We start from the raw sequence: 134,135 nt of genomic DNA, 5'->3' as shown, positions 1-134,135 counted from the left end.
TACACATTGGATACTCCGGTTTCTCTCGCTCAGCTCTGGCTCTCTGGCGCCATCTAGAGGTCTCAGAGCACCTAGGGAACTCCCTTTCTTTTGCTCAGGGTTTGGTACCCCAGGCTCCCAAGTGCCCCAGTTCAATACGACCTCTCGCCTTTCGCCAACTACAGACACAGGTGGGGTGTTCTAGGTCTGAACAATGAGGAAGGCAAGGTCTGGCGCTGGGTATGGGAAGACCTATTATGGGATGACTGGCTGAAGGGCCTCTATTTTCCATAACATCTAACTCCTCCTCCTCCCCCACTTTCTCGTCCACACCACTCTTTTATCTTTTCTTTCTTTCCTCTGCTTCCTCCTCTTCTTAAACCTGGCCTCTCTGTGGGACACTCTTCAGGGTAAAAGTAGGATCTCTGACCAGCTAAGGTAGCAAGCAAGGACTGCCCAAGATCTCTCCCAGAGCCCCCCCCCCCCAAGTGGACTCCCTTTATGGCCCTAATCTAGTCCCCATCCCTAGCCCTCAGCCCCAGGAGCCCAGGTCAGGGACTCTGGATGAGCGATAGGTAGAGCTAGTGAAAGGAGGCTCTGTCTTGTAAGTGGCTTCTCTCCGTCCCCTGCAAAACTCATACTCTCCCATCACTAAGCACAGATCCAAGGAAGGTATCCGAGGCTCAGAGAGAAGAAATCTTCCACAGAGGAGCTGCCCCAGCTTCCCTGCCCCCAGCATGCGCCTGCTGCCCACTGCAGCAAGCCCTCCCCAGTCTGCTTGCTGGGAGCCATTCAAAGGCTCCTCTGTTCTCCTCCCTTGCTCAGGGCCAAGCAAGATAGGCAGCCGCAGAGCTGGGCAGGAAATGCTAATCTCCCAGATGTTCTCCTCAGTCCTCCCTGCATCACCACCATCAAACCCAAATCCTGCACCAAGCGGTAGGAGTAGAACTGGGCCAGAGCAAACCGGGGTGTGCCCACTCCTCTCCCTGCCCCCATCCCCTCCTACTGGGCTGCCAGGCTGGGCTCGGTGGGGGACCTGAGTCTGAAATGTAGATATGGGGATTAGAGCTGACTTCCCCAGGAAGGGGGACTTGGCAAAGTACAGGGACTGGGAGGTGACATTTGAAGAGGAGAGAAGCCAGCCTCCTGGCCCTGTACCAAACTGGGAGGAGAACCTGGTTGGCAAATAGAGAAATGGGGGTGGGGGGACTCCTGAAGCTCATGGTGCCTGAGACTCCAGCTGTGACAGTGGCCTGGGATTGAAGCCTGGGGGTGCCAGGTGTGGGAGTGGGTGGGATGATGCTTGTGGTCTAAGACACTTGCTTGTGATATGTGTGCACCTGGGATATAGCTAAAAGGACTAGGACGCTGTAGGGCTTGGCAATGTAACAAAAAGGCTGTTGCCTCAGATTGCAGTTGGGATACTATTGTGATGCTGTGATACTGTGTGCCTATGCTACAGCAGAATAACCAGATTACTGGAGAAGCTGTTGCCAAGCTGTGTGTGTGTGTGTGTGTGCATGTGTATAAGTGTGCATGTTGAGGGGAGGGCTGTAACTGAAATGCCATTGGGCCTGAAGCTCTAGGTGTGAGGCTGGCACACCTGAGACAGGTGATATAGTCAATAATTGAGAACCTGTTCTCTACCATTGTAATACGACATAAGTGGGGCTACAGCTGGATTTATTGCCTAGGTCCTAGGAGATGGATGAGAGGCTGTTGCTATGAGCCTGTAATTGGGGGGGATGCTGTTACCTGAGATAAGAGCAAGCTACTGTTGTGTATAAGACTGTAGCTGGGATGCTATTGGTCCTGAAGCTGTAGCTGTGATGACAGCGAACAGGGATTGGCTATAGCTAAGATGCTGTTGCCCAGGCTTGTGACTGGGCTGTTCCTGTGTGAAGGACTCTAACTGGGATGCTGTTATGCCTGCAGCCAGAGCTCTGAAGCTCGAGTGTAAGTGGGAGGCCATTACCTGGTAATATAGTGAGACCACTGTTGTGTGGGGGCCTAGCCCAGACTACGTTGCCTAGGAGATGAGAAGCTGTTCCTTGCAATGTTGTTCTGGGAGGCAGGATGCTACCTGAGATGGGAGCTGATCTGGTGTTGGAGCTGATTTACTGTTGTGCTTGGGACAGTTCGAGTGGCTGTTGCTGCATCTGTGGCTGGCTGGGTGGGGGGAGGCAAGTGAGTCTGCCTTGAGGTCTGGGAGATGCCAGAAGCCCGGGGCTTAGCGGAGGCTGCCACTCTGGGGAGGCTTCGGCAGCTGCTCTGCTGTGGAACTGGGAAGCCTGTTTTCATTACTGTTTTAACTCTTTTTTAAACCTTGTTTTTTCTCTCAGCTGCACTTTCGCTCACTCATTAATTTTGGTATTTTTCTCACGGTGTCTCAGCCCCTGTCACGGCTGCCATGGCAACTGGAGGCAGTGTGCACAGTGCCAAAATATCTGATCAAAAAACAACCAAAATAAGCAAACACCAAAACGGCTGTGCTGGGGGTTATGGTCAAGGGAGAGCCAAGGGCTCAGGTCCAGGAAAGCCTAGATCCCAAGGGACCCCTTTCACTCCCCCCCTTGTCCCAGGGAAGCTTTGCTTAACCTTCCGATAACCTGGGAGGCTCCATCCCAAGGACCCACAGCGCATTCTCCCAGGACTCCAAGATCCCCTATTCCCTGCCCAAGAGGCAGTTTTGTCTGAGGTGGGAGCATTGGGAGGGGGCGAGGGCTGGGACTCACTCCCCACGAGCTGAGTCAAGCCTCTAAGGGGCTCCCTACCTGTTTTAACTCCAGTGAACACACTGATACCCACCCACTCCTCTCCTGGCCCCTCCTTCCTTAGGCTTCTTCCTTCTCTGCTTTCAACTCCTACTTGGTCACGTCTACTTTTTTCTTTCCATGGTCAAATCCTGACAGCACAGGCAGAAGGGAGGCAGCCACCACCTCCAGGCCCACCCCCAGCTCCTTGGTGGAGGCGCTAGGGAGGGATTCAGCAAAAAAGTAGAGGCACTTCCAGGCCTCCAGCCCCCTCCAGCTCCAGCTGCCTAAGGGACATTCCTGAACAGCCCTGAACACCCACACCCAGTTCAACTTTCCCTCCCATTTCCTGGGCCTTCCAGTTGCCTCAGGTCCTCCTTCTTTCAAGTGGGCATGTCCCCAGGAAGGGTAAAATGGTGGGGCCTCCGTACTACCTGTCTCCCTCTGTATGCACCCGCTATAGGTAACTTCCCCTCTGAGGGGGCTTGTCTAGATGTCTGGAGCACTGAGAACTGGAGGAGCAAGAAGGTGCCCCTCAAGTCTCCCTCAATCACATCACACAGTTACATCTCCCACCCCTCTTCCCGATGACTCCCCCCCCCCCCCCCAGCAGCAGAAGTCTGACTCCCAACAGGTTTCCTCCCCTTCTGGGAAAAGCTAGAATTCACCTTCGTTCCTCACTTTCCATTCCTATCTCCCCCTCCCCCTCAAGAGCAGTACTGGCCTTGGCCTCCTGGCAGAGCCTTCCTGGGCCTGTTTCTATAGAAACCGGGTAGTCTGTGCATTGCGGGAAAGGGAAGGGAGACAAGAGCTGGGAGGAGAGACCAGACCTCAGGGCAGACCCAGAAGAGACACGGACACCGAGAGAAGGGGGGAAGCTGCCCCATCCAAAGGGAGGTGGGGCCTTGATTTGGGGAGGGGAGAGAAGTAGCAGAAGTTTCCTAGATTCTGTCCCCGTGCAGTTTGCTGTGCTGCCTCCGGAGGAGAGGACACGCAACTGTTTTCTCGCCGGGTACAGGGACGAGGGTTTCTCTCTCCCCAACCCCACCCTCCAAATCATTTTTCACCACGAAATGCCTGATCCGGATGAATCTCTTTCCAGGGGCCACCAGTCTACCAGTCTCTGAGCCGGGGAACCATAGGATGCCTTCCTCCCCGAAGCGTGCTCTGGAGGCTAGGCAGCCTCAGACCCGGTGGCCGCTGCTGACCCCGTGGCGTGAGGCTCTCAAAGGCTCCATTCATCTCTGGGGGCTGAAGGCGCCATTGTCCCCGGCGGGGGTTGGTGGGGGCAGTGGGGGGTCTGCACTCAGAAGGAAAGAATGCGTCTGGAGAAGTTGCCCCCGGGGCTCCAGTCTCCAGGTCCCCACCAGATCTCCACCGGGACCCCTTCACGACCCTTACCCCTTTCCCCCACTAGCTCCCAGCAGCCTTCGCGCGTCTCCTGAGGGTGGGGACTGCCGGGGCGGGAGGACGCCGCGCCCCACCCCTCCGGCTGCCTCCAAAAAGGCATCTCCGGGTCTGGGAGCTGTCCAGCACCTCGGGTCCTGACGGACCGCTGATTCGCCTAGATGCCTTGGGACAAGAGGGTGCTCAAGGGGACTCGTAAGGTCTCCACGCTGGCTAAGACCACAGATCACACCTGGCCTTGGTCGACCTGAGCGCAGCTCCAGACGTGGTATCCATTGGTGCTGAGAACTGACCCAAGGAGTAACTCGACCCCTGCCCTGTCTGAGCAGAATCGAAGGGTCCAGTGCCTCCAGGCCACTCCCTTGCAATTCTGTTTCAAACCCGGCAGAAGAAAGAACCCTGAGAGGTCAGACCCTCGCCTCTCCCTCCCCCATCTCTTCCTGTGCTTTTGTTTCTGCTCCCCCCCCCCCTTTCTCCTTCATCCTCATCGCTTTCCCTCCCTGCTGGGTTGGGGGCTGCTGAATTATCATTTCTCAGCTCTGCTAATGTGCTCCCTGCTGTGGGGAGGGATCATAATTCTGGGAGATGATTAAGTTTCGAATTGTTTTTCTTTCTGTTGTTGAAGATGAAGCTTTAATATGGTCCCTCCCCAGACAGGGGGCCTGGCCTGGCCCCAGCTGCCTGCTCCCACTGCTCCTCTGCTAATCTTCCCCTCCCTGGTGGTCCAGGGTTCTCTTTAAGCTTTCGCGTGTGGTAGGGGTGGGGGTATCGACCCACCTTTGACTCAGAGGGGAGTACATATAGTGTAGTGGTGAGAAGCACTGCTTTGGAAGACAAGTCAGAATTCAAGTCCTAGCTCTCCCACTTACTTACCTTTGTGGCCTTGGATGAGTTCCTTACACTACCTGAGACCCAGTTTCTTTACTTAGTAAATGTGGATAATTTAATAATTGTCTCATAGAGTGCTTGTGTGGATTTAAAATGAGAGTGCATGTAAAATGCTTAGCAGAGTGCCTGGTCTATACTGAAACTTGGCAAATGGTAGTGGTTATTAGAACACACATACTCCTCCATCCTGTCTGACCCTGCCTTTCCATCCTCCCTTCGTTCTTCGGTTCATAAAAATATATTGCAATACCTACCATTTCCAGGCACTGTGTAGTAGAGATGAAGTTATCCTGGATGAGAAGATTGGTTCTCTTGCTCATCTGCCCTCAAACACCCCTTCATTCACCTCTTTCCCTCCTTTCAATTTAAGTTCACTCCTATTATACCCTCCCACCTACTTCCAGCTCTTTCTTCTTCCTTCTTCCACTGTAGTCTTCTCACTTCACCTTGACTCTTATCCTCCTAACAACACACGTGCATCTTTTACCCTCTGCATCATTCTTCATCCCATCTGGGGCCATCATAATGAATGAAGGTGTTGAGTTTTCAAACTGGGAGAGAGAACCCTTCCTGAGTCAGAGTGTGTCTGTGTCTGTCTGTCTGTCTCTCTGTCAAAGGGTCACACACATTATTCACATTCCGTAGTTGATCTGTAGCCAACTTCTGAACTCCCACATTTGAACTCTGTGTTTATTTGCTGTCTGTGCCCCATGTGTAAGTCATACAACCCTTGAAATGTAAGTGTTTCTTTGCCCACCTACCTACCTGCTCTGCCCCGTCACTATCTTTGTTATACCCTGAGTGGGAACACCTGCTGATTATCAGTAAGAAGCTGGCTTATGATAATGCATTTTTGTCTTTGTTCACTAGCTTCTTACCCTGCACCATTCTTGCTCTCACAAACCCCACCCCCACCCCGCCAAACCCTAGTTTCCTGCAGAAGCCATTTCACAACTCTGAGGGCTTGGTTCAGTGCAGAAAACAGAAACTACTGTAGGTATTTTAAACTGAAGAGAATTTAATGTAGAGAATTAACTCTTTACAAAAATGTTTAAAAGCCTTGTGTAATGAACTCCTAGAAACTGTACCAAGAGAGCTAATTATACCAGGAGAACTATTAATACTTAGAAAGATGAAGACTCAAAAGGCCACCACTGGAACTATTGAATTAAAGGGCATTGCCAGAGACTTGCCTTCTGGGAATTCAGAAGAAGAAACCAGGCAACTGGTGTGGCTTTTGCAGGAGAACCCCATGTCTTCAGGATCCTGTTTGCCCACAGAATGCCAAAAATAGCAGAGAGAAAGCCTCTTCCTCCTCTCTCCCTTCTAGTCACACAAGTGCACTTAATTATAAGGGAGCCAGGGACATGAATTCCAGCTTTCTAGTCCCTGTAACATAATAGAGGAAAAGCAGGAATGGAGGACGCATGGCAATTGACCATATCCAACACTAACTTAGACCCTGCCCTTTAGGAGTTCACAGACTAGAGGAAATCACACCAGGATCGATGCAGGCTGAAAGGATGAGCCAGAAAGGGTCTGTCACAGACCAAATTTCATCCACACAAGGCCTGGAATCTTAGTAGTCTGAAAGGGATTCCAGACCTAATTTGGACTATACAGTTCAGGCGCTGCTAGTCACCGGAGGAAAACAGAAGTCAGTGCACTAGGGAGAAAGACAAGCAAAGAAGAAAACTGTGACCCGATGTCCAAGACAGTTCACACTTCCTGGAAGGGGCTGTGCACCATAATCCAGGGCCCTGAATACAGTCCCAGGTAAAGTGGGACCACTGGTCAAGTGGCGGCTCCTTCCTCACACTGACTGGCTTTGGTTTCTGCAGCCCTATGTGGCTCACCTGTCACCTGCCTCAGTGATGAGCTCCCAAGGTCACCACAGGGAGTGCAGAAGTACAGAGGGGAGACTAACATGGGCCCATCTCAAGCAGGAGGGCCTGAGCCCCGGAGTGTTTTGCTGAGAAACACTAAGGAACTGGTACCTCCAGCTGCCTGTATCTGCTTCTTCCTGTGACTCCAAGTGTTTTGGCATCTCTCCTCTTCTCTGACTCCAGGAATCAAGAGCCAGGTCCAGGTGCTTCTAGGACAAGAAAACAGTGGCAGCTTCCAAGATCCCAAATAAATCCCCAGTCCACAAACGGCATTGGTTTATGTATGGTGAGTGAGTAGGAAAGTCCAGGGGTAATGGGTGGGCTAGCATCTCCTCATGGGCTTAACATGGAAGGTAGTATATCCTGGTGGCTAAAAGCATGGCCTCAAAAGTCCTGTCCTGGCTCAGCTGCTTCCTAGTTGTGTGACTTTGGGCCAATGATATATCTTTGAACTTGTTCCCCATCTGCAAAATGGGAATAATATATATACTTCGCCTCACAAGATTCTTGGAAACTTAATTGAAATAATTATATATAAATATGTATAAGATGTTTAGCATAGTGTCTGATATATAGTAACCTTATAGCTGATAGTATTTGTGTTATTGTTATTAATACTGTTATGTTCTCAGCAACATTTTTCTATCTTACCAGAAAACACCTAGAAGACAGGGTTCCTCATGCAAGGCTTGCTCCTGGAATATGAGCTCTCAGTGGGGAGCCAGACCAGGCCAGGATGCCCTTCAAACCTGTTCCCTCCAACTGAGAAGTCTCTGTCCCCTTGAATCCTGGTACTGTGCCTCTGTGGTTCCACTGGGTATCTTAACATGTCCAGAAAGGGAAATATGATATCTCTCTGACAGGTGAGGAAGAGAGAAACTAGTGATATTCAGAGGCCCAAATTATGAGTTTGGAAACATCTGCTGTGGCATTTTGTGCCCCTGCCCTCCTTTTGTGCTTTTCTTTTCCCACACCCTCCAGCTTCATTTCAATTTATTGACTGTCTACTCGTACCAGGCACTATGCTAGGCACTGGAGGCACAGTGACGCGCAGAGAGAAGGGCAGCCCTTAACCAACTGGGGTTCTCAGTCTACAGAAAACACAAACTATACGTGTACAATCTCACAAATATTGATTTAATTACAATGATAATAGGTGCATCCAAGGAAAATAACAGAGAGTAATGGTAGTGGATAATGGGAGAACTTAACCTCCCTTATTAATCTGGGGGAAGAGGATTGGCAGAGAAGGCCGGGTCTTACCTGAAGAATGAGTAAGAGCCAGCCAGGGGAGAGGGAGGAGGCCCGGGCGGAGTGACTGTCTGCCAAAATGTTAGATGATAACTTTATGATGTGTTGCCTTGACCAGAGGTATTTGATTCTTAACTGGGGACTCCCAGAGGGATAAATATTTAATGATGGGATTTTTGAGAGACATGTGACCCAACTGATAGGCTCAGGAGGCCTTCTCAACAGCATCCAAGCCCAATCGTGTGGCCAGGAGGCCTATCTCTGTGTACATAGTGAGTGTGAGTGTGTGTGTGTGTGTGTGCGTGCGCGCGTAGGCATCTGAGTGCATGTTCATGACTATGAATGTCAGTGCAGGTGTGTATGGGTAAATGCAGAGCTATAATTAATAATTTTGACATCTGGGCCAAGCAGCAGAAAGATAGGTTTAAATCCACAGAGATGCCATCTCGTGGGGGACTTGGGAGAGAGCAAAGAAGAAAAACTGCTCTCACATGCACATAGGAGCCCCCAGCAGTTAAGTCTCTCACCTTTGACCTTGGACAGCCCAGACCATCTGTGCCTGCCAAGTGTGGGGGCCAGACTAACCAGGCCTGCTAGGGAAGCATTGGTGTTGAAGAAGAGAGAAGAGGAGAGGCTTTAACATTTGCCTAGTCTTTTAGAAAATTATTATTTAAAATATTGGCGCCCTCCATATTTTTGTTCCTGAGCCTCTGGGGAGTGTACCTTTATTGGTACACACCTTTGAACGTATGCGTGCATGTGTATGTGTGTGAATGGTGACTGCATGTGCTTGTGCATGTGTGAAAGGCTGTTTGGGGACTACACCAATTGTGATGACTAAGAGCCCTGTGAGTCTGAGGCCAGCACACCTGTTTGTGTCCTGCTGGTCAGAGCTGAGTCCCTTCACATTAAAACAGACTGAAAATGTTCTGATTGCAACAAGACAAACAGAAATAATATGCTCATATTCACCTCCATTCCATAAAGCAAGTGGAACCTGGGCCCATTGCAGTGAATGAGCTTCAATAATTCATCCCAGCTGCCAATGTGGTATTGACATACAGCTAATGTAACCCCGAAGGGGCCAAGGGATGTGAGGAGCAATTACACTTCACCTGCAGCATGGTCACCCTGCTCGCCCTCTAGTACTATGTTGCAAAGCGGAATCCCATAGTGAGAACAGGGCTGGGAGGTCATTGTCCCCTTCCCTCCTTGCAGTTGACTCTCTAAGGCTGTTAGGATGGAGTTCTAGTTTCTTCCTGATGATATTCTTTTTTTTTTTATCTTTAGAGGGGAATGGAAGGAGAGAGGGAGAGAAACATCAATGTATGGTTGCCTTTGTGCGTCCTCTGCTGGGAACTGGCCTGCAGGGAACCGGCCTGCAACCCAGGCATGTGCCCTGACTGGGAATCGAACCGGGATTGTCTGGTTTGCAGACCCACGCTCAATCCACTGAGCTACACCAGCCAGGGATGATATTCTTGAATAGAGATTTCCCACCCCCATCTCAGAATTTGAACTTCCCGACAGTGAAGGGTATGTTTTCTTAGGTTGGACCAAGTTCTCTTCTGTATCTCTTTCCAAGGAATTAAAACCACTGGAACTTTCTATGGGATTTGACATTTGGAGGAGTGAGGCTGAGGTTTTTCTCTGGAGTGAGAAGGGATCTATGGTTAATGTCTTCAATGACATCTCACAACCCATTTGATTTTCTTCTGTCTCAAAAATAAACATCACTCATTCAATATTCGAAAAAGCTTTTTGAGTCCCTATCTTCATTTATGTAATAAATGCTTGGGAAGCATCTACCAGTACTAGGTGAACCAAACAGTCTGGACCCTTACCTACGTGGGTTGGCTGTATAGTGGGAGAGAGAGGCATTAAACAAATAAACATGCAAATAAGTATATAATTGCATATTACTGCTAATGTTCCTTATTTCTATTCATGTACTTATGTAACCACCAATTCAATGAGAGAGGATAATGGTAAGGAACGGCTTTGTAACAGGAGGGCTCTCTGAGCCTTGAAGGACGAATCTAGCCTGAGAAAGAGTGGGAAGACGAGATTAGGGGGAGGGAAAGGCAGGCACATGTTTGATGTTTTGCTCCTTGCTGCAGGCAGATGGTTAAACTGCTTGACTGGATTCTGGTGGAAGAAAAAAGACTGGAAAAGAAAGATCTGAGTTCAAGTCTTGATTTTTCCATTTTATAGTTGAGTGGCCTTGGGCTAGTTACTTCTCTTTTGGGCAAGTTACTTGAAAGTCTTAGTTACCTCATCCGTAAAACAGATGATTACATTTCCCACTTTACAGACTTGTTAATAAAAATCCAGTAAAATAATATTCTAAAGTGCTTATCAGAGCTTGGCAGATAGTCAGTGTCAGTAAATTACTATATGTCCATTTCGATTATCTGCAAATGCTCCCAGGCTTTGGCACAATTTGCCCCCTTTGCCTGGATCACACCCTTTATTCACTTATACTCATCTTTTAAGTAGCTGCTGAAATGTATTTCCCAAAAAGGACTTTCCTGACCTCTAGATCAGTGGCTCTCAAACTCTAATGCATGTGAGAGTCACTGTGTGTGTGGTTATTACAAAGCAGATTTCCAGTTTTGACAAAGTACCATGACAGTGTAGGATGATAACATTGAGGGAAACTGAAAATGAATGAGAAATATACAGAAACACTCTGTACTGTCTTTGTAACTTTTTTAAAAATCTAAGATTATTCTATAATAAAAGTTTATTTAAAGAAACACAATGAGATAGCTCACACTATTAAAAAAAAAACAACAAGAAGAGCCCTGGCTGGTGTAGCTCAGTGGATTGAGCATGGGCCTGCAACCAAAGGGTTGCTGGTTCGATTCCCAGTCAGGGCTCATACCTGGGTTGCAGGCCAGTTGCCCAGTTGGGGCCATGCAAGAAGCAACCACACATTGATGTTTCTCTCCCTCTCTTCCTTTCTCTCTAAAAATAAATTAATTAATTTTAAAAAAGAGAAACCAAAAATAACAAGTGTTGACAAGGATTGGAAGGTGCCCTTGTGCACTGTTGGTGGGAATATAAAATAGCCATTTTGGTAAATAGCATGGTGGTTTCTCAAAAAGTTAAAAATAGAATTATCATATGATCCAGCGATTCTCCTTCTGGCTGTGTACCCAAAGGAATTGAAAACATGATCTCAAAGAGATACTGTATGCCCATGTTCACAGAAGCACTGTTTACAATAGCCAAAAGGTGGAAGCAACTCAAGTCTTCATTGATGAATGAATGACTAAATAAAATATGATCTATACATACATTAGAATATTATTCAGCCTTAAAAAGGAAGAAAATTCTAACACCTGCTACAACATGAATGAACCTTGAGGGCATTATGCTAAGTAAAATAAATGAGTCACAAAACAACAAATACTGTATGATTTCACTTACTAGTTAGTAAATGAGGCATCTGTGTGTGTTACTTACTCCTGGTGATCCTGTGAATGAGTGACGTCGGCAGTGCTCGGTCCCCAACACCCCTGCCTGTCTTCTGCAGACTCATGCCTATGGCTTCTTTTTTTGTCAGTCCATCTCCTACCTGGTCTCCCTCTTTTCCTGCTGCTTTCTATTTTCCCAGCATTATTGTCTTTTCCAAAGAACCCTGCCTCCTTAGGATGTGTCCAAACTGGGACAGCTTTCATTGTGTCATTTTTGCCTCTGGCCACGTTTCAGGCTTAATTTGTTCTAGCACCCACTTGCTCATCTTTCTGTCAGCCCAGACCTTCTGCAGAACTCTCCTTCATGCCATATTTCAAAAGTAATCAAATCCACACACAGTAGAATTGGTTGCACAACAATGTAAATATACTTACCACTATTAAACTGCACACTTAAAATGGTTAAGATGATAAATTTTATGTTATAAAAACTTATTTTGAACATATTTCTGGCCCTACCTTTAGAGCTTTTGACAGTACATAAATGAAAAAGCTGATCCTAAAATTTATATAGAATTACAAGGGACTCTGAATAGCCAAAACAATCTTGAAGCAGAATAACAAAGTTGGAGGGCTCACATATCCTGATTTCAAACCTTACTATAAATTTACAGTAATAAAAACAGAGTGATACAGGCATAAGGATAGACATATAGATCAATGGAATAGATTTGGGAGTCCAGAAATAAATTCATATATATATCTGTGGTAAAAACTAATTGGTTTTCAAAAAGGATGCCAAGACCATTCAATGGGAACAGAATGTTCTTTAACAAATATTGCTATGACAACTGGATATTCACATGCCAAAAAGAATAAGAATAAGGAGAAGGAGAAGGAAAAACACTCGAATCCCTACCTCACACTATGTACAAAAAAATTAAATCAATGTGAATCAGAGACCTAAATGTAAGAGATAAAATTATAAATCTTTTAGAAAAAAAGTAAGAGTAAATCTTCATGACCTTGAATTTAGCAATGGTTTCTTAAATATGACACCAAAGACACAAGAAAAAATGGGTAAATTGGACTTCATCAGAATTAAAAACTTGTACATCAAAGGACACCATTGAGAAAGTTGAAAAAAAACACTTCTTTCTTAATTTATTTCTTCCTCTCCTTGGAAATTATATATCCAATAAGGTTCTGGTGTCCAGAATACATAAAGAACTCATATAATTCAATGACAAAAAGACCCACAATAAATAACCCCATTTGAAAATGGGTGAAGAGCCCTGTCTGGTATGGCTCAGTGGATTAAGTGCTGGCCTGCAAATCAAAGGGTCACTGGTTCGATTCCCAGTCAGGGCACATGCCTGGGGTGTGGGCCAGGTCCCCAGCAGGGGGCACGTGAGAGGCAACCACACATTGATGTTTCTCTCCCTCTCTCTCCCTCCCTTCCCCTCTGTCTAAAAATAAATAAATATATATTTTTAAGAAGTGGACAAAGGATTTGGATAGATATTTCTCTAAAGAAAAGATGCAAGTGGCCAATAAGTGCATGAAAAGATGCTCAGCATCATTAGTTATTAGGAAAATGCAAATCAGAACAACAGTGAGATACCACTTTACACTCATGGGAATGGCTATAATAAAATTTTTTTTTAAATATTGGCAAAAATGTGGCAACATCGGTGCACTTGAACATTCCTAGTCAGCCTGTAGAGTGGTACAGGCTGTACCAGCCACGGCGAAAAACGGTGTGGCAGCCTGGAAAAAGTTGAGCGGAGTTACCATGTGACCTAGCAATTCCACTTCTAGGTACATACCCAAGAGAATTGAGAACAGGGACTCAAACAAATAGTTGTACATGAGTGTTCATAGTAGCAATATTAACAACAGCCAAAATGTGGAAACAACCCAAACCTCTATTGATGGATGAATGGATAAACAAAATGGAGTATATACACATAATGGAATATTGTCCATCAATATGAAGAAATGAAGGGCTGAAATGTAGTACAACATTTATGAATGACCCTCCAAAAATTATGTTAAGTAAAAGTAGGCCAACACGAAAGATCATATGTGATTTCGTTCATGTGAGATGCCCACAAAGGTAAATCCATAGAGACAGAGAGCAAGCTGTGGTTGCCGAGATACAGGGGGAGAGGGGATGGAGAGTGACTGCTAGATGGGTATGTGGTTTCTTTTTGGGGTGACAAGCATGTTTTGGAATTAGACAGAGCAATGATTACACAACATTGTAAATGTCCTAAATGTCACTGAAGTGTACACTTTTTAAATGGCTAATTATATGTTATGTAAATTTTACTTAAACTTTTTTTAAGAAAGTAGATTCCTGGCCCCCCACCTTCAGAGCCGTTGATTCAGCACATCTAGCACAAGGCCCAGGAATCCGAACCACCTACAAGTACTCAGATGCCTCTAAAGCAGGTGGTCCAGGGACCATATTTTGAGAAACATCATTAAACCTCCTGTCGATCTGTTGATCTTATCCCATAGATTCTTGAGCCTCTTCTTTTGTAACACACCTCATAACTGAAGTTATTTATCCTGCACTCTTTTCCCCTATACTCCAAACTCCTTGAAGGCAAGGCCTATATCTTCTTTTTTATTTTTATTATTTATTTTTAGAGATAGAGGAAAGGAGGGAGAGAAACATCAGTGTGTGCTTGCCTCTCATGTGCCTCTTACTAGGGACCTGGCCTGCAACCCAGGGATGTGCCTTGACTGGGAATTGAACCAGCATCCCTTTGGCTGGCAGGCCAGCACTCGATCCACTGAGCCATACCAGCCAGGGTCTATGTCTTCTTTTAAAATTTTTTTAAAAATTTTTTATTTGAGAGGGAGAGAGAGAGAAAAACATCACTTTGTTGTTTCACTCGCTTATGCATTTGTTGGTTACTTCCTGTACGTGCTCTGACAAGGATCGGACCCGCAACATTGGGATGACACTCCAATCCACTGAGCTACTCAGCCAGGGTCATGTGTCTTCTTTATTCATCATAATATCTCCAGCATTTAGAAAAGTACTTGAACATTACATGCCCTCAGCAGATATGAGGTGAGTAGGATTACTGAACTGTATTTACCAGGAGGGGTCAGAGTAAAATGGGAAAATCCTAAGGTGTCTCTAGTCCAAGAAACCACAGTCCAGGTGTGGGGTTCAAGGTTTAACCTCCCTTCTTTCCATCACGTCCACTACACGGTGAAGTGTAGCAGAGCCCAGTGTGGAAATCAGCACACTCCGGTTGGGAAGTATGGCTTCCCCAGGGTCCCAAACTGAGCTCCACTTAGGGAGGCACAGCCAGGGAGCTCATCATGGTCAAGGCTGGGCACAGCAGTCTCAGTTCTGAGACCCTCAGATGTGTCATCCAGAAGTACACACCTCTGCTGGCATCTCCAGGCTAGAAGACTCTGGCCAGGTTTTCCTGGACGCCCAGCTGATCCCAGCACCATTTGGCTGGTGACTGCTCTTAATCTTGGATGCCTCCACGGTGCCTTAAAGCATAGTCAGCAAAATGATTCCCTCACTGTCACTGAGCTGGGCCCGGGCCATCCTCTGGTAGCCTGTGCTGACTTCTAAGGCCTCATCCATACTGCAGGAAGCACGATGCAGCCTAGAGGGTGTTCGGGAGACATCCTGAGGGCCAGTTAGAGCCTCAGGCCCACCCGTGTCTGTCCTATGGGGCCTGCACAGGTGTAATTTTCTTCTCACTGCCCTTGTCCTCTCATCAAGGCCCCTCCCCCTCGTGTCTTCTCGGAGCAGGAGAGTGAAGCTTTCCAATTCTGCACGAATCTTATGATGGTCAATTCATCCTAAATCAGTCCTCTCCACCAACACACACATTTACGCTTACACACAGGATGCTACAAAAGTAGGAAGCCAATGTGCTTTGAAGGAAGAAAATAGGGCCTTTTCTTAATTTTGTCATTTTCTTAATTTGATCATGTGGCATGTGACTTTCTTCAAGGCTCCAAATCTTTCCCTCAACATGAAAAGAGTCACTTGTGCCCTGGTTGGTGTGGCTCAGCTGGTTGGGCGTCATCCCACAAAGTGAAGGGTCGCCGGTTGGAGTCCCAGTCAGGGCACATGCCTGGGTTGCAGGTTCAGTCCCTGGTCATGGTGAAAGGCAACCACTCAATGTTTCTCTCTCACATTAATGTTCCTCTCCCTCTCTTTCTCCCTCCCTTCCCCTCTCTCTTAAAAAACAAAACAAAACAAAACAAAACAAAACAAAACAAAACAAAACAAAACCAGCCACTTTCATCAAGCACATTCTATACACCAGGCAATGGAGCTTAGTGCGTTACATGCATTACCCCATTCATTCCTCAAACAACGCTACTAGATGATGTTTTATAAACTTAGTCCTGAAATGCGACATATGCAGAGGATGTCAAAAACATATATTGTCTCTATAACATTAATATATTACAGATAATATTACACATATCTGTGCTTATAGTTATATTGTCTATGTACGCATTTCTAAATTATATAGTTTAGGTTGTCAACTTTTAACTATATATGAATGGGATAATACAATATATATTCTTTTGAGGTATTTTTTTTAGCATAAATCCTTATGGAATTAATTTACGTTGTTCCATATAGCTGAAGTTAGTTGATGGACATTCCATTGGCTGAAATGCCACAATTTCCACACACCCATATATTGCTGTGCATAATGTGCTCCAGTGTGTGATGCACACCCACGTTTTTTGTGTGAATTATACAAGGGATTATCATACTCATTTTATACCTATAGCATGTAATCATTATACCCATTTATAATGTACATCCTTATTTTCCCTAAAAATTTGGGCAAAAAATGCACATTATACACAAAAATATGGTATTTCCACTCATTACAGATGGGTATTGAGGTTATCTGCCTTTTTGGGACAAACATTCTTGTACATGCGATCTGGTGTACATGCCCACGATTCTCTAGGGTATATAATTTGTAATGGAATTGCTGCATTATAGGCTATGAGCATCTTCAGCTTTAATGAACAAGCCCAAAGATTGCTTCTCAAAGTGGTCCTGATAGTGTTGAATTTATCCCCCTCATTTTACTGAAAAGAAAACGGAGGCTCAGGAACGTTCACCAGTAGCCCAGGGTCAACAGCTGTAAGGGCAGAGCGAGGGTGTGCACCAAGTCAGCCTGACTTTGAAGCCCAGGCTCTCGACCAGCTCACTACCCCCACTCTGCTTTACTTTATTTTTTAAAAGATAGTTTATTGATTATGCTATTACAGGTGTCCCATTTTCCTCCCTTCACTCCCCTCTGTCCTGCACGCCCCCTCCCACCCACATTTCCCTGCTTTTGTCCATGGGTCATACATGTAAGTATTTATTCTTTGGCTTCTATATTTCCCATACTATACTTACCGTCCCCCTGTCTATTTTTTTTTTAATTTAATTTATTTATCTTTAGAGGGGAAGGGAAGGAGAGAGGGAGAGAAATATCAATGTATGGTTGCCTCTCATACATCCCCTGCTGGGAACTGGCCTGCAACCCAGGCATGTGCCCTGACTGGGAATTGTTTGGTTTGCAGGCCCACTCAACCCACTGAGCTACACCAGCCAGGGCACCCTGTCTATTTTCTACCTACGTCTATGCTTATTCTCTGTACCTTTTCCCCCTCTCTCCTCCTCCCACTCCCCTGTTGCTAACCCTCCATGTGATCTCCATTTCTGTGGTTCTGTTCCTGTTCTAGTTGTTTGCTTAGTTTATTTTTGTTTTTGTTTTAGGTGTGGTTGTTAATAATTGTGAGTTTGCTGTCATTTTACTGTACATGTTTTTTAATCTTCTTTTTCCCAGATAAGTCCCTTTAACATTTCATATAATAAAGGCTTGGTGATAATGAACTCCTTGAACTTGACCTTATTTGAGAAGCGCTTTATCTGCCCTTCCATTCTAAATGAAAGCTTTACTGGATAGAGCAATCAATCTTGGATGTAGGTCCTTGCCTTTCATAACTTGGAATACTTCTTTCCAGCCCCTTCTTGCCTGTGAGGTCTCTTTTGAGAAATCAGCTGACAGTCTGATGGGAACTCCTTTGTAGGTGACTGTCCCCTTATTTCTTGCTGCTTCTAGGATTCTCTCCTTCATTTTAATCTTGGCTAATGTAATTCTGATGTGCCTTGGTGTGTTCCTTCTTGGGTCCAAGTTCTTTGGGACTCTCTGAGCTTCCTGGATTTCCTGGAAGTCTATTTCCTTTGCCATATTGGGGAAGTTCTCCTTTATTATTTGTTCAAATAAGTTTCTCACTTGTTGCTCTTCCTCTTCCCCCTCCAGTACCCCTATAATTCGGATGTTGGAACATTTAAAGATGTCCTGGAGGTTCCTAAGCCTCTTCTCATTTTTTTTTGAATTCTTGTTTCTTCATTCTTTTCCACTTGGTTGTTTCTTTCTTCCTTCTGATCCACTCTATTGATTTGAGTCCCAGTTTCCTTCCCATTATTTTTGGTTCCCTGTACATTTTCCTTTATTTCACTTAGTGTAGCCTTCATTTTTTCAACTAATTTGCGACCAAATTCAACCAGTTCTGTGAGCATCCTGATCACCAGTGCTTTGAACTGTGCATCTGATGGGTTGGCTGTCTCTTGGTTGCTTAGTTGTATTTTTTCTGGAGCTTTGATCTGTTCTTTCTTTGGGCCATTTTTTTGTCTTGATACCCTTCCTCCATTCTGTTTTAATTTAAGTATACTCAACTGCTATAACTAGAAAGCCAGTCATAACTCAGTAGCTTAAAAATGTGAATTTTTATTTCTCTGATAGAATGGTCTTAAGGGAGTGTTTCAGATCAGCACGCCATTCTGTTCCACAGAGTCATTAAGAAATCAAGGTTACTCTAGGGCCTTGTCATGGAGTGCATGGCTGAGGCCAGATTGCTGTCATGTTTGAGATCCAGCTAGTGAAAAAGGAGGAGCACATGTGAGGGTTTACATTTGTGTAAGGATCTATGAATATGGCCTCAATGTGGTCCACATTGTTTCTTTAGTCACCTGGCCATCCAAGCTCAATTCTGCTCCCATAAAAGAAGCTGCGGATGAATTTTGGTGGATAATTATCCATCTCACTACAGGGTATGGCCTCCTCCTTTCTATTATCTCAGGGTTTGTTTCTTATAATTTCTCCCTTCTTTTCTATTGTCCAGCAATCTCAAGGGTGAATCATATGACTGATGAACAGGCTGTAGTTCAAAAAGGTAATATTTTCTTTCTAGGTGGTTGTCAGGCAAAGTGAAGTGCTCTTCCATAACATCTGATTCTCTTCAATAAAAATTTTGAGGGTTTACTTCCTATAAGGCACTGAGCACTTTGGAGCCACCATACTGCTTACCACACAGTAAGCGGGAGTTCCAGAAAACAGTGCCCAAGGGTAGAGAGTCAGGGGCAGGTGCACCTACAGGGCAAGCTTAGAACCAAATCAGAGTCCTAGATATGCAGCCCTACCCTGCCCTGCAAGGAGAGGCCTAAGCAGCTCAGCTTGGCCTGGATGAGATGTAGCAGGGAAGGAATGTGCATTCCACACATGCTTCACAAAGGAGGGTGTGATGGAATTAACTTGCCACTTTGAGGAATCCCTCCAATTCTACTCAGGACTGGACATAGCGCCTTGGGCCTTAGCAATGTGTTAGGTCTTAAGGGGCTTTGCCTATGGAAATCACGGTTTCTCACATTCAAATGGTCCCATTCCGTGGTCTTTGGGTCTGTTAATAGCTAGAGGGAGCCCCAGATGGAAGGAGCTGCCTTGTAAAATGTTGCTTTCTCCGCACCTGTCAGGGAAGCCTGTGAGGAGGAGGTAGGAAACCAAATAAGACAACCTTCAGGTCCCTTCCAAGCCTGGGTCCATGTTCCAAGGTCCAAAGGGGTACTGGTCACATTCTTAACTACTAACGGCTAATCCTTTCTTCTGCCTCGTGGAAAAGAAGGCACCTCCTTTCTGCTAGGAGATCCTGGGAAACCTGGACAAGCAGCTGGGCAAGGGGGTGAGCAGTGAGATGAGGATGAGGATCAGAAAGACCCAGGAGGGTGCCCTGGCGCCATCTTAATTGAGCAGATCTCTTAACTACTCTCAGTCTCAGTTTCCTCATGTGTGAAATGTACCTGCATTTGGGAAAGAAATAGTAATTATCCCCATTTTACAGATGAGGAATCTGAGGATCCTAGAGTTTAGCTTGCTCAAGAAAGCACTCTACAAAGTAGAGGCAGGATTTAAACAAAGGCTGTCTGACTCTGAAGTTGAAGCACTTAGGTACTAAGGAAGATTCACCAGCGGGTTGGGCACATGTGGGATGAGCTGGGGAAGAGGAGAGCCTCTAACATGTCCAGAGGCGGATGTCCACTGTTAGATGTTTCCTGGTTTCCAAATTGTTAAACCCAGAGAGTAAGTGTGTTTTAGCATCCAGGGAATGCAGAGTGTGAGTGGGCAGGAAGAAAAAGGAACAGAGACTCAATGTGACTAGACTCACGCTGTTTCCTTCTCAGGTTTACAGCCTCTGGTAGGCCCCAAGCAGGGGGTCCTAGGCACCTGCCCCCCTAGATGGGGACATGGGCAGCCGCCTCCTCCCTAGGATGCCAGATTCCCTTTCCCAGCAGCCAGGGTTGGGAGGGGGTGGAGGGTGTGCAGCGGTTGCAGTTTATGCTCCTCCAGAGCTTCAGAGCAAGATTTCCCCAAAAAGCCATATTAAATAAATAAAAGGAAATTCAGCAGATGGGAACATGAATCAATGAAAACTCCCATATGAGGGCAAAGATTTATGTCAAAAAACAAAACATCAACATCTGGGAACTGCCGCGTCTCCTCTTGGCTGCTTGCTTGGAATGGATTCTCAGTGTCGCTTTCTGTCTCTTTCTGGCCCTGGGAGAGGACAGGAAGAAATAAAGAGTAAAGCCCATTTTTAAAAATAGTCATTTTTTAATCAGAAATGAACGCAGTTTTCCCCCTCAGGGCTGGAGGGAACATGATCCAGGCGGCGGGGATGCGGGGCCTGGACTGGGGAGAGCGGGGAGAGGGAGCCCCCTGCCGGACGCCGAGGGGCGCTTTTCCTCTCCGCCCGGAGGCTCTTGGGGGCTCTTTACCTCCGGATCTCACAGCTGTCGCCGCAGCTCCAGCGCGCATCCTCCAGCGCCCACCGCACTGCGGCCGCTCGCCTGCTCCGTGGAGCAGATGCCCAGACTCGTCACGTGGACGAAGGCCCGGCCAGGGGTGATTACGTCCGTCCTTGGCCGCACCTCCTGCAGTTCCGCCCGCCGCTCGGGAGCTCATCTGGCCACAGGGAGCCTCTGCGTGGGTTCCCCCAGTTCCGGGGGCCTGAGACAATCGGTGAAAGAGGAACCTAGGCCTTGAGGAACTTGCAGCTCAGATCAAAGACAGCACTTAGCTCTTAGGCTGGACCACACAAAGGTTAGGATGCAGGCTTTGGATGCTGATGTTTGGGTTCAAAACCAGCTCTGCCTCCACCAACTGTTTGACCTTGAGCAAGTTCAGTTCCCTGGGCCAGGGTTTCATTATTTGTATAGTGGGAATAGCACCAGCCTCCTGGGGAAGTTGTGGAAAGTAAATAATAAAACACTCATAGCCCTGGCTGGTGTAGCTCAGTGGGTTGAGCACAGGCCTGTGAACCAAAGAATCACAGTTCGATTGCCAGTCAGGGCACATGCCTGGGTTGCAGGCCAATTCCCAGCAGGGAATGCACGAGAGGCAACTGTACATTAATATTTCTCTCTCTCTCCTTCCCTTCCCCTCTAAAGATAAATAAATAAAATCTTTAAAAAAACACGCATAAAGTACTTAACACAGTGCACACATAAAGTTGAATAAATGTTAGCTTAACATTATCCTCATCAGGATGAAGACTTAAATTCTCATCATGGCCTGCAAGCCTCTGCATAAGCCACGCCCCTCCACTGGGCTCCAGGGACATTAACCTTGTCTCCCACCCAGCAGCCTTTCCCCCTTCTGCTCAGGATCTTTGCATGTGCGGTTTTCTCTGCCTGGAAAGCTCTTTCCCACGCTCTGCTTCAATGCAGCCTGCTCGTTCTTCGGGCCTCAGTTCACTTGTGACATCACGTAGAAAACGCTCCAGTTCTTCCCTTCCCCGAGTGCAGTCTCTGCTGTGTGTTCTCTCAGCACAAAGCTTTTCACCCTTTTTCACTTCATGGTACGCATAAACTAATTACTAAAATTCTGTGGCACACCCAAAAGTATGCTTTTTCCCAATCCGACTAAAACACAAAATTGGTATAATGTTGATTCATTCATACCAGACATATCCTGTTGTGTTGGCTGTTTTCATTTTTTCATTTGACAATCTACGGGAAAAGAGGTCAGTGTCCCTGACTAAGGAAGTTGCAGGTTTTAAAAATTCTTGTCGCACACCAGTTGAAAACTGCTGTCATGGTAGCCTGGGCTTCTCCTGGCTAGCAATGCTCCTAGTTGAAATGTATCGCCAGTTTTGTTTTGTGTTCAACGTCCATCATCCCCTAGACCGTTTACTCCATGAGGCCAGGAGCCCGTCTGATTGCACTCCCTGTGGTATCCCCAAGCCCCAGGACAGTGACTGGCCTGGACCCTCTATTTGTGGTGAATGACCCAGAGTGGATGGTGGTACCCTGAGACCAGAAGGAATCCTGAGTCTTTAATATGGTTTCCTGAGCTCCCTCCAACGGTAAACACGTATTTATTAAGCTCATCTATGTGCCAGGCCCTGTGTTGGGCTCCAAGTACGCAGAGCCATATAATTCTATCTCTGACTTGATGGCGCTTATAGTCCAAGGGCAGGGACAGACACATGAACAGAGGGAAACCCAGACGGGGTGTGCACAGCATGCTGTTGGGGCATGTGGGGGGAGTAGAGATGGTTGTTCCTGCAAGGACAGGGGCCTTGGCGCTCTCCTTCATACTTTACCTGCATTGTCCTACTAAAACTCACCACAATTAGATAGACCTATTATCGTGTCTATCGTACAGAGGAGGCATACAGAGGTTAAGCAACTTGTGAAGGGTTATAAAGATAAAGACAGTAATGGCAGAAGTGACATTCGAACAGGGGCATACTCTGCTTCAGAGCCAGAGGGGCCTGAAGCGGAATAGGCCCCTATTAACTGCTTGGCCACTCGGCCTACTAGCAAACAGCTGTGAGGTTACCCTCCCTGCCCACAACCCCCATTCCGCACTGGGTGAGAGGGAGCACTGCCCCACCCCACATCCCCACATTAGGAACACTGCCACCCAGAAGTGGAGGGGGAGGTGGCAGCCAGGGCTGCTGGGCAGGTGAAAGCTGCTCCCCACATTGGGCCTAATGAGGAATGTTCACAGGGCAGCACAGGGGACCTGCAACAGCTCAGCTAAAAACAGGAGCGCCTCTGGCTTCTGTGCTGCCAGATCCCCAGCGCTGGTGAGAGGGAGGCCCCAGCCTAAGTCGGCTCAGCGCCCTGAGGGTGCTGCTCTCACTTTTTACACCCACCTCAAAGCTCCACTGATCCTGCTACATCTCCTCTCACCACCCCCGGGGCTTTTTTTTTTAAAGGTTGGATTCACATCCTTCATTTGTTCTCTAAATGGCAGCCCAACCTGCTCTCCCGGATTCCAGCGGAGGGTTTGGAGGCTTACAGAGAAACTGCTCTTGTGAGTGAGTCTTCGCTGAGGCCTGGCTGAAGTCGGGTGGGGGGGATGGGGGTTGGGGGGGTGGGGGGAGGGAAGGTTCCTTCAAGGATTCTTTTTCAGGTCATCCCACCCTCCAGCTCTCAGAAAGCTGCATCTACCAGCAGCACCTGGAGAATTCTGACAGGTGGGTCTCAGGTCAGAGCAGAACAACTAGTAGAAAAGTATGACAGGCGATCTAAGACTGGAAGTCAGGAAAGAGAACAAGGGTAAGGCTAATAATTGTTGCCATTTATCGAGTCCTTTCTGTGTGCCAAGAACTGTGCTAACTCAGCACTTTACATGTGTTTACTCAGGGAATCCTCATATCAACCCCGTCAGGAAGGAACCAGTATTATCCCCATTTCACGAATGAGGAACCAAGGCTCAAAAAATTCAACTTTCCCAGGTTCACACAATTAGAAATTGGTGGGAGAGTCAAACCCAGGACTCCGAAGTCCAAGCTCTTAACCACTGTACTCTCATTTGGGGTCAATAGCAAGGCAGTAGTTTGAGAACAGAGCAATGCTCAGAGAACTGAAATGTGGACAACACTCACACTCAGGGTCAGGAGGCGGAAGAAGCAATTGTAACAGAACAGACAGAGTTCATCCACCACTAGACAGCCGAACACTACACGCTGGAATTGCAGTGCAGAAAGATTGGCTATTTTATTGATGAATGGCACCATCCAGGAGAATGGGGAGCTAATGCTCAAAAGCCTGAACTCCCTGGTGGCATGTACATTACAGATGGCACAGGGCAAAATCACAAGATACTGTGGGTTAGGGATTCGGTGTCATGCCGGGAGCTGACTGGTCAGAGTCCCTCCACTCCGTATGGGTAATGAGTCATTTCTTCAGGTTTTGAGGACAGGTTCTGGTTTGTCCTAGTTTCATGGGAAAGTAGCCATGGGTCACTCCACCCTAGGGATGAGGAACTGAAACATAACTTAGATCACGATGTCATCTTTAGCCTGCCAGAGTCCCCGCCTACCCGAACATTATTTAGACCACAGTCTTCTGCTGCCTTGGGGGCTGCTGATTCTCCAGGGGAAGGTCTGGATCTCTGAGAGATAGAGATAGATTAGATTAGATATAGATTAGATATAGATATGTGGAGAGAGAAAGAGAGAGAGGGAGATGATTTCTAGAGCTAGGATTTAAAACTAAATTTAATTAATGTCCTAAGGACCCTTGGTTTCACAATGACAGAAACAGAACGGTTAGGGAGTAAGCATGGGTGACATCATACAAAGGAAGCTGGAGCAGGGGACAGATTTAAGGGCCTGTTGAAAATAAAGGATGGCAATTTTTATAGGACCTGGTGACTAACTGAGTGTGGGAGTGTCTGACACCCTTGGGGTGTCTGTGCAGATGTCAGGAAACCCAGAAAGAAAGCTGGAGAGAGGACTCACTTCACTGGCTCCTGAGTCTTCAGTCTTGGTCTTTCCTGGGTTCCAGCCACATCCTGCGTTTGGTGTCCATTAGATGTCCCTCCACGCTGTATCCTGATAAAACTTTTCTAAAGAGCTAGCTCCAGTGAGTTACTAATATTTTGCAATGAGAGTCAAAACTAATGTGGGGGAAGGCAGAGAAGGGAGCTGAGCCAACCCTGAGTTCAAGGTTTCTCTCTTGAATAGCTAGGGGAGACAGCACAATTGACCGAAATAGTGAAGCGCAAAGGTGAGACGGTTTGTCTGTGAAATTTAAGGACTGTGAATGGTCAGCTAAGTCAAGTGCTCTGCAGACTGACTGAGCAAAGGCCCACTGGTGGTTAATGAGGTGGTCTGGATGACCCTAGTGACAACTATGTCAGAAGAACAGCGATGGAAGCACAGAGACTAAGCTGAAAGCGACAAGTAGTGAAGGGATGGGAGGCAGTATGTGTGTTACTTAAGAAAAGTGCAATAGAAAGAATGAAACAGGTTTGTAGCTGAAAAAGGCAGGAGGTTCAAATGAAGGCTGCCCCTTCCCACCCTGCCGAGGAAAGGAAAGGCCTGTGTATATTTCATAGATAGGAAGGAAAAAAAAAACGAGTAGAGAGATGTATGCTTTGGCATGAAGGTCAGGTTAATTAGACAAGATAAATAGACAAGGTTCTAGAAGAGACAGGAAGAGAATGGGACTGAGAGCAAAACAGAGTTTGGCCTTAGAACAAAGGGAAAAGCCAGACCTTTGAGCATGAGTCTGTTCTTGTCATTTCCTCTACCTTATATTCATGCCTAACATTTATTTACATAGCTGTGCTCACAGCTGCTCTCGAGTTAGATCCCTCTTCATCATCACCACTTACTGACAATGTGGCAAGCAATTTATGTTTTCTCATGAGAAGGGTACAATTCTTATTCCCATCTTCCAGATGAGGAAACTGAGGTGAAAGGTACAATTCACTTGACTAGGTTTACCCAGCTGCTAAGTGGAAGAACTACGTTGGATGCCAGACAGTGCTATTCTAGAACCTGTGCTCCTCTGTGCTGCACCTGAAATTTCAGAGTTGAAAATGGTTGCCTCCAGGGAGCAAGTTTAGAGAGTAGGCAGCCGCATGCGGCAGAGGTCTGCTGTGTTTTGTTATGTCTCGTAGTACTGTTTGATTTTTCTCTAGAGTAGGTGCTCTCTTAACCAACCACTACTTAACTGAGGGGTAAAATCCCCAAGCCCGGCATGCCCCTCCTGTCCCTAACTCCCATCACACTTAGGTGTAAATTGTGTGACCACCTGACCAACCATACGTCCAGATCCTACAGGGTAGCAGGCTTTCTATATGTTCATTTTAACATTAAAAAACAAAAAATTTGTACAAAGGGGCTTCCGTTTTTACAATAAAAAGTCCCACTAATAAAAAGCAAAAAGAACTGATACCAGTGCTGAGCTGATGACTCAGCCTTCTCAGGAATGCAGGTGAGGTCACCGGCTAAAAGGGACTAGGTGAAAATAAGGGCTTGATTCCTTCAATCCATCACCCACTCAGCAGCCAATAATCTTCAGGATCCCTGCAGCCTGATTATACCCCTGCTTCCTTTCTCAAAGTCCCATACCCTTAGGACAGAAGCCAGACATCTTAGGGGGCTTATGAGGCATTATGACCTGGCCCTATTTCCCTCTCCGGACTAAGGGGCTACCACTACCCTACACCACTCCCACCTCTTTGACAGCCGCTCTGATCTTAAGTTCTACTCTTCACCTCCCTGTGAGTTTGCACAGCTGTTTCCCCTGGCTGAATTGTGTTTTCCCTTCCTCTTCTTCATCTGGCTGGTTCCCAGTCCTCATCACTTAGGTTCATCAGTTTAGATGTTGCTGCCTTCAGGAAGTCTTCCCAGGACTTCCGCCTCTAGGTTATGAGCCTCTCCTAGGTGTTTCCGCAGCATCCCGTACTCTTCCCACTGAAGCATGTGCTAGTCTCCAAGAGCTCTTAACCACTATGCAAGCCCCTGTGTCTTCCCCGCCCACACTGACTGTGGGCTGATCCTGTGAAATGCTTTAACCCACAGAGTGCAGGAGTGAAACTATGTGGGTTCCAAGCCTAAGTCTTAAGAAGCCTGCTACTTCCCCTTTTGTAGTTTTAGAAGCTCTGAGCCACTGTTTAGGAAGTTCAGCTACCCAGCTGGAGAGGCCACGTGGAGTACGGCAAAGAGGCTCAGCCTTTCCAGTGTCCCAGCTGAGCTTTCACGTGACTCCAGCCTCAGCTGCCATCTGACAGCAATCTCACGAGACCCCACGTGAGACCAGCAGAATTGCCCAGCTGAGTCCCGTCAATTCACAGAACTGTGAGAGATAATGATTGCATAAATCTACTAAATTTTGGAGAGTTTGCTTTGCCACAATAAGTAACAAAAACACCATTCCATATTTTAATTGTCTACTGAATTTGCCCTGCTAGGCTATTTTCTCTGAGGGCAGGGACCACACTAATTTTTTAAAAAATTGTTATATACCTAGGCCTTGGCTGGTGTAGCTCAGTGGATTGAGCACCAGCCTGCAAACAGAAAGGCTGCAGGCTTGATCCCCAGTCGGGGCACACGCCTGGGTTGCAGGCTGGGTCCCCGGGTTGGGGGTGTGCGAGAGGCAACAGATTGATATAGCTCTCACATAATGATGTCTACATTTATCTCCCTCTTCCCCCATCTCTAAAAAAGTAAATAAAATATTTTTAAAAATTGTTATGTACTCAGGACATTCTCCAGCACAAAATAAGCTCTTAGATGTTGGATTAATGCAAATTAAGAATGTCTACAAAAACAAAGGCAAAAGCCACACTCAATAGGTGATCTGGGTATCACCGAGGACTCCAGCTGCCCTTGTGTCTACCCCGACACCTGTGGTTTGTTAGTGTTCTCAGGCTTCTAGGGATAAGGATGTCATCAGGACATTTTACATATGGGAACAGGCACCTTATCTTCAAAATTTTTCAACTAGCTTCAGACTTGGGGGGGGGCCCTCCATGGTTGTAGGTGAAATGAATGTGCTTCCGCTAAAACCAATAAATCCCATGACCGGGGTCTACGCCTGTCATCACAGCAGCGCAGGGTGTCCAGTCAAGTCAACGGGCGTTGTCTGAACATCTTCGGTGGACAGACAGCTCACGTCAAGCCCAATGCGGGACGGGAAGTGGGAAAATGCCATCCCTGCCCTGAGGGAGAGAACTGGAGAGACTAGACTTACACAAATGAGATAATTAAATAACAGGACAACATATAATTACTGCTAAATTGTGTGGTAAGAAATTAAGTGCTTACAGAAATTGGGAAAAGTGGAGAGCAATGAGGGTTCCAACAGTTGGGGAGCTGTCACAGGAGCACCGGATGGTGGCTGAGCCGTGAGGGGTAAAATGAACTGCAGGCAGGCTGGAATGAAGGAGAGTGCAGAGGTCCCAGGGGGGACAGAGCTGAACCGGTATGCTTATTTTACTTTGAGGCCGCAACACAAGGTGTGTGAAAAGTGGATGCCCCAAATCCCAAAGCAAGGATATTTCTGAATACTTCCCTAATAGCCACACTTTGGGGACTGTATTTATTGTTTCTTCTGCTTGCAATGCCTTTCTCCGTTCTCCACGTGGAAAACTCTTACTCGTATTTAAAGGTCAAGCTCAAGTGCAACTACTTTTTTGAATCTGTCCATGCAATCCCACAACCCAGTGCTCATGCTTCTAGTGGAACTTACCTACTTCTTTTGCCTACTCACCTCTTCTACTACAATAAATAGCACCTAATACTTACTAGGTTCATACTGTGTGCCAGGAACAATGCTACATATTTTGAAGATTTTATTATTTTAGAGAGATGAGAAGGGAGGAAGACAGGGAGAGAAACCTTGATGTTTGTGAGAGATACATTGATCGGTTGCCTCTTGCACGCCCCCAACTGGGGACCTGGTCTGCAACCCAGGCCTGTGCCCTGACCAGGAATCAAACCTGGCCTGTTTCAGTACGCAGGCCAGCACTCAATCCACTGAGCAACACTAGCCAGGGATAAACATTTTAAATGTACTATTTTATTTAAGCCTCACAACTATTTTATAGATGAAAAACTCGAGGCTTAAAGTGGTTAAATACAGTGCCCAAGACACATAGCTAGGAGGTAGGAAAGCTGGGATTCAATGTAACTCCAGAGGCCACTCTGAAGACACTGGACCACGTGTTTCTGGAGGCCACAAATGCTCTTTACTCTGCTCAGGTTCTAGGATGGTGGCTGACATATGGCTCAAAAGTTGAATTAATACATCTGTCTGGTTGTATTAATTGTCTGTGTCTAAAAGGTGTACTCCCTAGTACTCTTTTACCCCGGATGGAGAATTTCACCTACCCAGAAGTCAGTACCCAGAAGAAAGGAGGAAATCTAAGCAACTTATATTTGAACTTGAGCTCCTTTATTTCAAGTGCAGTGAAAGAGGAATAGTTCTGTTCCCAGCAATGACGTTAGCTGGGTCTGAAGATGAGGGCTCTGATTAACAGGTATGTGTGTACAGGGGTAGGCGGGGGAAAGGGGTTCTCCTCTTAGTTATTTTAAAAGCAGAAACTTAAGTTTTCCTTATTAAACTGTGACCAGAAGAGGCTGAGCCCAGAACAAGTCTGCTTGGGACCAGCAGGTAGTGTGTGGGTTCAAGTCCAGTTGATTCTGAGAGTAGATTTATTATGAAGTTGGGATCAGTGAAAAGAGGGGAGGGCCTAGGATGGAAGAAGCAACAGGATAAAGCCTAGGCAGAGCTACTTATGGGAAAGAAGTGGGCCAAGGGGGGTCTGCTGTCAGCTCACTGGAGAGTCAGAGAAAAGGGGCCCTTGGAGACAGGTTCAGGGGGTTAGCCCTGGGCAAGCTGCCACTGCCCACTGCGCCCCTGGTTGCTAGTTTTGTGGGTACCTTAGGGTTTAGGAGAAAGAAAATTCACATAGGATTTAGGAGAAGAAATCCAAGTGGGTGTGTCCCAAGGAGAGTGTGCTCTGGCTTCTTTGACTTGAGCTGTTTTATCTGCTTTCTAAAGGCAGGGGTTTTAGGGGCAGTCTCAGGGGAGTATCTTAATACAATATTTATCAGCTTTTCCAGGTGTATCCTTTCAGGGTCATGGTCTGCACTGATTGGTCACCCAACTGCTTTTGCTGCTTTTCTGGGCCTGGAGATGTTATCTCCAGGGAGGAAAGGTCAGAGCATCCCATAGACCAGCGATTTGAAAGGTCAGGGCATCTAAACGCATGACCAATGATATGCCAGGGGAGGAAAGGCCACTCTGGGTCAGGTCCAGAGCCAGTTTTGCTCGTTGCTAGGCACCACAGCTTCCCCGCCTGGTGACCTTCTGTAGCGGCTATAAATTGCTCTGCCAGTTTGTTCAGCTATCTGTCTCAGTTTTCCCACCCAAAGTGCCAAGGAATTTTCCTAGCGTCTTGCTATCCTGCCTCCAAACCAGTTAGGACCAGTCAAGATCACTCTATCTGACCCTCTCTTTACGCACACTCAGGCCCTGACAGTGGAGGGGGCTGGCCAGCCACTTCGGGGCGAAGCAAAAGCTCAGCCAGAGCTAGAACCCCAGAGTCAGAACCCTGCCCGCACAGTCCTTCACTGCTACTGGGGCAGCCCAGGCATACCTCTCCAAGCAGAAGCCGCCCTATGGGATCCCTTCGTGGGACCCTAAGGCTCCTCTCCTCTGCCCAATGGGTCTCGCCTTCCCCAGCGTCGGGACCTGAGGAAGACCGGTCTCCCCTCCGTGTCTCCTCTGTGTCTGCTAGGTCCTCTTGCGCCACCCAGGCCCCTCTAGCCCCGCCTCTCAGGCGGTGCCTACGACCCTGCTGCCTCCGTACGGTGTCCCCATTACTTGCCTATGCCCTTGCCGCAGCTCACCTCCCACTAGCCCCAAACAAGCCTACACCCCCACTTCCTTTTGCTGAGCCGGTCTTCCGGCTGAGCTCCTCTCTAATTGGCTGGCTGAGAGCTTACTTGGGGTTCAGCGAGCCGAAGGGCGCCACAGAGGCCGCCGTGGCCGCTGCCCCGTGGTTTGGCCCCGCTGTTTTGACTGCGAGCCTCCATGGTGTCGGCGAAGACATGTGGCGCCTCACGGGACTCCTAAGCCGAAGTGAGGGGCGTTGGAGCCGCACATCTCGAGGCAGCGGAGAATCAAGAATTGGAGGAGGGGACGGGCGGGAAGGCCGAGCCGCAGCACTAGTGGGCGGGGTTAGAGCTGAGGAAAAGGAGGGTCCTAAGAGGGCGGGGTGTGCCTCAGAGGAGGGGCCTTTGGAATTCGGAGAGTGGGGACGCTAGTGGGGGTAAGGTAGTTTAGAGCCAAGGAGATAGGTGGGGCTGTTGCAGGAGGGGCAAATAACAGGCCTGGTGGGTGGAGTCAATGCAGGAGGAGTAAAGCCGAGGGAGTAGGCAGTGACAATGGAAAAAGGCGGGGCTTTGAGACTGCTCCAAATATTGAACAAGAGTTTGTGTATAAACGCCTGGTCATTCATTTTAGAACAGTGATTGTTGGTCATTCATTTTAGAACAGTGATTGTTAGCCCCTGGAGGGATCAGAATCGCCTAGGGAGCTTTTTTCAAACTATAGATGCTCCACCCAGAACTATCCTCGTTTATTGGTTCTGGGCTGGCACCTAGAATCTATACTAAGCGAAAGATTTCCACGTGTTAAATACCTCTGCACAGTCAGATGCCAGAGATTCCGGGGTCCCTAGGGTGGCGCTCTGTCAGGTGTTAGAGGGAAGATTGATGGTACTGCCATTGCCCCAATCCTGTTTATGTTGAGGTGACTGATTTTTGTTGCTCTGCACAGCTCTTCCCCGTCTGCTAGGACCTGACCTCCGGGGGGTGACCCCCAAGTCCACCAGCCCAGATGGGTCTCAGTCTACCTCCTCAACCCTGCTGGTCTCTGTGCCAAGCTTTGACAGGTAAGATACTGCCATCTGTCATCTCTCCTCTCTGCACCCCCTCTACCCCCGTACCTGGCACAGAACTTAATGGCCTGTATTATATCATCTAGGTCAGGCCCCCATGATCCCGGTCCCACCACAAGCAGGGGCCCAAGGTCCCATGGATGGAAGGATGCCTTCCAGTGGATGTCTGGCCGTGTCTCCCCGAACACTGTGTGGGATGCCATATCCTGGGTAAGGCTTACTCAGTGCTGTCCTTGATCTTCAGTGTGGATGAGAATGATCCTGAATGGAAGTAGAGCCCAAACACGTGGGCTAGGGCATTACTGCGCCTACACTCGAATTTCGAGTAACCTGTCATTGGAGCATATTTAGGGAGAGAGAGCCACTCCTCGTCCCCTGCCTTCCATGTACTTCTCCTTTTATTCAGTAAGCATTCATTTAACACCTCTCTAAACCAGGCATTTTCACTAGGCACTAGGGACATAGCAAAGAACGAGGTAGATAAGATTTTCACCTTCATGGAGCTTATAATAAATAATGCTAAATAGCTAATATTTTATTTATTAATGTAAAGTGTATATATATATATATATATATATATAAATCTTCTTTAATCCCTACCAAAATCGTTCAAAGGAAATATCTCCACTTTATAGATGTGAAAACTTAGGCTCTGAAACTAGGTGACATGCTTAAGGTCACACAACTTTTTTTTTAAATACTTTATTCTTTTTAAGATTTTGTTTATTTATCTTTAGAGGGGAAGGAGAGAGGGAGAGAAACATCAATGTATGGTTGCCTCTAGTGCATCCCCTGCTGGGAACTGGCCTGCAGAGAACTGGCCTGCAACCCAGGCATGTGCCCTGACTGGGAATCGAACCGTGATCCTCTGGTTCGCAGGCCTGCTCTCAATCCACTGAACTATACTAGCCAGGACTTAAGGTCAAACAGCTTTTAAGTTGAGGAGCTAGATTTTACTGGGAAGCTCATACTCTCACCTACCACCCTCTATAGCTTGGTTGCTGGACCTAGTATGGCTTGGCAAAGCACCTGGTACATATTCTGACCCCGTAATAGTTGCTCAGTAAATATTTTCTGAATTAGATCTATATATGTCAGTTGCTCAGTCTCTATTAAACTCTGCCTTCCAGAATCTCTGCCTTCCAGGTTGTGCTTACAAGATACTCTGAATGAAGTTGGCATACACATCACTCTTATGTCTGTCACATCTCATCCCTATCACTTCTATGCTATGACCTTGGCACATGACTTGACCTCTCTGAGCCTCAGTTGTCTCATCTGTAAAAGGGTGCTGTCAGCAGGTCTGAGCCTGGGGTGTCTCCACGATAGAGGCACTTCTCTCTGGGGAGCTGTGGACTAGAGGCATAATACACCTTGGAGAGGAGAGCATTGCCCTGTTTTGTCAAAGATCCAGACCCTCGGGTGGCCCCATAGTGAGTCTTTTTTGGAAACTGGACCTGGATCTCTGGAGCCCTGATGATATCCCTCCCCTCTGTCACTACTGCCCATGTGAAAGAGCCTGAGCACAAGCTGTCCCCAGTGCCCTGGGTACATGTCCCTGTTATTGACATTGCCACAATGCCAGCACCTTCTCTTCCTTCTGGCCTCAGCTCACACTTCACCCCCGTAGACAGGGTTGCCCGGATTCCCTATCTTGCTAAGCCTCCCTCTCACACTCTGTGTAATCCCTGATTTGTTTCCTTTTTGGCATTTAGCATGAGTTGTCATTATTGTATTTATTTCTCTGTGTGCTTTGGCTTCTTGTTTTCCTCCCTCAGTGAAAATATGAAACTTCATGAGGCTAAAACTGTGCCTGTCTTGTCATTGTACCCAGTGCCTGTTGCAACAGGAAGAGATGGGGAAAACCAGTCACTGGACTAGGAGCTAGCTTAGGTGTTCTGCAGGGCTGTTAAAGAAGAGACACTTTCAGTGATCCCGTACCTGTGAACGTGGGTATGGTGGGGTGGCTTGGTCAGGGTTGGGGGAAGGGGGGAGTTGTGCCAGGTTAGAGAAGGAGAGTGAGCCTGGTGGGGAGCTCTGATCTGAGGCTACATTTGTGGCAAAGCCCCAACTTACCACATTATCTTTTTGCCTGCTTAGATGTTGTTCATAGAGTAACTCTCATGCATTTATTTAGTGTATGTATCTTAGCACTCTGCTAGGTGCCGGGGATACATTGGTGTGGAGAAACAGCGTTCCTGCCCTCGTTGTGCTTTAAGACTACAGGAGAGTCAGACCTTAGTGGAATAATTGTAGAGGTGATTACTTAAATAGCAGTATGATCAGGGTTCCAGAGTGTGAGGGCATGGAGTGCAGGAGCTGGCCCAACCAGGAGTCAGGAAAGGCTTCTCGAAGCAGTGTTTGAGCTGAAGGCTGAGATTGTGTGAGCTGGCTAGTGGAGAGCTGTGTCCCTGACATGCTGTCTTTCCCAGGGCACCCTGGCAGTGCTGGCCCTGCAGCTGGCGAGGCAGATCCACTTCCAGGCATCCCTGCCAGCGGGACCTCGGCGAGCAGAGCGCAGCTCTTGGCGCCGTCCCCTGGACTGTTTCCTCTCATCTCGCTTCTGGCATCCATGCTCCTGTGAGTTCTCAGTCTGGGGGACAGGAGGGCCGGGCTGGGCATGTCTCTGGGCCAGGAAGCATCTCTGGACACACCTCAGGAAAAGAACCATCAGCAGCAGCTCCTTGCCTTTCCTATCTGCAGCCAGAGGAAGGGGAATGTGAGGAAGTGCCATCCACCCAGGGTGTGGGCCACACCCACCCTTCAGTGCCTGCCCCATGTCCTCCCATCACCTTCCACGGGGGAGCCCCACCAGGGTGCAGGGTACTTTAGGTCCTGTGTGTGGCTTCCCGCCTGCCCCTCAGCCCGTCAGGTCACTCTCTGTTCAGTCATCCATTAATAAGTGAATCTCGGGGAGCTACTGTGTGCCACGGTACAGAGGCAGTGAGCCCATTGCTTAAGGCTGTGGAGTCAGACTATTGGGGTTCAAGCCCCAGAGCTGCTGTAGACCAATCTGGTGTCCCTGGACAAGTCACTTTAAACTTCCCTATGCCTCAGTTTCTTCAACTGTAAAATGGGGTGATAATCAACCCCACCCCATAGGTTTCTTGGGAGGACTAAACGAATTAATATATGTCAAGGACCTATGTACCTGGCACATAGAAAGTACTCTGTAGGTAGTAGTTTAAGTCCTTGTCCTTGTTGTTACGATCTAATCATTATCAATGTTAGTATCAAACAAATGTTAGGTGCTGGGGCTACAACAGCGAGTAAATAAAGTAGATGCCTCCCTGCCACTGGAAGAATTCACACAGAAGAGCGACTAATGCTCAGGGCAGGCAATCAGGGTGAATGCGGGCCCCTCCAAACCCCTGCGAAGGGAAGCCAGCCAAGGAAACGGGACAGGAGGGTTGTGGAAGAGCTGTTATAGGGGTCTGTCTCCACATTCTTCCTTTGGTCCCCAAAATGTCAGCAAGGACTCAGTCAAGCCTGAGCAGGCTGTACTGATCCCCTTCTGTTGTGACTGCTGTCATTGGCTCTTTCCAGCACTGCGGAGGCACATTCTCCCCACTGACAGCCCAGTTCCCAGCCACCCTGGCCTCAGGGAACCCAGGCTGGGCCAGGAAGAACCCTCTACTCAGCCTGAGAACCTCTCCTCACGTGGCTCCTTGAGAACAGCTGCTCTTCAGGATCCCTCTGAGGAAGGTACGTCCCCACCTCCTAGAAGCAGCAGAAGGCGGGGGAGCAAACATTTCTTTTCGTACTTGCCGGGTAAGGGGCTTGTCATTCCGGTGAGGCTCCATGCTTCCTGGGGTAGTTCAGAATTTTTGTGGTTGCTTGCCGTGGTGCTGGATGGGAGGCTGGAAGACGGGGAAAGTGGGAGAGAATGAGAAATAACACTTTCTTCTCTGCCCTGGCTGGGTGTTGGCCCTTTCCCCAGTAGATCCCAGTGCTGTTGGCTTCCTGAACGCCAGCAGTAACTTCAGCTCCAAGGCCAAACCAGCCCAGACTCAGCCCACTGGTGAGAAGCAGGTATCATCCAAATTTGGCCACCTGGATCTTTATAGCGTTGTCCTGGGCAGGTAGCAATCCCAATGAACTGCCCCATGGTGAGTCTTTATATTTCTTCCCCAGGAACAAGATAAATCAAGAACGCTTTCCCTGGAGGAGGCTGTGACTTCTCTTCAGCAGCTCTTCCAGCTCAGTGTTTCCATCGCTTTCAACTTTCTGGGTAACTGAGTGGGCCCGGCCTCAATATGGGGAAGGTCAAAGAGAGTCAGGGAGTGGTGCAAACCAGAGAGAGTTATTTTCTCTCAGGTACGTGGACGGATCTGGCATGGTGGCACAGTGGTGTTGGGGACCCATTCTCACTCAAACCTTTCTGCCAGTCTTAAAGCTGGCTTCCCTCTTGAGGTCCTACTTGGCTATTTTATCTCCTGCCCTCATATCCATATTCTAGGCAGCTGAAAGGGGGAAGGTGGGAAAGCTAAAGGGCCACTCCTTTCCTTTAAGGACATGACCTAGAAATTGCACAAATTGTCATCTAGAATGTACTTATGGCTGCCCGTAGTTGCAAGGGAGACTGGGAAATGTAGTCTTTAGCTGAATGACCATGTGCCTACGTGAAAATTCTGTTACTATGTAAGGCGGGGAGAAAGTCTTGGAGACTACCTTTCATTCTCTGCCCCACATAGGCAAGGACGGGCTCCTGAGGTTTGTGACAGGCCCTCAAGTGCATGAACAGGAACTTCTTGCCCATATCTGGAGACTCCAGATGCCCCTGCACTATTTGTCCCAATTAAGTTTAAGGCCTTCCAATGTGTGGTCCTAGTAGCATCTATTGGAGTTCTAGTGAGCAGGTGGGTGAGAGGCTGGGATTCATTCAGAACAAATTTATTGAGCATTCGCCTCTTGCTCAGCCCTATTTTAGGTGTTGGGGATATGGTGTTTCATAAGACAAAGTCTTATTTGGGGAACTAACGTGTGAGTTGAGGGAGAGGAAAACAGTAAATTGCCAAACAAATAAAGAGAATTTCAGATGGTGATGAATGTTGTGGAGAAAATTAAACAGAAGCAACTTTGGATTTGGAAGTCCTCACTGGTGGGAGGATTTTTGAGCTAAGACCTGTTTAACAGAAAAAAAAAAAAAAGCCTGTCTTGTTTCCATGTAGAGCTTAAAGGTCACTGGGCAAGTGGAGTCAGAGAAGCAGCAGAGGCCAGATCAAGTGAGATTTTCTGAGCCACGGTACAGTGTGGACGTTCGAAGTGAGGCAGAAAGCCATTAGATGGTTTTATGCCGGAGCAGGAGGAAGGGCAGTCACATGGTCTGATTTACTTTTCTAAAGATCTCTCTGGCTGTCGTGAGGACAAATGTGGATTGTAGGGAAGCCCGAGGGGGAACAGGAGACTGGGTTGAGTTGTTACTGATGACTAAGCAAGATGCAGTGGTGGCTTGTCCAGGGTAGAGGCAGAGGAGACTGAGACGAGTAGATGGATCAGGGCTTGTTGATAGAGCCAGTGCGGGCAGTGGGGTCAGGGGGGATCTTTTGCCCTCTCGAGTCTTCTCAAGGACAAGAGGGCTCTGTGAACTTGGCCAGAGAGTTTTCAGACAGCAGGGAGGCAACTTTAATTCAGTGCTGGCTGAATGCAACCTGGCTTCTACCTTATTAGTTTTTGTGATTTAGATGGGCAGATAGTCTCTTCTGAGGATTTTCTTGCCCATCCTTCACTCACATATTCATTTATTCAGCAAGTGCTAAGCACTGTGACAGAACACAAAAGAAGCATAAGCCGTAATCATATTTTGCATTTGTATAGAGCTTTCACCCTATGTAAAGTCATTTCTACACTCTTTTTCTGCTTCTGCTTCCAAGATTTTAGAGTCTAATTGAGGAGACCGGGCTTGCACTCTTGAAACAGTTTAGTTCGTAGAAAAAGACTTGTATATTAAGTAAGTGACAAAAAAAAGTGAAGCCTGAGTGTGGTCTGCAGGTTCCAGGGCAGAGATGGGACTTGAAGGCTTGATGATGGAGGCAGAAAAGATGCGGCAGGCAGGAGAAAGAGATCGGCAAAGGCTTCTAGTTGAGAGCCAGCTGCACCTGCCCCTTTCCTATTTTCCTTTTTGTTTGGAAAGTCAAAGAACATGGGCTTTGGAGCTGGACACACCTGAATTCAGGTCTTTGCTCCCTTGTATTATCTTTCACAATGTCTCCGTAAAGCAACGTTAACAGTTGTCAGCTGGGTGAGGTTGTGTTGGTTAGAACAGCCTAAATCACAGGTGACAAACACAAAGCCTGCGGGCCGAGTCTGGCCCCACACCTTGTTTTATCCCCCCTGACACCTTGTTTCTACCTGGCAGCAGTGCCGAACTCCTTTTCCCAGTTAAGGTGTAGTTACATTTACACAGTCCTAAAATTATATTCAGCCCTTTGAAGGCAACCACGAGGCTGATGTGGCCCCTGCTGAAAATGAGTTTGACACCCTGGCCTAAATCCACTTTGGCTAACTTAAATATGAAAGGAACCTGTTGAGATCTGTTGACCTGCCGAACCTCAGAAAGGACGGGAATCAGGGAAGCCCCCTGGACCCAGGGTGCAGTAACTGATAGTGTGTCCTCAGAATCAACCTGCAAAAGCTGTGTTTTCTCCTGGGGGAAGGAGATCAAGAGTCAGATTTCTCAGGGGAGTGTCTCATTGGTTGGGAAGAGAGGAGACACGTTGATTGACAGCACTGGGGAAAGGGCTGTTCTCAGAGGGAAATCAGGATGTTACAACCCAGAGGAGGATGGTATAGATGAGGGCAGAACCCACTGATGTGTATGGCTAGCCAGTGAAACATCAGGAGGATGGAAATACATGCATATTGTCCAGTACAAAAAAAGAAGGGAAGAAGCCCGTGGGCACCTGGCTGAGGATGTGGGGAGGTTCAAAGAGGAAGCGGTGAGTGTCTACACCCTGCACTTTCCTACAGGGACAGAGAATATGAGGAACGGGGACTACACGGCGGCCTTTTCCTACTTCCAGAAAGCAGCAGCACGCGGCTACAGCAAAGCACAGTACAACGAGGGTTTGTGTCATGAGTATGGCAGAGGCACCTCCAGGGACCTCGGCAAGGTACCCTACCCCCTCTCCTGCCCCAGACCCACGCCCTGTGCTGCAAGGCCCAGAGTGACCTCCAGAAAGAGCAGTGGGCGGGGTTTGGAGAGAGCCCCCATCCCTCTCCCAGCTGTGAGGGAAGCATTTTTAAAAAGCTCTTAATGCCCTGCCTGGTGTGACTCAGTGGGTGGAGCACTGGCCTGTGAACCAAAAGGTCCGCTCGTTTGATTCCTGGTCAAGGCACGTGCCTGGATCACAAGCCAGTCCCCTAGTTGGGGGCATGTGAGAGGCAACCAATCTCAGTGTTTCTCCCTCCTCCCCCCCCCGCTCTAAAAAAATGAATAAATAACAATTTTTTAAACACCTCTTAAATTTCTAGGAATTTGGACTCTAAGCTCAGTCAGACCAGTGCCCTTATCCTCTTTGCAGCTGCATCCTCAGGGCCTGGAACAGGGTGTCACACTCATTTTCACTGGGGCCACATCAGCCTCGCAGTTGCCTTCAAATGGCTGGATGTAATTTTAGGACTGTATAAATGTAACTACTCCTTGACTGTTAAGGAGTTGAAATTATATTCTGCCCTTTGAAGGCAACCACAAGGCTAATGTTGAAACCCCGGTGAAAATGAGTTTGACACCCCTGGCCTAGAATGTCGCTTTGGTGAGTGGGTTCATTGATTCTAAAAAAGGGTAAGTGAAGCCCTGGCTGGTGTGGCTCAGTGGATTGAGCACCGGACTGCGAAGCAGAGGGTCACTGGTTTGATTCCCAGTCAGGGCACATGTCTGGGTTGCAGGTCAGGTTCCTCACTGTGGGGAGCGCAAGGGGCAACTACACATTGATCTTTCTCTCTCTCTTCCCCTCTGTCTAAAAATAAATAAATAAACAAGTCTTAAAAAAAAAAAGATAAGGCTGAAAGAAACAATGTAAAAAAAGGATAAGTTTAGATGTTATATGCAAGAATGCATTTCTTGAAATTTTATATGATAGCAAAGGGAAGCGACCTGTTTCCCAGTGGAGAATTCATTGATACTGGTTGACACTGAGCGTGCACCCTGCGAGTATAGGCGCTCATGCTTCCTCTGTGCACCTCTCTTCCCCTACACACATACGCATGTTTATGTGTGTGTAAGTACATACAGTGGGTAGTGTACATATGTAAATACATATATATGAAGAAGTGTAAGGCTGTACACTAAACTGTTAACAGAATCATCTTTAGGAGGCAGAATTTCGTAGCATCGTATGTTTCTATTTCTCTTTTTATCTATGTTTAAATCCGTATTTGTATTTTTTGGCTTATCTGCACTTTCTGACTAATCTATTATGATTATGTATTATTTAATTTCACTCAGAGAAAAAGCTGGCTTCCAGAGTCACCAGTTGATGGCATTTCTCCCTTTGCCCCAGGCTGTCCTTTGCTACCAGCTGGCTGCCAGCCAGGGCCACAGCCTGGCTCGGTACCGCTACGCCAGGTGCCTGCTACAGGGCCCGGCCTCCTCGTGGGACCCTAAGCAGTGGAGGGCAGTGTCCATGTTGAAGCAGGCTGCAGACTCAGGCTTGAGAGAGGTACATGTCACGGGCAGGGATGGGGCATCTGTCTTGGGCACCCAGGGCATGTGGGCCTGGCAGTGACCAAAATGTGTTTTTCCTTCCTCCTAACCACAGGCTCAGGCTTTTCTCGGGGTGCTCTTCACCAAGGAGCCATACCTGGATGAGCAGAGAGCCGTGAAGTATCTTTGGCTTGCAGCCAACAATGGGGTATGAGGTCTCCGGTACCCAGGCATATTGGGAATTGACTTCGATAAAGGAAGGGACTTTGGAACTGGCACCGAGTTCTTTGGATAGGAATATTGGGCCAGCGTTAAGCCTTAACTCTCGCCGACTTCCTGGGGACCTTTGTGCAGGTCCAGTCGTGTCCTGGAGCTGGCTCGAACCTGCCTGAGAGAGCTATGGGTGGTGTACAACTAGCCATGGTAGGAGTATTTGCACCATAGAAATTGCTAAATGCTGCGGAGCAGGGCTTTTTCCCCTGGAGAGCCAGGGTTAAACGTTAACCAGCACACTGCTGGGCTAGCGCTTATAGATCCAGACCGGTTCCGTGTCCCTAAACCTGGGACGGATCATAATACCTGCCTGTCTGGCACTTCACAGGGTCGTCATGAAGATCAGAGCCTGGCTGAGATAACAGGTGTGAAAGCACCTGGTCAGTTGTACACACAAAAGGTGCATAGTTACACTTGTTGTAGTGCAGGGGGTTCAGAAGACACATGAAGTGAATACCCCGGGCATTTGTGGCTGGTTGTCTGCAAACTGGGGGCATTTTCACTTAGGCAGAATGCCCCAGAGTTGACTCCACAGAGTGTTCGTTGTATGGGATATTTGTAAGTAATTTGAGGCGGGGCAAGGGTCAGTTGGCTTGGGGAAATACTGAGTTAAACAGTTATCTTTAATGCAGGAAATCTCAGAACTTTTGGTCACAGTGAATCGCTGAGAAGGCATCTGTGGTTTGCTGTATTTCTCGAGTGTATTTGAGCGGTATATTTTTCTGAGTTGCGCCTTGAAGGCCCAGGAGCCCTGATGAATGCAAGCAGCATGCATGGACGGGCACTGCCCTGCATAGAGACTGTGGCTTCTCTGTTTTCTGGCCAAACACACCGATCGCTTCAGTGATCTCTTGGGCATCAGAGCACTTGCCCCTTTTCACTCTGCGTTGCCCAGAGTACCTGTAGTAGCTGTCAAACAGGACTGGTGTCACCAACCAGTACTGTCCTCTGTGCCTGTCTTTCCTTAAAAGAGCTGCAGAGCACACCCAGGGCTGAGCAGGCTCGTATCCCTGTGCTGTTTCAGGGATAGCACTGTCCTCTGTGCTGTTTCAGAGGACAGCACCCTGCCTGCTTCAGTCCTCCAGCACGCTAGGAGGCGAGATGCACAAAGGGGTGTCAGGTGACTGCACTGAGGCACAGGCCTCACATGCATCCATCCCACCAGGGACTTTATCTCCCCAGGTTTGTGCTGAGTGGAGGCAGGACGGGCGTTTTGGCCTTATAAATACCGAGTGCTGTGTTCTCAGCCGGCCCGTAGCCTTGAGCCCACCACGTCATTGCACAGACTTTGGTCTGCCTGCTACAGACACTCCTTTTAGAAATTTAACCGTGGAAGGTAGAAGAGAAATTAGACCAGGGTTGGGAATCAACCAAGAGTTTTGTTGTTTTAAGTTGAAAGATTGAATATAATGAAAAAATTCCACTAGAGAGTGAGAGAGAAATGATGTAGGCAACTCGAGGTATGAAAATAGTAACACTAATCTAAGTACTTTTTGTATGTTAACACATTTAATCCTCACAACAGCATAATATGGCAGGTGCCATTATTATGTTGAGTTTACAGATGAGGAAACTGAGACAGAGATGTAGGCCGACATCCCTGAGTTACACAGCTGGTACATGGTGGAGCCCAGGCTGGAAGCCATGCAGTCTGGCTGTGTAGGCCTGGCTTCCAGCCTGAGCAGACACTGCCTTTCCGAGGAGGAGATAGTTCTCAGTGAGTAGAGAGGATTTTGAACCTTGGGCAAAGGGGCCACCTTCTAACCTTTCAGATGAGGAGAAATACTTTTTTTGTAATGTATTCTGTGCAGCCCTCTTTGCAGAAATTCAGGAAGGCCTTTGGGAAGTCTAATCTCCACCCTTGCTCCTGACTCTTTCAGGATAACACAGGAGCCTGACTTTCGGGTTTCCCATAGCTGGGCTGAGTGCTGCCTGCAGCCTTCACTTCTGCATACTTTTAGCCTCACAGAGAGAAGCTCATAAATTGCTCTGGCTAGACCCTCCCTCCCTGGGTGGAGGGGTCTATTGTGTTGGGTGGGCTTGGGGCCTCAGGCTTGTCATAGATGAGATCCAGGATAGAGGGAGGGCCGGCGTTGGCCCCTGCCCCTGCCCGACAAAGCGTCAGCATGCCTGACTGCTCCACCTTCCTCCTGCCTTGGCATTCAGTTCTTCAGTCCTGCATGTGTGCACATCTGTGTGTCTGCCTGTGTTCTCCTTTAGGACTCACAGAGCAGATACCACTTGGGAATCTGCCATGAGAGGGGCCTTGGTGTGCAGAGGAATCTGGCAGAGGCTCTGAGATGTTACCAGCAGTCAGCAGCTCTGGGGAATGAGCCTGCCGAGGAGAGGCTTCGGACCCTCTTTTCTTCCATGGAGGCAGCAGGTACGGAGGCAAGTCACTGAGCTCCACACCTGTGACAGAGGAGGCGTGGCAATAGCTCTTGGTGTCCTGTCATTTCCTGCCCCAGTGATGGGTAACAGCACAGCTTTTCAAGTCAGACAAACCTGTTTTAACTGTGTGCTGTCACTGAACTTGGACTCCATGTGTTTGAGCCTCAGTTTTTTCACCTTGGAATATGTGGGTACTAGTAGTGCTTTACTCACTCGGTGGTTGTAAGCATTAAATGTGGTGACTGTAAAGGGCTTAACATAGCCTGGCAAACAGTAGGTATTAAATAAATGGTAGCTGCTCTGGTGATTTTCCAGGAGGGACAATGTCCCGAGGCTGCCTCAGCACCCTGAATTACCATTCTAGGGCCCTGAGCACCCTGCTCGCGCCCAAGTCCCTTGGCCGGGCAGGAGTTAACACCGCAGGGGGAACCAAGTCCTTTAAGAAGTCCTTGCTGCAAAGTGGGAACCCAGGAATACAGCATGAGTAAGAGTTCCTCTCACCTCGCCTTGCAGCCCCCGGGCCCCGGGACCTGGCCGGCACAGGACCGAAGTCCTTCTCCAGCCCTTCCCTCTGCAGCCTGAACCCCCTGCTGGCAGGAGCCTCATGCCTCCCACATGCCTGGAGTACAGGGAACCTTGGCCTCCTCTGCAGAGGTGGCCATCTCGGAGCCAGCCCTGGAGCCCCCAGCAGGCCTGGCCCCCCACATCCCTGGCCTTTGGAGAGGAGTGTTGTCAGACTGGGTTTTGGCTAAGGTGAGACCAAGCACAGTCACTGGTAATACCTGTCACTGGTGCGGGATGGGGAGGCTGGGGAGGAAGTGGATGGCAATAAGATGGGTGTCAGTAACCCTTTCCAGGGTAGAAATTCCAGTGGGAGCCAGGTTCTTAAGCAATTCCAAGTGCATGGCTAATAAATGACTTTGACCTTTCCCCCAGTTGATAGCCTCACAGAGCAGCAGTGGGTACAATTACAGGCATTTCTAGTTGGTGCACAAAAAAGAATCATTCAGTGACCTGTGAAAAACTGTACTGAAGGGTCCAGAGACCCTGGTCCTCATTCAGCCTTTGTCTTGGAAAAAATCAGTGACCTTCTCCTTCCCCATAGTTTCCTCAAGCTTAGACCACATTTTTTTTTTCTTTGCCAGCATCTGATCTGTGTGCTTCTGGTGGTTCACAAGAGGATTTTAGGTGGTATTCAAATTAATATTTTCATTTTAGTAGTTGTATATTTACTATATAATGTGTAAATATGACTATCATGTTTCAGAGATACAAGGGGTTTCACTGATAGGAAGAACAGTTCGTCGTGACGTGGCCCACAGGGAGCACGGGTCCAGAGAGGGGGCGGAGTCCTGAGGCGGCTCCGTGAGCAGCCGGAACTGGGGACACTGAGTCAGTTCGCTTTGGATTCGTGATTGTCCAGTTTGGAACTAAGGAGTTTCTTGCCTAAATGCCTGATGTATCTGCTTGATTTTTTTTTTTCCTGCTCGATTTTTTGCAGACCTTCGGCCCCTAAAGATGGAGCCTGTGGGTTCTCAGAGAGATACCAAACTTGAGTCCCCAGGAAGAGGCCAGTTACCCGCCAGCCTTCCCAAAGAACCTTAAATGCCCGCCCCAGCGCAGCACAGGAAGTGTGTGAAGACCCAGGTTCTGGCCATGACCCTTTGTGTGGCCATGTCACCTTCACCTGCCCGACTCACTGCAGTGTTCTCTGCAGCTGCAGACAAAGGGCAGTGGTGTCCGCCCTCCTCCCCTGCGGGGCTGATCGGGGCCACTTCACCATGGAAAAGACCACGGTGCTCACGGAGGCCTGAGGAGGCAGGGTGATGCTCGTGTTCACGTGGCTTTGTGAGTCACCAGGCCAGGAGAGGACCCAGGCCTCCTGAGTCCTGGGCCAGGGCTCTTTTGCATTGTCACATGTAATGTTACACGAAAGCGTTTTCACCGTCCTGCCAACATGAGGGAGCGAATGGAGATTCCTGGAGCAGGAGAGTGTGGGTTGTGAGCCCTTCTGTTGGGAAGGACGTGCCAGAAATGCACGGGAGTTTAATAAAACCAACGGGGGATTATCTCATCACTCTGCCCTTGAGCGTGCGGGGGAGAGCCAGGGAGACGGGCAGGGGAGCTGAGAGCCGAGGCTCCATTCTCGTCTCTAAACTTTCCATTAACCAATTTAAAGGGTCTTAAAAGCTTCTCCGAGAGAGACTCAGAAAAAATGATTTCTGAGTCAACGCTAATGACTCCAATTACTGAATTTGTGAATAGCCGTGCCCTGGCTTTTGGATGTTAGCCCAAGTTCAATAGCGTAGATGTGGTTGAGAGTGAGGTGTGGGAGGGACTGAGGAGCAAAACTCTTAGTGATTGTTCAAATGGGAAAGACCCATTTCAAAGGTGGGAGGAGTTGGGGGAGAGTGTGTTCACAGTTCCCTCTCTGCTTCTCACCCCTTTCCCCAACCTCCGGTGGCCCTGGCACACTTTCCTGCCACCACTGAAGCCTTAAGCCTCCCCTGCCCCCTGCTGCCTTTCCAGGGCTGCCCTGCACACTGGCCTCCCCCTCCCTGTCCCCTCGCATTGGGGCAGGGACCTTGTCTTCATATTGCAGTGTCCTCAGCAATTAGCACACAGCCCTGCTCAGGTGGGAGCTCAGTGTGCACGTGGGGTAAAGCTTAGTTTTAAGCTATGTAGTGCACTGATCTCTCTGCAAAAAAATAAAGGTTTCTGTGGTCAAGTAAGTTTGGGAAGCACTGCTGCACTAGACATCCCCTTTTTATAGATTCACAATGCACATCAGCATATTCCAGGTTCCAAGAAGTCCAGCAGAAAAGAGCTTGGTTAACCCAGTGCTTCCCTTGTGGGGTTGAGCACAGAGCCAGCTCCCTGCAGATTGCCGTGACCTTTGTGGGGCACCCTCTCATGGAGCCCCACTTGCTATCCTCTTCCCCTGTGGTTGTCATTTTGGGTTCTCTGATTACTGCTTTCTCCTGACCATGCCTGGGGCAAGGAGCAGTTCAGACTGTCCAGGGACACTGGGTGTCCTGCGGTGGTGGCCAGATACGGCTCTCCCTCCCTCTCAATTGTTACAGATTAAGTACTGATTCGGTTGTCTGTGCCAAACCTGGAGGTGGGATATTTTTAAGCTCTGCTTGTGGAGAGAGAAGGATGGGAGAGTCCTGAGAGAGATGCTGTCAAGGGGCCAGAAATCCTCAGCTGTTCTGTCACCACAGTCTCCACGCAGCCCCAGGGGATGGGCTGCATCGGAAGACCCAGAACCGCTGTGCTTTTGCCATTAAAATTCCATTATGAATGACTCACTGTCAGTGCCCTGAAAGGAAATGTAGGGGGAGGGCTGGGAGATGGCCCCTGGCAGCAGGGCCAGCCTGGGTCAGCATACTGGGTGACCCGAGGTTTGGGGTCCTCAGCAGTGAGACCTTTGTGTGAGGCTCTGCTGCCTCAGTTTTCTCATCTGCGATGCTGTTTCCAGGGAGCCCTGATGCTACAGTGTGAGCAAGGCTGTTTGGTTCACTGTATCTTCAGTGCTAATACACTGTTCAGTATACATTTATTCAATGAGTGAGTGATTCTGTGCACTGCCCCTCCATCCAACACCAAGCCTACCCTGCACCTAGTAGGTGCATTAAATATTCATGAAAGAATTGATGCTATATACCCCCCACTGCTATTCCCAGTGCTACTTTTGCCGCATAGTAATTGCTCAACAAATACAAAATATCTGTTGAATGAGTGCTTCTGACCCTGCCTCCCTCCTCACCCCACCCATTCCATTGTACCCACCCAATATTTACTAGGGGCTGAAAAATGCTGACCTGTTTTCTAGTTACACACTGCGTGCCCAGCCGAGCCTCCCCCTCATGTCACCTCCTTTTCGGTATTTGGTTCTTTCCAGAGTCCCAAGGATGGTGGTTGCCATCCCGCTCTTGTCTCAGCCAGAGGAGAGGTAGGGTCAGTGAGTTGCCACCCTGAAGTTGGGTGACAGACTGGAGGCTGCCTGTCGGTCTCTGAGCTGCCCGCAGGCTCCAGATGAGCACCGCATTGTGCTCCAGGTGGTGGGGAATGGCTTGACTGTCGATTAAAAAAAAATCCCTCTGCACTCTCCAAATTAAGACGACATTTAACTGAGCGCTCACTGGCTCACCGGCTCCTGCAGTCACTCCCAGGGGACAGAGCCCGTATTGGTGGAAACTGTTCTGAGCACATCCAAAGTCTCAGCTTTGACATCTTTGGCTGATGTCAACAAGTTTCTGTGACCTTCTTGTTCAGCCCACTCAGTTCTGTCACCATAGACACTGTCTCGCTCTCCGCCTGCTGTTGGGAAAGGGCTGGTATTCGCGTGCTGGGAGGAGGTTGCAGGGCACAGGCCAGAGTACCACTGTCAGTACTTAACACCCGCACCCTGAGCAAAGGTCAGTCGCCTCAGGATAGCTCCGCCCATGAGTTTTCCAGGTTTTGTGGCGAGGGCTGGACTGAGGACCGACCTAAAGGATCGCAGTGGTCCTTAGCCATATTTAGGTCACAGACCCTCCGAAAATCTGACGAAAGCACTGACTCCTTCCTGTAGCAAAATGTCCCTCCTCCCAGTTTTACAGGCAGTGAAACAGGGGTCCTGAAGCCCAGCCAGAGGCCCCTGGATGTGTTAGAATGAACATCACCCTAAAATTCCAGACCCAGACCCTCGCCCAGCCACAGACAGACCCACCACGGGGCTCTGGGCCAGTCAGCCCTTTCTGTCCCACCATTTATTTCCTTGCTATAAAATGTTCAGACTCCTTATAACTAAAACTACCCATGTCTATGGAGATTTAAAGTCGTGACTTAGAGTGGCGCCGCACAACCTTTTGTAGGTCACACGTTCCTTTGAGAATCTGATGAGAACTTCATATCTTCTGCCGAGGAAAATGCCTGGGCATGAAGTTTTGCCTGGTATTCAGGGAGGTCCAAGGACTACAGATTTAGGACTTTTGAGCTCGAAGGAGGCAGTGATGCGTTGTATCGACCATACAGCTGCCAGCCATGCTTCAAGGTTCTTCAGGTTACCTCCTGCCCGCGTCTCTCTGCCCCCCCAACATCAGCTCTGCTCTGAAAATCCACCAGTAGAGGGAGGTCAGCACTGTCCAGGGCTGCGGTTTTCAGGCTCGCTTTCACACGTGGAACCATTTTTCCCCATTAGAGTCTTACCTGGAGCTCCAGTATAGATAAACAGGAGCTCTGAAGCATTTCTTCACTCGTTCGTTCATTCATTCATTCATTCATTCATTCATTCATTCATTCATTCATTCATTCCATGAGTATTCACCATGTGTTGCTTTGTGATGGGCCCTGGCTGGTCAGCCTGGAGACCCTGTCTGCTTCGTCCCTCCAGCTTCGCTCATTGCTGGGAGCCCAACAGCTCGAGAATCACGGGTCTTGTGAAGAGATTGCTCTGGCCTTAGGGGAGGTGATCAGAGACCCAGACACCCTGCTTCTGAAACACTTAGCTTTGGGGGGTTTATTTCTCTCATGTGTAAAGTAGAATAATGGGATAATGATGCCACGCTGTATTCTAAGTGTGTGCGGTTTTCATTAGCCCTAAGGAGTATGAGGGGCCCATTTACATGGCCAGTGAGCATGCATGCTGAGCTCCAGAGGAGGACAAAAGGAGGAATCTCGCCTTCAACGTGCAGGAGAGACCCATGCTATTGAGAAGCCAGCTGAACGACAGCCTGCAAATTTCCAAGAAAATTGTAAGGCTGAGCCTTGGGAAAATAGTTGCTGTTCCTTCACTCCCCTCCTCTGGAAGGTTCGCTGCTGTCCGTGTTGATTTCACGGACCCAGTTCACACACTCTCCTCTCACACCTGAATTCACTGGCCCTAACCTGCTGTGACAGGAGATTTACCTACGAATGGTGGTTTCTGGAAAGGTGGCTTCTGCACCTGAAGGGCCGCTCGCTGGGAAAGGACGGGATTCTGCAGAGACCCTGGCCTGCCTCAGGTCGGACCCAAGTCCCTGTCCTCCGGGTTCAGGAGTATAAATATGTGCCGTCTGCTCAGCTTCAGATATACTCCGCAGCGTTTGTGGAGGGGAGCTCAGACAAGGCCACGACTGCCAAAAGCTCACCTGTGGGGGCTTTTCTGTTCTTTTTCTTGGCTGGCGGTCTAGTGTCAAGGTGAAGGGCGTGAGTTTTGGTGTTGGACAAACTTGGCTCCAGATCCTGACTCTGCGTCTACTCTGCTGCATCTTGGGAAAGACACTCATCCTCTCCAAAACTCATATCCTTGCCTGTGAAATGGGGATAATAGCACCTCCCACTCAGGGTTGCTGAGAAATTATTAATTAAGTCCTATTGTAAGCCTGGTATCTGGCTCATGTAAATGCTCTATAAATAGTCACACTTTTCTGAGCCCTAATTTTCCAGCTGAGAAGCATATTATTTGCTAATGTGACAACAGAGGAGTGGGGTCAATGGCACATGTGTCCACTGTTGCGCAGCTTAACCCCGACATGGCCCGCTGCTGTCCAGGCCCAGCCTGACCCTCTTGCCGGGGAGCAGAGGGCAAAGACCCATCGTTCTGTTACTCACCCCTCTTGAGAGGTATAAACAGGAGAACGAGCCACTGCTTTGCCTTTATTAGTAGGTCACAGAGCTTTGCCTGGCACCCCAAGATCCAGCCCCCCACCTTCCAGTATGCAACAAGGCCATCCTTGTCCTGCTTTTGACCCTCCTCAGCATCTGTTCCACTAGAGGACTGGCCCTCTGGGCTCTACGTGTGTTTTGCCAGCAAACACCATCTCAGCCACAAACTATCTGCATCCTCCAAAAAATTCAGCAGCAGAGTTAGCTCCTACCAAGGGGCTGCTTTGGTGAGCCAGCTGTTAGTTCTTGGGCCCCTGCCCACTCTGTGGGGCAGCATCAGTCAACCTGAAGTTCTTGAGCCTCCTCTGCTTAGTGAGCTCAACAGTTTTAGAAACCGGAACATGTCCAAGGATCCTCAGGGCCTGGAGTGTGTAATATCTCCCGGGGCCCCTTGTCCCTGCATCCACGGGCCCCTGCTGCTGCTGGTCCTGCCCTCGGCCCCTGTCTTTCCACCCGGGTTTCCCTGGACATCCATGCCTGAGGCCCCACTGGTGGCCAGGTCTAGACTGAGGGTCCTCCCGCAGACAGAGAGCCGCCGTAACACCTCAGAGGCGGCCTCCACGGGCACACTGGCACGCTGCACCAGCAGCATATCCAACAGCGAGTTCATTTCCGAAAGGAAGGTGCTGGCCAGCTGCGTGCCCGTTGGACTCAGCTCTGGCCCCAACCCCTTGCCGAACGTCTGGAAGGTCCTCGGCTCCTCCAAGGCTGCAGTGTTCGGGGAGAACACGTTGTCACGGTAGTTGGTGGCAAGGGGCAGAGAGAGCCTGGCCATCCAGGCAGGATCTGGGACACTCAGCCGCTCCAGGGCCAGGCCTGCGGGGAGGACAGAGGGGACAGTGAGGGCCGGGTCCACGGAAGGGCAGGGTGGACCACGGTGGGATGTGGGCAGGGCAAGGGTACTGAACAAAGGAGGGAAGGGAAACGGCAGGGGACGGACGGGGCAGCTGGAGGAGGACAGGAAGGAAGAGGCCCTGACAGGGAAGCTCACTTGGCAGGAAGGTGGCTGACTGAAGCTGCCCACGAGCCGAGGGAGGAGGAGACAAGGAAGGCCCAGAGCTAGAAGCTGGCCCGTCTCTAAACAGCGCTGCGTCAGCGGACCGTGGCACCAGAGCGTCTTGCACCGGTCCCTCACAGCCGGGCGCACAGCCGAGTGGGGAAGGATCCCTTTCCTGGCCTGGTGCTGCCCTCTGTCTGTATGCACAATGGTGAGCACTTGCTAAGTACATTTGTGCCAAGCAGTTACATAATTGTCTCCTTTAACGTCCACACAGCATTTGGAGTCAAGAGAACTATCCCATTTTATGGATAGGAAACTATGAAGTTCTAAGAAGTTAAGTCACATGTGTACCAGGCAACCAAATCCAGACCGGACCCCAGTTCTGACGGCTTTGAAGCCCCCTGAGACTGCACCACCCTCTCCACTTGGAAGAGCTGGCCCTTCCTCCCGCCGGATGCTCCAGGCGCCCGTCCACCCATGGCCTCCGGACTTCGTAGGCCTGCTAAGGTCCACACTGTCACCGCTGGGCCCCATGCTCTGAAGCTGCGGGAAACCCTGTCCCAGAGGCAGGCTGGGGAGGGGCTGGCTCTCCACGGGCTGTCCAGGGAAGGCCAGTGGAGAACTTTCCTAGATCTCCAGTGCCACCATCGCACTTTTTTCCCTTCACAGAAATTAGTCCCAGGCATGATGGTAGAGGCCCAAGCGGAAGAAAGAATGTCTTGTGGTTAAGAAACTGTGTCTTAAAAAAAAGCACAAGATCTACTTGGACTTGTATTTAATGTTTGTTTAAGGTGAATGGTTTTGAAGTCCATGCACTGTGGTGGGAATGCAGGCTGTTGCAGCCACTATGGAAAACAGTATGGAGTTTCCTCAGAAAACTAAAATGGAACTGCCTTGTGACCCAGCAATTCCACCTCTGGGAACATATCCAAAGAAGCCTGAAACACTAATTCATAAGAACATAAGCACCCCTATGTTCATTGCAGTGTTATTTACAATAGCCAAGATCTAGAAGCAGCCCAAGTGTCTTTCAGTAGATGATAGATTAAAAAATTGTGCTATATTTACACCACGGAATACTACTTGTCAGAAGGAAAGAAAGAGAGAGAGAGAGAGAGAGAGAGAGAGAGAGAGAGAGAGAAAGAAAGAAAGAAAGAAAGAAAGAAAGAAAGAAAGAAAGAAAGAAAGAAAGAAAAAGAAAGAAAGAAAGGAGAAAGAAAGAAAGATTACCCTTTGCAACAGCATGGATGGCCATAGAGAGCATTCGGCTAAATGAAGTAAGCCAGTTAGAGAAAGACAAGTACCATCTGATTTCACTCATATGTGGAATCTAATGAGCAAAATGAACTGACAAGCAAAATAGAAACAGACTCCTAGAGAAGACTGACAGCTGTCAGAGGAGAGGGGGTTTGTGGTCTCGGTGGAAAAGGTGAAGGGATTAAGAAGACAAAAAGTGGACATGGACGACAGTATGGTGCTTACCAGAGGGGAAGGGGCGGGGGGAGGAAGAAGAGGGTGAAAGGAGATAAATGGTGATGAAAGGAGACTTGCCCTGGGGTGGTGAACACACAGTACAATATACAGATGATGTGTTATAGAATTGTACACGTGAAACCTGTACAATTTTATTAAGCAGTGTCACCCCAATAAATTCGATACAAAGGAAAAAATGAAAAATAAGAAAAATAAAACATTAAATCTGTGCATAGAATAAAAGCCTAGGGACATGTCAAAGTGTTAACCAAAATTATCCAGAGCAGAAGTAATTTATTTTCTTTTTATCTATATTTTTCTACATTATCTAAATATTGCTGATGTAATTTGGAAAAGGTTATTTCAAAATATAGCTAATTGTTGTTTATATTGATATAAATGAGTCTCGATCTTGCCTCTGGAGCGTGGAACTGTGCAGCCTGTGAGGCAGGGTCAGGCCCCTTCCCAGCCAGCCCAGCCCACGCCTGGGGCTTGGTGAACATTTACTGAATGATTGACTGAACATAAATATTAACCCTGGACATTTGGGAAATGTAAGCCTTAGTTCCCTGAGGCTCTGGGGTAATAAGGTTGGAACTCTTTTGCTGTTACAGAATGAGGCCTTTCCTCGTACAAGGGTCAGAAGGAACGAAGCTTGGAATGAGAAAATCACTGGGGCGCCTGGGAACCGTCGAAAGGCGCCGGCGAATTCCCTCTGTGGCGGGTAGGCTCTGGGCGGACCTGGGTCGCGCTCGTCTCGGACTGCCGGATTGCCGACAGCACGCACCGAGCTCATGCAACCAGCATCACATCCTCAGGTGGGGCTTTCATCTGACGCCGCCCACACCCGGTGCACCACACCCTCGCCAGCGGCCTCGTCAAAGTCCAGGCCTATGAGCAGCTCAGGTGTCTGCGTCGCTGTTGCCCTCTTCACCCCACCCCCTGTGCTTCTTGCCCCCTGCGCTGTGGGGAAGCGGGGCCACCTGGGAACTGAACCCCAAGCTGAGCTGCCCAATAGAGACAGAATGTGAGCTACAGAGGTCATTTGAAATTTTCTGGTAGCCACATTTTAAAAAAGTACAAAGAAAATGTGAAATTAATTTATAAAACATTTTATACTTAATGTCATTACTTTATCTCATAATCGAACAGTATTTTAAAATCATTGAGATAATACATATATTTTTATACTAAGTGTTTAAAATCTGGAGTGTATTTTATAGTTACACCAAATCTCAATTCAGACTAGCCATTTTCACGTGTGGCTAGTGGCTGCTGTGGTGGACCTCACAGCTCTACATTCTAGACAATACAGTCCTGCAAAGCTTTCTATGCATGTGCTGTCCGAGGCTGTACCCACTAACCCACGTGGCTGTCGAGCACTCGAAATGGAGCTGGTATGACTGAGGAACGGGACTTTCCATTTACACACACTTAATGTTAATCAGATTTAATTTTACTAAATTTCAGTTTAGAGCCACACTGCCAGTGTCAATAACCAATGCCTACACAACCTTGGGAAGATTATTTAACACCCCGGCCCGTCAGATCTTTCCTTTATGAGATGGCCATGAAGAATCATCCCTGTCTCGTAGGAGCTTCTCGCGAGGCCCTGAGAACAGGGACTAGCACGTTAAAAGCACTCAGGAAATGTTAGCCGTATATTTTTTAACCAAGGAAAGGAGGTGCCTGCCATGCCCGCAGCGCGTTTGCAGCCAGACGGAGCACTCGGTGTGTGCGGATGAGAAACGAATTGCCCACCACAGGAACGACAGGGCCTGGGAAGGTTGGACCGGCGGGTGCACCCCCAAGGGGCCAACTGGTGTCCGCAGCAGCGGGGCCCGCCAGCAGGCTCTTGAGTTAAAGTTCATGTTTCATGTCTATTTTCCAAACAAATTATTTCTCTAGAAAAAAGTTCTTTTCCTTTCCATTAGAGGTGTTAGCACATTAAAGTGTTGACTCAGTTCTCAGGGTAAAAGGACATTTGAACACCAAAGAAATTCAAAGGGGTGGTTCAGGAGGTGAAGGGGGCAGGGTCTCCCGATGCCAGGCAGGCCCAGGTTGGCTCCCCTCAGTCAGTAATGAGCTGGGTGACTCTGGGCAGGCCAAGTTATCTCTCTGAGCCTCAGTTTGCTTATCTCTAAGTTGGAGCGCATAGTGTCTACCTCCAAGGAGTGTTGGGAAGGTAAAATGAGGTAATGCGTTGAAGATGTTTCCTGTATCTGGCACACCCCAAGAGCTCAGCAATTGTTCCCTTTTCTTATGATGATTTGTAAAATGAATAATCAAAGCAGAATCTGTTCTTTAAACAAACAGAGACCATTTGAAGCTCCAGGAGAAGTAAAATATTGCTGGTGTTCCTCCCCAGACACGGGACGGCTGTGTTTCCCTGCGGTGGGTTGGAGCAGAGCTCTGAAACCTGGGCATGTGAGTGCTGGGGTCAGGAGGAGGGTTAGGGTGACCCCGGGGAGTCCCTACCTTTCTGGGGGTCCAGTAGACTGGACAGCTCTTCTTCTAGCAGCTGCTTCACAGACAGGTCCTCTTCAAGGTCCAAGGGTCCTTCTTCCTGGTCTGGTTCTGCCTGTCCCCCAGCCCTGGCCCCTGGGCTCTCTGCGTCTGGGATTGCACTCCTGCAAAGGAAACCCACTCAGCCCACAAGTGAGCCAGTTCACACGCAGGTTCATTTGTTCCAGCTCACGGACCTTGTTCCGTTCATGCCAGCCTTCATCGGTCTGCACAGGCACCCGATACCCACAGTTCAGCCTTCAGAGTCAGACCAGCCTGAGTTACTCGATCCCAGCCCTCCTGCCTACTCTGAGTTTACGCCACCCAACTCGAGGGGCGTGGTGAGGGTAAAATGAGATGCTGTATGTAAAGAGCTTAGTACAGTGTCTGGTACATTGTGAGCACTCAGAAAAGAGAAATGATGATGAAAGCATTGTGTGATTACTCACTATCGTCCCTCCCATTTCTTCACATTGCCTAGCACAGAGTAGGAGATGAGTAACTTTGGTTGAGCCAGTGCAGTCATCCACCATCCATCCATCTTTCCATCTGTCCAACCGCCCACCCACCCATTCATCCCTCCGTCAATTGTGTGCTCCAGCGAGGGTAGCAGTTTTGTCTGTCTCGTGCCTTGCCCTCTATTAGGGCTCAGAACAGGACCCAGCTCATAGTAGGTACTTACACTTTGCGGACTGGGTGACTGAATGTTCCCTGCTCCCTATTTGGGGCCAAATCCCAGACCAGAAGAGCAGACCTCTAGAGGATGCTGCTGAAGAGACATCCAAAAGCTATTCAGAATCAACTAACCCTCCTTCCCACTCCTACTGCCTCCTGCTGGGCTCCTCTCCCCCAGGGACTCCTCTCATCACCTGGGGAGGCCAGTTCCTGAAACCTCTTGGCTGTGGGGTGGACAGGACCGGCCCACATCGTCCCAGCAGGAGGAGTGGCTCCCGAGGGATTTTAAGCCCTGGGGGTCTTTTCTGTTTTTTTGTTTTTCCCGTGGTCAATTCTGCTTCTCTGAAGGGATCAGCAGGGAGGAGGCAGGTTTGCAAGTGTGGATGACAACATCTCCTGTTACTGAGCAGTTACTCTGAGCCAGGCCATATGCTTTGCAGGGTATATGTACCTTTTCATGAAACCTTTCACATCTGTAAGGAGTTCTCTTGTTATCGTTCTTATTTTACATAAGAGGAAACTGAGACTTGTGAAGATAATGCAGCTTGCCCAAGGTCCCCAGTGGGAATTCAAATTTAGGCTGCTATGGCTCTGGAGTACTCACCCCTGCTCTCTACTACCTCCCACTATCCTTGAAAAAACAAGGGGAAAAAAGGAGCTACAGGTTGTCAAGGCAACAGCACTGAACCAGGAGTCAGGTGCCCTGAGAGCTCGCCCCAGCTTTGCCACTCACTGGCTTTATGACCTTGGTCAAAGTCACTTTAAGAGGAAAGGACTTAGTGTTGATGGTACACTTTCCATGTGCCAGCCATGGGGCTTAGAATACTTGGACCATTAAATCCTTACGCCATCAGTACGAGGAAGTGTGGTGACCTTCATTTTAAAGACGAGAGACCAAGGATTTGGGGATTTCCCTGACTCGCTCAAGTTTACATGACTGGGTGCATCAAACTAATTAGAGCCTCAGTTTCTCCATCTGTAACAAGGAGTTGGATTAGATGTCCTCTTGAAGTCTCTCTAATTCTGGAACAGCCCAAAGGAACACATGCACATACCCATTTCCTTAGCCACTTCATATTATGTTTAAGGGTCAAGAGACGAGAGCCGCAAGTTACAGATCTGAAGTCCCTAGGCCAGCACCTCTGCAATCAGGGGACAGATAATCAGAGCCTTAGGTATGAAGTCATTTCCTTAGTGACACTGTCCTGTAAATACTATAAATACAGTGGCTCCAGGCCCCAGTGGCCTGGGCTGGGGGAGGGACGCTGTGCACTGCACTGTCCCAGGGGAGCCTCGGCTGGGAGGTGCTCCCTTCCCTAGTCTCAGAGACAGCAGGGGAGAGGGGAGGCCAGAGGGGAAGCTGGAGAAGCTGGAGAAGCTGGGGCTACGTGCGCTTACCTGCCGCTGCAGGGCTTGGCCAAGTACTTATTTCCCCGGTGGTTAGGTCTGGGCTGGAACTGGCCCCGATGCAGCAGGGACAGCAGCTGGGAGATTTGCTACAAGACAGGAAAAATCTGTTGACTCCACACAATTCCGACCCCGCACACTTCCTCGCCGGATGTTTCCCTCAATGCCGGCACTTTCTTTTTATAGTTTTTCCTCCAACTTCAGATGTTTGTATGCTCAGATGGGGGTGGTGAGCAGGGAGCTGTGACAGAGGCTCGGACCTGCACAGGCAGGGTCCCTGCTTTGCCTTTGTCATCCTAGGCCCTGGGTGTCTCCGGGGGAGAATGGGGACCCTCTGGGCTCATCCCCCACAAGTGACCTGCCTCTGCTGGAATCTGTGGAGATGGGGGTGGAAAAGGCATTTCCTGACCATGAATTAATTATTACTTTGATCAGAATTATGTTGAAGAGTTATTGCCCCCCCCTTCAGCAGTATTCAAGCACTCAGCCAACTTTTGTGGCCAGGTGTAAGACTCTGCTGTAGAGAAGGCAAAAATGATGTCACTTAACCATTCATTGATTCATGCTTTCGTTCAGCCAGCTGGTATTTAGTAAGTGCTCATTTGTGCTAAGGCCCTGTGGTCACCACGGGAATAAGAATGAGAGCAAGGCCCAATGTCTGCCCTGAGGGCGCTCATAGTCGCCAGGGAGGACAGGGCACAGTGGCTACTACAGGGGCAAATGTTGGGGGTCTGTGGGAGCAGAAGGGGGCTACTCACCCAACGTGGGAGCAAAGAGGAGTCTGTGGGGTGAAATGGGAGAAGTTTATGCACTTATTTCTATAAGTGTTTATCGAGTTCACACTGCATGGTGGGCACCTCTGCTGAGACCCCAAGACTCCAGTGGAGTGTGGCAAGTGGAGAGAGGGTGAGGGTCTGGGCCTGGGGTGAAGGGCGCTCCAAACAGAGGGCCCTGAACACTGAAAGGCCAGAGGAGATGCCTGGAGAATGGGGCGGAAGTTGGGCAGGATGTCAGTGCCAGACCCTGCGGGGCCTCGTGAGGGAGAAGACAACAGACCAAGTCTTGGGAGGCTGAGTTCTAGTTCAAGGTCATTTCTAGTTTGTGTAATGTCAAGCAGATTTTTAGACCTACTCAGACCTTTGAGGTGGAGCTAGAAATTAATTAGATTAATTGATCTAATTGTCAGTATTAGATAGTTCGGAAGTTAAAAATGCTCCATAGCCCTGACCAGTGTGGCTCAGTGTGGCTCATCCCGCAAAGTAAAAGGTCACTGGTTTGATTTCCATTTAGAGCACAAGCCTGGGCTGTGGGTTCAGTCCCCAGTCAGGGAGCATACAAGAGGCAACCGAGCCATGTTTCTCTCACACATCCATGTTTTTCTCCTCTTCCTCCCTTCCCCTCTCTAAAAATAATAAAATCCTTAAAAAAGGCTCCACAAATGCAAGAAGGTTGGGTTATTTCTCCCAGAAACACGGTGTCTGCCTCCCGAGCCCACTGCGCTCCTCCCCGGGAAGGCCCTTCCTTCTCTCTGGGCGAGACAGAAAGTGCCCATCTCAGAGGAGAGTTGGAAGGGAAGGTGTCCAGGACTGGGGTTGCAGTGTGACTCGGGAGATCAGGGTCCCATTGCTTGCCTGAGGGAAGAGCCCATCTCCTGAGGCACCTGCCGCCCTTTTCCCAAGTGACAGCCTATATCTCAGGGACACTTCCTGAGTGCCATCCCCTAAGCTGAGCACTGTCATTCAAGGTCACTTCATAGTTAGAGCCCAGACTCTGGAGTCAGTTGGACTGAGGTTCAAATCCTAAATCTGTCCCTGCCACAGTTCCCACCGATGAGGTCTTGAGGAATTACTTAATAAGCATTCTGAGCCTCAGTTTCCTCAACAGTAAAAAGGGAATGATAATAAGATCCTGATCATACAGTGGTTGTGGTTATAAGATTAAATGAGTAAAAGTATATATCATTTATTTAATAACTCTCAAGTAGTATATAATTCATTTAATTCTTACAATAACTCAAGGGAAGAGATACCATTACACCCATTTTGCAGGAGTAAAACCTGAGGCTGACAGGGGCTACATGGCAATGACTGGTAGGGCTGGAATTTGAACTTCGATCTGACTCCGCTGTGGCACTGTGCTGCTAAAAAGATGTCAGGTGAACTTCCTCTTACCTTCAAGTTGATCCCAAGTGGGCTGGGATCAACCCTTCTTTCCATAACCCCTGGGGCCAACCACAGAGTCTGCTCCTACTGTCTCTATTTACTAAAAACTGTTTTTTGGCATAAAGAGCTCATTCAGTAAGCATTTGATGGATGAATGAATGAATGAATGAATGAATGACTCTGGGCAATCTCTGGGGCTGCATAGAGCTCAGGGCAAGACTCCTGAGAAAGCAGCTGGGCCCTCTCCAGGTGGCTTCCTGCGGAGGGGGTGGGGGAAGGAAGCTGTGTCCTTGCTGCACAGGAAGCCTTCGCTGATGGCCTGGCCAAACAGAAGTGCAATTTGGATGGGCAGCTGGCACAGGGAAAATGATCTGGGGTGCCGGGGAGCAGATATGAGTGTGATATCAGGCACCATCTCTGCAAATGTTTCCCATTTGTGTCTAATAAATCCTAGGTCTCTAGACACTTTGCCATTTATCATCTCATTTAAGTCTCAGACCCCTGGGAGGTAGACACAGGGTAAGTTTGGCATCGTAACCCCCACTTTATAGATGAGGAAAACGAGGCTGAAGGTTACCCAGCTTCTAAGTAGCCATGCCAAATTTGAGCCCAGACCTGCCTAATGCCCAGGTTTCAAGGTCGTTTTCACTGCCCCATCCTGCAGACCCAGACAGCGAGCTCAGGGTCCCAAGCAGGGGGTGTGCAGCCCCTGGGCCTGGGGGCGACGATGCCCGTGCCAGCCTGCTCCACAGGGGGCCTGGCCCCGTGGAGATGGAAGGGGCTTTGCGGAAGTCATCATAATCATTTGCTGAGTGCTGTCTAGGTGTCAGACAGTCTTCTAGAGGCTTTGTCTTCAAGCAACCTTAGGAGATGAGTACTATTAACATGGACATCTTCAAGAGAGAGGCTGAGTAACTCCCCTGTGGTGCACTGCTAGAAGGTGTGAAGCCAGGATTTGAATCCAGGCAGCCTTGCTCCAAAGCTCTTATTCTTAGTCCCTACCTTGGCTGTGCGTCTCCTTTCTCCAGGCTCCCTGAGCAAGTGCTGTCTAGGAATTAACTCATCCAATCCTCAGGACAATTCTTTGAGGCAGATGCTCTTACAGTCATTCCTATTTTACAGATAGGAAAACTAAGGCTCAGAGACAGTAAGTAATTTATCCAGGATTACACAGCTCAGTTCTGTTGACCTCAGAGCTATACGCTGAATGGCTGCACACAATGCACCATGAAGTGCCCAGTAAGCCTAAGGAATATGAGGATTGTGAATAATGGTGGTGTCTGATACTGTTGGTAGTGGTCCAGGGGTGACCCGAGTAAGAGCTGCCCACGCCGAGGTACCTGAACAGGAGGAGAATCCACAGTGAGCTCCTCTACAGGGTTCCGCTCCGCAAAGGCAGCCACAGACAGTCGGACCAGGCTCCGCAGGATCTGCTGGGGGTCTGACTCCTTTGCGGGGGCCACTTTGCCGTGGAGATTTCGCTGCCGCCTCAGGGTTGCGGAGGAGGCTGGTGAGCTCAGTGGGGCCTCCTCGCTGCCTTGGTCTCCAGGCAGCCTCCCTGTTGGGCTGCCTGCCGCCTTCAGAGGCCTTGCGCGGGGCTGGCCCAGTGCAGGCTGGGGCTCAGGAAGGTTCAGGTTCTCCCGGGAAGCGTTCCTCTGCCTGGAATGGTTGAAAAGGAGGTTGACTGTGTCCTGCAGCACCTCTCTGTTCTCAGCCAGTGTTCCCTGGTTGCCTTGGTTACGCAGGGTCCTATAGAGGGTTGGCGTGAGATGAAAGGGGGCCTGCAGGCAGGGGTCCCAGCCTGCTTCCATCATTGCTTCTTTGCTAACATCCTTGGGGAGCTGGTCAACTTCACCAGGCTCATCCGCTGGGCTTCTGAGCACGGGAACAAGGTGGATGTCCGCTTTCTGAATGTGTTTCTGGGGCCTCTTGGGCTGGTGGCGGTAGGTGGATTCAGCCTCCCGACAGTTATAGGCCCTGCTGTCCTTCTTCTCCGTCCGGCAGACAGACATGATCAAAGCCAAGATCAGCCCAAAGACGGCGAGCAGGACAACCAGGCAGATTACCGTCAGCACCGATGTGCTTAGAGCCCCAGAATCAGGGGCTGGGTCCCTCAAGTGGTCCATGCTGGTGACAAACAAGACCCTCAGCAGGGCTTGGGTCTGCAAGGAGGGGCTGCCACGGTCTTCCACCACTATTTCCAGCTCCCACTTACTCCTAATGAGACTGCTGGCATTGGTTACATTGATGAACAGCTGCCCCAGGTCGGGGCTGAGGACAAAGAGGCGGGCTTCATTCCCACTCCGAATCCTGTAGAAGACCTCTCCATTTGCCCCTGAATCTGCATCTCTTGCTACAATGGTCGTCAAAAGGAATGGCTGGGGGCCATGTGTGGCCAGCAGTGCTTTGTCAGTATCCACTGGACCCAAGCCACTGGGAGTTTCAATGGGCACCAGAAGGTGGCCTGTGGAGACATTGACGAGCACTGAGAGGCTGGCTTTTCCATCACTGAGTAGGGGATGAATCACCTCTGGGGCATTATCGTTGGCATCCAGGAGGTTGACCCACACAGAGACGCCAGATGAGAGCCGGGGCTGTCCCCTGTCCTCTGCAATCACATGGAACTCAAAGCCGGCCATCTGCTCGTAGTCCAGTGACCTCTGAGCAGTGACCTCCCCTGTGTTTGAATCAACGGCTACCAAGTGAGAAACTGGGGAGTCCTGGATGCTGTATGAGATTTGTCCGTTAATGCCCAAGTCTGCATCATGAGCCTTGATGGTAATGAGGTGAAGTGAGGGTAGGTTGTTCTCCCTAGTGGAGACTTCATACCTGTTCTTCTCGAACACAGGTGCATTGTCGTTGACATCGCTGATCTGGATGCTGAGCTGTTTCTCTGCTGCTAAGGGCTGGGTTCCTTGGTCCTGGGCCAACACAGTGAGGGTATATTGGGGCCACTGCTCTCTGTCCAGCGTGGCGTTGGTTAGCAGCATGTACGTGTTGCCAGTGGTCCTTTTCAGCCTGAAGTGGCCCAGCTCTTGGCTCAGCCAACAGTGGACTAGACCATTGTCTCCTGAGTCCAAGTCCTTTGCTGTGACTAGAGCGATGAAACTGTCCTTAGGAAGAGCTTCTGACACCAGTGACGGCTGGGAGGCCCATGTGATGTGGATGCTTGGGGCGTTGTCATTGACATCCAGAACCTTGATGAGGACTTTGCAGTGGGCTGGGATGGGGTTAGGACCCAGGTCCCTTGCCTGGACATCCACCTCATAGGCAGGATTCTTCTCGTAGTCTAGGGGTTGAAGCAGAATCACCTGGCCCGTTTTGGCATCAATACTGAAGGTGTCCAGCACCTCCGGAGGCACGTGCTTACTGAGAAAGAACTCCACCTGTCCGTTGGGGCCTTGGTCAGGGTCTGTGGCGGTCAAGTTTATGAGGAGAGTACCAGGGACAGCATCTTCTTGGATTTCTAGTGCCAGTGAGCTCTCAGCAAACACAGGGCTGTTGTCATTGGAGTCCAGGACGTTGACTTTGACCAAGCTGGTGCCTGACTTGCGGGGGTTCCCACTGTCATAGGCAGTTAACACCAGATCAAAAAATGAGTGGATTTCCCGGTCCAGCTCTTTCACCACCACGAGTTCTGCATGTTTGGTCTCATCGGGCCCCACGATGACATCCAGGGCAAAGTGCTCACTGGGAGACAGGGAGTAGGAGTGCAGGCTGTTGGGGCCAGTGTCCGGGTCCAGAGCTCTGTCCAGGGGAATCCGGGTGCGCAGAGAGGCACTCTCAGAGATTTCCAGCTCCTGCTCACCTTTGGGAAACTGTGGCTCGTGATCGTTGATGTCCAGCACCTGAATCTCCACGTGGATCAGAGCCAAATCCCCTGTGGCAAGCACATCAAAGGAAACCAGGCAGGGATCCTGCTGCCTGCAGAGCTGCTCTCGGTCCAGACGCCTCCCTGTGATGAGCAAGCCGTCCTCAGAGTCCACCTGGATGGGCAGCGCCTGAGACAGCTGCAAGACCTGGAAGGCAGCCCCCGCTTGCCCACGCCTCTCCTCCCAACCCAGTGCCTGGGACAGCTTCCCTATGACTGTGCCAGACGGCACTTCCTCTGACACTTGGTATTTCACAGTGAGAGTAGCCACTTCCTGACAACCCCCTGAAAGGAACAAGTAGCCACCTGGCCCCAAGAGCCCCAGCAAAAGTTGAAGAAGTTGCATCATGCTTACCGCCGGAATGGGCTAGATTCAGAAACTGCTAGAGTTCTTCAAAGGCTGGGAAGTCCTCCAGTGTTTCTGGGGGGACTCAGTTAGCCCCGTTCTCCTGCCCCCAGACCTGCTGGCACAGCCTTGTCCCATAATTAAATGATGGTGAGACTAGCAGGATTCTCAGGCAAGGCCATCTTCATCTGAAGAGGTCCGAGAGGTCCCAGCACCGATGAAGTAAGATTGCCAGGGGAGACCCAACACAGGGGCATCCGCTGCTCCACTCCAGCCAATGATGGGCAAGAACCGGTCTAAGAGGGACTTGACCCAGTAAAGCAGGATGTGGGGATCTGACTTCCAAACAGTTGCTAGGCTGGGGAAACAGAGAAGCAGCTTTTTCCTATGGAAACCCCACCTACAGGAAAAGGGAGGGCTGTGAGTTTCAATGCCAATTAGAGAAAGAGAGCAGCTTCCCGTGAAGCCCAGCAGCCTGCTGCTGAGGAGGATGCGGCAGGGGCTCTGGGGACAGGCCGGAGGGGAAGGCGCTGTTCACACAGCAAGGCGGCCGCTGAGGGAAATGGTGCCCCTGTGTGGCCGAGCGAGCAGAGAGCCCGAGCCTCTGCCCGCTGCCCAGGGTCTGAGGCCCCCTGCGCAGCCATGCTCCTGTCTCTCTTTGTGCCTGGCATTATTTCTCTCCCGTCCTGATCTTTTTCCTACACTCATCTACCTTTACTCTTGACTCTGTCCTGATCACCCACTTTTGTTGCATGGGAAGCAGCTGGGATTAAGGGAGCGGCCACCACAGCCCAACTGCCTGGGTTCCAATCCTGACTCTGCAGCTTATCAGCTAAAATGTGACAAGTCACCAAGCCTCTCTGGGTTTTTACCACCTCCTTTTGAGAGTGAGAATGAGAGGAAGAATAGTAGCTCTCTAGCAGGAAATTGTGAGGGAGAAATGAAATGATGTATGAAGGGCCCGGCCCGGCCTGAGTCACAGGCAGTAATGTATGGTCAGCAGCGGCTGTTAGGGTCTGCACGGCTCCTCCTTACTGTGGCTGGCTCTGGCTCTCACCTGGGCCCCGGGGCAGCCCCTGCCCACAGGGACCCGTGAGAGTGCCCATGGCCCAGGCTCCTGAAGCACAAGGGCCTCCCTGGCCTGGTCACGTGCTGCCCCCTTCCCTTCCTGCTTCCCGGCCTTGAGGCCCATTGTTCTCGGCATCTGGTCCAGCCTGAGCTCCTGTCTGGGGATCCCCCAGCCTCCAGCTCCTGTGTCTCAGGGGTTTAGACTTTTCCCTCTCCCACACCTTCTCCTCCCCTCCCCTCTCCTCCTCCAGTTTTTCTCTCCCCACTGCTGTTTATGGCAGAGCCCCCCAAATGATACTCCCTTGCTGCCCCCCATCTCTTTCAGGATATTTTAGGGTGTGCCTTCCTTGCACACCGCTCCTCGCAGAGGCGAGGCCCTGGAAGGAGGTGAGGGGCAGTCTTAGGTGCCCTTGGAGGTGCCTTGCTGCCTCTCGGTCCCCTCCTCAGTCTGCCGTGCCATCCTTCTCCCAGACTTACACCCAACTTCAAGGTCGAGTCCAGAGGTTTATGGAGCATTTGAAGTGCTGGGAATTAAGGGCCAGCTTTCCCCTAGATGGGCGTTTGCAGCTGAGTCCTTGAGACCGGAGGTACTCTGTTGGGGCAAAAGTGACTCCAATCAGGAGGCCCGTTGGCCTGGAGGCCTGCAGACGTTAGAACAGGGGGAGCCAAGGGACCAGATTAGGCTAAGCCCCACCTCCACGCCGTCCCTCCCCCTGTGCCATTTTGTCCCCACACCCTCTCCTCTCACCCCGCACCCCACTATTGGAGGTGTCGCACCATCTCCCTGAAGCCCATGGGCCCCAGGAGGGACCATGTCCTGCAGCAGGGCTCTGGAGACACACAGGACCCTCGCCTGCTTGGAGACAGCGCCTCAGTCGCTTACCCTCCCTGGGCTTAGTTCCCTTCGCCACAGAGTCGCAGAGTCCGTGGTGAGAACTCAGTGAGGTGATACTCCTACGTGGCACAGAGCCTGGAACAGAGGAAGCTCTCAGTGCAGGGGATGGCTTTTCACCTTGTATCGTTTTCCAGGTTTTATGCTTCATACGCAAATGGCGAAGGTGGTCTTGCATTTGCCCCTTCAATTGGAAAGCTCGTTTCGCAGGACTCCCTGGGTTTCAACTGTGCTACGTGCTACATTGCCTTAGGCCACCCGCACACCCGTGCCATGGGGCAAAGAGCCTCAGCAGAGAGGATTAGGTAAATTTCCTAAAATCACACAGATTTGCCCTCCAGAAAGCCGCTCTGGAGAATGGATTGGGCAGGGGGATAGAGAAGACTGAGGGAGGAAGGCTGGTTGGAAGCAAAGCAGAAAAGCCTTGGAGCAGAAATACTGGTGCCAACAGTGTTTCCAGGATGCCATCTGGTGGCCAGAGGCAGAGAGGTGGGTGCCGGGAGTCCACAGACACCCACAACCCCAGACCCTCTCTGTGTGGAACGCACAAGACAACCATTTGTCTCAACAGGAAACGTACTGTGACCCAGTGCCGACAGGAGAAATGATGGAAATCATGATTTTATAGGCGGTAACATTTATATTTTTGAAAGGACATTGTTATGTGTGTGTGTGTTGTGTGTGCATGTACAGTCTTGACTGACACCATGGAGGCAAAAAAATAGACTCAGGGAACATGAGAAGTTTGAATTTGGATTTCACAGGTAGGTTCATTGTTTTCCTTTGTTTTATTAACATTGGGGGCATGAAGCTAAGACAACCCTAGAAGAATCCAAGGCCAGCACCCTGGCCAGGTGAGCATTTTCCCGTCCACCAAAAGGTTGTGGGTTTGATTCCTGGTTGATCCCTTGGTTGTGGGTTCGATCCTTGGTCAGGGAGCATACAGGAGTCAGCTGATTGATGTTTCTCTTTTTATCTCTCTCATCAATGATTTTTTAAAAAAGAGAGAATCCAAAGCCAGCAAATGAGGCCCCAGACTTTTTCAAGGCAATTTCCTTTGGGAATGGGGTCTTCTTTAGTGATTTTCTGTCCTCCTCTCTGGCTAGGGCTCAGCTGATCATTGGCAGCCTCATGTCAGAGGTGAATGGAGCTGTCACTGGACTTTGCCTAAGAAGCCTTCGTCACCCTGAGTTTTGAAACATCTGAGCATGGCCTCCCTCAAATCTGAAACGTCCTTTGTTTGAAGGTAGATCAGGACTGGTGCTTGGAGGCCTTGTCACCACTGGACTTGGGGTTGTTCACACTTAAGTTCCCCCTTTAGGGTTCAGGAGAGGGCTTCGGGGGTGAAATGGCAGGGGCAGGAGTCGGGGGATCTTTTCAAAACCACTTGGAGTCCAAAGGACCTTGAGGAGTCAGACCAGCAGAGTGAGACTCTGGCCCCTGGGGCGTCACAGGCCAGCTGGAAGGCTGAGATCGGTCCCGCACGCCAGTGTCCTGCTGGGCTGGCTGCCCACCCCGGGGCTCTGTGTGACCCCATCCAGCAGCTTGATGACATTGGGGAGCTTCATCCTCACGGTCATTCCAGTTGGGAAGGTGACTGGAACTCCTAAGGTCTGCCTTTTTTTTTTTTTTTAAGATCTTGCTGGAGTGAGAGCAGTCGAGCCAGGAACCACGACTGCGAGATGCAGGTGGACGCTCAGGCCACCCAATGGCGGCCTGGTACTTCGTGGTCTTCGCAGGGACAGGTGACAGATGTCTGCTCCCATGCAGTGGTGCCTCTTTCTGGATCCAGTGCAGAAAGAAGAAATCTGCAGGGAGAAATTTGCCAAGAAATAGGACTTTTGAAGAAATAAAAAGGCTTTCTGTCTGAGTTAAGACACACAGGCAGCCAGATATCAGAATCATTTGGAAAGTTTTTCAAATTACCAGGGACAGGGCAAGAAAAGGCACACTATTCTGTTTTATATCAGAAAGTTTTATAATAGTCAGCTCCATTTTCCCCTCTTTGAACAGGCTTCATCTTTCAGCTCATTAGGGACAGGGTTGGGGGTGTTGGGTGTTTTTGTTGGAAATAGGGGTCTCATTGATCTGTTTAACAGAAGGAAGAATGGGTGGCAGCAGGGAACGGCTGAAGGTTGAGTACATCACGGAGGGGTCTACTGGAAAAGAGCGAGGAAGTGGCTTGAAGACAAGGACTTGTGACCGAATTGTTGTAAGCTAGGGATCTTCATGGTCTTCAAAAAAAAGTTCAAGAAAATATTTATAATTTATTTTGTGCATCAGTAACCACACAGTACAGCCCCCAAACGGGACCCATAAATTCTGAGCTGATAAGGGTTGCACATATATTGTGTCTCCCCCCCCATCTTGCAGAGGAGAAGTGGGCTCTTTCCAACCTAGATTTCAGCTCCGATATGCTATCGGTCATTCCAGCTTGCAGCCATTTTCACCCCAACCTCACTGACAACCACTGATTTAGAACTTCTTAGAAGCACCATCAACTTTGTAAGGGTCAAACTCCACAGCCTCTGGGGCCCTCCTCACTGAGCATCCTCCTGGTGGCCCCCGTCCCCTGGGCCGGTGTCACCACTCAGCAGAAGCCCTGTCCCTGCCCAATTCTCCCTCCAGATTTTCGCAGTCTCTCTGTCCTCTTCTCTGATGCTTCCTTTAGTTTTCCTTGCTTCTGACTGCCAGGTGCAGGCATGGTCCCCAGATATTGCCCTGTAAGTATCTGGGTTTAGCCCAGAAATAGGTTAAATACGAACCAGATAAACAATGAAGTTATTTTTATCTGGCAGTCTTATCTAGAAGTAATGTAAGCTCTCAACACGTTTCTTTTCTGTTTTTTAGCTGTGGGGTGTTATTTTTGTTTTTGTTTTTGGAATTTTGGTTTGCTCAGTGAATTTGAACATCTATCAATAAACACAAAAATCCAACCTATTGACTGGGAGCATCATCTGTGCATGAATATTCAGAAGCTGACTCTGTTGATTGGCCTGGTTATGTGTTCAGCATTTCTGGGGGATTCAGGATCAAACTGTTCTCACACTGTAAGAACCACCCCGGAGGAAGCCTGGATCACACTCATTCATTAATTTATTCAGTTACCCAGTCACTCGTTTATTTGTGGAATTCAGAATGTTCTTTTCTGTTTATAAGGTCACTTTTTTTTTGGTGGGGGGAGTACAGGAAGTAGCTGAAGTTGACCCACATTTTCCCGTCCTTTAAACCATTGGCTTGGTTTTCTTTCTTCACACAGAATCTAATCAGCCCAGTTCTCACCTTGCTTCAGAAAGGTTCTTGCAGGAAGGAAAATGAGTCTTCCCCTCGTTACATAAATTCTCATGGGGCTTCCCTTTATACATTTATGACAGCCAGGAGTTGAGCCTGGAGCTCTGAGAGAAGCAACCACACACTGATTTATGATGGCAGCTGCTGCTAAATCTCACCCTTCTTTCCTTCTTACGGAGCCATGTTACCTGGGGGTTACAAAACTCTTTTCACTGTTATTCAGGGGAATAATAATAAAATGCCAGGTTGTAAGTATAAACACGATCATTCTGTGTCTATTATTGTAAATCAAATTTTACTTGCTTCAGAAGCACAGAAAACATTTTATACTGTCAGCCACCTCAAACCTGTTCAGGAGTCTGTTTTTCTATAACCCTGGAATGACCTGAGGTACTGTTTGAGCTGCGCTGACCAGGGAAGCTGGTCACACAGGTGATCTGGTTATTTTTCCTTATAGATCCCACTGGTCACTTTCCTTGAGCAAAGTGTTGACTTGATTTAAGCATAGGCTTGGGATTAATGACATGGGGCTCAAGATTCCAATCGCCTGGGTTCAAAGCTTGGCTCCATAATTTACCACCGGAGTGCCAGTAGCAAGTCACTTAATTTTTCTGTGATCAGTCTCCTTGGCTTTAAAATAAAGATGTTAACAATGGTAACTATGTTATGTAGTTTCTATAAGGTTTAGCTTAGTCAATACATAGTATTTAGAGCCAGAATGCGAGTACCACTCTGATTGTTAGTCATGTATAATTGTGATTTTAGTGTAATAGCTCCATTTTTTTCAAAGAATGAAATCCTTATTTTAAAGAGAAACCAATTTTTCAGATTTTCATGTCACAATAGTAAAACTTTTAAGATGCATGAGGAGAGCAACTACCCAACAACAGGAGACCAGCAGGAAGGCAGTGACACCTCTGCACTGGGGCCAGGCTTGCCACTGTCTGGTCCCTTCCACACTGGTGCACCTGTACCTGTCAGGGCTTGTTTTAGGGCGCTTGTGAGTGATGGCCATTGACAAGGAGGCTCTCTCCCCTGGGCAGCTCCCCTGGGCTCTGCAAAGTCTCTGGACACCCATTGGATGCCAGCAATGGATGACACCACGGGTGGCATTGATGGCCCCAGCAGTACTAGGCTTAGTCTGTGACCCACTCCTGCTTCTCTACCCAATGCCTTGGGTCTTGACCTCTGGTCTAGGTCACACACCCCATTGTCTTCTAGTTCTCGACTTCATCATCCAGCCTCTTTGAGGACAGAGCTAAATGTTTAGTCCACTTTAAACAGTCATCCAAATTATTAACACAGCTTTAAAATTCTCTCTTCTATTCCCTCCATCCTGCAACCTCTGACTTGAGGTCACAGCATGATGTCACAATTCACCACCTGCTCTGACTCTGTGAGAATTTCCCGAGCTGGTTGGTAGGCTCACCTGCTCTTTGCATCTGGGAGGCCTCCACAGGATTTGTGGTTTTGCCTTGGAGCATTCTGAAGTCGGGTTGCATGTGATATGCTCTTGGTTTATTTCCTTTGGCTAAACATGGATAATGACATTAGTGAATGACTTCATAAGTTCTTCTTCCCTCCTTTGCATTTTTAAATAGTGTGTTTCTGCTTTTGATATTTATTACAGAGATAGTTGGTTCTCTGCTCCGTGATAGTCAAAATTTATAGGACAGAAAATTAGGAGTGATTATTTGCATTTCAAAAGTTATCCCTTATTTACAATCACCAAGATATGGAAGCAGCCCAACTGTCCATCAGTAGATGAGTGGATAAAACAACTATGGGACATTTACACAATGGAACGCTACTTGGCCAAATTTTACCCTTTGTGACAGTATGGATTGACCTGGAGAACATTATACTAAGTGAAATAAGCCTGTTGGAGAAAGACAAATACCTTACCATTTCACTCATATTTGGAATCTAATGAATAAACTGAACTAACAAGGAACATGGGGACAGACTCATAGAGGGAGAGCAGGATGACAGCTCTGGGATTGGAGGGGAAGGTAGAGGGTGGAGGGATTTCACAAAGGGGAAAAAGGACTCTTAGACATGGACAACCCTGGCAATTACTGATCGATATTCCATCTGGAACTACTTGTCTATTCTGAACTTTTCATGTAAATGGAATCATGCCATACGTAATCTTTTGTGTCTGACTTCTTTTGCTTAGCATAATGTTTTCAAGGTTCATCCAAGTTGTACCATGCATCAGTTCTTCTTTCTTTTTCATATAGCTGAATAACATTCCATTGTACAGATATACCACATTTTGTTTATCCACTTCTCTCCACTGATGAATATTTGAGTGTTTCTATCTTTTGGCTGTTGTGAACACTGCTGCTATAGTGTACATTTGTGTATACTATATACAAATGAATACATACAAATGTAAATACATGCAAATGTAATTATGCATTTGTATACAGGTATTTGTGGGAACATGTGTTTTAAATTCTCTTGGGTACATACCTAAGAGTAGGTCTATGTTTAACTTTTTTAGGAACTGTTTTCCAAAGCATCTATGCCATTTCTGCATTCCCACCAGCAGAGTATGAGGGTTCCAATTGCTCCACATACTCATCAGCACTTGTTATTACTTGTCTTTGTATTATAACTATCCTAGTGAACATGAAGCAGTTTCTCATTGTGGTTTTGATTTGCATTTCCTAGTGACTAATGATGTTGAACATCTTTTCATGCGCTTACTGACCATTTGTATGTCTTCTCTGGAGAAATTTCTATTCAGATCCTTTGACAATTTTAAAATTGAGTTATTTGCCTTCTTATTGTTGAGTTGTAGTTCTTTATATATTCTGGATTTTGGACCTTTATCAGATACATAATTTACAAGTGTTTTCTTCTATTTTGTGGGTTGTCTTTTCACCTTCTTGAGTGTGTGTGTATTTATTTGTTTGTTTATCTATAGAAGAGGGGATGGGAGGGAGAAAGAGAGATAAAGAAACTTCAATATGAGAAAGAAACTTCAATCGATTGCCTCTCCTATGCTTCTCAACAGGGTACTGAATGCAACCTAGGCATGTACCCTGGAAGTAAATCAAACAGGTGACCTTTCATTTTGCAGAGATGATGCTCAACCAACTGAACCACATTGGTCAGGGCAATAGTGTTTTTTTTTAAAGCATTTAAGTTTTTAATGTTGATGGATCCAATTTACCTATTTTTTTCTTTTGTTCCTTGTGTTTTGGTGTCATAGCTAAGAAACTATTGCCTACTCCAAGTTCATGAAGATTTACTCCTACATTTTTTTCTAGGAGTTTTATAGTTAGTTTTAGCTATCCACATAGGTCTTTGATACACTTTGAGTTAATTTTTGTATATGACATGCAGTAGGGGACATGTAATTTTAATTCCCGTGCAGCCTCTTAATAATCATGTGCCCTTTGGTAAGTTTTTGAACCTAAGTTTCCATTTCCTCATTTGTGAAGTGAGAATAACAAATAGTACCTAAATCATAAGGTCATAGTGAAGATAAACAATGTATATAAAGCACTTGCATGGTGCTTGAAGCATCCTAATTGCTCAGTGTTATAGTTATTGTTGTAAAATGAACAATGAGCGAACACTTTCACCGTGGAGGTGCCAGAAAGATGGATAGCATTTCTGAGAAGGCAGTGGGGATGAACGGAGGAAGAGGCGGCTTGTTTAAGTCTATGTGGAGGAGCAGGTCTGGGATTAACAGGGTTTTCTGCTGCTCACTCGTGATCACCTCTGGGACTGATAAAAACTCTAATTCCCGGACTCTATCCCAGAACTACTGAAAGGAGCCCGCCGGAGACAGGGCTCCAGATTTGCATTTGTACAGACTCCTTCACTTGCATAATACTTTCTCAGGCGGTGTGGGACTGACGCTGGTCCCGCTTGCAGGGCCGCCTTCGGCCTGCGGGGGGCGGCCGAGGAGCCGGGGCGGACACAGCGGCTGCGCAGAGCCCTACTCCCGCCCCCGCTGCCGGTGCCGGATCCTTCTGGCTCAGCTGACAGCTCCTAAGACGGAAGAGGCGGTGCGCAGGTTGAGCTGGGGCGTCTCTAGACAGGTCTGGAATTAGGCGGTGAGGGGCCTCGAGGTTAGGGCGGAGGGCGGAACTTTCGGGCCTGGCTCTGTGTGGCCGCCGGGAAGGTACGGTGGGGACCGCGCTCCGTGCGCGCGGGACGGAGAAGGGCTGCCGGGCCGGGACTGCTTTGTGGGCTTCAGCCCCCCGAACACCGGACGGGGCGCCCCCTCAGCCCGGCCCGGCTAAGATCCCCCCGGGGAGTTCAGAAAAGGAAGGGTCCCCGTCCTGCTTCTTCGGGACCCCACACGGCCGCACAGCGCCCTCTGTGTCCAAGTGCTGGGGCAGGCAGCGAGGCTTGGGCCTGCTGCCGGGTTGTAGGTGAGTCGCGCAAACTAGGACTCTCCACGCTGGCTGGTGAGCGGTGGAGACTCGCCGGCGGCGGCGTGCTGGTTCCGGAGCCAGGGCTGGCTCCAGATGTGGAGTCCCCACCGTTTGGCAGGGGAGGACGAGCAGGATTTTCCCAGGCCGCAGTAAAAGCCGGAGAGAAGGGGCTCGCCTCAGCAATGTAGCCGTTTCTGGTTTGCCAAAGTGAAATGATCTTCTGTCAGGTGTGGCCGGGTTTGATTCTGGTTCCTGTTTACAGGTGAAGAACTCCAGATTTAGTTATATATTAGCTGGGTGACCTTGGACCAGAAAAGGACGTAAAATGTCATTTTTCTCATCTGTGTAGTGGATATAGTGATTGGACTTGCTTCATGGGTCCATGGGAATCTAACAGTTAACGCATTTAAAGGGCTTACACACGATAAGAGGTCACCAAGTGTTGCTGTTCTTGCTGTTATTGTGCCGATCATCTCAGCCTCCTGCTTCTAGTGGGATGTGGCAGAGCAGCTACTGCACCTTAGGGTTCTGCCCCCCATTTCAGATCACTGCCTCTCATGCCATTCACTACTGATTTTTGAAAGTCTAATGCAACTCACTGCCAGATGCTGAGAACAATACACCAATGCAAAAGACTTGATTCTTGCCCTTAAGGAATTGATGCAATCTTATTAGAGAGGAAGTAAGTGCAAACTACTGCAGTGCAAGGTGAGGTATGACCATTGCCACAGGGAAGTTACAGTAAAAAAAAAATTGCTGGATTTTAAAACACAGCCATGATATCTAATTAAAATGTCTACATGTAGTAGGGGTTTGGAGTTTGGTCTGGAAGGCTGAGTAGCTAGAATCAGAGGGAAAGGTAGGTCAGCGACCTGAAATAAGGGACTAGGAACGCCCTTGGCAGCTTCAGAAGCTGGAGCCTGGTCATGAGGATCTGTTGAGGGGAAACACTGTTTGGAGTAGATCTGTATCCTGGCTGCACATAGGAACTGCCTGGAGAGCATGGAGAGCTACTGATACCTGATTTAATTGCTTGGGTGATTCTAATGAATGGAGAAAAGTAACCTAAAATCAGAAACTACAAATTCATCTCACCCCATTTGTAAATGTTTAAACAGAAAGAAACAAAGCTTAATTTGTTATTGAAACTTAATATACTATCACAGGTACTATACATCTGGTAAAATTGTTTAAAATTAAGGTAATTTGAAAGGACCTAATATAGTACATGGTAGGTGTTCAGTAAGTGGAAGTTGATTTTGAATTTCATTTTTAACTTATCTGAGAGTCATATATCTGAGACTCTGGTTTTATATCATTATTGTATATAATTTTGGTATGTTCATAGGATGCTCCATAACTCATGTATGGGCCACCCTTCCCCATCCCCCTCATTCCCCCCTCAGAAGCCTGGCTCTAATGCATCTAGAACAGAACTTAGCCTTTTTCTGTTACCCTGAGAGGGACCCATATGTCATTGTTCTCAGTTCCCACATAACTTGAAGGGAAACTTTTACAAGGTCAGAAGCCCTTGATGTCCTGCAAATGAAGGAGGAGGGTGTCCTCAAATTCCTTGCAGCAGGAACCCGCTTAGGCGGCACCAACCTTGACTTCTACATGGAGCAGGACATCTACAAAAGGGAGTGTGATGGCACCTACATCATGAATCTGAAGAGAACCTGGGAGAAGCTTCTGCAGGCGGCTTGTGCCATTGTTGCCATTGAAAATCTGCTGATGTCAGTGTCAAATTGTCCAGGAACACTGGCCAGTGAGCTGTGTTGATGTTTGCTGCTGCTACTGGAGCCACTCCTGTTGCCAGCCACTTCGCTCCTGGAACCTTCGCTAGCCACATCCAGGCAGCCTTCTGGGTGCCAAGACTTCTGGTGGTTACTGATCCCAGGACTGACCACCAACCTTTCACAGAGGTGTCTTGTGTTAACCTACCTACCATTGCTTGCATCGCAGACTCTCCTCTGGGCCTTTTGGACATTGCCATCTCTGGCAACAGCAAGGGGGCTCACTCAGTGGGTCTGATGTGAATGCTAGCCCAGGAAGTTCTGTGCATGCACGGCACCATCCCATGAACACCCATGGGAAGTTATGCCTGATCTCTACTTCTGAAGAGATCTGAAGAGATTGAAAAGGAAGAGCAGGCCACTACTGAAAAGGCTGTGACCACAAGGAATTTCAGGGTGAATGGACTGCCCAGATCCCGAGTTCACTGCCCCTCAGCCTGAGGTTGCTGACTGGTCTAAGGCTCAGGTGCCCTCTGTGCCTGTTCAGCAGTTTGCCACAGAAGACCAGAGCACTCAGCCTGCCACTGAAGAGTGGTCTGCAGCCCTCACTGCGCAGGCCATGGAGTGGGTAGGAACAACTACTGACTGGTCTTAAGCTGTTTTCCCACAAACTTTAAACAGAATGGAAATAAGGTTGATGGAAAATAAAGATTCTTAAAATACAAAGAAAAGTTTGCTTGTGTATGCACGTGTGTAAGTGCTTTTTTAATCCTCACCCGAAGACACTTTTCATTTGCTTTTTTAGAGGAAGGGAGAGGGAAACATCGATGCTGTCACACTGATTGGCTGCCTTCATAAACATCCTGATTAGGAATCCATATCAGGGATCATACCCATCCCAAGTTGGGGGAGGTTACATGCGCCCATGCCCATGCCCATACCAGGGATGAACCTGCAACCTAGGCATGTGCCTTGACTGGGAATCAGACCCGCAGCCTTGCGGTTACTGGATAATGCTCCAGCCACTGGGAAACGCCAGCCAGGGCATGTGAGTGCTTTTGTTTTGTTTTTAAACACCCTGCTATCATGCTTAAATTAACCTAATGTGGAGTGCCCCTGGCTGGATTAATTTGTAAGCAGGTGAGAGGAAAAACTGGAGGGGGATAGGAGATGAAGAAATAGAAGCAGCAAAAGAGGGAAGGATAAACAACCCTAGAAGATGTTTGTCAGGGGGTGTGATATGCTGTCTTCTCATGACCTTGATGGTCCTGAGCTCCTCCCAGGGCTGAAAATGGAAGATAAGACCGCTGTCTTTGCTGGGTATGTGAGCAAACACCCATTCAGCCATGTGGCTTGGCTAGGCTGTTCTAGAAGAGTAATTATGCAGCTGCAGATTAGGGTCGATTGTGTGTTAGGATGTTAAGTGGCAGTAATGGAAATTCAGAATTTAAATTTGGAGAGGGTCCTAACATTCTTTTGTGGGGTATTTTGTTTGTTTTTTTCAGATGGCAGGATTTCTATAGTATATCTAGTATGAGTTCCACATCTTGGCCTCTTCTCCAACTTCAGCGGTCTCATCTCCACCATCTGGAGAATAAATGGAATATTTGTGTGAATTCCAGACTCTGAACTGAAATAGACTGCAGTGTCAGTTCTCTTCTTCTGGTTGTTATCAACAGGTACTGATTGACTTTGGATGGAATGTGTCACTCTGTCTGAGCGGTGCAGCTTGAGCAGAACCATTATCTGCTGGAACAAAATTACTTTTTGAAAGTGGAATTATTTTAAATGAATTTGTCTAAATTTCGTAGTGTCACCTTTTGTCATGTGAAAAACCATGTCCTAACTTTAGTTTTGTGCATTCCAATTAAATTGTTTTTGGTCAAGAGGGAGCATATTTACAAATGCAATTATAGTCCCAATATTTTAATTGACAGAATGTTAATTTTTGTTGTTTTATGAAATAATTTTCATAGAGTCTCATTACATATTTTTTCACATTTAAATTTTGTGAAATTAAGGTGCACCTCTAAGTTGCTGTGATTAAAAAGCATTGATTCACACTTTAATTGTAGCATATTTGTGTTACCTAAAATAATGGTAAGTCTTAGAACTGATTTGACAAAATCTGGTATTATTTCCAAATTTTAATGTTACTTTGCTGCTTCCCCAGTTATCTAACTCTTTTATAATAGTGTCTGTTCCTGTAACATTCCCTAGAACAAGGTGTCCTAAACTGGGAGTAATTTTTCCCCTTGGGGACATTAGGCTATGTTGAGGTATTTTTAATTGTCACAAGTCTTGAGGGAAAGAGATGCTACTGGCATCTAGTGGGTCAAAGCCAGGGGTGCTGTTACACATCCTACAGTGCACAGGCCAGCTTCCCACGGCAAAGAATTGTCCCAAAATGTCAGTGGTGCTGAGGCTGAGAAAACCTGTGCTAGAGATTCCTGTGGATTTTAAACATTTATTTATTTTTGAAAAGTATGTCGAATATATTTTACTCCTTTCGTGGGCAAGACATGTTGCTAGGTATAGTGGACAAGTCAAAGTAATTTGTGATTTGTCCTTTCTAAAAATAGTTTTTAAATTATGCTTTTCCCCCTAAATCGGGTATACCTAACTGATAAAGCCAGCAATTAAAAGCACTACATTCTTTGAAAAAAAAAGGCTGTTACTATTGCAAAGCTATTAGAATATTTGACATGCCTGTATTTTTTAGTCCAGCAGAAAAGTGAGAAAGATTGATTAATCTTTGCAATTGTTGGTGAGGAACTTTTTTTTTTGGTGCCACTAGACTTTTCCATACCCTGAGTTTTTTCTATTCTTAACTGATTTGGATGATATCTTCAGCTCCTCAGAAAATTAAATGTCGTCAGAAGACCGAGAAGCTCAGGAGGATGAATTGCTGGCCCTGGCGAGTATTTATGATGGAGACGAATTTAGAAAAGCAGAGTCTGTCCAAGGTGGAGAAACCAGGATCTATTTGGACTTGCCACCAAATTTCAAGATATTCGTGAATGGTTAGTTAACAATATTCTCTTAAACTGATTTTTCTAAATAAAGATTATTTTCAATTTCTTAGTGAAACCTAAATATTATTTTTTAATTTTTCAAACACAGGTTATATTCAGTATTATTCTGTGTTAGTTTCAGATGTGCAGCAAAGTGGTCAGACAGTCATGTACTTTACAGGGTGGTCCCCCGATGCTCCACGTGCCCACGTGGCCCGGTACGCAGTTACCTCGGTATTAGACTGCTTCCTGTGCTGTGGTCTCCATCTCTGCGGCTGTTCCGTGACTGCCGGTTCCTGCTGCTGAATCCCTGCACCTTTTCACCCAGCTTCTCCCTCTCTCTGGTCTGAGAGCTGTCAGTCTGTCCTCTGTTGTGTCCCTGAGTCTGAAACCTAAATTATTTATCACCTAATTTTCATAGGCATTTAATGCATGTTTCTGTTTTAAGTGAACATTAGACTGGGAAGTAAACAGTTTTCAGTTTGATTCCACCTTTTAACCATTGAATTTGGGGTATTATCCTGCATATCCCATGCATCCTAATCTAGCTAGCAGTTTATCAGCCATGAGTCATTGGCTATTAAACAGGGGTAGTAAAAGAGGAAATTAAATAATGTATGTGAAAACCTTTAAAGTACCATGGTGGTTATTAATATTATTTGGTTTCCAGAATCACTTAAACTGCTATGAATGTGAGACATTTGCTGTTTTTCTGTGGCTCTTTGCTTCAGAGGAAACAAAAAAAATCTGTATTGGATAAAAACATTTACAGAAGACTTTGATGCACACTTTCCCAAATGTTTCTACCATAAAGGCATTGAAAAGAATGTGTGATGAACTTGAAACGTTGAGTGTTGTGTCTAGTATCTTGCCCTCTAGCCTGAGATCACTGTGTTGGCACAGATTGTTCCAGCGCTGATTCATGGGTAGATGACACATGGTGGTCTAAGTAGGTCATAGCTCTTTGATAGAAATGAACATCCTTTACATTGTGTCTTTAATCATCTGCTGTAAAACAACAACAAAGGAAAACATTGTGTATGACTTGCTCACTAGTGTCAGGAATTGTACTCAAAAGTGTATACAAGAGTAAGTTGTGTATCTTCATTGTAACTTTCATGGTGCTTAATAGATTTTTTAAGGACTTACAAGATTTTTTAAAAAGATGGTGGCTATGAAGTTAAAATTAGGAAGTAGTGCTTTGGGGAGGGTTTTTATCCCCTCAGCAAAAGCATTACATCTTGAGCACTGCTCGACAGTAATGGACACTCAAGTATTGACCAACTGATCCTTTCTAATCTTTGTTTTTGGTTCAGGCAATTCAAATGAGTGTCTCCAGAATGGTGGCTTTGAATACACCATTTGCTTTCTGCCTCCACTTGTGCTGAACTTTGAACTGCCACCAGATTATCCATCCTCCTCCCCACCTTCATTCACACTTAGTGGCAAATGGCTGTCACCAACTCAGGTTAGACCCAAATCTTAATTTCTCCTCTCCATTTTTAGAAACTTAAAAATCATCTCTAACTGAAGACTACCTTGATCTTGACTTCAATGCATGAAGAACAAATGGCTTTGATTTTGTAATTTTTTTCCCCTTGGCTTCATGAATCCTAATGTTAATGAACTGAAAATGTTTGGTATTTTAGAAAGGAGTGGCAGTAATTAAAATGATTAATTATTATGAATTACGTCAGTAATTTCTAATCAAATACATTGTTTCTTTTCTTGTCTTGCTATTTTCCAATTTAATCTGTGTTGTGATGAAACTGTAAGATCCTCCTTATTTCCCTTAGATGTTGGAACTTTTCCTTTTTTTCTTAGTTTCTTATCCATTCCTTAAGACAAAGATTTAATTGTAATTAGGAGGACTAAAGTTGAGCTAATTCAGGTAAAATAGATAAATATCCTAAGTAAACATAATAAGTGCTTCTATTTTTAAAGGTCTTATAATAAGGACAGATAATTGTTGACTGATCTCTCACATAGGTGTAATTACACACGAATAGGAATGTATATAATTCCTGTAGCTATTTCATGAAGCCTTATAAACTGTCTTGACTGAGAAACAACTGTGGCTAATATAAAGTGTTCTGGGGTAGGTAGTGGGTCAACAGCAGCTGCTTTTCTAGAAGTCATGATGGAGATCGCTAGGTTGCTGTATATTAAGACAAAAGCTGTCAGAGTTACTGACCTTAAGGAACAGCTTTTCGATTTTCCTTTTTGATCATGTAGTTTTCAATCCCACTTCTCCCCTGCCCTTACAGCCTAATCTTTTAGATGAGAGTGCTTTTATAAAATTGAGGTTTAAAGCCAAAATTAAACTTTAAAGATAATACACATAGAATAAAAGGATTATCACCGTACATTTTACAAGCTGTGCCAGAGGCAGTATACACTAGACAGTGGGTTTATTTTCCCACTTCCCAATATTCAGGCTACTTGACATTTAGATAGTTGATAGTTGACTGAATTGTTTAGATATTTCTAGTCTGGTTTCTCAAGAGAGCTCTTGATGCTTTATGTCCCTGCACGTGTATGTGCGCGCACACACAAGGACATTGACTGGGTGTGTCGTTCAGTTTCAGAGTCCAGCCAGACAGAATCTACGTAACGCTGGCTTTCGAGCAGGGGTGTCCAGCCCACGGGCCGCACACAGCCCAGGACGGCTGCGAATGTGACCCAACACAAAGTCATACGTTTACTTAAAGTCTTTCTTTCTGCTCTTCAGTTTTCATTAGTTTTTGTGGTTTTAATATGTAGCCCAGGAAAACTCTTCTTCATTGTGGCCCAGGGACTCTAAATAGTTGGACACCCCTGCTGTAGAGGGTGTGGAGAGACAAGAGTTGTTCATTATTTTATGTTACATAGCTAAACTTACGGTAGGGTCTTCTATCAAGTAATTTTTTATGCATGTAATGGACATTTAACTGCTCTCTTATGCTCTTCAGGGTTCGTTGCTGGGCTCTGACTCCTTGGCAGTGAGAATTTTACTTGCTGATAGTGAAGTTAGTACGTGGACCTGTCTTCACTGAACTAGGGTTGGCGGATAGAAGGAAGCAGGCTTAGTTTCCTGGTGTTTCCCATTGGTCCTCCATATACAGTCTTTTTTTTTTTTATTAAGATTTTTAAATTTATCTTTAGAGGGGAAGGAGAGAGGGAGAGAAACATCAATGTATGGTTGCCTCTAGTTTGACCCCTGCTGGGAACTGGCCTGCAGCCCAGGCATGTGCCCTGACTGGGAATCGAACTGCAATCCTCTGGTTCAAAGACCTGCGCTCAATCCACTGAGCTATATACAGTCTTTTTCTTGCCCTTTTCCTCCTCTGTCTTCCCCTTTTTCACATTTATGTGCATCCCGGATGCCTCTTTTGAGAATGGGCTGGAGAAGAGAAGAGGGTGCAGGAGAATGGCTTCTTTATTGGACTTGGTGGCCCAAACAGAGCCCAGAGCTTCCCTTTTAGTGTTCCATTTTACACTTCAGCTGGTTTCTAAAAAGTAGATTCATGTAAATGTGGAAAAGCGTTAGTTGTCCAATCTTGAGCTGGTCGGTAAGTGTTTCAGTTCCTGCCTGTATAGGGCGGAGTGAGCAGCAAGGAATAGAAAATATGGTCTTTGTTCATTTGCTATTTAAGTTTACAAAATTGTTTTGCATCTAGAAGGCTTATTTTTGGTTGTTTACCTAAAAAGAAAAACTGCTTATTATTCCTGAGCTCTACTTACAAATATTTTGCATTGGTAATGGAAAGTTCTTTTGTATTTGTCATTCAAATTGAACAGACTACTTTTAAGGTGGAGTACTTGAAACAGTTTAAACTTTTATGGCTTAGCTTGGAAAATATGAATTTTCCCTGTGTCAGCCAGTCCATGTTGAGAGCTTATAATCATGTTCTGTTTCAATACTAGTCTGTCTGCTTCCATTAACCAGGATCTGGTGTAAGCCCAGACTGCTCAGTTAAAACCAGTTTGTGACTGAATAATAAGGACTCTGAGATTGGATCCTGTTACTGATTTTTTCCACATGAGTTGGCTTTTAATAGGACTGAAAGTTAGAATTAATTTTTAAACCTTTAAACTGTTTTCTTTCTAACCAGTATTGCAAGACACCTACAGGGCTAGGACTCCACAGGAGTAGAAATAGTTCATTTTAGAACTGGATCTCTTTCTCCCATATGAGGTGTATAGCAGCACTAACACAAGTGACAAGCAAAGAACAGAAGACCTCCATTTAGCGGCACATATGTAAACCAAGTTCTACCTCTTGTGAAGTCATTCCATCTCTTTTGTTTCATGGCCCTTCCTTTAACTTCTTCTAACTTTGTGCCTATGGCTCATGCTGCTGAATAGTTTAAGAAGGGCTCTAGGGAGAATATTTGTGCTGTTTTGCAGCACAGTTTATCACAGTTGAAAGAAAAATTACATTAGGAAGTGTGAGGGCCTAACTTCAAGATTGCAAGGGAAATCAGGAGTTGAAGGAATTGTGGTCTTTCCAAACTCACCAGCATCCTCATGTGTTTTCTCCTAGCTGTCTGCTCTCTGCAAGCACTTAGACAACCTGTGGGAAGAACATCGTGGCAGCGTGGTCCTGTTTGCCTGGATGCAGTTTCTTAAGGAAGAGACCCTAGGTTACCTGAATATTGTCTCTCCGTTTGAGCTGAAGATTGGTTCTCAGAAAAAAGTGCAGAGAAGGATGGCTCAAGCCTCTACTAGCACAGCACTAGATTTTGGAGGAGCTGCCGGCTGTGATGTAGACCAAGATGAAGCCGTGGATGAGAGAGCTGTGCAGGATGTGGAATCATTGTCAAGTCTGATCCAGGAAATCTTGGACTTTGATCAAGCTCAGCAGATAAAATGCTTTAATAGTAAATTGTTCCTGTGCAATATCTGTTTCTGTGAGAAGCTGGGGAGTGAATGCATGTACTTCTTAGACTGCAGGCACGTGTACTGCAAAGCCTGTCTGAAGGACTACTTTGAAATTCAGATCAAAGATGGCCAAGTTCAGTGCCTCAACTGCCCCGAACCCAAGTGTACTTCGGTGGCCACTCCTGGTCAGGTAACTCTTTACTGACAGCTTCACCCTAATTTTCTTTCACAGAGGGACACGTCTTCTCAGAGGCTTCCTTGTAGGGCCCAGGGCAGCCCAGGCCTTGGAGCCAGCCCACAGGTTGTTTCCTGTGCCCACCAGGAATGCTGTGGTCTCACTTTACCATTTGTGCACACACAGATGCTCCTTTGCTGGCCTCAGAATGGGCAGTCCTCGGCAGGGATGACGGATGAAAAAGTATAAACTAATTCTGGTGACTGACTGTGTGTGTTTACTAGGATGCCATCAGCCTTGGGCAGTCACTCGCCTGCCTGCGTGAGGTCGGGATCCCTGGGACCGGTTAACCAGGTCACCTGCAGACTTTAACTCAGGAGAACCTACTTGGTGTGATTTTTAAAAATGTATTAGGTCATTAGTGTACCTATTTAATGTGTATAGTTAGCTGTGACAAGTGTCTAGATTTATGTAACCACCGTCTTAGTGAAGGTCCAGACTTGCCACACTTTGCTGGACCTGGTGAGGTAGAAGGTGTAATTTATGTGTGTCTGATTTGCACTGGCAGCCTAAGGATATCCTCAGGATCAGAACTGGTTGGGTAATTGTCAAACTTATGTTTATATACATGTTTTAAAATATTTCCCTCCAGGTCAAAGAGCTAGTGGCAGCAGAGCTATTCGCCCGTTACGATCGGCTGCTTCTCCAGTCCACCCTGGACCTGATGGCGGACGTGGTGTACTGCCCCCGCCCATGCTGCCAGTTACCGGTGATGCAGGAGCCTGGCTGCACCATGGGCATCTGCTCCAGCTGCAATTTTGCCTTTTGTACATTGTGCAGATTGACCTACCATGGCGTCTCTCCGTGTAAGCTCACTGCAGGTAAGTTGGGCTGCATGAACTCAGTTTCTCTACCCCTATACCCCCACCAGAACCCCTAAAACATATTACTTCAATTTCCCATTTGGAACTGTTCATTCAAAAGGTATTTTTGTGTTAGTTACTGTCCTAGTGTCTGTGGATATAATAGTGACCAAATACCCTCATACAACTTACAGTCTAATGTAGGAGACAGGCAAGCAACATAGACAGGAATATCAGCTGATAGTAAGTGCTGAGGAGGAGAGAAAATAAAGCAGAGACAGCATACGAAATGTTCTGAAGCGGAAGGGGCTTGGGATTTTTTACTTTGGGAAACCGGGGAAGCCTTGCTGGCAAAGTGGTTTTAGTAAAGGCTTAAAGAAAGTAAGGAAACAAATCATGCATAGATCAGGGGAGGACAGTCCAAGGAGGGAATGGCAAGGTAATTTTTATCCATGAACATGAAATAATGTAAACCTAGTTGGCAGGTGCATAGCTGCCCCTCTTGTTTCTGTGGCACGTATGTCTGATCAGGCATCAAGTGTTTTCTCATCGAGCTCAGGGCGGCCTCAGAATCTTGTTCAACACAGCCCTCCAGGAAGCCACCCTCTGCTGGAGCAGGCACAGGAGGCGAAACCTGTCTGCCACTCCTGACCTCAATAAGGATTGGGGAACCAGGCCCTTGAGATCGATTTAACTGGGCTTGGGTGACTTAGTCTTTCTCGGACTAACAGGGACAATGGTGGTAGCTGCTTCATAGGGCTGTTGTAAGGAAGACATGTTCTGTTGTAGTGCTTCTCAAAGTTGCTATAGTTGTTACACTGGTCTCGGAGAACATGCATGTGGAAATTGAGGGTCGGGATTTGAAACTTTTATAGGGATGTCTCAGAGCAGTTTTATGTCAGTCAGATCTTAACATGAAATTCTTACTTTCATTTTTCTAATAATTCATTTGATTGTATTTTGCAAAATACAATCAAAGTAGGGGAGGAAAAACTAGTTCTTTACCATAAATAATTTCAGAATAATGGGCTTCATACATTTAATATGCAAAATGGTAACTATTATTGCCATTATTATTATAGTTACTAATTAACACTGTTAGGGTGTCATTATCTCCAAGGAAGTGCCCCAAGAGGAAAATGAGTAGATACTTTCAATGCCTAGAGTAGAATCTTGTAGTGGCACTGGGCAGATGGGACAGAGAACTCAGGACAACATAGGATAAGCCAACACTTAGATATCTGTGACTTTAGCATTGAGAGGCTAAAGTATATTTCACATGAATCACAGCATTTGAGGAAGAAATTGAAGGTAGGCTTTGGGGCTTCAGCAAAATTTGGTATCTCATTCTCTCTCTCTCTCTCTGTGTTTTTTAAAGATTTTACTTATTCATTTTTAGAGAGGGGGGAGGGAGGGAAAGAGGACGAAAAACACCAGTGTTTGGTTGTCTCTCATGTGCCCCCCACTAGGGACCTGGCCCGCACTCCAGGCATGTGCCATGACTGGGAATCAAACCTGCGACCCCCATTTCACAGGCTGGCGGTCAATCCACTGAGCCACACCAGCCAGGGCATTCTGTATCTCTTTTATATATGTGTTAGATGTTACCATATAAAATACATGATATACAAGCCATTTTATTATGTTGAGAACATTGGCACAGTAAATATTTGTTCTTTAAGATGTCTAAGAACACAAAAAGTGTTCTGAATTATTAGAGGAATAAAAATGACAGAATAAAAGTTACACGTTTGCTTCATGTAACTAAGCAGACTGCACCAGAAGATGGTCAGTGCATTGAAAAGGGAGACTGTGCTGTAAATATGAGGAAAGCAGCTTAATAAAGTAACTAGAACATTGTCGAAAGGGATCCTTGGTTGGTCGTGTTGAAAATTAAGATAATAGGATTATAAACAAAAGCCTTTTGTCTGTAAGTTAAGCCTCTGGGAATGTCTGCCTATTTAAGTGATGAAGCAATAGAAACCTGATTGAAGAGTGTCAAGGGGAAAAGTTGGCAGGAGGAACTTTTCATTAGCTGTGGTGGTAAATTTTATTCACTGATTTTTTTTTTAATATACTGAGTTGAACATTTAATTTTTGCCCTTAAGCCAAAGGTGCTTTTGTTTTTCGGGTGTGCCTTGTTATGGTCGGATGGTGAAGGGTGCTGACTTAGTGGAACGCCAGTGTCTGTTTCAACTTCTGTGCTTTTTTGTTTATTCTGTATCTAACTGTGTGCTACTAAACATGTCAACGTTAGTAAGTCACAATCAAAGGAAAAAGGTAACCTATTATTTTACCACCTTTAACAAGCTTAACTTTTCTAGTTGGAGGATTTCTTTTTGTTCTTGGTCACTTGTGCATGTCTAATTTTTACCTAGTTATAACCTAAATATGCTTTCTTTCTAGATTCTATAATAAGTATTTTAATTGAGCTATAGCTATCCTAACTATAAGCTTTTAATAACTGAATATTATTTCATTAAATGGCTCTTTCACACATAATTATTTCCTTGGACATTTCATTTGTTTTCCATTGTTATATGCATTTCCACTTTGGTTTATTTTCTTTTCCTTTTTTTTCAGACTTTATATATTTATTTTAGAGAGATGTGAAGGAAGGGAGAAAGAGAGGGTAGTCAGCAGTGCAAAGTGGTATAAAAGTTAATTTTTTATTTCACTTTCTAGAGAAATTAATAGACTTACAGAATGAGTACCTGCAAGCAGATGAGGCCACTAAGAGGTTCATGGAGCAGAGGTATGGGAAGAGGGTGATTCAGAAGGCACTGGAGGAGATGGAGAGTAAGGAGTGGCTTGAAAAGAACGCGAAGAGCTGCCCGTGTTGCGGCACTCCCATAGAGGTACGCAGCCTCGTTGCAGTCGTCTCAAGAAGCCTGTGATTTTGTGACTGATTAAGAAAATACATTTTGGTATTTATTAAACCTTTTTACTTGGAAGATGCAAATTCACCACCTAATGTTATTGACCTTGAAAGTGTGCAGACGTCCCTTTCAGAGTGCTCTCATGCTGTGATGATTGTTCTCACGTCATGTCCCCCTCGACACGACACGGAACGGGTTGTGAGGAGGCTCTGCTAGACCTGTAGTCCTGTAGTCAGTTCTCAACTCACTTGTGTGACTAAAAACAGTCAAGTCAGACTTCCCTCGGAACTCTTTATCCCAGAATTTAAAATACATGTTTAACAAGTACATGCTTAGGAAATGGAGGCATTTTCATGTTAATCTGGTTTAAAATACATAAGTCTATTGCTTCTTGACAAAATTTTAATATGTTATAAAATACATATATATCTTTGTATTTTATTGTACTGTTCTAATCCATTACAGTAGTCCTCCCTTACCTGTGGGAGATGCCTAGTAGACGCCTGGGGATAGTACTGAACTCTGTATGTACTGTGTTCTTTCCAATACATGCACACCCATGGTGAAGTTCAATTTATAAATTAGGCACAGTAAGAGGTTAACGACAAGTAATAAAATAGAATAATTATAATAATACACTGTAATACAAGTTATGAGACTGTGGTCTCTTTCCATCAAAATATATTATTGTACCTTACTCATGCTTTTTGAGACGATGAGCGATGATACAAAATGAGGTGAATAATATAGGCACTGTGATGTAGCATCAGGCTGTTACGAGGGTTCCTTGAACACGAGCGCCGCCGTATGGAGACCGGTAATCTGATAAACCGAAAGGGCTGCTGGGCGACTGAAGGGAAGATTCACATCCTGGTTGGGATGGCACAAGATTTCATCTTGCTGCTCAGAATGGTGCACAATTCAAAGTTTATGAATTGTTTATTTCTGGAATTTTTCATGTACTACAGAGTGGGGCAAAGTAGGTTTACAGTTATAAGTCAAACAGTTTACTCTTGTATTATTATGAATCAATCAGTGAATTGTTTTTCATAGGAACCACTGTAAGCCTGCTTTTGCCCCGCCCTGTGTTTTCAGGCCGCAGTTGTCCGTGCGCAGCAAAACCGCAGAACTACTTACTGTGTGTGAACTGAACCTGGGGGTCGTTCCCCAGCCGCTCCCGTAAGGATGCTGGCCTCCCGCGGGGCCGCTCCTGACTGCCTCGGCCCTGCGGTGGAGCGGGAGCTGGACGCCAAGTGTCGTCTTAGATTTACGTGAAACGTGAAACGTTCAACACCACGCACATTAAATCCAAACATTTTAAGTGCTAATCTGACTACATGTTCTGCTTATAAAATTCAGCGTGGGCAAAAGTAGGTTTATAGCTATTTGTTTAGAAAATGATATAATAATTAATAATAACACAAGAATACACTGTTTCCCATACCTGTAACTGTAGACCTACTTTTGTCCCACCCTGTACGTGTTTAGTTTGTATCTGTAGTTTATCAAAAGAGAACTTACTAAGTATCTGGTGGTAGGAACACCTGCAAAATATTTTGTTTTACTTATAATGCAAAAGACTAAGCATTAAATAGCTGTCAGTTTGTTACTGTATCTTCATACTGTGTTTTACATAAGAAAAGAGACTAGGAAAATGTTGTATGGAATCTTTTTGGCATGTGCATTTTTCTTTTGCTTTTACAGCCTTGACGTTTTTCTCTTTCTGTCTTTCCCATCAGAAATTAGATGGATGTAACAAGATGACGTGTACTGGCTGTATGCAGTATTTCTGCTGGATTTGCATGGGTTCTCTCTCTAGAGCAAACCCTTATAAACATTTCACTGATCCTGCTTCCCCATGTTTTAACCGGTATGTACACACAGAATTCTCTCGGCTCAGCAGCAGTTTTTGGCACTTGATTTACAGACCACAGAACCAGTGTCAGACTTAGTGCTTTGCTTATTAGAGAATTCTCTTACACATTTTCCCACATATGTGAATTTTTATATTATTTTCTAGAAATGAGTTTTATGATGAGAATATACTATCTGCAAATTTTCCTTTTTTTATCCTCCTCAACTTAAAAAATATATAAATTTATTGATTATGCTATTACAGTTGTCCCAGTGTTCTCCCCTCTGCCCCCTCCACCTGGTACCCCCGTTCCTTCTGGCAGGCAGTCCTCCCCTTAGCTTGCGTCTGTGGGTCATGCATGTGCGTCCTTCGGCTTCTCCATTTCCTACACTGTTCTTAACACCCTCCCGTCTGCTCTGTACCTGCCGATTTGTACTTGTTATTCCTACACCTTCCCCCGTCCTCCTCCTTCCCCCTCCCATCTTGTAACCCTCCTAATGATCTCCATGTCTGTGATTCTGTTTCTCTTCTGCTTGTTTGCTAAGTTTGTTTTTCAGATTCAGTTGTTGATAGTTGTGAATTTATTGCCATTTTAATGTTTATAGTTCTGATCTTCTTTTTCTTAAATAAGTCCCTTTAACATTTCATATAATGATGACTTGGTGTGATGAGTTCATTTAGCTTTACCTAAATGAACTGGAAAGCACTTTACCTGCCCTTCCATTCTAAATGATAGCTTTGCTGGGTAGAGTAATTTAGATTGTAGGTACTTGATTTCTATCACTTTGAATACTTCTTGCCACTCTCTCCTAACCTGCAAAGTTTCTTTTGAGAAATCAGCCAGCAGTCTTATGGGAACTCCTTTGTAGATGACTCTCTGCTTTTCTCTTGCTGCTTTTAAGATTCTCTCTTTATCTTTAACCTTCGGCATTAAGAAAATGATTTTATTTACTTTTTTAGTGGAGGGCAAGAAGGGAGAAAGAGAGGGAGAGAAACATTGATATGCTAGAGAAACATGTATTGGTTGCCTCCTTGCACACCCCAACTGGGGACCCAGCCTGCACCTCAGGCATTCACCCTGACCAGTAATTGAACAAGCACCCCTTTGGTTCAGAGGCTGGCACTCAACCCACTAAGCTGTACCACCAGCCAGGGCAGCCTTTGGCATTTAATTATGATGTGTCTTGGTGTGGTCCTCTTTGTGTCTATTTTGTTTGGGACTCCCTGTGCTTCCTGGACTTTTATGTCTGTTTCCTTCACCAAATTATGGAAGTTTTTTCTCATTATTTTTTCAAATAGATTTCCAATTTCTTGTTCTTTCTCTTCTCCTTCCAGCACCCTTATGATTAAAATGTTGGTACATTTGAAGTTGTCCCAGAGGTTCCTTAGCCTATCGCTCTTTTTTTGGATTTTTTTTTTCTTGCTATTCTGGTCAAATGGTTTTTTTTTTTCTTCCTTATGTTCCAAATCATTGATTTGATTCTTGGCTTCATTTACTCCAGTGTTGGTTCCCTGTAATTTCTTTATTTCACTTAGTATAACCTTCATTTCTGCCTGGGTCTTTTTATGCCATTGAAGTACCCAATGAGTTCTTTGAGCATTCTAATAAACCAGTGGTTTGAAGTCTGCATCTAATAAATTGCTTATCTCCATTTTTTAAAATATTTTATTTATTTATCTTTAGAGGGGAAGGGAAGGAGAGAGGGAGAGAAATATCAGTCTATGGTTGCCTCTCATGCATCCCCTGTTGGGAACTGGCCTGCAACCCAGGAATGTGCCCTGACCGGGAATTGAACCGTGATACTCTGGTTCACAGGCCTGCGCTCAATCCACTGAGCTACACCAGCCAGGGCCTACTTATCTCCATTTTTTAAAAAATATTTTATTTATTTTATTTTTAGAGAGAGGGGAAGGGAAGGAGAGAGGGAGAGAAACATCAATGTGTGGTTGCCTCTCATGTGTCCCCTACTGAGGACCTGGCCTGCAACCCAGGCATGTGCCCTGACTGGGAATCGAACCAGCCACCCTTTGCTTCACAGGCCTGTGCTCAATCCACTGAGCTACACCAGCCAGGGCACTTATCTCCATTTTGCTTAGTTCTTTTTCTGGAGTTTTGTTCTGTTCTTTCATTTGGGTCCTATTTTTTTGTCTCCTCATTTTGGCAGCCTCCCTGTGTTTGTTTCTCTGTATTAGGTAGAGCTGCTCTAACTCTCTGTCTCAGTAGCATGGCCTATTGTAGACAAGCACACCAGAAAGTTGGATGGGGCAGTCTGTGCAAACCAGCTTGATGCAGTCTCAGATGCGGTGTCATGGCTCTGCGGCTCTGTGTTGGGCAGGGCTCAGAAAAGAGACATTGGCTGCTGCCTGGCCTCTGGAGTTTTGTCTGGGAGGAAGCTGCCCCCCAGCACTTGCCCTGATGCCAGGCCCTTCTGCTTCACCCTTCCACCGACTGCCCTGGTGCTGGAGCTCAGAGGGAGTGAGTCTGCATAAGTCCTAAGTCTTTTGTGGGCCCTTTAAGAGGTGATACCTGAGACTCCCGCAGTTTCTTCTGCCGCCCCACCCTCTAGTGGTTTTTACAGTCAGAAGTTATAGGGACGTATCTTTTTGGTACTGGAACTCTGGGCTGGGTGTTTTGGCGTGGATCTGGGATCACTTCTTCCCAAGGTGTTTCTCTCACTTTTTATCTACCACATGTGGGTGTGGAACCACCTGTACCATGTCTGCTCATCTCCACCTCTCCTACCTGTCTGGATGAACGTGACTTCTTTAATGCCTTGGTTGTTGGACTTCCATACGGCTCAATTTTTATGATGATTTCAGGTGATTAGTTGTTTTGTAGTTTAGTTGTAATTTTTGCTTACGTAATTTTCCCTCATGAACGGGAATCAGACAACTCTTTTTGGTGTACAGGACAATGTTCCAACCAACTGAGCCACCTGGCCAGGACAGAAAACATTGACTTTTTGAAGAGTCCAGAGCAGCTGTCCTATATAACATCTTGCCTTCTGGATTTTTGTTTCCCCATGGTGTCTCCATCCTCTCCATGTGTATAAACCAGCGTGAAGTTGGACTAGCTTTAGAGTAACACTTTTGACAAAAACACTTCATGAGGAGTGATGGGTACTTGGTACTGTGTCACATCAGGTCCATGATACCAGGCTGTTGCACTGTTGGTATGATGCTTAGTTTTAGCATGTGCTTTACTATAAAGGTAACTTTTACATTATCGTTTCTAAGTGCTCTGTGGGGATTCCTCAGCACAGCGTGAGTGTCCTGTTCCCCACAAGCTTCAAATCAGCATCGGTTGATCAGATGACCGTTGTTATAGGTATCATAGTACCTGTTGTCATCGGTGTTATCAAACTATAAGAGAAACTAAAGAAACATGCTCTGCCCATGAACTACGGGAAATCTAGTGTTGAAAATTGCATAAATTTTGGGTAACGTAAGGGAAAGAAGACAATTTGGCAATTTAAAACATTCTACAAATGGAGAGTGCAATGGCCATGAAGATAGAACAGAGTGATTAGCATGTAATAGAATTACAGTATCTTGAAATAGTTTAGCTTCTTCTGGATTGGCCAACTTCCTCAATTTTGGCTCATTTTATGTACTATATACATTGAGTATCAGTTTTGTGATACCCATCTTTCATTACTGTTTATCCTTGGTCCTAGAGAGTTTGTCTGGAGCTGAAAAGGGCTGTTCTTACAAACTTTTAAGGTAGCTTATTCAAATGAACCTATATTTCGGTCCTCCTCAGTAGAAAATTAAAGGAGAAGGAAAGATAAAAGATGTTATCAGATGAATACAGAAAGTGTTTTGGGGAGAAGGAAAGAAATTATTTATAGTTTCTTCCAAGTTTATAACATTGTACCTTATTATATACTTCCAGGTTGTTCCATGCTGTGGATGTCAATGGAGACATTTTGGGAGATGAGATTGAAGACTAGTTAATTCCTACTGCTCAAGATGTGGAAGTGAAATGGTTTGCCCTAATCTTTTGTTTAGGATACAAAGCATCCTTGCAGGATAGGATATTTAGGGTTACCATGCATTCACTCTTGCAATGTAGAAGATAAGGAAGAATGGGGTTTACATTTTCATGTGGTACTACTGACTAAGGCATGTTCATACATTGAAAACTGTAACATAATTGAGAAGAGTATAAGCCAAAGGTTCAGCAGATGAAAACTAGAGAATATTAAATATTACTATGTTCCCAAAGCTCTGAATAGTTAAAAATTTAAATATTTATTTCCCCTCCAAGCTTTAGGTAAGGAGAATGGTCCAGAGTTCAACTTACAGACCTTTTTATCTCTCTGAGAAGCATCCCACTAAGCTGTTATGTGGGAGTCCCCTCAGTACTACCCCTTATAGTTGGGGTGGGTAGAAGCCTTATTAAATTGCACCAAGAGCCTGATCTCACTCACTCCACGTTACATTGCTCCCAGCCTCTATTTCTGCCGACTTATCTTTGGAGGTAGCCCTTTTACTCTGTAACCGACTGGACGGCCTAGTGTCGATTTGGCCTACTGCTTTTCAGAATAGAAATTCATAATTTAAAAGATATTTTTAATACCACAAACACTGTGGGTCACCTGATACTTGTTACCAATATCTAGTCCACTGGTTTGGAGCAGAGTCTATTACTTAATGACACTTTCTTAGAAGAATTTCAGCCCTGTTCAGCCTTTCTGGGCAGTAGAGCCTAGATTCAAACGACTCGTCTTTGCTGCCTTTCTTTCTACCTTCTCTCCCTTTCCCCTCACCCAGCCTTCTGTTGGTAAGGACAGTTTCACTATTAACCCCAGCAGCTCCTATTTTTATTTCCTCTTCTGCAATAAGAGAAAGCCTAATATATTCCCAAGCTGAGCAAGCTGAGCTTTCTTTAATTATCAGCTTTGTGAACTCCACACCACTGTAGTTCAGCCCTAATTTTTAAAATTATTTTTAAAGGTTTCCTCTAATGAGCTTTGGGAATTTGGTTTCCCACCCTCTTTGCAACAGCACTGTTGGGATAACTTTGGCTTGCCTAGACCTCTACTGGGTTTTGTTGGCTTTTTGAAAAATTGCCTTTCCTTTTGGTTTGGTGAGTGGTTTAGTAGCAAAATAAGATTTTTTGAAAAAGGACAGAATTCAGCTGCAGCTGTGAAAATGTTCTTTTTTCCTACTTTGTCATTGAAAATTGAGGTATCACTTTAACCATTTTATGTGTGTGTGTCCAAAGAGTCACAATGACTGTTTCTGATTGTCAATGAGGATGTTTAATCTTAAAAATAAAAATAATTTAAAATTGTCTTATAATCAGAGCAAAGTTGCTGATATGTGTTCTGTCACCAAGGGCTTGTAAAGTCTTATTTTTGAAGCATGAGTTATGAACTGATTTTAAGATGGCGACATTTTAGGTGGAGTACTTTCATCTCTAAGTAAAATGAAAGATTGGGGTAATCTCCTGAATGCTCTAGAAATAAATGAGTTTGCCGAGGGTTGGTATATCAAGAAGGTAAACGAATGAAGAGTTTTGTACCTTGCTTAATTTCATGAAGGCCATTTTTATAGGTGGGCTGAGCTTTGCCATCAGTTGCCGTGAACCTCGGTGGGTCCTCCCGCAGTGGGAGAGCAGAGGGGGCCACTTGCAGGCTGCCGGTTCCTCCCTCCAAAACCAATCTGAAGAGGCCAGGTCTCGTGAAGAGTAGGTTTGAATCCAGAACTGATCATGAAAATAAGATACTAAATAACTTTTTAAGTCAGAGTAGGGTTTCGTGACTTTTTAAACTTGTGATTGAACCAACTTAATGGCCTGACTTTGTAAATTGAAATGCATCTTTTCCCGTTTATTTTTAAGTAATTTTTTTTACTTAAAATAAATATACTTAAAATATACATCTCTTCCTGTTGAGAAGAGTAGTGGAGAAAAGACTTGGCGGCCCCGTTAGACCTGTAGTACTAACAGCAGCAGGGCCTGCTTGTGGTTGTAGAGGATTCTTGTTAACATTAGATAGGAATATACTTACCCTTTTTTTTGTTAAGAGAATTAGAGTTAATCAGATATGATCATCATAAAGCTATTCACGTGGCTACCTGTTTTGGAAGTGAACTTTAAAATTTTGGCAGGGATTTTGGAGAGCACACCAAGTGGTATCTTTGTCATGAGCATCACCAGCAGGTGGCAGAAGTTCCCATGTTGTAAAAATGCAGTAAGTGGTTAAGATTTTGTTACAGAGCAGCTTAATTCCTGGGATTTTAATTTTCCTCATTGTGTTCCATTATAGACTGTTGTACACATTGGTGGGTAGAACGGCATCTAATGAGACCAACAAGGCAGGAACAAGAGTATTAGCAAAAACTCTAAGGCCATTTAAAGCTGGACTTGAACCATAGCCGACATCTAATTGCTATGTAGAAAGGTGTCATTCCTAAGAGTAGCTTATCCGCAGCTACTGAGGTAAGGAAAATAAGTTGTAGCAATAAATGAGAGCTGAAGCCCCTGAGTAGGATGGAGAAATTAGGACACGCAGTGCCCTCTGCGCCGTAACAGTAGCCCCATAGTCTGCGCCCTGAACTTTGGCCCAATAAAAAAGTCGGCTGGCAAAGCAGGCTGAGTGTTTGTGGTCAGAAAGCTGGCTTTGAGGATGTCTTTAACAAATGTGTATGGTGACTGTCAACTTTCAGCACCCACAGTCCAGTCTTTGCAGAGTTACTCAGGCTGCTTGAGATGTACCACCCCAGGGAGTCCCATATTTCTCTAAGCTGGAAGGTGCTTTGGAGAAGATTGTGCACAATGAAGACTTAGTGAGACTCTGCTGCCAAAGTTGCTAAGTACAAAGTTAACACATTTATTTCTTTTCCTTGCGTGGTGCTCTCTTTCTTTTCCCCTTCATTGAATTGACAAACAAACAAAACTAACATTAATACAACATAAATATGTATAAATTTAAAAAGTGATGGTGTCTTAATTTTGATTCCATGTCTTGCAACCTGTCGTGTTTCCTAGTACTTATTCCTTAATTTAACAAATATTTACTGAGTACCTCGCAATGGGCCTTACTATTTATCTAGGTTCTGAGAATGTAGCAGTGAAAAAAACAGACAGATCTCCCTGCCCTTGTGGAAGTTGAACTCTGGTGGACAGAGACGATCATGAAGCAAGTCACATAGTTCATCAGAAGACAAGCACTGTGGAGAGAAGCTGGGAGAGAGTGTAGGGGTTAGGAGGCAGAGTGATGATGGGATTTTAAAGAGTGGAGATGGCTTCATCAGACAGCACTTAAACAAATGCTTGGCAGTATGGGACTGAACCCCGGGGACACCTGGGAGAAGAGAGTCCAGGCAGGGGGAGCTTCAAGCCAAAGCCCTTGGGATAGAAACACATTAGGGGCTCCAGGAACAGTATGATGGTCAGTGAGGGCTGAACAGACCAAGGGAGGGAGGATAGTAAGAGGTAGGATGGGAGGAAAAGGTGCAGACTGCCTAGGGCCTTGTGGGAAATTCGACTTCTACTTGGAGACAGGAGCCTTTGGAGGGCTTTAGCAGCAGTGTGAGAAGGTCCAACTTACATTTTAGGGGAATGGGGTGAGCAAGGATTGAAACAGACCAATCAGGAGACTACTGTAGTAACTCAGGTGAGAGGTTCCAGCACTTGGAATCTTGAGAAGTGGTCAGATTTTGTACTTACCTTGAAGGTAAAATAAGGATGTGCTGATAAATTGGCTGTATAATGTGAGAAAGCAAGGCATCAGAGTTGAGTTCTCGGTCTGAGTAGTTGAGACAGAGGAACCTGTAGGTAGTATAGGTTTGCAGATGAAGATCAGGAGTTTAGTTGTGGATGGGTAAGTTTGAGGTCCCTCATAGTTATCTTAGCAGAGAGGTCAAGGAGGCACTTGGATATTCTAACCTGGAATTTGAGAGAGAGAGAGAGAGAGAGAGAGAGATCCAGGATGGAGATGTAAGTGTGGAAAAAACATAGGTGGTATTTAAAGCCAAGAGACTAGATGGAATTACCAAGGGAGTGAGCTGTATAGAGAAGGGGTCCAGAAACTGAGTTTTGGGTTACTCTGCATGCTAAGAGGTCAGGATTATGAGAAAGAGCCAGCAGAGGAGATGGAGAGTGGACAACAAGGTAGGAAAATCAGTAGAGTGTGGTATGCTGGAAGCCATGCCATGTTTGAAGGAAGGAGTGGTTCACCATGTGAGTCACGGCAAATAGGTCAAGTAATAGGAACTCTAAGAATGGACTTAGCAACTAGTGTAGAGGTCATCGGTGGCTTTAACAAGTGCTCTTCCAGTGGAGGGGAGGTAAAAATCTGGAGTGTTGTTTTGAGGAACAATAGGGCATCCTTACACCAAGAAAAAAGCTGAACAAACTGAAAATCAACTTTTTAAAATATATATATTTTATTGATTATGCCATTACAGTTGTCCTATTCCCCCCTTCATTCCCCTCTACCCTGCACACTCCCTTCCCCACCATTCCCCCCCCCTTTAGTTTATGTCCCCGTGTCACAAGTTCTTTAGATTCTACATTTCCCATGCTATTCTTGCCCTCCCCCCTATCTATTTTCTACCTACCGTCTATGCTACTTACTCTCTGTACCTTCTTCCCCCTTCTGCTCCCACTCTGTTGCTAACCCTCCCTGTGATCTTCATTTCTATGGTTCCGCTCCTGATCTAGTTGTCCTCTTAGTTTGCTTTTGTTTAGGTTTGGTTGTTAATAACTGTGAGTTTGCTGTCCTTTCGCTGTTCATATTTTTTATCTTATTTTTCTTAGATAAGTCCCTTTAACATTTCATATAATAAGGGCTTGGTGATGATGAACTCCTTGAACTTGACCTTATCTGAGGAGCATTTTATCTGTCCTTCCATTCTAAATGAAAGGTTTGCTGGATAGAGCAATCTTGGATGTAGGTCCTTGCCTTTCATGACTTGGAATACTTCTTTCCAGCCCTTTCTTGCCTGTAAGGTCTCTTGTGAAAAATCAGCTGACAGTCTGGTGGGAGCTCCTTTGTAGGTGACTGTCCCCTTATCTCTTGCTGCTTCTAGGATTCTCTCCTTCATTTTAATTTTGGCTAAGGTAATTATGATGTGCCTTGGTGTGTTCCTTCTTGGGTCCAACTTCTTTGGGACTCTCTGAGCTTCCTGGATTTCCTGAACGTCTATTTCCTTTGCCAGATTGGGGAAGTTCTCCTTTATTATTTGTTCAAATAAGTTTTCCACTCATGGCTGTTCCTCTTCCCCTTCTGGTAGCCCTATAATTCGGCTGTTGGAACGTTTAAAGATGTCGTGAAGGTTCCTAAGCCTCTCCTCATTTTTTTGAATTCTTGTTTCTTCATCCTTCCTGTGTGGTCATTTTTTTCTTCCTTCTGATCTACTCCCTTGATTTGAGTCCCAGTTTCCTTTCCATCACTATTGGTTTCCTGTGCATTTCCCTTTATTTCAATTAGTTTAGCCTTCATATATTCCTCTAATTTGTGACTAAAATCAACCAGTTCTGTGAGCATCCTGATCACCAGGGTTTTGAACTGTGCATCTGATAGGTTGGCTATTTCTTGGTTGCTTAGAGTTATTGGCTCTGGGGCTTTGAGTTCTTCTTGAGCCATGTTTTGGTTTGTTTGCACCTGTTAGGTTTGAGGGGCAGAGCCCTAGGTGTTCACCAGGGTGGGGCAACTCAGTTGCTGGGTTGTAACGCTGTATGTGGGGGCAGGTTCAAAGAGGGGCAGTAGCAGTCCCCTCTGCTGTTTCCTGCTGCTGGGGCCTGCGTGGTCCATCTCACTGCTCTTTCCTTCGCCTGGTTTATCTGTGCTCGAATGTGTGACTGTGGTCAGCCTGCCGCCTTGCGCCCCCCCACTGGGTCTGCCCATTGCCACCCCATGCCTGGGATTTGCCAGCCACCACCCGTGCACCTGGGTTAGTCTGGCTGAGTTTTCCTGCACAACCCTGCCCCGCCAGTCGCTGGCTCTGCTCCTCTTACCAGTCTGGCTGAATGATTTGTTGTTGTCAGACTTCCGTATAGTTCAGTTTTCTGTGTTTTGGTTGTGTTTTTGTTATTAAAACTTTGTTGTCTTTAAACTTGGTTGTGTGAGGAGGCCCAGTGTTTCCACCTATACCTCCATCTTGGCCGGAAGTCAAGTGAAAATCAACTTTCCTTAGATCCATCAGAGAACTGAGGTTACAGACCACCACAAAAACTAGAGACAGGAAATTGCAGAAAATCACAGATTAGATGGTGTAAAGCAGAGGCTGCTGGAGCCATTAGGATTTAAACGAATTGCTGGAGGCTGAGTATGGACTAGCCTGAGAGTTAAAACTCCTGGGAACTAGTTTTAGGGGTCCCCTATACCTTAGCGGGTTTTACCTCCATAAGTTCCCCAGGTTCTCACTGTAAAGATGGTGGAAATTCCCATGTAGCCATTTTGAAATACCCTCAAAGTTTGTTTCCATGGCAGAAGGCTGCCCTCAGGGCTGGAGCCTTCTGTGACCAATAGGAAGGGCAATGGGGTGGCTTGAGTCCCCTCCAGCCTTCCTGTCTCACATAAGAGGGGGAAAAGGCCAAAAGGCTTTGAAGGTCTCATCCCAGGGCCTTGAGCCCACTAAATACAGTAACAAACCCCCCAAACAGATTTAACCATAAGATTATCGAATGCTGCTTCTGCCTCATACTGTACCATCAGTAAGGCTCCAGGATGATAACAGCAGATCACAGCTCTTGAGAGAGCTGTAGAACAGACTGTTATACGGAGTTTCTAGGGAAACCCAAAGACAACAGTAGAGATAAAAACAAGCCAACTGAAGCTTCTGACACCTACAGTAGACATTAAGCGCAGGCTAGATGCTAGCCACATAAATGTAAACCCTCATTCTGGACGGACTCAGGTAGGCCGACCCCACGCAGGACAGACAGACGCATGGATAGGATTGTGGTCAGCTTGCCTGGCACAAAGGGATGCAGCAGTACCCAGAGGCGACACGGGGTACACAGCACAGTGGTCAGCAGAAACACTCACAGCGACTAGCCCCAGCCAATGATATCCCAACACCTCGACCCAGCAGCCCAGAATGACCAATCAGACGCTAACACCCCAGTCACCCCACCTGTGGCTTTTGCCCTTGAAAACCCCACCCCAAGGGCAACGGAGCTCCCTCCCTTGGTCGGCTCCCCAGCCTCCCTTGGTTGGCTCCACTCACTCCTTCCCCCACAGTAAACCCTGTTCCTTAGCTCGCTGTATGGGTCTGGCTTCTTGAACGACTCTGACCTAACAACACCAAAGGCCTATTTACCTCAGTTCCTGTTACCCAATACATCAGGTCTGCCTTCCAGCACAAATTACAAGGATGCTAAGAGGCAGGAAAGCCGTCTGCAGAAACAAAGCACGCACCAGAACCAGACTCAGATACGGCGGAGAGTTTAAGGGTTATCAGACAAGGAATTTAAAGTAACTGTGATGACTATGCTAAGGTCTCTGATGGAAGAGGGACAACATGCCAAATCAGATGACTAACATAAGCAAAAGACAGAAACTCCAAGAATCAAAAAGAAATGCTAAAAGAAAGCATTAGGAAAAAAGTAATAGGAAGAAATGAATGCCTTTGATGGGCTCATTAGTAGGCTGAATGCAATCAAGGAAAGAATGAGCTTTCCTTAGAAATACCCCAAACTGAAATTTAAAGAGAAAAAGGAATGGTGGGGATGGGGGAGGTACAGAATATCCAGGAACTGTGAGACAATTACAGAAGGTATAGCTTATGCGTATTGGGAATCTTCCCATATGTAGGATGGGAAGATTAGAGCCAGAATATTGTAACTCCTGAAATTTTGCAGTAAAGGGGATCAGAAAATGAGGCTATTACAGGAGGGGGCAAACAGAGTAGAGGTTTGTTTTTAAATCCTGTTTTGTACACTCATAGGAGTGATCCAGGAAAGGACAATTTGATGCTGCAGGTGAGAGTCTTGCTGGAGCTGGGCCTTCAAGGAGGCGAGAGAAGATGACGTCTAGTGTGCAAGTGGAGGGACTGGCCAAGGAGCAAGTATCAGGAAGAAGGCAGAGTATGGGGGCAGGGCTGGCTGGTGTGTGTGATGGCGGGAGCTTGTTCTTTCCCGACTGCTTCTGCTTTCAAGGTCATCAGCTGTGAAGCAGGCTGGGGGAGGAGGGGTTGGAGGCTGGAGACCATGTGCATTCGTCTTCTAGGAGACGGAGTGGACTAGGGTAATATGGTGTGCTTGCCCACTGGTTTTAAGGGCTTCCTGGAGGTTCAGATCACTGCGTTCTGTTTTACCTACACATTGTTACATAACTTAGCATCACTCCTGTGATATTCTGTCACAGGATACCCTATTGGCAACTTACGCATGCTTCACTAGCATCTATCACAGTGAGGGTCTTGGTTCCCAGGAAAGAGGCATCAAATTTGCAGTTGGATCTCCGTAGGCCAATTGTCTAATCCATTATTATATAATATGTTATTTCCCCCCCTTGTTATTGCATATGATCTCTAGTTTTGGGTGCCTTCTAGAGCACTGATAGGGACAGGGTAGAGCAGTATTTAAAGTCTGCTTTCATGAAGATTGCATTTAGTGGGAAACAAAATCATGCCCTGTGGAAAGATTCTGAGTAAGCAGAGCAGGGAGGGGTGAGGGAATCGGGATTGCTGCTCAGTGTTGGAGGGCCAGGGATGGTCCGATGCCTGGCGTTTGAGCAGAGATCTGAGGAAGGTAGGGAGTGAGCCCTAGAGACATCTGGGGGAGGGGGCCAGGCTCTTGTATCCACCTCTGCTTTATAAATAGATTTAATAGAAGAGATGACACATTGACGTCAACATGCTGCCACTCACTGGAACTTGAAACACATTCTATCCACGCTTCCTGAAATACAACTCCATTATCTTTTTCCTTTTTGGGTATCAGACCTGAGGTTTCAGACTAAACTTCTACTTAGCTCTATTTAATATTTCTTTATTGATCAGTTTGTCACAACCTGGCCAGTGGGAGCTGCAGTGAACAGGCTGCTTTGTCCTCTCAATACTGCCTCATTTTTTAAAGCACCTTTATCTTCTGGCAAGAAGACATTCCAGGCCCACTGTGATCCGTGCTCAAAATACAAGGTGAGCCCCTGTCTCAGGAGCTCTGCATGGTGTCAGAGGCCCAGGCTGGCCCAGGATCCACAGGGGAGCTGGTTGTAGCAGGAAGACACAGCTGTTGAGCCACCAGGGTAACATAGGCCCAGGAGAAACCGACCTTTCTTTTTTTTTTTTTTTTTAATATTTTATTTATTTATCTTTAGAGGGGAAGGGAAGGAGAGAGGGAGAGAAACACCAATGTATGGTTGCATCCGGGTGTAGGGAATGGTTGGGGGGGGAGAGGGCAGAAACCGACCTTTCTAAGGTCTTGCGTTCATGCAGACATGTCCAGTTTGGCTGTCGTCACTAAATCCTTTCTCATTTCATTCTAATACAACTTTTCCTATAACATACCTCCTTAAAATGAATCCCTTTTTTGCTGGATAAATAAGACGGCATATTCACATAATGGAATACTCTTCAGCAATAAAAAGGAACGGACTACTGGTCCATGTTATAGAAACCTCAAACACATGCTGGGCGGAAGCCTGCCCCCACACGCCATGCCGTGGGACTCCCTTTACGTGAGACGTCCGGAAGACGGAAGCCTATAAACGAGCCCACTGGGGGTCGCCTGGGCTGGGGTAGCAGTAGGGGCTTTGTGGGGAGAGATGGGTTGTGGTGAGGAGTCGCACAACCCCACAGTGAGCTTAATACAAAGCACTGAATTTACATCAGAAGAGGCGAGTTTATGAGCATGTGTAAATGTCAGCATTACTGGTAATAAAATTAAACCCTTCTCCCAACTTCAACTGGTTATACTGACCCAAGACGTTCCATTATATTGATTTTTAACTAAAAAAACTCCCAAAACCCAAACCTACTTTCCATGCCATGCAGTTTCTAGATCCCTCCTGGTCACAGGTCTGCCTTATTTCTAATAGCCGTATCCTCGTCTGGCTCCCAAGTACAACTAGACCATGGCAGTTTACTGCTGTTCATTCCTGTCATTTTTCACACAGGAGCTTCATTTTTAGGAAATATTTTGGTTTTCCCCCAGTAAATGAAAAAGACCAACAGCCACTACGACCGAGGCGTCCTGCAGTGCTGGCGGGCAGCGGGGGCGGGGGGCGGCTGTGTCCACCGGCTGTTCCCCAAATACGTCTGAACCCAGGCTGCCTTCTGGGTTTTTTTTTTGGAGGGGGGAGGTAGGGAGGTTGTCAGTGAGGGAAGTGCACAAATGACACATTTGAAAATACTGGATTTAATAGAAAATGTCACATTGTAAACATTGATCTATTAGCTTAGAATACAACGACAGCACAATCACAGATGGAAGGGGCCGGCCGGGCAGGGTGTTTGAGGCGGGAAAGGACTTCAGGAGCATGTGTGTGGTCTGGGCACTCAGCCCCTAGGGAGGCAGGAGAATGTGGCACTCATGTTGGGACCAAACTCATAACGGCACTGCTTGCCCCAGGCCCTGTCCCCCTGGCCGAGCACCACACTAGAAGTGCGCCAGTGTCCATGGCCCCAGCGATTTTCACACCGATCGGTCTAAGATGGGGAGCCACTGTGAGACCTGGGGACAAGAACACAGGGCTCCAGTGGGAAAAGGGCCTCCGGCTTCCTCTCGGCGCTGGAGGGTCCCTGAGGGAGGGCGTTTGACGTCTCCGGGCCCCCTGAGGCTCTGAGTTGATCAGCAAAGCCTTCTCCTTAGCCCTATCCTCCCAAATCCTCCCCCAAGGAGTCCTCTGAGTTCACGGAAAGGCCAATTGACAGAGAGAACTGAGGAAAGGAGGTAAGTGACCGAATTCCTTGCCTGGCGCTTGTTGCTGACCCAGGGACTGCCCCTTATGCTGACTGTAGACATTGAGGATTTGTTCACTCACCTGCAACAGTGACTCTCAAGTGGGGGGGAGGCTGCTCAAGAGGGGCTCTCCAGCCCCCCAAAGAGGCTTTGTCCAGTACCACATGTCCCTGTTCCCCCGAAATGAGAATCTCTGCATGATGGTAGGAACTCCCGACAGGAGTGTGTGATACGTGTGAAGTGTCAGGCAGAACAAAAAACTAAAAACCCCTAATTTCTGTGGAGCAGGTATCAAAATTATGGAGAGATTTTTTTCCCTGATTGTTACAACAAGTCACTTTTCCCGTGGCTAAACTCCAGCACCGGACCTCACGCCATGCCCCCGGGAACAGTAAGTTCAGTCATTAACCTGGAGTAATCACACTGGGTGGAAGAAACCCAAGTCTGTCTTCAGGAGGTCTCTGACAGCAGGGTTAGCGCAGGCTAATCGCTGTACGGTTTCTTAGAAGACTGGCTTTTCTCTGTTTCCTTCTCTTTGATGCTGTACAAGGGGTCCACCAACTTGTTATGAACAAGCATTAAACCTACAACAGAATCGAAAACAAGTAGTCAATGCAGGTCAGGGCAGAGTTCCACGACCACCAGCCATCATGTCCAGGAGCTCTCAGACTTAGTCCTAGAACCGACATGCGTCATTTTCCCTCCTTCATGCCCCAAGCGACCCAACGCCCTCGGCCTAGGGGGAGGGTCCCCAGGACTCGGTAAATGCCACCTCTAGGATGACCATGAAAAGGTTAATCTTTCAAGCAAAGAACAAATTCCAAATTTTTATGCTCAGGAAATGAGGTTCTTGCACACGTTTGCTTAAGGCCATGTGTCCGTTTAGGTGGAAGAACAGAAGACCCGCAGGAAAGGCCTGTGCGAGCTGGCAGGTGCCCCGAGGCTCACGTTTTCTTTCCTCCTCCTCCGAGCAAACAGCTCTCCAGAAACAGCCCACACGGGCAGGGACGATGAGACAGGACTGTACTCCAAGATGGGGTTTGCGTTGTATGAGACCCAGAGTCGATGATTAACGTGCCCAGAGCACGACCACTAGCTCCACCTCTCACTGCCGCACGTCCTGAACCGGGCCACCTGCTCCCTGACCCCCCCCCCCCCCCCCGCCTCACCTTTGAAATACTTGACGGTCTTCACCTTCAGCTCCAGGGTGGCATCCTCATCACACACAAACACGGTGCGGGGGTGCTGCTGGAAGGCGGACACGGTCCACATGTGGTTCACGCCCTCCTCGATGGCCTTGTACAGAGCGAACGCCTTGTGAGCGCCTGTGATGAGGATCATCACCTGGGGCCGGAGAACAAGCCCGGGGTGGAGGGGGCGCCTCCAGCCGGGGCTGTAAGGACTACACTGTTCTTCATACCGTCGCGAGCAGCTCGTGTGCAGCGCACACTGTGCTCCAGGCTGCCCTGTGCTGTCACAGGTAGTTGGGGGGGGGGGCATCGTTACCCCCTTGGTCTATGATAAGGAGAGGCGCTGGGGTTGGGGGGCAGGGGTAAGTAACTTGCCCCAGCTCATTTCAGACCCTAAGCACATGTCCCTGCCTCCGGGCCACCGCGCCTCCCGGCCCCACTGGTGGTGTCTGCGAGTCCCTGTGCACAGATGTGCTGCACACAGGCCCATCTCTCGCCCCAACAGTCCTGACACTGGGTTCTTAGGGGGCCCAGGCTGGGCGAGCTTTCACATCACAAACAAAAGACGGGTCCCATGTGATGCTGCTGAGAGTCACCTGAGTTAGTAAGGTCCAGTCCCAACAAGGCTGTGCCTGAACCTGGTCACTCTCAGTTCCGAGTATTAGACCTGCTAATGTGGCTTGGAGTGATGCTTCTTGTTTAACTAAAACAAGGGCACAGGCTCTCTTCAACAGTTACAATACCAAGAAAGCTAGTGGCAGCCGGTGATTGTAAAGCTCTCAGCTCTGTGAATTTCCTTTCATTGTAATTCAGTTGTACCACGGAGCTGCAAACCGGACTTACTACTCCTTTCTCAAAAGCTGAGGAACGGAGGCATAGAGAGACCATGACTCTGTTCAGGACCCCAGAGCTAATTCTGGAGGAGAGAGAGAATTTCCTGATTTCCAGCCCCGGCTCTCTCGGGTTCGGGCACACTAACACAAGGGTGGGCTCATAAGCCACAAGCCCAGGACCAGCAGTGCCCACCCCAGGCTCTGGTTTAAGGCGACCCAGCAGAGACCTGGCGCCATCACACATTTCACTTGAGACAGAACCTTTTTCACTGGCTTAGATGTTTATTTACAGACTTGGGCAAAGCAGCTTAGAGCTAAAACATGCTTCTCACTAAATATACCCCAGGAAGAAAAAACGGAACCACAAAAAATTCAAATGTTACCCAACTTTCTAGGGAAAATCTTGCTAAGTTCAGTTTAGGACACTTAGATTTCAATCCCACTTTCCCACATTTATGAATCCCTGAATGCAGCACGATGACCACAAACATCCTGGGGCCACGGGCGGGGCTCCCTTCAAACACCCTCTGCCGACTGCCTGGACCCGGAGGGCCCCTCACACCCAGCTGTCAGGGGCGCTGGGCCCCTCTGCCTGGAGAAGCCCCTCTGGGTACGCGGGCAGAGGCCAGAGCGCCTGCGGTCTCCCAGGCTGCCGGTGCCCAGAGGAGCCGCCTCACACTGGGAACAGCAGTTCACGCCAAAGAGGAAGGAGAAACTGTGCAGGGTCAGTCAGGACTTATTCCTAGTTATATCTCGATTTTGAATACAAGTGTGTCTAGGGGGTACCTGCGCAGTTACAAGTTTTGAACAAAAAGACCAGTCAACCCTCTAGCAAAGGCCTATGGACCCCTTGTGCCCTTACCTCTCTGGCATCCATGACAGTGCCCACGCCCACCGTCAGGGCCATGGTGGGCACCTTGGCGAGATCTCCATCGAAGAACCGAGCGTTGGCCAGGATGGTGTCCATGGCCAGTGTTTTCACACGGGTCCTGGACACCAGACTGGAGCCTGGCTCATTGAAGGCAATGTGTCCGTCGGGGCCGATGCCTGCCCAGGAGAGACGGTCAGGGCAGCCCTGTCAGTGTCAGGGACCCATGGCTGCCAGGGTGGCACTCCCCCGCCCCCGGGGTCTGTAGAACTCCCTGAAAACCCTGTCTCTGCCCTCCTTCACTCCTGGGCAGGTGCATAAAGCACGTGATTTTCCCCTCCACCCCCTCCTGCCCATTGGGAACTTGCTACCATCCTCAAAAAGCTAAGCAAGGGGCACTCCAAATAGCTTCCGCCTCCCCTGATCATTGAGGCACACCCTCCCTCTCTTTCCTGCCAATAGTCAGGTCCCGCTACCCGGACAGAGTCACAGCGAGTAACACACACACACACGCACACGGCCTGGACAGGGGCTGCCAAGTCTACACAGTCTCAGAACGTGAGCGTCCCTGGCCTCTCCCCATCCCTAAGTAAAGGTAAACTCAGAGCAGTAAAAAGGAGTCCAGCTTCACAGCCCTGTGAGTGGCCCCAGAGCTAGCAACAGACGGCAGTATGAGAGGGCGGCCCAGGGGGGAGCAAGGGCCTGCCTTGTCCCACTACTCTGGCCAGCTAACCGTGGGCGAATCACAAACACTCCCTGGAGTCCACCTGGCTATCTATGGCGTGCATGGGCTGAGTATGGAATCTTCTGGAACTACATGAGCCTGTGCTTTTAACTGTTTAGATAATTGTCATGACTGAGCTGTAAAACTTTACGATTGGGAGACAGACCCGCAGAACCCAAAGTCAATGCCCTCCATTTACACACATAGCACTGAAGCGCAGGAGAGGAGGTACCACGGTCGCACAGCTGCCGAGCAGAACCAGGGCAGGAGGCTGGGGGGCCCCTCTGCCTCCCCGCCTCCCCAGGGTAACGAGGGCCTGGTGCTGGCACTGGCACAGAGAGAAGCAGCCGCCCGAGATAGGCACACATGCCGACCAGGCCGGGGCTGGCCTGGACACCGCAGTGCCGAGCTCACCTCCCACAAACAGCTCAATCCCGCCTGCAGCCTTGATCTTCTCTTCGAAGGCATCACACTCGGCCTGCAGGTCGGCCGCGTTCCCATCCAGAATGTGGGTGTTTTCTGGGTGGATGTCTGTGTGCTTGAAGAAGTTGTTCCACATAAAGGAGTGGTAGCTCTCTGGGTGGTCCTGAGGAAGACCTGTGGGGCCATGGCCACGCTCAGTCCTGCCCAGGCTAAACCACAGCCTTCCTCCCCAGGGGGCTGCCAGGATGTCCCTGGACCCCCACAGATGCTCTCAGGGGAATGCCAGGCAGGGAGCCTTGGGCGCCAGCCCTCTGACTCTCACCCCTGGGGACAGGCTGGACTGATGCCCCTAAGTGTCTAGCCACCGCCACCACCCATGACTGCAGGACTGGGCCTGAGCAGCTTCACACCAGAGGCCTGAGGAGTGGCCTCGCTCTGACCTCCTTTTCACAAGGGAATGACCACAGGCTGGGGGCCAGGGTTACTCTGGGCTGTTGCAGGCGGCCTGGGCACCTGTGGGTGAGGTGAGGCCCATCTGGAAAGCAAGCAGGCGCACCCCTCACCCTGTACCTCCAAACCACACACTCACCCCGGGGTACCTGCTCACCCTGGACCCCGGCCCGAACACCAGGTGTCAGAATTATCTCAGGGCTTCTCAAAAGAGATTTTTTTCATCCAAGAAGAAAAAGAATGTTTACAGTAAGTCTTTAATGTTTAATAACATTGAGAATGTTCATAGTCAGCCTTAAAAAGGAAGGAAATTCTGACACCTGCTATACCATGGATGCACCTCAAGGACGTTATGTTGAATGACCCTAAGCCAGGCACAAAAAGATGAGATGCCGGCCCAGTCAGGGCACATGCCTGGGTTGCAGGCCAGTTCCCTGCAGGCCAGTTCCCAGCAGGGGACGCACAAAAAGGCAACCATACATTGATGCTTCTCTCCCTCTCTCCTTCCCCCCCTTCCCCTCTAAAGATAAATAAATAATAAAATATTAAAAAAAAGAAAAAAAAAAGATGAAATGCCAGATGAGCCCGGTGCAGTGAGGCCAAGAGTGTGCGACGCAGACAGTGAGACGGCGGGGCGGGAGGTGGGGAGCTGGTGCTCCACGGTGCTGAGGTTCCATTCCACAGAATGGTCACAGTTGTGGACGGTGGTTCAGCAACAACTGCACATGCTGAACACTACCGACTGTACAAAAATGGTTAAGGTGGTACACTTCACGTTATGTGTACTTTGCTACAAATTAAAAAATTTTTTTCAAGTGAAGCCATTAAAGATTACGGGGTGGGGGTCAGAGAAGGAGGCAACAGAAGACCACGGCGAATTTTCCAGTAGTGGAAGGACACCGGTCTCACTCCCCTCCCAACGTCCCTGACAGGCAGGGGCACTAGAGGGTAAGCACTGGAGAGCGTCTGTCTAGACACAGACGTGGGGACACACCCCAGCCACCATCCTGCTTCCCATCACCTGTTCTATAAAGAAACGCCGTGGAACTGGGGAGGAGGCAGAGGAGAAAATGCCCGAATATTTTTTAAGTGCTTGCTTTAAACTCGGGGCTTCCACATCTGTTCTATCATTTAATGTTTATGGCCTATGAGGTCAGTTCTGTTAGCCCCATTTTACAGCCAAGTCAACCAAAGACTGGAAGAGATGGGTATCGCCAAATGTCACAGGTTTCCTGAGACATCTGGGCTCCTCTCCAGGGCTCAGCCTGCGAGGGGAGGAGGACAAACTCTCCCGGAATCAGGTAAGGATCGAAAGGGAAAGACTCACCCACGTACTCATCCATGTTGAAGGTCTTCACATATTTGAAGGACAGGTCTCCATTCTTATAATACTCAATTAGCTTCTTGTAGCAGCCAAGTGGGGTGCTCCCTACAAGAGACCACAGCCACGAATGCCCTCCAGCCCCAGCTCCCAGAAGCCCAGAGGGCACCCGGGAATGAGTCGCATCTGAGATCCCCCTAAATGCTCCAGTCCTGTCATGCATCGATTGCTTGTTTACCCCTCCTGTGTCCCCAGCAGACCATAAGCTCCAGAGGGGCAGAGCTGTGTCTGTTTCGTTCACTGCTAGATCCCCAGTGTGCAGCACGCTGATGACCGAAATGACTGTAATTAGTGCTCGAGTGCACATCAGACTCAATTACTGACACGACACTCCCTGAGCAACTACTATGTGCGTGACAGGGACGCGGAGGAGCAGGAGGCCCAGCAGCCACCCCGGAAGGGCTCGGAGTGGGGACGAGAAGCTGTAACGTCAGCCGTGCCACGGAGAAGCACAGGCTGCCTGAGGGTTCAGGGAAACGTCCCCAGGGAGCAGCGAACTTCCAGGATGAGTCTTATTAAAGTCAGTCATAAAACACATTAAAAAGTTATAAAACACATACAGGCACACACATACACACACAGACCGAGGGACCGCTGCAGACTACAAGACTAAAGATTAGCAGGCGGCCAGATGGGACATTGGACTTTTTGTTATAAAAGGTAAATGTGGACAATTACAAAAAAATGTTTAATACAGCCTGTATATTATATTGCATTGTGGGATGATTTTTAATTTTCTTAGGTGTGATAATGGTATTGTGGCTCGATAAGAAAATGTCCTTAACTGAGGAGATAGATGCTGAAGGATTTAGCAGTAAAGTGTCAAGATGTCTAGAACTTACTTTCAATTAATTCAGAAAAAAATTCATGTGTGTGTAGATAGAACATAAACCAGATGAAATGAATACAAATGTGACAAAAATGTTAATAATTGGTGAATCTAAGTCAACAGTACAGTACTAGCTACCCCTTCCGTTTTCCTGAATATTTGAAATTTTTAAGAGAAAAAGGTTGAAAGACCCCCACCCAAACCAGACGACTCTTTCTGTAACCCACCAACAACTTCTCATTTCCCTTGGAATAATAACCAATCCTAACAAAGGCTCTGCGTAACCCGGTTCCTGGCTACCTCTCCCTGCCTTACTCATCCTACTCCAAGCAATTCCACCCCAGGGCCTTTGCACACTCCTTTGGCAGCAGTGTTCTTCCTTCAGGGGTCTGCATGGCTACATCTCACCTCTTCAGGCCTCCACTCAAAGTTTTCTCAGGTCTTCCTGGCCAGCACGTCCACACTGCAACCCCGTCCCTGCCAGGACACCTCCCTGACCCCCTTCCTCGTCCACTGGTTTTTTTCCCTCGTATCACCGTTTAACAGACTCTATACTTTGCTCATTAACTTGTTTATTATCGCTCTCCTCCACTATAATTTAAGCTTCAGGACAGCAGAAATTTGTCTTTTTTGTTCATTGCTATATCGCCAGCATCTACAACAGCCTTTGCCACACAGCTTCCCTGTCCTTCCCCTGGGCTCCTTCATTTACTGTCTTGTCCCTTTTCCAAACCTCTAGCCTCCCCCTCAATTCTCTGAGCTCCCCAATATCTAGCCAATGAATTCCTTTTCCGTTTCAGTTAGCCAGAGTTGGTTTCTGTGGACCCAGAAACGCTGTCCAAAGCTTCATTGAACAGAAGGAAGGTTCCAAAGAACCTGTGTGGAAATGGCATGCTGGTTTGTGTGTGAGTCAGAAAGGGCCAGGCTGTGGAAGGCCCTGAATGCCACTCTGAGGAGCTCGGATCTGATCCTGCAGTTCACGGGAACTAGGGAGGGCTTCAGCAGGAGCCCTGACTCTGACCCGCACCCTGACCCAGCGAGAAAACAGGACACTCGTGCAGCCCGAGCATGGCCCGAGGCACTGGTGGTTTCACAAGAGCTGGCAGACACCGCTCCCACAAACCTCCAGTGCTGAGGTTGGCAAACTCAGCCCACAGGACAGATCCAGCCTGCTGCTGTCTTTGTACAGCTCTCATGAGCGAAGGATGGTTTTTTTTTTTTTTTTTTTACATTTTTAAAGGTTTTTAAAAATCAGGAGAATATTGCCCTGGCTGGCGTGGTTCAGTGGACTGAGTGCCTGCAGGTGAGCCAAGGGTTGCCGGTTTGATTCCCACTGAGGGCACATGCCTGGGATGCACGGTGGGCTCCCAGTAGGGGGTGCACAAGAAAGAAATGGATGTTTCTCTCCTTGTATCCCTCCCTTCACCTCTCTAAAAAGAAACAAAATCTTTTTTAAAAGATTATTTTGTGACATGAAAATTATGCAGACTAAAACGTCAGTGTCCATAAGATTTTGATCAATGCTCATCCACTTATGGGTTGCCTATGGCTGCTTGTGAGCTATAAGGACACAGTTAAGTTGCTGCTACACAGGCTGTATGGCCAGTGGAGTGTGAATTATTTACTATTTGGCCACCCACAGAAAAGACTTGAAGACCCCTGCTCTAGCGGCTGGGCCTTTGGGACAAACCCACCCCACTTCTGAAAGAAAGAGCTGGGACATTTGCTTTGAGGAGCTGGAGTCAAAATATCTTCCTATAAAGACAACATTCTGATTTTTCCCAAAGAAACTGGGACGGTTTTCACGTAGGTCCTGTGTTTAACCAAGCCCCACAGAAAATGCTTTGAGAGACTATCTCCTCAATGCCCCAAGGAGAGTGGGACTTGCTGGCAGCACTCCAGACGCAGAGAGAAATTTGTCATGACGCTAAACGTTTGCCTAAAGGCACTGGGACTTAATCGTGCTAAGGAGCCCACGCCTACCAGGGCTACTTAGGAAGTAGCCAACAGTCAAGTTCTTCCTGCTCCGGCAGTCTGCAGAGCAGGCAGTATCTGAGCCAGCTCATAAGGGAAGCTGGGCCCCCGTTTTACACGTCCCGGAGGCAGGGGGCTTGTCCACTCACAGCACCAGTAACTCAGAGCCCTCCTCCTTCCAGTCCCCTGGCTGAGCGAGCCCACCTACTGGCCCCCTGAAATCCCTTAATACCTACTCTCCCCCCCACCTCCAAACCATGGCACCCTCTCCATCCCACAACGCACCAGTGGGGAGCCCCAGGGTGAAGTACTTGTCTGGTCCTGGGTTAAACTGGATAATGCGGTTCCTGATGTATTTGGCGGCCCACTCGCTGGCCTGAGAATAGTGGTCCAGGATAATAAGCTTCATTTCGACCTGCAGGCGGCAGGTGACAAACGGTCTCAGCGGTAACGGTGGGGAGAAAGGGATGGAGGGGAGGAAGGCACTAACTTCCAGTTCACAGAGGAACTGACAGCTGGGCCCAGTGTCTCCACCCCACCAGGAGGTGCCGCTGCGGCACAGACCCGGGTCTAATCTCGATTCCTTCATTTACCTACTGCAGGATCTTGGTCTAAGGACCCAAGTTCTCTGAGACTGAGTTCTCTTATGGGAAAAAGGGGACAAAAGCACCTGCCTAACAAATTTCACGACAGTGAGCATTAAGAGACAGAATGCATGTAACCACAGTATTCAATACTTTGGCCACGATCTTGTAGCTCGGCCCATCCCCCTCTTCCTTACCCCTCCAGCCCCACCCGCTGGATACTGTCCACGCAGGAGCTCAAGCTACAGAGGAGCCGAGGGTTTATGGTGGGCCACTAGGGCAGGTGGGAGGCCATGTGCTTTGCTGGAGATGTTTTCTCTCCGTATGGGAGAGGTGTGCTGCCGCCAGCCGGCCTCGCTTGTGCAGCTTCAGTTTCCCCCAAAGTGCATGAGAGGTAAGGTAATCGCTCCTGAAGGGAGGGTGTTTGCTCCCCCGCACTGCGCTCAGAGTGGGAAGGCCCGGGCGGAAGTGACCGAACTGGCGGTGGGTGGGATGCGGGGGTGCTTCCATCGCCCCTCCGGCCCTATCTGGGGGTGGGGTCCCAGCGGATCACCGGGGTACCAGTCCTGGGGTGTTGGAGGCTAGGGCAGCACCCGGACCCCGCCCGCGCCTGCCCGCGAAGAGGGTCTTCGGTAGCCGGGCTCCCCACTTACGCAGACACCTCCCGCTGCGGCAGCAACAGCGCAGGCTGGCCTGGCCCGCCCCGCGCGGGTCACGGGGCCGCGGGTCACGCGGTGCCAGGCACCGCCCACGGGGCCGACTCCGCCGGGTGGACTCGGGTCAGGCCCCTCCTAGCCGGCTGCCTTCGACCCCCTGGGCGCCCCCCGCCCCCCTCTAGTGCAGGCCTGGGGCGCGCAGCCCGAGGGCCATGGAGACGTTATTTTGCTCAGGAGGGTGGAGACTTGGAGGCTCGCGTCGCTCCCAGGAATGCAGTACCAGGGCCCGGGGGCTAGAGCTGGGTTTTAGTGCTGGGGGCCGGGGGCAGGAAGGAGGAGCAGAATCCCTGCCTTAGAGTCTCCCGGGGTTGGGCCTGGCTTTGCCTCCAGTTTCTTTGTTTTTTTGTTTGTTTTTTTTTAAGATGCCACTTATTTTACCTCGATATTACAACTATTGTATTGTTTTAAATATACTTCGTTCTTTTCTGTTTTTTTTAAAGCTCATACTGGAGAAAAAATAGGTCCCTGGTCTCTCCACCTCAAGGTAAATAGTTTAGATTACATTCTAAATGTTTTTCCTTGAACATAACTTACATTTTACAGCAGCGGGAACGCACCACCCACGCCACCCACCACCAGCTAGGCAGCCTCGTTCTCCCATTCCCGCTCTCCCGTTCCCGCGACTCCCCTGTGCGCACAGCCCCCGGGGTCACCCCTCCCCTTGGCCCAGCTGCAGCTCCAGACCAGCTTCGGGAAGGTTCGTTTAGTCTGGTGAGACCCGGATGAGACAGGCGGTGGAGCTAATCCCTCTACGGTCGGAGGGCGTATCCTTTGGCCTCAGTGTTGGTACAGTTTGTTTTGAATTCGGTCAGAAATCTCAGCTCAGCAGGAGGATTGCAGATGTTTCACAGTGAGATTCCAACTCCAATCTTCAAGCGCATGGGATAACATGGGCCTGGTATGCAGCAGCTGCCTTCAGATCTTTGCAGAGGAGTGACTTCATGTGACTTAACGAGGGTCTGTTTCTTCTCCGTAGAGAACCAGGGCAGTGTCCCTGTTAAGCCCGGAAGCTCTGGAATCAGCCTGAGGTCTAAACGGAAAGACCTGGATCTGAACACTGTCCTAGCCAGTCTCCACTGCTTGAGTGACTCAAGCAAAATGACTCAACTTCTCTAGCTCTCGATTTTCTTTTCTGGAACACAGGGATTTAGTGAAAATTAAGTAAAACTAACCTCATGTGGCTATTAGTATTAAGTGAAAGATTAGCATAGTTTGGCATTCCTGGGTAGCCGCGATTACCTCTTCCTCTTCCTGTCCTTTCTGTAACCCTGGAATGCTCTCTCCCTGACCTTCACACCCCTCCCACCTGGTGCCTGGGTGCCTCTGCCCGAGAGGCAGTCAACGGGGTCTGGCAGGGCAGGGCGGTGAAAGCTAGGTTATTACCACATACGAATGCTCGCCCTGGGCCAGGGCAGAGGGATGTGCTGTAATTAAGCGTGTGGCTACAATTGGTAAAACTAGCGAAACCAACAGAAATATCAAAAGAATTATTTTGTGAACCTTTATAGATACAAGGGGAGGAGTCAAAGAGCATAGGCTGAACTCTAAAGGGTATGCTGAGGGTGCAGTTTTGTTCGGTGATATTCAGGGCTGATATGTTGGTGGAGACAGCTAGAGGCATAGGGGGTGCCTTGCACGCCGCGGGCGGAATGGCGGGCGCGCCATGCGCTGAAGGCGAAATGGCGGCGGCGGGTGCGTGAGAGGTACTATAAGGAGGCGGTTTGAATGGCGGAAGGACTGCCGCCACGAGCGGTGGCCAGTCAGGATTATTGTAGCGAGCGGCCTCGTCCTCTAACTCTGCCTGTTCAGAGGGGTTTAACTTGTCGCCGGGGTCCTGGGAATTGGGGGGCGGAGCAGAGGAACAGAACTCCTGAAGGGGAGGGTACAGAGAAGGGACTTGAGGGTCTGTATCTATTCGGATGGAGACAGAAGGGCAGTTTGAAGGCGCTCGTGAGGGAGGTCGCGAAAGCGAGTCAGCACGAACGTCGGGAAGGCCGTGGACTGAGGGGGCTTTGGAGGGGGCCGGGGAGTGACTGCGGAGAATTTCTTGCCCCTCTTTGCAAAGGCGCTGTATGTCAGGGGAATGATTGTGGTTTTTAAGGATGTCTGTTATGAGGTTATAATAGTTAAAGGCAGTTATAGGGATAGTCTCGGGGCCAAAAACCTTATAATAGTCATTTAGACAGTCGCCTACACGGCGCCAGACGCGGGAGTCAATGCTACCCTCCTGAGGAAACCATGGGCAGATTTTAAAAACGAAAGTGAAAAAGGAATTCAAATCTTTTTTATGAACTCTTATCTTGCGCACCTTGAGAGACTCTTTTAATTGAGCAACGAACAAATCATGTTGTGAGCATGCCTGTCCCATGGCTGCGTCTTACCTTTGAAATGCCGCTGTCGGGGAACGGGGGTCCTCTGGGAATGCGGGCGCGCGGCCGAGTAGCCGCGTGAGCCGGGCGAAACGCTGCGATCGAAGGGGACAGCGGTCCGCACAGGCGATCAGCGGGGCCGCACGTTGGGCGCCAGTTGCCTCGGTCCGCGAGGCAGTCAACGGGGTCCGCCGATATACCTGTAACGGATGAAGGGGGATGGGACAGGAGGCGCGAAGAATGGCAGCAAGACAAAAGATTCTGATCAAGCTGCAAATTTTATTTCAAAATGGAGGGAGTTATATAGAGGAGGGTAGTAGAGGAAACGCAGTGGATAGGGGGCTTCAAGGCGTGCTCTAGCCTGCGATTGGCCGGGGGGTGCATGGCGGGCGCGTGATCAAGGCACTGATTGGTGTGCTACCTGCATGTCGGGGGGGGGGGTTTATGGCTCCTGACTGCAACATCCTGCCATTCAAGGCGTATCTCTCAGGTCTGATTGTATCAGCCTGTTTCAGGCTTATCCCAGCCCCCAACACCTGGGTTTCAGCCATCACCTGCACTCACCTTCCCGTCCTCTGATTTTAGAACTAAAGTTGACTTCCTAGTTCAAAGAATTATGAGTTTATCCATTCGGTGGGACATTTTGCACCTCTTGGGTGGCTGAATGTTTTTGTATTTCCTAATACACCCTTGCTTTGAGCAAACCCTCTGCTCCTTTGCCCCCCAAATCCTACTTGGTTCATGGGTTCAAGTGGGTGTGATGGACCTGACCCTACCAATTAGAGCCCTCCCTGCCCCTGGCCATGATGGGTAGTCCCAGGTGATGCCAACCCAGCAGCCAGCCCCAGCCTCCCTTCTCCCTTGCTTTCCTTGCGGGAGCTGGAAAGTCAAACACTCTCTCAGCTTCTCCCCTAGGGGTGGCCAGGTAACCTCATTCTGGCCACTGAAGTCAAAGGATGGCTTCTGAGAAGATATTTTACTTCCTGAGAAAGTGGAAAAGCCCAGGTGGCAAGAAAATGAGATCTTCCAATAGTCGTGTGAGTCAGCCGGCTTGGAAGTGGGTCCTCCAGCCCCAGGCAGAGCCTTCGGAGGACTGCAGGCCCGGCTGGCATCCGGTGTGAAATCTCATGAGACACACTGAACCAGAATCGCTCAGCTTAGTTGCTCCTGAATTCCCGACCCACAGAAGCTGTGAGTTAAAAAAAAAAAAAAAAAAACACCTTTCTTTTTAAGCTTCCAATTTACAGTATTTGCTTAGGGAACAATAGACAGCTAATACACGGGAAAATTCCGCAAGTGGAGTGGATAGTGGGCAGAGGATTCAACTCATCTCTCCCTTGTGCCTGGCAGTGCATCCTGTGACCCGCCGGAGACACCCCACTCCGCTCCCCCACCCCCACCCTGTGCTGCCCTCCCCTTGTACGTGGAATGCCCTGCCGAGGCTTTCCCTGCGCCTTTCTTCCTGTTACTTTACTCGCTGTCTTCTACCTTCTGATAACCTGAGGCCATGTCTTACCTCCGTGAACAGGCGCTGCATCTCACTGACCTTTGCACTTTTCCCATAGCTCAGTGCCTTGTAAGTAAAGCCGAAGTCCCACGTGTTTCAGAGGGTTGGGTCTGGAGCCCAGTGGGTTCAGATTCTGTACTGACCACTTATTAGCTAGGGCACTTTCTTAATCTCAGTGCCTCGGTTTCCTCAACTGTAGAATGGGGATAATAGTAGCAACTGCATGAGGTTGTTATGAGGATTAAATTAGCTGACACTGGTAAAGCATTCAGAACCGAGTGTGTGATAAGTGGTAATGATACAGGGTGCAGCCAAGGGGGGCCCCCCAAAAAGGATTTGGAATGGTGTCCAGAATTCAAAGTGTATGGGAAATATTGGAGAGACATATAAGATGTCCTCACGGCCCCCCCCCCCCAGGGGGAAGGGATGAATGGAGCCAGGCCATTGAGAGCTATTTTGCATAGCAATAGTTTTGGAGCTAACCTCTGGAGGAATGGTTATTTAACATATCTATAACCTTTAACTGGTTTCATAGATATGTTAAATAGGAGTGGCCAAGTTTGGAGCCAGGGAGAAGGTAGTGAGCAGGGACTCAGGATGGAACTTGGGGGACTCAGGAGGATGTAACTAAGGTCTACACTCCTGAGTGAGAAAGGCTTGGACTCAGGAGGATGTAACTAAAGTCTGCACTCCTGAGTGAGAAGGGTTTGGACTCAGGAAGGTAACGAGGGACTCCTGAGTGAGAAGGCCTGTGTGAGAGCTTGGAAAGGACTGGCTCCGAGACATGAAGGGCCCCCTTTGGCCGTAGGGCCTGAAAAGCAGCAGAGACTTTGACTGGAACTGGGTACAAAGGACTCTTGCCAGTGGACCATGAGAGGGTACCACAGTACTTTGGATTAACTCGAGATCCTGCCTGCATGGTGACACAGCTGATGGTGCCAGAGGCCTGCAATACAGACGTGTGCTCTTTTCCTGATTTACGGTACCCGGAGTTGGGACAGTGGGAGAAGGGAGCGCTGTGTGGGTGTACAACCTAAAGGACTTTGATATTTTAGTGGTGGCATTAGGCCTGAATAGCATTAAATAAACATTTTGTTTCCTTTTCACAAATCTCTGGCATTAAGAGATGTCTTTCCAATTGGCGGCAGACAGAAGGGCCCAGTAGATTTTAGTATTTTGTTTTTGGGAGGGGCCCCTGTTGTATAGCAGTTTTGGGCATCCCTAGGTGGGCCAAATATTGTATTGCCCCTACCTCCTTCTCTTGTTGTTCGGTAACAGTTTTTGGCGACCACGAAGGGACGGTAATTGTCCGTGGCAGACCGACCCCCTCAGGTGCGAGAGAGTGAGGCTTCGGAATTTTCCCAGTCTCTGCGGATTTCTCTCCGCTCTTGAGGGCATCGGCCGCCTAGTCACGCCTGGAAAGGTGAAAAGGAAACGAAACGGGGAAGGGAGCAGAGATGTGAAAGTGTTTTGGGTTGAAAACTTGGTTTCTGACTGCTCTTTTGCAATAATGGAGCTGGAATTGTGGGTGATAGCAGGGGAAATACCTGGTCTTTACGCCACCTGTATTCTTTTTGCTCTGAACCTTTGTTTGCTTTGTTGGGAGTGTATGAGTAGTTCTACAGGGAAGCGTGTAATGGTCCAGAAGGAGAAAGCGGTCTTAGAACCCATTCCTGATAGTAGGTCACAGGAGGAGAAAGATGATGAGGAAAGAAACCTCATCAATGTCCTGAACCCAGGGAATGAGGGACCCCAGACAGCGGTAACTCCCGTGGTGACACTGCTTTCTGGGGAGGTGAGGCCCACTGTGGCTTCTCCTGCCCTGCAAGTGGGAGAAGTCTCCACCACGGATTCGCAGCCTCTGCAAGTGAGCTCTGCTCACCCACTGCAGCAGAGGTTGCCAGGAGCCTCTTTGGCTCCCGAAAATGGAGCTGCAGAGCCCCCACCTTCACAGGTGGGCAGATCCTGCTCTCCACCTGCATTGGTGACTGCAGCCTCAGTGCACCACCCGCACTGGGTAGAGAGTGGCTTTGTGGTGTCCCCTTGCCCGCTGGTGGAAGGGGCCTTGGGGGCTTCCAGGGCTCCTGAAACCGGAGTCCTGGAACCTTCCCAGGTGGGTGGAAACAGAGTCGGGGTGCTGCCATTTTGGGTAAAATGGATGAGCCACGTGAGTGCCCCACCATGGAGGACAGAGCATGCATGGGCATCGCCATCTTGGATGACCCTGCATGCATGGGTGCCGCCATGTTGGATGATCCCACGTGCATGGGTGCCACCATCTTGGAACTGGGTAAGGCTTCTCTTCTGATTTATGGGCTGTATGCTGCTGCTGTGTGGGCACTGCAGCAGTCAGGTTCTCTGTGTAACTGGTTCTGATATTAATGGCTCTGGTTTTGAAGGTCATGAACTGAGGTCCAAGAGTGACCATCTGATTTATAGGGTATTTGCAAGGTCTAAGTTTCAGAAAGGTGCAAAATGTCCCTGCAAACCTAGGGACTTTCAGTGGAAGGTACCTGTAGTGCTATGGACTTTTAGCTGCCACATACTGAGTTTAAGTACTGAGTTTACGTATAGTCCTTCCCAGTGTGGGAAAGGGACCAATATTAAAAGAGAGTGATGGTTAAATCTAGATGGGTAGAAATATGTAGAAAGGATATGAAAGTTTTGAACCTAGAATAAAGGAAACCTCAACTACTTGTTTTCTGGTTTCATGGGGAAAACAAATTTCTCACATGTGGTTCTGTTTCTGATCAGAAACCTGTATTGTAAGACCTAGTGAAGGTCACTGTAACCAGTTGGGGAGAATGCCTTTGCCACCTGGGACCCAGGAAGGGTCATTAGGGCTGACGAGTGCTTCAGCCTGAGGCGAAGCAGCATGTCTCTGCCATGAGACCGGGCCTGAAGGAGCATGTCTCTGGCAGGCACCAGTGGATGCATCGGTGCAAGAGAATGTCTCTACCTGTATTGTTTCAGAACTCTGTGTTTTAGGATTTTGCTGTGTATCTGCTCTGAAAAGGAAATTGAGGATTCCAAGAAAGGTTAAAACTTCATACTCTGTAAAAAAGTGAACAAAAGAAAGTATAAGATATAGAAATGAAGAAGTATATAAAAAATTATAGAAGTTTTTTGAATGTTGTTGAAGGGCTGTGAGAAGCTGTGAAGATAGAAGAGGGTGTGTAAAAGGTTGTAGAAGTTTGCAAAAGTTTTGGAAAGGAATTATGTGAAGTTAGTAATGGAAGGTATAAAGCATGGAGATGCAATCTTAGTGGATATCAGAAGGGAAAAAGATTTTCCATTATGCTTTGTATTTTTCTCCCTACCTGATCTCCAGAATTTGGCATTCTAAAGGAATGAGTGATGACATAAGGTTTCTTTGCATAAAACCAATAAGACCAGTCTTTAATAGTGGTTTTGTTAACCAGGACTTTGGCTGGAATGTTACGCCTGAAGGAGGCATGTATGAGTTCTGGTCGTTACCAGAAAGCCCTGAGGAACTGGGATTGACCTGTGAAGCTAGCGAAAGCCCACAAGAAAAGCCTGGTACTTTAGTTGGTTGTGCGGTTCGTGCCAGTATTTCTAGGGAAGGAACGAAGGTTGCTTTCCTGAAAGATGGCTAAAAAGGAACCTGTAGGCACAATGGAGACTCAAGGATTTGAGTGAAACAACTGGTACCGACAAAGCCAGATGGCAGGTGTGTGGCTCTGCGGTTGTGCCCTGAGGGGCGAACTGAGAAGTCAATCTGAAGGTTCCCTGTGTCAGTTCCAGCAAAGTAGACTTAGGGATCATCAGTGATCCAGGCTGCTCTTGGTGTGTTTATGCAAACGAACAGTCAAAATCAAAAGCAGGACCCAAAGTAGTCCCTGTAAATAACAGTGAGGGTGATCTTAAGGAGAAAAATTATAATTCAAGGAAAATCACAATGCTCAGTATTACACATCAGAATGGCACAGCTAATTGTCTTGAAAGTTTGTTTTCATTTGAAAGTTGAAACCAGGTTTGTGATATTACCGAAGATGTACAATTTACAGGTGCAAAGGATCTTGCAATGGAATATCTTCCCAAAAGACAGTCTCACAGGCGCAGAGACTGGTTTGGGGATTTTTATGTGAATTAACCTGTGTGTTCTTCTGTTTTCATAGAGTTAATGCCTATGACCTGCCTATGCCTATGAGTGATTGGTTGCAATATAGGCCTTACTTAAGGAGCCCATCTTCGTCATTGCCCCCCTGAGACTCAACGATTTGGCTGAACTAAGTAGTTGGGTTGGTAAAGGGCTGGGGCAGTCTGTGGCCTTCACTTGAAACTGATTTTCCCTTTTCTGTCTCGATGGCTTGGGCAGAAAGGGTGCAGATATCTGAAAGGAGGGAAATCTTAATGTATTCCCCTCAGCCTGAGTGAAGTATAGTGGAGCACAAGAGTTTTTAGATAGGTGTAGCATGCCTTGTACACCTTCCACTGGATAAGCCATTCTTTACTGGAGTGTCTGCCTTTGTCATTTAATGGTTATGATTTAATTGTGCTTCCAATTTCTTGCCTAATCTGTCACCTCCAGAATATGACCTGACCGGAATGCCAACGGTCCAGTAATGCCAGCCTTTGGACACCAAGCCTGCGACGTCCAGGTGACAGCCAACTGACCAGGACCCTGTAAGGTCTTTCCCCTTACAGGAAGGACTCCCTCCGTGCTGCACCCCCCCTTTCAGGGCACCCCTGACCCCGGAGTATGTAGGACAGCGTCCATTTTCAGCTTGAAGCAGTTACAAGAAGATGAGATCTGCGTCCATTTTCCTTTATATGATTATAAAGTGGGTGTATATCTGAAAGGAGGGATATTGATACAGGGTGCAGCCAAGGGGGGCCCCCCAAAAAGGATTTGGAATGGTGTCCAGAATTCAAAGTGTATGGGAAATATTGGAGAGACATATAAGATGTCCTCACCGCCCCCCCCCCCAGGGGGAAGGGATGAATGGAGCCAGGCCATTGAGAGCTATTTTGCATAGCAATAGTTTTGGAGCTAACCTCTGGAGGAATGGTTATTTAACATATCTATAACCTTTAACTGGTTTCATAGATATGTTAAATAGGAGTGGCCAAGTTTGGAGCCAGGGAGAAGGTAGTGAGCAGGGACTCAGGATGGAACTTGGGGGACTCAGGAGGATGTAACTAAGGTCTACACTCCTGAGTGAGAAAGGCTTGGACTCAGGAGAATGTAACTAAAGTCTGCACTCCTGAGTGAGAAGGGTTTGGACTCAGGAGGGTAACGAGGGACTCCTGAGTGAGAAGGCCTGTGTGAGAGCTTGGAAAGGACTGGCTCCGAGACATGAAGGGCCCCCTTTGGCCGTAGGGCCTGAAAAGCAGCAGAGACTTTGACGTGCGGACTCCTGCAGCTTTGGTAGAAGAAGCCCACGCGGCTTTGGGGTGCCCTCCTTTGGCCGCGGAGCTTGAAAAGCAAGAGAGACTTTGACTGGAACTGGGTACACAGGACTCTTGCCAGTGGACCATGAGAGGGTACCACAGTACTTTGGATTAACTCGAGATCCTGCCTGCATGGTGACACAGCTGATGGTGCCAGAGGCCTGCAATACAGACGTGTGCTCTTTTCCTGGTTTACGGTACCCGGAGTTGGGACAGTGGGAGAAGGGAGCGCTGTGTGGGTGTAGGTGTACAACCTAAAGGACTTTGATATTTTAGTGGTGGCATTAGGCCTGAATAGCATTAAATAAACATTTTGTTTCCTTTTCACAAATCTCTGGCATTAAGAGATGTCTTTCCAATTGGCGGCGGACAGAAGGGCCCAGTAGATTTTAGTATTCTGTTTTTGGGAGGGGCCCCTGTTGTATAGCAGTTTTGGGCATCCCTAGGTGGGCCAAATACTGTATTGCCCCTCCCTCCACCTCTTGTTCGGTAACAGTAATTGCTCAATAAATATCAGTTACTAGGTTGAACCATGTGACAGTGCCATTTTTCTGCATCAAAACTTAAATATTGGCAATTTAAGTTTAGTTTAACCTGATCTTATTTTTTCACCACAGTTATGTTCAAAGAAACAGTCTAGCCAACAAAAACAATTAAAATTGACCCTGGTTGGTATGGCTCAGTGGGTTGAGTGCTGGCCTGCAAACCAAAGGTTTGCCAGTTCGATCCTTAGGGCACATGCCTGGGTTGCAGGCCAGGTCCCCAGTAGGGGGTGCATGGGAGGCAACCACACACTGATGTTACTTTTTCTCTCTCTCTCCCTCCTTCCCTCTTTCTAGAAATAAATAAATAAAATCTTTTAAAAAACAATAAAAATTATTAATGTTCCTAGAATAATATCAGAGCGGATCCAAAACAGAGTAACTTAAAATCCTCCTTGCCTCACCCCTCTTTCCTGCTACCAGGAAAACCTTCTCCACGTTCATTCTAAACTCCCCCAACTAAAGCATCTCTTTGGCCCCACACTCTGCCCCACAGAGCCAGCCCCGGTGAGTTCCTGCCCTGCCCTTCCTCCAGGTTACCTCCGTTTTCTTTCTTACAGTTTATTTCTCTCAGTCCTTGGCAAGGCAAGTGCCTTGGTTTGGCTTCTCAGTAGTCTCCTCCTCTCCTCAGCTCAAAAACTCAGACACAAAACTGCCAAACACGGTCTTCTTAGAGAGCAGAAGACAGGCAGAAGCTGAGAAGGCATAATTCCTTTGTTCTCTTTCAGAATTTTTAATTGTGGTACAAACTGCAACATAAAGCTTACCATCCTAACCATCCTAACCATCTGTAAGGGTACAGCTCAGTGGAGTTAAGTACACACACATGGTTGTGCAGCCAACCTCCAGAATACTTTCGCTGAAACTCTGTTGCCATTAAACAACTCCTCCGTTTCCCCTCCTCCAGCCCCTGGCAGCCCCATTCGACTTCTTTTGCTGTGAGCTTGGTTACCCGAGGTACCTGATGCAAGGGGAATTGTATGGTAGTTGTCCTTTTGAGACTGGCTTATTTCACTTAGCATAACGCCCTCAGGGTGCCCCCATGTTGTAGCAGATGTCAGAACTTCCTTTTAAAGGCTGGAAATCAGTCCATTGTGTGTATGCGCCACATTTTGTTTATCCATTCATCTGTCCTTGGGCACTGGGTTGCTTCCATCTCTTGGCTATTGCAGAATTCCTTTTAAAGGGGCAGAGTGAACACAAAATCAGTAATTTTAGACTCCATCACAAGGGAAAAATAATGTCACGAGCTACACAATGTTATGGTTCGAACATTCCACGGGAAAGCAGGTCAGAGCCTCGAGAGGGCCGTGCGGAGCAGAACGGGACAGACACGGGCGGCCTCGGCAGGGGTGGGCGGGCTGCCGAGCCGCAGGGCCCGACTTCGACTCCCAGCTCTGCCTCTTACTGACTGGGTCACTTCTGGTAAGTCACTTCACTCCTCTGTGCCCAGCTGCTTCATCCATATAAAAGGGAAAATAGTATTTTCCTTAAACTATGTACTTTTATCGCCAAGAGTAATTACCTTAGGAAGGAATAACTGATTTAATACATGTGAGACAGTAGGTCCTTGCTTGGCCCAGTCAGCCATTACTGAGAGTCATTGTCATCACTAGGGTTTCTGGACGGACCTTAATGGCAATTACGATTTGGTCATTGAAGAGAAGGGTGGAGGCATCGCAGACAGAGATGATCGGAGGTGGGAAGGCGCAGAACACCCCGTTAAATTAGATTTTCTAATTTCCTAGGCATATGCACTTTGAGATAAAAGAAAAATACTGCGTGAGACATACTTCTCTAAAAACATTTGCTATTTATCTGAAATAAGTTATAAGCATCTAAATTACAGAGCTCTTTCAGTATCTTTCCCTGGTGATTGGCTCTCCTTAATAGTTCCTTGTTTTGCAGCATTTGCTTTTGAAGTTTCTCCAAGTTTCAGTTTGTGTTCATTTGCATCTTCACGTGTTTTCTGCAGTGGTCCCATCTAACTTCTTGGGTTCTTGGTCATTGAACGTTCATTAGAGAGTGACCGTGGCCAGCGTTAGCATGGTGACAACACTGGTATGTGGAGCATGTGCTGGTGTGAAGTTAAGGCCTCTGAGACTTGCTCTTTACATGGGGTGGCCAGAGCGCATGCTCCCATCTTCCGTAGCAGGGCTGCTTTGCCACTCTTCAGAGTGACACCGCATTTCCTGATCAACAACTTTTTTGAATGTCCACCATGAAAAAGGATCACTGTCATCAGTTTTTGTTCCTTTTTTCTTCAGTGCTGCACATAATGATTCTGCCTGTCCCGTGCTGAGAGAGGACTTAGTAACATCCATGTAAAAATAATCGAATTTTCTTTTGCCCTGGCTGGTGTGGCTCAGTGGTTGAGTGCTGGCCTGTGAATTGATTCCCAGTGTAGGGCACATGCCTGCGTTGCAGGCCGGGTCCCCAGTTAGGGGCCTGTCAGAGGCAGCCACACACTGATGTTTCTCTCCCTCTCTTTCTCCTTTCCCCTCTCTAAAAAATGAATAAATAAAATCTTTTTTCTTTTTTTTAAAAATTTTATTTCTTTATTTTTAGAGAGAGGGGAAAGGAAGGAGAAACAGAGAGAAACATCAATGTGTGGTTGCCTCTCATATGGCCCCCACTGGGGACCTGGCCTGTAACCCAGGCATGTGCCCCGACTAGGAATTGAACCAGTGACCCTTTGGTTTGCAGCCTGCGCTCAATCCACTGAGCTACAACAGTCAGGGCAAATAAATAAAATCTTTAAAAAAAATAATCAAATTTAGGACTTCCGACAAGATGGAGGCATCCGTGGAGATAATGTGCTTTCTCCCACAACCAAGTTTAGAGATAATAAAATATTAGCAACAGAAAACACGGTCAGAACACAGAAAATTGAACTTTTCGGAAGTCTGATAACAACAAATTCTTCAGCCTGACCGGTAAGAGGGGCAAAGCCAGCAGCTGGCAGAGCGGGGTTGCACAGGAAAACTCAGTCAGATGGACTCAGGCGCGAGGATCCGAGATGTGGGGTTGCAACGGGCGGACCCAGTGAGTGACCCAGTGAGCGACTGACGTACCCAGCGAGGGTGCAGGGCAGCGGGTTGACTGTGGTCCCGCATTCATGCGCAGATAAACCAGCGAGGGAGTGGGCAGTGAGATGGGACCGAGCAGGCCCCAGCAGCAAGAGGCAGCAGAGGGGACCACCATTTCCCTGCTCTGGCCCCGCCCCCACATACAGCATCACAACTCAGCGACCTCAGTGGCCCTGCCCTGGTGAACACCTAAGGCTCTGCTCCTCATAATTAACAGGCACAAACAGACCAAAAATGGCTTAAGAAGATCTCAAAGCCCCAAAGCCCATAAATCTAAGCAAACAAGAAATAGCCAAACTTTCAGATGCACAGTTCAAAACACTGGTGATAAGGATGCTCACAGAACTGGCTGATTGTAGCCACAAATTAGAGGAACATATGAAGGCTAAACTAATTGAAATGAAGGGAATTGCACAGAAAACCAATAGTGATGAAGAAGAAACTGGGACTCAAATCAAGGGAATGAACGAGAAGGAAGAAAATAATGGCCAAACAGGAAAATATGAAGAAAGAAGAATTCAAAAACATGAGAAGAGACTTAGGAACCTCCAGGACATCTTTAAATGCTCCAACATCCGAATTATAGGGGTATCAGAAGGCGAAGAGGAACGGCCACCAGTGGAAAACTTATTTGAACAAATAATAAAGGAGAATTTCCCCAATCTGGCAAAGGAAATAGACTTTCAGGAAATCCAAGAAGCTCAGAGAGTCCCAAAGAAGTTGGACCCAAGAAGGAACACACCAAGGCACATCATCATTACATTAGCCAAGATTAAAATGAAGGAGAGAATCCTAGAAGCAGCAAGAGATAAAGGGACAGTCACCTATGAAGGAGTCCCCATCAGACTGTCAGCAGATTTCTCAAAACAGACCCTACAGGCAAGAAGGGGCTGGAAAGAGGTATTCCAAGTCATGAAATCCAAAGACCTACAACCAAGATTGCTCTATCCAGCAAAGCTTTCATTTAGAATGGAAGGACAGATAAAGTGCTTCTCAGATAAGATCAGATTCAAGGAGTTCATCATCACCAAGCCCTTATTATATGAAATGTTAAAGGGACTTATCTAAGAAAAAGAAGATAAAAAAGATGAACAGTGAAAGGACAGCAAACTCACAGTTATTAACAACCACACCTAAAACAAAAGCAATCTAAGAGGACAGCTAGATCAGGAGTGAACCATAGAAATGAAGATCACGTGGAGGGTTAGCAACAGGGGAGTGGGAGGAGGAGAAGGGGGGAGAAGGTACAGAAAATAAGTAGCGTAGGGGGTAGGCAGAAAATAGATAGGGGGGCAAGAATAGTATGGGAAATGTAGAATCTAAAGAACTTGAGACACATGGTCATAAACTAAAGGGGGGAATCGTGGGGGCAGGGGTCCAGGGGGGAGGGGAATGAAGGAGGGGAATAGAACAACTTGTAATGGCATAATCAATAAAATTAAAAAAAATAGTCAAATTTTTCAATGGATGAAATCCATTTCAAAAGGGTCATAGCAAGTTGTGCAATGATTACCCACTTTAGCCTGTCATTTATTTTCCTGTTTATATATAATGTTGTCTCTTTTAAAAACAGCTTTGCTATAAAAGGGATAAACTTTTCATTAATTCTTTAGCATAGACAATGAGTTCCTTTAAGCAACGGAGACCTTCACTTATCACTGTTTACTTTTCCTTCCTTTGCATGAGCCTGTCACTAACTTGATGTTGAAAACTGAGAAGGAAATAAGTAGACTTCATCCAGTGTATTATTTCAAAAGTCGACCAGAATTTTGGGGTCTTTTTTTTCCAAACTAAAGTATAATGTCAGTACTTCATGTAAATGAGGGTTTGCTCGACGGCATTTGTTGAAGAAAGTCAGTGGTCTTTGAATGTGAGAGAAATGAAGAATACTGAAGGCCACCAAAATGGTCAGAATCCTTTGAACGGCTCAGTTGGAGCAGTGTACGTGCTGGAGGAGGGAGCAGTTTCATGGCAGTTACTTCAGTCCCTGTAGAAAAGACATCAATGCTCCTGAGGAACACGGGCGGCAGGACAAGCAGCGTCTGCCAGTCACCCAGGCCGCTTCGCTTCAGCTGGGAGTAAGCGCGGTCTGCGCCCTCCCTCATGCAGACACCCTTCGAAAGCTGTGTTATCCCCGACCACGTGGTAAAAGAGCTCTTGCTAACTTTTTTATGTATACAAAAACCTGCATATATTTAATATGTATAATTTCTTTCAACCATCATTCTTTCATTAATAATTAGGATCACTTAGACCTTTTTTTTTAAATACAAAATTCCTGCCCATTCACTAGAAGGCACAATGGAAAAGACCAGGTATTTAAATCAACTCTGTCTTGATGAGAGGTAAACACTACGGACTGTACCTATACTTTATATAATTATGAACTATATTGTCATGCCCTATCACAGTAAATCCAAAAGTGAATATTACATTTAATTGCCTCATTCCACATTTTTAAGTTTCTTTTTAAAATTCATTTTATTGGGGCAACTTTGGTTAATAAGATAGTATAGGTTTCAAGTGTATATTTCCATGGTACATAATCTATATAATGTACTGTGTGCCCACCACCCAAAGTCAAGTCATCTCCCATCAACAGTTGCAGACAACATCTGGCCCCCTTTACCCTGTACTACCCCGACCCTGTTCCCTCCGGTGACCACCATACTGTTGTCTGCATCTGTGGGTTTCACTTTTATATCTCACACATGAGCAAAATCATATGGCTCTTAGTGTTTTGTGACTGACTGATTTCGCTTAGCATAATATTGTAAGGTCCATCCATGTCGCAGATGGCCGTGTTTCAGGCTTTCTTACGGCTGAGTACTATTCCGTAGTGTGTATGTACCACATCTTCTTTGTCCAATCCTGTGTCAAAGGTCACTGGTTATCTGCATGTCCTGGCCACCATGAATAATGCTGCAATGAACACAGGGGTGCATATATCTTTGTGAATAAATGTTTTTTTAAAGATTTTATTTACCTTTAGAGAGAAGGGAAGGGTGTGAGAAAGAGGAGAGAAACATGCGAGAGATGCATTGATCAGTTGCTTCTTACGTGCCCCCAGCTGGACCTGGCCCACAACCCAGGCATATGCTCTGAGTGGGAATTGAACCAGTAACCTTTTGACTTTCAGGCTGGTGCTCAATCCACTGAGACACACCAGTAATATATGTGAATAAATGTTTTTGAGTTTTTCAGGTGGATACCCAGAAGGATTGATGGGTCATATGTGAACTCTAGTCTTAATTTTTTGAGGAATCGCTATCCTGTTTTCCATAGTGGCTGCACCAGTTTACATTCCCACCAGCAGTGAATGAGGGTTCCTTTTTCTTCACAACCCCTTAAACACTCGTTATTATCTGACTTGTTAGTAAAAGCCATTCTATTGATTCCCAGTCAGGGCACACGCCTGGGTTGTAGGGCATATTCCCAGTATGGAGTGCACCAGAGGCAACCACACATTGATGTTTCACTTCCTTTCTTTCTCCCTCCCTTCCCCATCTCTCTAAAATAAATAAATAAAATCTTTAAAAATAAAATAAATAAAATAAAATAAAATAAAAGCCATTCTAATAGATGTGGTATCTCATTGGTAGTTTGTTGTTTCAGATCCTATATTTAGGTCTTTGATCCACTCTGAGTTAATTTTTGTACATGGGGACACAACTAGACTCTAGTTTTGTTCTTTTGCATGTAACTTTTCAATTTCCCCAGCAGCACTTATTGAAGAGGCTTTCTCTTCTCCATTGTGTGTTTTTTGGCTTCTTTGTCAAAAATCATGTGCCTATATACATGTGGTTTTTATTTCTGGGCTCTCAATTCTGTTCCATTGGTCTGTGTGTCTGTTTTACTGTCAGTACCATGCTGTTTTGATTATTGTAGCTCTGTAGTACTATTTGATTTCAGGTAGTGTGGTACTTCCAACTTCATTCTATTTTTTTCAGGATTGCTTTAGCTACTCAGGGTCTTTTGTGGTTTTATACAAATCTGATAATTTTTTGTTCTAGTTCTTTAAAAAATGACATTGTTATTTTGATGGGGATTGCTTTAAATTGTATGTTGATTTGGGTAATATGTATAATTTGATGAGTTTGGACATATGCATACATCTGTGAACCATCACTGTAACCAAGGTAGACATATCCATCACCTCCAAAAGTTTCCTGTGTCCCTTTGTTTCTGGTATGCATGTGTTTATCATTAACAATTAATAACAGAGTTTCTGCAAAAATTTGCTATTTCTGAAGTTTCAGCTGGAAAGAATTCTACTTGCAATAATCTCATAAGCAAACCTTTTTCACAAGAAAAATATTGCACAAAGGGGAAGTTTTTCTGTATAAAAAGGTGATGCATGCCCTGGCTGGTGTAGCTCAGTGGATTGAGTGCAGGCCTGTGAACTAGAGGATCACAGTTCAATTCCCAGTCAGGGCACATGCCTGGGTTGAAGGCCAGTTCCCAGCAGGGGGCACATGAGAGACAACCATACATTGATATTTCTCTCCCTCTCTCTTTCCCTTACCCTCTAAAGATAAAGAAATAAAATCTTTTTAAAAAAGGTGATACATTTAGATATTTGATAACTTCTGTAATAATAAATAGAAGTATTACATTTTGTATTATAAAAGTGGATTTTATCCTAGCATTTGAAAATTTGCTGGCAATTTTGGAGCCAGAAAACACTTCTGGTAGTAGTATATTCAAATGGCTATTTGAGCTGAAAGACTGGTGATGGTATACAGTATGGAAGTCCATTACCTTTCTGCTCAATTATTTTATCTTAATCTGAATTTCTCTTAATCAAAAAAATGTTAGCTTATCAGTTTTCTTAGTACTAATTGAAGAACTCATATATCTCTTATGTTTAACTGTTAACATATGCTGGTTTATATCCGACTCTCCACCTTTTTATGTTAATTAAACAATTGCATGCTACAGAAAGCTTCAAATGTAATTTTTCCTCATTGAATAAATGTCCACTGCTCAGAAAGTTCAGCACAAAATTTATGCTTGCTTTTTAGTATTTGGGATTCAAATATTCACCAAAAATAGATAATAGAAACCACTGTAAGAATCAAAGAGATTGAATTTGATAATCTCACAGCTGCAACAGTGCACCTGCCACTCACAAGTCTGAACTGGTAATTGTTAAAAGGGCTCCAAATTCATGAGATTGAACTTGACATCTGATGCAAAGAAGGTGAACTTCCTGTTTGTCTGAAAGCAAGAACTATACATTTAAGGCAAAGTCTCCCCCACAGAACTAGAACTGATTTAAGGGAAGGTTTTGGGAAGCCCTGCGTAGGTGCTTGGTGATGTAAGGTCTTTCCGCTGCGTTAGTGTATCTGGAGCAAGGCTGTCCCTGACTCGCTGTCTTCGAGCACTGCTCTGGAGTGAGGCGCTTGCTGATTGGCTTTCATCCAGTATGGGGACTGTCACTGATTGGCTGACTGTCAGAAACTAGGGTCTACCTTGGGTTTGCTCACTTTCAGAAGCAGAGTTACTGAGGTGAGAGTATTGCTGATTGGCTGGTTTTCAGAACAAAAATTGTAAGTTATTTCTTATTAACTAAGGGTAGTTACTATTCACGACTCGGCCAAAAAGCAGCGTTTTCCTTTCTTGAGTATGAAAAGAAGTACCTTTAATTGCCAGTCTCCCCTTCTGTACTTTCCTTAGCCAGACCTTCAGGAAACCATAAGAAATTGCCCAGGTCTTTATTTGTGGCCATTCACTTTTCAGCTAGTGGCGTCATTTAAGGGATTTAAGTACCAATTACTGTAGCAGGGGAGTCAAAGTCATTTTCACCAGGGGTCACATCAACCTTGCAGTTGCTTTCAAAGGGCTGAGTGTAATTTTAGGGCTGTGTAAATGTAACTACTGCTTAACTAGGGACAAGGAGCTTGGCGCTGCCGCCAGGTAGAAACAAGGTACCGGGCTGGATAAAACAAGGTGGGGGGCCGGATTCGGCCCGCGGGCCTTATGTTTGCCACCTGTGCTGTACAGGAAGTTGCTCTGATGCATTTTTATAATTTCTTGAAGAAAGTTGAGTACAAGCTCTGCAGGGTGTCCAAATTGGAATCACTGTGCCTGTCTCATAAGGTTGTTCTAAGGACTAGATTGTAATGCACGAGAAGCATTACTGTGCTCTGTGCTCTGTGCTCTGTGATGTGGAGGAGACTGGAGGTGTGGGAAACATTCTGCATAGCTGGTCAGCCGGCCTCTGAGGTCCACGCAGGTGTGGAAGGGTCCCCAGGCTCAGAAAACATCTGTGCACAAACCCTGCCTCTCCCAAACATATCGAACCTGTGCCTCTCGTCCGTGCCCAGGTCATACATTTGATTTTTAAAAAGTCATGTTTTAAAATAATGAAACTTGTTTAGGATGGGTAATGCATTCACAAAGGATAACATGCCGAAGGAGGCAGCGGAGAGAAGACACGCTGACCTGGTTTTGAATTTTCATGGACAGCATGGGCACAGGCTGGTGTGCTTACCCATGACGAGAAAACTGGCATGAGGGGTTTAGAAATTCACCCAAGGTCACGGCACTGGGGGATCTGGGGTTTGAACAGAGGCTTTCTATACTCCAGCCATGTGATCGTATTCCTTCCAAAGAGCTTCTCCAGCACAGCCTAAAACCCGATTAAAGGCACCAGGTGTTCATTACATACCTACTGTGTGCCTGGGGCTGGGAGACATGCCTCGGGAAACATTTGGTGTTTGAGTGCCCACACGGCTTCTGGAGTGTGCTTTTAAAAATGGAGGTAAAATTCACACGATGAAATTAACCATCTTAAAGTGAAAAATTCAGTGGCATTAAGTATACTCACAATGTATAACACCACCCTTATTTCATTCCCAAACTTTCGTCACTCCATAAGGAAACCCCTGCCCGTGAAGCGGCTCCTCCACTTCCCCTTCTCTCCAGCCCCTAATACTCACCAAATCTGTCTTCTGCATCTGGACTTACCTATTCTGGATATTTTATTTAATGGGATCAACAGTGTATGATTCCTTTGGGTCTGGCTTCTTTCACTTAGCATATTGTTTTTGATGTATATTCACATTATAATATGTATCAGTACTTTTTTCTTTTTTATGGCTGAATAACATTCCATTGCATGCATATACCACAGTTTGTTCCCCCGTTCATTCAGTGGTGGACGTCTGGGCAGTGGCCACCCTTGGCCATTGCACATAGTGACTGTGCATGTGCATGGACGTGTTCCAGTGCTCGTGTCCAGTTCCTTGAGGTATGTACATACCTAGGAGTGGAGTTGCTGGGTCACATGATAATTCCGGGTTTAATTTTGAGGACCCGCCAAATTGGAATGTGATATTTTGACATTAGAATCTTTCCTGGTGCCTTGGCTTTCTCTTATTCAAGGAAAGGAGGGCTCCTTTCTCAGGTGCATAAAGGAACCTGGTGTGGGGCAGAGGGGAGCAACACAGACTGGCCTGGTTTCGAGTCTCTGTTGAAAGCATGTGTGAGGCTGGCCGCGAGGCTTGTTAAGGCTCAGTTTTCCTCTCTGTAGAAATGGAGAGGACCATTTTCTTTCTTTTTCTTTCTCTCTCTCCCCCATCCCTTCCTTTTCTTTTTTTAAGATTTTATTTATTTCTTTTTAGAGCGAGGGGAAGGTAAGGAGAAAGAGAGTTAGAGAAACATCAATGTATGGTTGCCTCTCACATGGTCTTTACTGGGGACCTGGCCTGCAACCCAGGTATGTGCCCTGACTGGGAATTGAACTGGCGACCCTTTGGTTCACAGCACGAGCTCAGTCCACTGTGCTACACCAGCCAGGGCCGCCTTCTTCTTTTATTTTTTTTCTTTCTCTCTCTTTCCTTTCCGTTTGCCAAGGGCTTACTGTGGCCAGGCACCGGGGATGTGGTCAGCCGTCACGGAGTTTACGGAATGCGGGATTGGGGGAGGAAGGGAGGACCAAGGAGCACATTATTTTGCAAAGGGAAGATTCTTCTTTATCATGAGAATAACACTGTCTTTCATCACAAACAGTTGGTGAGTACATTTAGGTAGGCCTGCCTCTTGTTCCTCTCTGTCCCTGTGGCCAATACACGGCCTACAGAAAGAGAGATGTCATTTAGAGTTCTGGAGTGGCAAGCAGCAGAAACAGAATGGCTTGATTTGGCAAGAATTCCTGGGAAAAGATTGGGAAAGCTTCCAGAATTGAAAGACTAGCTAACTAACCAGCCCTCCAGGAGTCGGGGAAGAGGCCAGGGAGTGACAGGCACCTCAGCACCGGAGGCTTTCTGCTTGGCCTCCCCTGGGGCTGTGCCTTTAAGGACCCTGCTCTGACCTTTG

At 47.3% G+C, this 134,135-nt stretch overlaps 4 protein-coding genes, 1 long non-coding RNA gene and 1 pseudogene across 12 annotated transcripts; 3 read left to right on the top strand and 3 right to left on the bottom strand.

Annotated features, from left to right (window-relative positions):
- Nucleotides 1–20,352: 20,352 nt before the first annotated feature.
- LOC119050978 (uncharacterized) lies at nt 20,353–30,618 on the bottom strand. Its single transcript, XR_005082849.2, has 3 exons — nt 30,342–30,618; nt 20,708–20,939; nt 20,353–20,486 (listed from the first exon to the last, which is right to left on the bottom strand). It is a non-coding gene; the product is annotated as an uncharacterized LOC119050978 (long non-coding RNA).
- A 77-nt stretch (nt 30,619–30,695) lies between these two features.
- DELE1 (DAP3 binding cell death enhancer 1) lies at nt 30,696–44,634 on the top strand. 2 transcript variants are annotated; one of them, XM_037147626.2, is made up of 13 exons: nt 30,696–30,826; nt 31,526–31,640; nt 31,733–31,856; nt 34,079–34,226; nt 35,193–35,351; nt 35,587–35,678; nt 35,781–35,877; nt 38,616–38,758; nt 40,148–40,306; nt 40,406–40,498; nt 42,784–42,946; nt 43,468–43,707; nt 44,456–44,634. In XM_037147626.2, exons 1-12 carry the CDS (start codon nt 30,796–30,798, stop codon nt 43,704–43,706), a joined length of 1,563 nt encoding a protein of 520 aa, XP_037003521.2. In that variant the 5' UTR covers nt 30,696–30,795; the 3' UTR covers nt 43,707; nt 44,456–44,634. The 2 variants fall into 2 exon arrangements, with proteins under 2 accessions (XP_037003521.2, XP_037003522.2); XM_037147627.2 differs by having other exon boundaries at nt 30,697–30,826; nt 35,590–35,678.
- Nucleotides 44,635–49,562: 4,928 nt separating this feature from the next.
- On the bottom strand, nt 49,563–63,383 carry PCDH12 (protocadherin 12). Its single transcript, XM_037147676.2, has 4 exons — nt 60,147–63,383; nt 56,636–56,733; nt 54,536–54,687; nt 49,563–50,400 (listed from the first exon to the last, which is right to left on the bottom strand). Exons 1-4 carry the CDS (start codon nt 63,024–63,026, stop codon nt 49,940–49,942), a joined length of 3,591 nt encoding a protein of 1,196 aa, XP_037003571.2. The 5' UTR covers nt 63,027–63,383; the 3' UTR covers nt 49,563–49,939.
- An 8,849-nt stretch (nt 63,384–72,232) lies between these two features.
- Nucleotides 72,233–93,366, top strand: RNF14 (ring finger protein 14). 6 transcript variants are annotated; one of them, XM_037147605.2, is made up of 10 exons: nt 72,343–72,671; nt 75,216–75,458; nt 75,916–76,089; nt 77,264–77,433; nt 78,741–78,892; nt 81,950–82,477; nt 83,115–83,343; nt 86,011–86,183; nt 87,944–88,074; nt 91,955–93,366. In XM_037147605.2, the coding sequence occupies exons 4-10, from the start codon at nt 77,280–77,282 to the stop codon at nt 92,010–92,012; spliced, it is 1,425 nt and encodes a 474-aa protein (XP_037003500.2). In that variant the 5' UTR covers nt 72,343–72,671; nt 75,216–75,458; nt 75,916–76,089; nt 77,264–77,279; the 3' UTR covers nt 92,013–93,366. The 6 variants fall into 6 exon arrangements, with proteins under 6 accessions (XP_037003501.2, XP_037003500.2, XP_037003498.2 ...); XM_037147606.2 differs by lacking the exons at nt 72,343–72,671; nt 75,216–75,458 and adding an exon at nt 72,233–72,335; XM_037147603.2 differs by lacking the exon at nt 75,216–75,458.
- On the top strand, nt 72,943–75,209 carry LOC119051034 (40S ribosomal protein SA-like; annotated as a pseudogene).
- An 8,990-nt stretch (nt 93,367–102,356) lies between the features above and the next one.
- On the bottom strand, nt 102,357–112,903 carry GNPDA1 (glucosamine-6-phosphate deaminase 1). Of its 2 annotated transcripts, none has more exons than XM_037147669.2 (7): nt 112,829–112,903; nt 111,877–112,006; nt 108,735–108,836; nt 106,949–107,131; nt 105,805–105,989; nt 104,089–104,263; nt 102,357–103,503 (listed from the first exon to the last, which is right to left on the bottom strand). In XM_037147669.2, exons 2-7 carry the CDS (start codon nt 111,998–112,000, stop codon nt 103,403–103,405), a joined length of 870 nt encoding a protein of 289 aa, XP_037003564.2. In that variant the 5' UTR covers nt 112,001–112,006; nt 112,829–112,903; the 3' UTR covers nt 102,357–103,402. The 2 variants fall into 2 exon arrangements, with proteins under 2 accessions (XP_037003564.2, XP_037003565.2); XM_037147670.2 differs by having other exon boundaries at nt 104,089–104,215.
- Between the last annotated feature and the right edge of the window lie 21,232 nt (nt 112,904–134,135).

Source organism: Artibeus jamaicensis, unplaced genomic scaffold (genome assembly GCF_021234435.1).
Source record: "Artibeus jamaicensis isolate MK-2021 breed Jamaican fruit bat unplaced genomic scaffold, CSHL_Jam_final contig_456, whole genome shotgun sequence".
Classification (NCBI taxonomy): Eukaryota; Metazoa; Chordata; class Mammalia; order Chiroptera; family Phyllostomidae; genus Artibeus; species Artibeus jamaicensis.
This window is presented reverse-complemented; position numbering and strand designations above follow the sequence as displayed.

What these genes read in the sequence shown, in the direction of transcription:
- DELE1 (XM_037147626.2), top strand. Translation starts at nt 30,796, where the DNA reads ATGTGGCGCCTCACGGGACTCCTAAGCCGAA. An exon ending in TCAGGATCCCTCTGAGGAAG is followed by an intron (nt 35,352 to 35,586) that starts GTACGTCCCCAC and finishes CCCTTTCCCCAG; the next exon opens with TAGATCCCAGTGCTGTTGGC. An exon ending in CAGACTCAGGCTTGAGAGAG is followed by an intron (nt 40,307 to 40,405) that starts GTACATGTCACG and finishes TCCTAACCACAG; the next exon opens with GCTCAGGCTTTTCTCGGGGT.
- PCDH12 (XM_037147676.2), bottom strand. Translation starts at nt 63,026, where the DNA reads ATGATGCAACTTCTTCAACTTTTGCTGGGGCTCTTGGGGCCAGGTGGC. An exon ending in TGGATTCTCCTCCTGTTCAG is followed by an intron (nt 56,734 to 60,146) that starts GTACCTCGGCGT and finishes CCTGTCTTGTAG; the next exon opens with CAAATCTCCCAGCTGCTGTC. An exon ending in TCTACTGGACCCCCAGAAAG is followed by an intron (nt 50,401 to 54,535) that starts GTAGGGACTCCC and finishes TCCTCCCCGCAG; the next exon opens with GCCTGGCCCTGGAGCGGCTG.
- RNF14 (XM_037147606.2), top strand. Translation starts at nt 77,280, where the DNA reads ATGTCGTCAGAAGACCGAGAAGCTCAGGAGGATGAATTGCTGGCCCTG. An exon ending in AATGGCTGTCACCAACTCAG is followed by an intron (nt 78,893 to 81,949) that starts GTTAGACCCAAA and finishes GTTTTCTCCTAG; the next exon opens with CTGTCTGCTCTCTGCAAGCA. An exon ending in GCTTCCCCATGTTTTAACCG is followed by an intron (nt 88,075 to 91,954) that starts GTATGTACACAC and finishes ATATACTTCCAG; the next exon opens with GTTGTTCCATGCTGTGGATG.
- GNPDA1 (XM_037147669.2), bottom strand. Translation starts at nt 112,000, where the DNA reads ATGAAGCTTATTATCCTGGACCACTATTCTCAGGCCAGCGAGTGGGCC. An exon ending in CACCCTGGGGCTCCCCACTG is followed by an intron (nt 108,837 to 111,876) that starts GTGCGTTGTGGG and finishes GGTCTCTTGTAG; the next exon opens with GGAGCACCCCACTTGGCTGC. An exon ending in GATTGAGCTGTTTGTGGGAG is followed by an intron (nt 105,990 to 106,948) that starts GTGAGCTCGGCA and finishes TCTCCTGGGCAG; the next exon opens with GCATCGGCCCCGACGGACAC.